Consider the following 144,179-nt stretch of genomic DNA (forward strand, 5'->3'; position numbering starts at 1 on the left):
AATACTACACATAGAATTCATGGCTTTTTTCCCATGATTCTTTAGTCTTTCAAAGTTAGTTTTTTTAATTTTCTTTTTTTTAATTTTTCTTTTTCCCTTTTTCAACCAACATCTTATCAATCCCTTTTTAAAAAAATCTTTTTTATTTTTCATTTTTAGAGTCATATTCTATCCCTTCATAGTAGTTAACCCAATATTTGGTATATATATATATATATATGTATATATATATATATATGTATATATGTGTATATATATATATATATATATATATATATATATAAAAGTTGTTCTCTCCTTAAAATTTTGGGATACAGTTTCTTCTAAGAGACCAAAATATACCCTGAATCTCTAGTGTATGGCTTTGTTCTAGTCTCCTGCGTGATCACATTCTCTCCCTTTATTTTTAAATCCTCTTCTTTCTTTTTTCAACCAACTTCTTATCAATTCCTTTTATAAAATCCTTTATAATTTTCATCTTTACAGTCATATTCCATCCTTTCATTGTATTTACCCTTATTTTTGTACATATATAAGCTTTTCTTTCTTTAAAATTTTGGGAGGCAGGTTCTTCTAACACACCAAAATAGGCCCAAAATCTAGTGTGTGGCACTGATCTATTCACCAGCCTGATCATATTTGATCATATTCTTTTTTTTATCTTTATCTTTTTCTTTTTTCTTTCTTCCCCCTTCTTTTCCCCCAGTTTCAAGTCTCTTCTGATTTGTTTAGTGTATAGTTTTCTGGGGTCATTGTTACCCTGTTAGCATTTTGTTCTCTCATTCATCTATTCTCCTCTGGACAAAATGACAAGACAGAAAAAAATCACCTCAAAAAAAAAGAACAAGAGGCAGTACTGACTCCCAGGGACCTAATCAATACGGACATTAGTAAGATGTCAGAACTAGAGTTCAGAATGACGATTTTAAAGATACTAGCTGGGCTTGAAAAAAGCATGGAAGATATTAGAGAAACCCTTCTAGAGAAATAAAAGAACTAAAATCTAACCAAGTTGAAATCAAAAAGGCTATTAATGAGGTGCAACCAAAAATGGAGGCTCTAACTGCTAGGATAAATGAGGCAGAAGAGAGAATTAGTGATATAGAAGACCAAATGATGGAAAATAAAGAAGCTGAGAAAAAGAGAGAGAAACAACTACTGGATCACGAGGGCAGAATTTGAGAGATAAGTGATACTGTAAGATGAAACAATATTAGAATAATTGGGATCCCAGAAGAAGAAGAAAGAGAGAGAGGGGCAGAAGGTATATTGGAGCAAATTACAGCAGAGAACTTCCTTAATTTGGGGAAGGAAACAGGCATCAAAATCCAGGAGGCACAGAGAACCCCCCTCAAAATCAACAAAAATAGGTCAACACCCCAACATCTAATAGTAAAACTTACGAGTCTCAGAGACAAAGAGAAAATCCTGAAAGCAGCTCGGGAGAAGAGATCTGTAACCTATAATGGTAGAAACATTAGATTGGCAACAGACCTATCCATAGAGACCTGGCAGGCCAGAAAGGACTGGCATGATATCTTCAGAGCACTAAACGAGAAAAATATGCAGCCAAGAATACTATATCCAGCTACGCTCTCATTGAAAATAGAAGGAGAGATCAAAACCTTCCAGGACAAACAAAAACTAAAGGAATTTGCAAACATGAAACCAGCCCTACAGGAAATATTGAAAGGGGTCCTCTAAGCAAAGAGAGAGCCTAAAAGCAGCATAGACCAGAAAGGAACACAGACAGTATACAGTAACAGTCACCTTACAGGCAATACAATGGCACTAAATTCATACCTTTCAATAGTTACCCTGAATGTAAATGGGCTAAATGCTCCAATCAAAAGAAACAGGGTATCAGATTGGATTAAAAAAAAAAGACCCATCGATATGCTGTCTGCAAGAGACTCATTTTAGACCCAAAGACACCCCACATTGAAAGTGAGGGGTGGAAAACCATTAACCATGCTAATGGACACCAAAAGAAAGCTGGGGTGGCAATCCTTATATCAGACAAATTAGATTTTAAACCAAAGACTGTAATAAGAGATGAAGAAGGACACTATATCCTACTTAAAGGGTCTATCCAACAAGAATATCTAACAACTGTAAATATCTATGCCCCTAACATGGGAGCAGCCAATTATATAAGCCAATTAATAACAAAAGCAAAGAAACACATCGACAACAATACAATAATAGTGGGGGATTTTAACAACCCCCTCACTGAAATGGACAGATCATCTAAGCAAAAGATCAACAAGGAAATAAAGACTTTAAATGACACACTGGACCAAATGGACTTCACAGATATATTCAGAACATTCCATCCCCAAACAACAGAATACACATTCTTCTCTAGTGAACATGGAACATTCTCCAGAATAGATCACATCCTAGGTCACAAATCAGGTCTCAACTGGTACCAAAAGATTGGGATCATTCCCTACATATTTTCAGACCAGAATGCTTTGAAACTAGAACTCAATCACAAGAGAAAAATTGGAAAGAACTCAAATACATGGAGGCTAAAGAGCATCCTACTAAAGAATGAATGGGTCAACCAGGAAATTAAAGAAGAATTAAAAAAATTCATGGAAACAAATGAAAATGAAAACACAACTGTTCAAAATCTCTGGGATACAGCAAAGGCAGTCCTAAGAGGAAAGTACATAGCAATACAAGCCTTTCTCAAGAAACAAGAAAGGTCTCAAATATACAACCTAACCCTACACCTAAAGGAGCTGGAGAAAGAACAGCAAATAAAGCCTAAATGCAACAGGAGAAGAGAAATAATCAAGATCAGAGCAGAAATCAATGAAATAGAAACCAAAAGAACAGTAGAACAGATCAATGAAACTAGGATATGGTTCTTTGAAAGAATTAACAAGATTGATAAATCCCTGGCCAGACTTATCAAAAAGAAATGAGAAATGACCCAAATCAACAAAATCATGAAGGAAAGAGGAGAGATCACAACCAACACCAAAGAAATACAAACAATTATAAGAACATATTAGGAGCAACTCTATGCCAGCAAACTAGATAATCTGGAAGAAATGGATGCATTCCTAGAGATGTATCAACTACCAAAACTGAACCAGGAAGAAATAGAAAACCTGAACAGACCAATAACCACCAAGGAAATTGAAGCAGTTATCAAAAATCTCCCAAAAAACAAAAGCCCAGGGTAGATGGCTTCCCAGGGGAATTCTACCAAGCATTGAAAGAAGAATTAATACCTGTTCTTCTGAAACTGTTCCATAAAATAGAAATGGAAGGGAAACTTCCAAACTCATTTTATGAGGCCACCATTACCTTGATCCCCAAACCAGACAAAGACCCCATCAAAAAGAAGAATTACAGACCAATATCCTTGATGAACATGGATGCAAAAATTCTCACCAAAATACTAGCCAATAAGATCCAACAGTACATTAAAAGGATTCTTCACCACGACCAAGTGGGATTTATCCCTGGGATGCAAGTTTGGTTCAACATCCGCAAATCAATCAATGTGATACAACACATTAATAAAAGAAAGAACAAGAACCATATGACCTTCTCAATAGATGCAGAAAAAGCATTTGACAAAGTACAGCATCCTTTCTTGATCAAAACTCTTCAGAGTATAGGGATAGAGGGTACATACCTCAATATCATAAAAGCCATCTATGAAAAACCCACAGCAAGTATCATTCTCACTGGGGAAAAACTGAGAGCTTTCCCCCAAAGGTCAGGAACATGGCAGGGATGTCCACTATCACCATTGCTATTCAACATAGTATTAGAAGTCCTAGCCACAGCAATCAGACAACAAAAAGAAATAAAGGGCATCCGAATCAGCAAAGAAGTAGTCAAACTCTCACTGTTTGCAGATGATATGCTACTTTATGTGGAAAACCCAAAAGACTCCACCCCAAAACTGCTAGAACTCATACAGGAATTCAGTAAAGTGGCAGGATATAATTTCAATGCACAGAAATCAGTGGCATTCCCATACACCAACAAGTCAGAAGAAAGAGAAATTAAGGAGTCGATCCCATTTACAATTGCACCCAAAACCAGAAGATACCTAGGAATAAATCTAACCAAAGAGAAAAAGAATCTGTCCTCAGAAGACTATAAAATACTCATGAAAGAAATTGAAGAAGACACAACGAAATGGAAAAACATTCCATGCTCATGGATTGGATGAACAAATATTGTGAAAATGTCAATGCTACCTAGAGCAATCTACACATTTAATGCAATCCCTATCAAAATACCATCAACTTTTTTCAAGGAAATGGAACAAATAATCCTAAAATTTGTATGGAACCAGAAAAGACCCCGAATAGCCAGAGGAATGCTGAAAAAGAAAAGCAAAGCTAGTGGCATCAAAATTCCGGACTTTAAACTCTATTACAAAGCTGTCATCATCAAGACAGTATGGTACTGGCACAAAAACAGACACATAGATCAATGGAACTGAATAGAGAGCCCAGAAATGGACCCTCAACTCTATGGTCAACTCATCTTTGACAAAGCAGGAAAGAATGCCCAATGGAAAAAAGACAGTCTCTTCAACAAATGGTGTTGGAAAAATTGGACAGCCACATGCAGAAGAATGAAACTGGACCATTTCCTTACACCACACACAAAAATAGACTCCAAATGGTTGAAAAACCTAAACGTTAGACAGGAGTCCATCAAAATCTTAAAGGAGAACACAGGCAGCAACCTCTTCGACCTCAGCCACAGTAACTTCTTCCTAGAAACATCGCCAAAGGCAAGGGAAGCAAGGGCAAAAATGAACTATTGGGACTTCATCAAGATAAAAAGCTTTTGCATAGCAAAAGAAACAGTCAAAAAACCCAAAAGACAACTGACAGAAAGGGAGACGATATTTGCAAATGACATATCAGATAAAGGCCAGTATCCAAAATCTATAAAGAACTTAGCAAACTCAACACCCAAAGAACAAATAATCCAGTCAAGAAATGGGCAGAAGACACGAACAGACATTTTTCCAAAGAAGACATCCAAATGGCCAACAGACACATAAAAAAGCGCTCAACATCGCTCGGCATCAGGGAAATCCAAATCAAAACCTCAGTGAGATATGAACTCACACCAGTCAGAATGGCTAAAATTAACAAGTCAGGAAACGACAGATGTTGGCGGGGATGCGGAGAAAGGGGAACCCTCCTACCCTGTTGGTGGGAATGCAAGCTGGTGCAGCCACTTTGGAAAACAGTATGGAGGTTCCTCAGAAAGTTGAAAATAGAGCTACCATATGACCCAGCAATTGCACTACTGGGTATTTACCCCAAAGATACAAATGTAGGGATTTGAAGGGGTACGTGCACCCTGATGTTTATAGCAGCAATGTCCACAATAGCCAAACTGTGGAAAAAGCCAAGGTGTCCATCGACAGATGAATGGATAAAGAAGATGTAGTGTGTATACACACACACACACACACACACACACACACACAATGGAATATTATGCAGCCATCCAAAGGAATGAAATCTTGCCATTTAGAACTACGTGGATGGAACTGGAGGGTATTATGCTGAGTGAAATAAGTCTAAGAAAGACATGTATCATATGATCTCACTGATATGAGGAATTCTTAATCTCAGGAAACAAACTGAGGGTTGGTGGAGTAGTGGGGGTTGGGAAGGTTGGGGTGGCTGGGTGGTAGACATTGGGGAGGGTGTGTGCTATGGTGAGCACTGTGAATTGTGTAAGACTGTTGAATCACAGATCTGTACCTCTGAGACAAATAATACATTATATGTTAAAAAAATAAAAAGAAGATAGCAGGAATGGAAAAATGAAGAGGGGGAAATCAGAGGGGGACACGAACCATGAGAGACTATGGAGTCTGAGAAACAAAATGAGTGTTCTAGAGGGGAGGGGGCTGGGGGAATATGTTAGCCTGGTGATGGGTGTTAAAGAGGGCACATACTGAATGGAGCACTGGGTGTTACATGCAAACAATGAATCAGGGAACACTACATCAAAAACTAATGATGTAATGTATGGTGATTAACATAACATAATAAAAAATAAAAATTAAAAAAAAGAACTGAATAGCTTAGTAAGGGAAGAAATGATGATCTTTGGAGAATAAAAAATAACAAAAGGATGTACATAATAAATTAGAAGATATTCCTCATGGAATAAACATATTTGGCAGAAGAAAAAAAAATAGTCTCTCTCTCCTGCACCTAGTAGAGTCACTGGCACATACATAGTAGATGAACAATAAATATTTATTGATTTGTTGGAAGTTTGTCTCTGAAAAATGGAAAAACACAAAGTATCCCTTCCTTGTATCAGAATGCATTCAGCTGCAAAAAGACAAGCTGAATATGGCCCACACAATAAAGGTAATTTATTGGGTTACATAATGAGAAAGTCCAGACATGGGGTGAATTTCAAGGATGGTTTGATTAAAAAGATCAATGGGTTCTACAAGAGTCTTGATCCTTTTCATTTCTCTCCTTCTACAGCATCATCTTAGACCTGGCTCCCCTCCATGGTCCCAAGATGGTTGCCAATAAATTCAAAGTTTACAAGCTTTCTTGTCCCTATTCAGAAGAAAAAATACCTACCACATAAAAGAAAGAAACCTACAGGTTTATAGTAACTGGGCTGGCATAGATCATATGTCCAGAACTACACCAGGCACTGGCCAAAGAGAATGGAGTATGCCAACTTATCTAAAGAGAATGGGGGTGGGGGCCTGGGTGGCTTAGTTAGTTAAGCATCTGACTCGATTTTGGTTCAGGTAATGATATCAGGGTCCTGGGATGGAGCCCCAAGTCGGGTTCCATGCTCAGCACAGAGTCTGCTTGTCTCTCTCCCTCTGCTCCTCCCCCAGCTCGTGCTCTCTCTCTCTCTCTCTCTCTCTCTCTCTCTCAAATAAATAAACTCTTTAAAGAAATAAAGAGAATGGAATATGCTGACTGACTGCCATAAACAGGTGGATACTTAAGGGAATATCTTGGTAGTCTGAAGAAGGGGAGGAGATAAATGGATATTGCATAGACATCCAACTAAAATATGTCAATATATATTGCACACAGTACATATTGACATACAGCACATCAAGAGGGTCATGGATCAGTGTTAAGAGACCTCACAGAGTGTTGAGGACTGAACTGAGTCCCTCCCAAATTCATATGTTGAGGCCCTAACCCCCAGTAACTCAGAACGTGACTGTATTTGGATACTGTATTTGGAGACAGGGTCTTTAAAAGATAATTAAGTCAAAGTGTGGTCGTTATGGTGGGCCATAATTCAAAATAATTGATGTCACTAAAAGAAAAGGAAACTGGGACACAAACAACATAGATAGAAGGATGACCATGTGAGGGCACAGCAAGAAGGTGGCCATCTGCAAGCCAAGGAGAGAGGCCTCGGAGGAAAACAAACCCACCTACACCTTAAACAGTTCTACCCTCCAGAACTGTGAAAATACATAGTTCTTTTGTTTCAGCCACCCAGTTTGTAGAATTTTGATATAGCAGCCCCAGAAAACTAATACACAGAAATAATGTAATTTCCAGATTCATTAACCAACTATATAGAACTTAATGGAAGTATGATGGTAACACAGTTCGTTCGGGGTTATCACACAGTTACACGACTTCTCACTAGACTCTGAGTTCCTCCATCCTACACAGCTTCCTGTGATACTCTAATGCAAGTAATTTTCTGTCAGAATTGCAAAACATTCAAGTTCCTGCTCTTTTATACTCAGGTTTTTATATTATCGCTCTTCTGTAATCACACTAACATTGTCCTCCTAGAAGACTTAACATGAAAATCTATGTTTCTATTTAACAGATGTTTGCAAATACTAGATATTTTGTCTCTTGAACAAAACTGAAAAAGAGCATATTCACATTACTTATTTGTCAAGAGAAAGTAAGGTCTTCCTAAATAGGTTTCCCTAAAAAAATACCCATGTCTCAGCCTTCCAGGGTTCTGAAAAGCCAGTAGCCCCACAGTCTAACTATAAGGATTATTATCATAAGTGCATCTCTTCAGCAGTATTCGCACTTCAACAAGGTGACTATTAGTAAATTTGAGGTAAGAGTTGACATTTTCCAACAGCTGGAGGATGATGGGCAAATTCAGGGCCCTGCATCTACATAGATTCCTGCAGAATCTATAACCCCTATAACCCTTCCAGGGGTATTTCAGAAACCTCTAGATCAGAAGAGGAAACAACAGCAGCATAAACCAACCAGCCCTGGAAAGAGTTGAAACCCAAATCCTCTGCTTTCCTCCTCTCAATTTAGTGTTCCTATATCAGGCATGAACATAGGGCCAAAAACTCAGCTGTGCTAAAACTACAGGTTTATTTATTGCTTTAGAGCTCATTTTAATTCCTGTAATGACCTCCCATCCCACTGCCGTGCTGCTTATATTCCATCGGCCCCACCAGCTCCATGCTCACCTGTACCCTGCTTGGTTCTGAGCCCCAGGAGGCTGGCCTCGACAGACTGCCTATCCTAGACTCCTTTGTTCTCTGGCTTCCAGGTGGGTTTTGGCCAATGGAATGAGAAAGCAGGAGGTAGGTAGTTCCCTATCCCTCACTCTGCTGCTGGGCAAAGCCCTGGGCAGGACAGAGTAACCTTCTGCTACATCACCTATGCTTCCTGCCTACTGGACTGTGGGGAAATGTAAAACTTCCCAGGGGAGGAGGTGTCAGGCAGGCTGGTATGAAGCAGGTGGGAGATCCACATGGAAGTTCGTGGCAGCAGCCGTCACCAAGTGGTGCAGGAGTATTGCCAAATGTCAACAATCATTTTAACTGCATCAGTTCTTACTGGCTGAACGTCAGCCCTCGTTCTGCTCTCATCCATGGCCCAGCCGGTGGCAGTGAGTGGGGGGCTTCTGCTGGACTACCCTGTGGCATAAATAAGGCATAGCGACCTCACAGAATTAGAACCCCATACTTTTTGTAAAGAAACCCAGAATAAAACTGTGATTCTGCCATTTCAATAAACAACCACCTTGAGCCTCAATTTCTACAACCAAAAATGGAGATGGTACATACCTCATATGTACATGACTCTAAAGGTAAATTAACTCAACATGTGTAATACGCTCAGTATTGTGGATGACAACTAGTTTAATATTGAATTTTTAATCAATATAGCAAGTGTGTACTTGCGATAGCAGTATGGAAAGCATTACTTTTCAAAATAATTTGAAATCCTCTCTTTTTATTCTGCCGGAGTTTACTCTCTCCATAGAAAAATCAGGATAGATCCATCCCCTCTTCATTACAAGATAAGATTTTGTGAGATGGTGAGTTTAGCCTTAGCCCAACCCAACCCTTGCCACTCTCAACAGTTGCACTTTTGCTGTTCTGCTTTTTCTCCTCCTAAATCAGAGAAGAAAGTGCTTTCTTTTAGAATTTTAAAGCATCTTAAAATAGGCAAGAGAAATATTTTTACATTGAAATGAACCATCTGGCCACTTTATCTTGTTTTACATCGAACATCCGGAGTTACTATAATATTTATTTATTGGATTCTTTATTCATGAAAGTGCTATTACAACTAGAAATTGCCGTGAGTCGTCAGCAACTGCTTTTAACTGTTTCTTTTCCTTTTTTTTTAACGAAGAAATGTTCTTTTTAAGAACTAGAAGTAAGAAATGTTCACGAAAATTAGGGCATCAATTAAGAAATCTAGATCCAAACCTTAATTCTGCCACTAACTAATTTTGTAATCACCAGCAATTCACTCAATTTCCTCACCAGTTAAATGTAGGATTGGGATAGGTGATCATTAAGGAACCCTTCAAATTCGCTTATTATATCTTGGTATTTCTAAGGTATTTTATTTCATGTTTTTAAAAGATTTTATTTATTTATTTGGGAGAGAGAGGGAGAGCAAGCATGAGAGAGAGAACGAAAGAGGGAGAGAGCGAGCACCAGCGGCAGGGGGCAGGGGGGTGGGCAGAGGCAGAGGGAGAGGGAGAGGGAGAAGCAGGCTCCCTGCTGAGCAGGGAGCCCGGGATCATGACCTGAGCTGAAGGCAGACACTTAACCAACTGAGCTACCCAGGAGCTCGTATTTCTAAGGTATTTTAGTATAAAAGAACAGCTAACATACATTCAGCAATTATACCTTGGACCATATGCATTTAGTAATCAGAGCAACCCTACCTTGCCCATAAGAAACAAAACTGTGAGATTAACTCCCTGACTCAAGATCTTACAGGTAGTTAGTGGAAGAGTCATAGCTTGAAATGGTCATTTTCGACTCAAATCGTATAATTCAGTGAATATGATCTTATTTTTATTATGAGTTTCCAAAATAAAGTAGCTTCGATGACTGAAAAAAAAAGTAAAGTTTCACAAGGGATCAGTCATCCAGTAAGTAAAGAAGCAACAATTTTAGCAAGCTTGAAAGACTGAGAGGTATTCAAAATGTGTCAGTTTGGAAATGTGGACATATTTTCTATCCATTTATAAATAAACTATAAATGTAACTCTGAATTTTTAGGGAAGAGAACAATAACAGCTACAAGAATGAACACCCTCTTTCTGCCTCGATGGAACCAGAGATTGTTTTACTCTGAGCGAATCCCAAGAGGATGGCACCTGCTGCCTATTTCTCTGCTGTGCTTTTCAAGCAGGTGTTTCTTTGTTGGGTGTTTGTGGAATTCAATGGACGGTTGCCTCATAATCTGCAAATGGTTACTTATGTACTTATTTCCATCCTCAGTAGATTGTTTTCTGGAGAGATAATAATGGTTTCCTAAGACTCACATGAAACCAGTGACTCAAATTCCTATTGGTGGGAGTTTCAAAAAGATTCACAAGCTAGTAGTATTTTTAATTGTTTTATAAGTAGAAAAGACTAGGAAATATAATCTTAAATGAATAATTAAAACAATAAATATTTTAAATTAACTTGGGAAAAGGAAATGACAATAGCCATTTCTGTGACAGTATTGTGGAGATGAAAGGAATGGTATTGACAAAGCCTTTTTTCCAAATGTGAGATGATACTGCTCTTGGTTGACTATTAATCTCATTTGCAAAGTCTTTAAAAGAAATACCTTTCTGAGGCAGTGATGACATTTCCCTCCATAGTACATACTTATCTATGTACAGTGCTGTAAAAAAAAATCTTTGGGGGATATGGAAATTAGACTTTACTTCTATTTAGTGATGCTTTTGCATCACTAAATAGAAATGTCAGTAATTAGAATCAGTGCATAAAAATGAGACTTCATTTCTATTTGGATGCAGTCTGATGTCAGTTCTTCTGACTCATTGAAATTAAAGCTCAATGTACTTCTTTCCCTGGACAGAACAATAGAAAAAATTTCATTGTCAATTGATTAAGATACAATTTTACAGCCAATGTTGTGGTGTCAGGCCCCCAGTAGGCACTTCAAAACTATTATATCTATTTTTTGCAGATGATATGAAAACCCTATGATTCTATGAAAACCCTAAAGATTTCACCAAAAAAACCTGTTATAACTAATAAATGAATTCAGCAAGGTTGCAGGATACAAAATCAACACACAAAGATGAGTTGCATTTCTATACACTAACAAAGAACAATTTGAAAAGGAAATTAAGAAAACAATTTAATTTACAATAGCATGTAAAAGAATGAAACACTTAGGAATAAACCTAACCAAGGAGATGAAAGGCTTGCACACTAAAACTATGAAACACTGCTAAAAGTAATTAAAGAAGACACAAATAAATGGGAAGACATCCTGTGTTCATGGATTGGAAGATTTAATATTGTTAAGATGTCCATATTATCCAAAGTGATTTATAGATTCAATGCAATCTTTATCAAAATCTCCACAGCATTTTTTGAAGATACAGAAAAAAAATCCTAAAATTCATATGGGATCTCAAAGGACCCTAGACAGTCAAAACAATCTTAAGAAAGAAGAAAAAAACAAGTATTACACTTTCTGATTTCAAAACATATTACAAAGCTATAGTAATAAAAAACAGTGTGGTCTACAAATGAACCTAACCAAAGAGGCAAAGGATCTGTACTCAGAAAACTATAGAACACTCATGAAAGAAATTGAGGAAGACACAAAGAAATGGAAAAACATTCCATGCTCATGAATTGGAAGAAAAAATATTGTTAAAATGTCTAGGCTACCTAGAGCAATCTACACACTCAATGCAATCCCTATCAAAATACCATCAACTTTTTTTCACATAACTGGAAGAAATAGTCCTAAAATTTGTACAGAACCAGAAAAGACCCCAAATAGCCAAAGGAATACTGAAAAAGAAAACCAAAATGGGGGCATCACAATGCTGGACTTCGAGCTCTATTACAAAGCTGTCATCATCAAGACAGCATGGTACTGGCACAAAAACAGACTCCTAGATCAATGGAACAGGATAGAGACCCCAGAAATGGACCCTCAACTCAATGGTCCACTAATCTTTGACAAAGCAGGAAATACTATCCAATGGAAAAAAGACAGTCTTTTCAACAAATGATGCTGGAAAAATTGGACAGCCACATGCAGAAGAATGAAACTGGACCATTTCCTTACACCACACACAAAAATAGACTCAAAATGGATGAAAGACCTAAATGTGAGACAAGAATCCATCAAAATCCTAGAGGAGAACACAGGCAGCAACCTTGGCCGCAGCAACTTCCTGCTAGACATGTCTCCAAAGGTAAGGGAAACAAAGGCAAAAATGAACTATTGGGATTTCATCAAGATAAAAAGCTTTTGCACAGCAAAGGAAACAGTCAACAAAACAAAGAGACTACCAACAGAATGGGAGAAGATATTTGCAAATGGCATATCAGATAAAGGGCTAGTTTCCAAAATCTATAAAGAACTTATCAAACTCAACAACTAAAGAACAAATAATCCAATCAAGAAATGGGTAGAAGACATGAAAGACATTTCTCTACAGAAGACATCCAAAGTGCCAACAGACACATGAATAAAATGCTCAACATCACTCAGCATTGGGGAAATACAAATCAAAAGCACAATGAGATACCACCTCACACCAGTTAGAATGGCTAAAATTGACAAGTCAGCAATTGGCAGATGTTGGTAAGGATGTGGAGAAAGGGGAACCTTCCTACCTTGTTGGAGGGAATGCAAGCTGGTGCAGCCACTCTGGAAAACAGTATAGAGGTTCCTTAAAAAGTTGAAAATAGAGGTACCCTACAACCCAGCAATTGCTCTATTGGGTATTTACTCCCAAAGATACAAAATTAGTGATCAGAAGGGGCACCTGTACCCGATGTTTATAGCAGCAATGTCCACAATAGCCAAACTATGGAAAGAGCCCAGATGTCCACTGACAGATGAATGGATAAAGAAGATGTGGTGTGTACACACACACACACACACACACACACACACACACACACACACACACACACACTGAAATATTATGCAGCCATCAAAAAATGAAATCTTGCCCTTTGCAACCATGTGGATGGAACTAGAGGGTATTATGCTAAGCGAAATAAGTCAGTCAGAGAAAGAATATTATCGTATGATCTCATTGATATGTGGAATTTAAGAAACAAGGCAGAAGATCATAGGGGAAGAGAGGGAAAAATGAAACAAGACAAAACCAGAGAGGGAGACAAACCATAAGAGACTCTTAACTATAGGAAACAAACTGAGGGTTGCTGGAGGGGAGGTGGGTGGGGGGATGGGGTAACTGGGTGATGGACACTGGGGAAGGCATGTGATGTAATGAGCACTGGGTATTATATAAGACTGATGAATCACAAACCTGTATCCCAGAAACCAATAATACATTATATGTTAATTAATTGAATTTAGATTTTTAAAAATGAAAAAAATCAGTGTGGTGCTGGAAAAGAAGGCAGAAAAATACACCAATGGAATAGAACAGAGAGCCCATATGGTCATATGATCTTCAGCAAGACTGCCAAGACCACACAATAGGGAAAAGACACTCTCTTCAACAAATGGTGCTGGAATAACTGGATATCCACGTGAGGGAAAAAAAGAAAAATTGACCCTTATCTTACACCATATACAAAAATTGGATCAAAATGGGTTAAAGAACCTGGGTGGCTCAGCTGGTTAAGTGTTTGACTCTTGATTTCAGCTCATATCATGATCTCAGGGTCATGAGATAGACCCCATGTTGGGCTCTGCACTCACTGGGGAGTCTGCTTGGGATTCTTTTCCCCTCCCTCTCCTTCTGCCCCTCCCCCTGCTCATGCTCTCTCTCTCTCTCTCTCTCTCTCTCTCTGTCTCTCTCAAATAAATAAATCTTTTAAAAAAATAGATTAAAGATCTAAATGTTAGACTTAAAACTATAAAATTCCTAGAAGAAAAAGTAGGAGAAAAGCTTCCTAATGTTAGACTTGCAATGATTTCTTGGATATGACACCAAAAGAACAAAGAAAAGCAAAAAAATAGACAAATGGGACTACATCAAACTTGAAAACTTTTGTACATCAAAAGAAACACTCAACCAAGTAAGTAGGCAACCTACCAAAATGGGAGAAAATAATTACAAACCATGTATCTGATATGGGATTGATATCAAAGAATATACATTTTTTAAAAACTCCTACAACTTGACAACAAAAAATAAAATAACCCAATTAATAAATGGCAATGGACCTTAACAGACGTTTTTCCAAAGATGATACATAAATGGCCAACAAGCATATGAAAAGATGTTGAATATCACTCATCACCAAAGAAATGCGATTTGAAACCACAATGAGCTATCACCTCACATCCATTAGGATGGCTACTACCAAAAAAAAAAAAAAAAAAGAAAGAAAGAGAAAATAACAAGCGTAGGCAAGCATGTGGAGACACTGGAAGCCTTGTGCACTGTTGTGGGAACGTAAAATAATGCAACTGCTATGGAACATAGCATGGAGTCTCCTCAAAACATTAAAAGTAGAACTACCCCACAATCCAGCAATCCCATATCCAAAAAAACTGATAGCAGGATATCAAAAAGACATTTGCACCTGCATGCTCATTGCAGCATTATTCATAAGAGCTGAGAGGTGGAAGCTACCTAAGGGGCCCTGGACAAATTAAAAACTAAATAAAATGCAGTATACTCATACAATGAAATATTATTCGGTCTTAAAAAGGAAGAAAATCTTGTCACATGCTACAACATGGATGAAGTTTGTGGACATAATGCTAAGGGAATTAATCCAGTTACAAAAACATAAATACTGTGTGATTTCACTTATATAAAGTATCTAAAGCAGTCAAACTCAGGGAAACAGAAAGTAAAGGGGTGGTCACCAGGGACTGGGGGAAGGTGGGCAAGGGAAATTATTGTTTAATGGGTACAGAGTTTCAGATTTGCAAGATGAAAATGTTCTGGAGATCTGTTTCACAACAAGGTGGATATACTTCACACCACTAAAATCTACTCAAGGAATGGTTAAGATGGTAAATTTCATGTTATGTGGTTTTAAATTACAATTTAAAAAAAATCATGATACCCAGATCATCTCCACAAGAATATTGTCAATTCTAAGCATCCTCTTCTAAGAGACTACAGCTCCTAACAACATTTAACACGTTTCACCTACGGCACTCACCTAGCTTGTGAAATATATTTCTAAAGCTTTGATCTCAGGAAATGTACTTTCAAATGAAGAGTTAATGACGATCACCCTCGGTGTAGACAATAGAACCACAACAACACTCATGGTGATTATTTGGCTGTCAGTACCACCAAAAGTAAAATTCGAGTTCATTTTCCACATAATTTCAGCCATTGTTAGAGAAAGAATACTTGAAGCAGAGCACATCTTTGTCTCTAAGAGATACGTCTAAAAATTTAAATCTATGTAAAATGACCACCATAAATAATGCTACTATTTATCCATGGTTAGGTTTGCTTTTCACATCATGACAAAAATCAGCCCCTCCTGCTGAAAGGGCTATTTATTCCTAGGCCAGCAGACTCTTTTTGCCAAATTGCCAGTAAACAAAATACTATACTCTCTGCTATTGAGCTACTTCATAGTTTAGCTCTTTGGCCACAAATATGTGTGCCAGTTTCTTGGAAGAAATTAATACAATTCAGGGTTCATCTATTTTATTATAACTATAGGGATAAAATAAACTTCAAACACTTTTTTTGCTGTTGTTAAAACAAATGTCTCTTAGTAGCATTTTATGCAATAAAGAATTCTCTCTTCTTTTAAAAAAAATTGCTTATAAACGTGAATCTTACCTTTTAGCCATGGTAAGAATGTTGGAGTCATTCTTCACACTTTCCTCTCCCTTAGAAATCACCACAGTTCGCTCATTTTACCAAATAATGTTAATGAATCCATTCTTTTTGACTAACAGCTGGTGTTGGACTTATTAAGAGTGTAGACTATGAAACAACATATCCGGATTTGTGTCCAAGGTCACCTACCTCTTAACTCTGATATTCAGCAAAGTATGTTCTTAAACTTTCTCGGCCACAGTTTCCTAAAAATGGGTATAATAATAATAATTCTTATTGATATGGTTGTTGTATTAAGTGACTTCTTATGTAAAAAACTGGTGGCGCCTGGGTGGCTCAGTCGGTTAAGTGACTGCCTTCAGCTCAGGTCATGATCCCAGTGTCCTCGGATCGAGCCCCACATCGGTCTCCCTGCCCAGCAGGGAGTCTGCTTCTCCTTCTGCCCCTCCACCCCCTTGTGCTTCCATTCTCTCTCTCTCAAATAAATAAAATCTTAAAGAAAAAATAATATATGTAGCATATACTGATTCGAAATATTAGCTTTGTTCAGGATTGTCTCTATTATCACTGTCATAGTTTCAAGTCCTGTGGCCTTATCACTGAAGAGCTGTAACAATCACTGAATTGGTCCACTTCAATTCCATCCTCCAAATAACCTCGAGAGTGACCGGTCTAGAGTACAAATCTGACCCCATCACTCCTGCACTTATAATCCATCCTCAGCTTCCTGCCACCGACAACACAAAAAGATAAAAGGTCCTAATATGGTCAAAAAGAGCCTTCATAACTAGATGCCATATTATTTCTTCAGCCCTCTCTTATTCCATCCAGCCTTTCACATTACACTTCAACAGCCATCAACTACTTACAGTTTCAGGGTATGTCATGTTGTACTGGGCCTTTATACAAGTGAAACCATGCTGTGCCCACCTGCATTTCTTGAATTGATAACATTCTCTGGCCACAAAGGCCCATTTTCTCACCTGTATGGCTGGCAAAAAGTGCTGGAGAATCAACACTTCCCAGGAGAAACCCTCTACTGATGACCAACAGGAGCTGGTGTATAAAAACTCCCATTCCCTCATCCCTTAGGAATCACTTAGGAATAACTCTGAAGTGTATATTCTACACTGTCCCTCAGAAGTCCCCAGCATGATCAAGCTCAAGTTCTCCACCGCAACTGCATGAAAAAAAATCTTTTTACTCACCATCATCTCTTCACCGTCTTACTTCCTCTCTGGTGTGTACTGGTGCCAGCTCCCAAATAAACGACTTGTTTTCAAATCCCACTGTTGGGGTCTGTTTTGGGGGATCTCAAAACTAACACTTTAGGGCGCCTGGGTGGCTCAGTCGGTTAAACGACTGCCTTCGGCTCAGGTCATGATCCTGGAGTCCCGGGATCGAGTCCCGCATCAGGCTCCCTGCTCAGCAGCGGGTCTGCTTCTCCCTCTGACCTTCTTCCCTCTCATGCTCTCTACCATTCTCTCTCTCTCTCAATAAATAAATAAAAATCTTTAAAAACAAAACTAAGACTTTACTATATTAATCTAGGTAATTAACATTTCCTGAAGCTATAGTCAGAACATCTCATACCTAAACACAATCGATGTGTTTTCTGACTTTTGTGAAGTCTAATGAAGACTGGTCAGTTTTCCATGTTGTTGCCATACCATCTAGAACACAGTTTCCTAGGTCATGTCAGCAGGCAAAGCAGAATGGATGATGTACTCCCACTCTCGACTGCCTTAGCTAAGTGACTTATGCTACTTTCGCTCATTATCCATTGGCCAGAACTCATTACATGGCCTAATCTAACTGCAAAGCAAGTTGTAAAACATAGATGGGATCATTTGGTGAGCATCAGTTGTTTCTCCCCTACCTAATCTCCCATTTTCCTACAAAGTCCATTATGGCTCAACACCTCAGCCCCATGATACTGGATCAGAGGTCTTCCTGTGTGATCTCATAATGCTTTCTATAAATCTCTACTAATTGTACCAATATAATTTATGTTTTTGTTGGTCAGGCTAAAATACCACCCAGTGAGCTCCTTGAATATAGATAGAGATGATGTCTTGCTTATTTTGAGCCAAGCTCTGAATAGCAAATACATTTCTCTTGTGGAAGAGCTTATGTTATCAGTATTTTATAAAAGATTCTGATGATTTATGATCAAATTCCATGAGCTTTTAGGTATCCATTCCATGGCTACCAGAAAATCAATGACTAGGGAGAGATCAGAAGTTCAGAGACTGTGTTTTATCCATCTCTCTGTCATAGCACCTGTCTGATTTCCTAGGATTGCTGGAGAATGTGTGAAGAAACACATCATTAAAATAGAGATTAAATCAAGCAGTTTTTACCTCTAGCTTTCAGACTACCAATTTGGAAAATGGTTGTCCACATTTTATACTAATAACTATGGTTTATATTTTGCTGATTTCTAGTAGACTTGGGTGATAATATAATTGGATATTTTCCTAAGACATACTAAAATATTGTTTTCTCCAGTTTTTACCAATAATTATCAAATTATCAGGATCAACTCATTATCACAGTTACCTCTTTCTTCACAGCACGTAATATTTTGGGCAAGTGTCAAGGTGAAAACAATATATTTCATATTCACAGAGGCCAAACACATAAAAGAGGAAAGTAATACATACGAAGGGAAGGAGAGCGTGTGTGAGGTGGCTTTTATTTCAAGTAGTAAAGCAGAGACTTGAGACATTGAACATCCCTTCTAAGGAAAATAATAAAAAGTTGCATGAAATAGAAACCTGTTTTTAAATGTTACCGCTGACCTGGCAAGAAATAAAGAATGGACAAATTACAACAAATAAAAGGAAAACAAAAATCCCAGAATGTAAAAGAGGACTAAAGGTAGGTTTTATCCTCAGGGCATCTATAAACCTTGGTGACCTTGAGCAGAGCATTCTCTGCTGCTATGAAAGGCACAAGAACAGGGGCATGAGCCTAGGGCTTGCCCAAGTCTAATACAGCTCCCAGGTTGAAGCTAGGATATAGAAGGGATAGACCTTCCATAGAATGGAAATGAGAAATAAACCTGGCACACCAAGGGGGCAATAAGAAAATGGGTCTGTCTTGACACTCACCTTGTATGCAGGGGAATACAATCTCCCCTAACAATATTTAAACACAAGCAGTCCTCATATACATTTGTAGCCCAAAGTCACATAACCAGAAACCTCAAGAGGAGTGTTTAAAATAAGTTCTCTAGACCCTTAGATGACTGGCAGAATTAAACAAATCATTCTTGAGGGAAACAACTATAACCCAGTCCTCAAATCACTCCCACAGATAACAATCTAAGGAACATGAGATCACAGAAAAAAATACCAAAGCCACAAGAACCCAGTTACCATAACTAAGAAGCAGAATCTGTTGTGCAAAGAATTCCAATGCTGGAATCATCAGAACCAGAATATAAAATAACCATGGTTATATATTTCAAAACAAGAAATAGAGGTCTGAAAATTTAAACAAGAAATAAGAAACAAAAAAAAAATAAAAATGTAGATCTGAAATAAAATCAAAACAATTTATAGAAATTAAAACCATAATAATTAAAGTTAAAATTTTGAGAGTGGATTAAATAGCAAATTAGCTGAAGAGAGAAGAAATAAATGAAAGATGTATTCAAAAGAACTCTCTGGAAACAAGTTCAGGGAGACGGTGCGTTGGAAAATGTGAAAGAGACTAAATAAAGTATGCATATATAAATAGCTAGAAGGGTGCCTGGGTGGTTCATTCGGTTAAGCCTCTCTGACTCTTGATTTCAGCTCAGGTTATGATCTCAGTGTCTTGAGATCAAGCCCTGCATCAGGTTCCGTGCTAGGTGTGGAGCCTGTTTAAGATTCTCTCTCCTCCCTCTGCCCCACACCCCAGCCCTCCAACCGCCCCCCCCCCCCCGGAGCTCTCGTGTGTGCTCTCTCACTCTAAAAAAATTAAAAATATAAATAAATAAATAGCTAAGATAAACATCAAAAGGAACTGACATATAGTGTACTATATATAAATATAATGGAAAACTATAATAAACAAGAAGAAAAACTAGGAATGTTAACAAAAGGGATAGAGGGTACAAAATGAATCTGTGAAGATATGAGAAATTAATTTTAGTATGTCAGTAATCCTACAACAATGTAAATGGACTAAACTCAACCTGAAAGACCATGATTTCCCAGACTATATACAAAATAAAATAAAATCCAGCCATATTGTGTTTACATGAGACCTATCTCAATTATCAAAATACCGCAAGATTGAAAATCAAATAATAGAAAGATACACCAGGAAAACACTAACCAAAACAAAGGTAGTGTCAATATATTTGTAACAAACCAAGCAGATTTTAAGACCAATGAATTATTGAAGATAAAAAGAATCCTGCATAGTGATCAAAGTTTCAATTTACCAGAAGATAATGATTCTTAACTCATATGGGCTTAATAGTATAGCCTCAAATGGTACAAAGCACAAACTGACAAAATTAAATGGGAAATTACAAAAACTATCACACTGGGAGAGTTTAACACATATCTGTAGTAACTAATGGATCAAACAAATAAGAACGTAGCAAGAATACAGAACATTTGAACACCACAATGAAAAGTTTGACTTAATGAATGTATATGTAACATTGCATACAATGAATGAAGAATTTATGTTTTCTGGAAGAACTTGAGGAACATTATGAAGATCGACCATATTCTAATACAAAGTAAATGGCAATGCATTTTTTTCTTTTTTTGGTCTTCTTGCTTCCCCTTTATCCATATTGACTCTATTCTCAACTCCACAACCAGAGTGATCATGGGTAAACCTAACGTGGATGAGTCATATCTTTCTTCAGATTTCTTCAGTGGCTTCACATCATACTACAAGTGAAAGCTCAAATTCATAGTCATTATAATAGCCCACAAGGGCAACGCACCTACCCCTCCAGCTGGTTTTGTCTCTCCAATCTCATTTCCTTCCCTCTCCTTTACTCAGTGTGCCCCAGGTACACTGGCCTCCATTGTCCCATTAACACATTAAGCCTCACTCAACCTCCAAACTTTTCACTTGCTATTTCCTCTGCCAGGATCCTTCCTGTAGATATCTGAACATTCACTCCTTCATCTCTTTTAGGTAATTTTACAAATATTACTTTATTACTGAGGCCTTCAACACCCTATCCATAACTCATTATTTATTCCTCTACCTTATTTAGTTTTTATCTAAATCGTTTCACACCATCTCAAGTTATCAATTTTATGACCTGTTTCTCTTCCCTAGAATGCAACCTACTGGAACCTAAAGTTTTTATTCAGCTTTATTTGAGTTGTATCACTAGTGACTACAGAAGTCCCTGGTATTTTATCTTTATGCAACAAATACTGGTTGAATAAAGAAAGAAAGAATGAATTTGGAAATTTAAAAGTACTTTTTGATGTAAACTTTGAATCAGAGAAAAAATCATAATAAAATTATAAAATTATAAAATATTTTAAACTAAATGACCAAAATCATATATATCAAAACTGTAGGATATAGCTAAAGTGGTACTTAGAGCAATTTTTATAGCCTTCAGTATATATATTAGAAAAGAAGAATCATTTAAAAATAATTAGCCAGGGGCACCTGGGTGGCTCAGCTGTTAAGCATCTGCCTTCAGCTCAGGTCATGATCCCAGAGGCCTGGGATCGAGCTCCACTTCTCCCTCTCTCTCTCCCTCAAATAAATAAATGAAATCTTAAAAACAAATTAAAATAAAAAATAAAATAAAAATAATTAGCCAGACATCCAACCTAAGAACAAAATAAGAACAATATAACAAACTTCCCACAAATAGTAGGGAATAAATAATAAAGAACATGAATAAATGAAACAGGAACAAAAGATAAGAGGTCCACAAAGCCTCAAAAGCATTTGAAGAGATTAACAACTTGCACAAATCTCTGGTCATATTAACAAATAAAATAAAATAGAAAAGGCAAAATAGAATATTAGGAGTGAAAGAGATGACATAAGTACAGATATAGTGATTAAAGAAATAAAATAATGTTATAAATAATTTTGTTAGTAAATTAAAAATATTAGATGAAATGGGAAAAACTTTCTAGAAAATTGCAACCTACTTAAACTGGTTCGATTAGAAAAAATAGAAAACTATTAAAACACAGGATAAATAGTTAAATTATCCCATAAAAATACACATTAGAATCAGATGGCTTTACAGGAAGTTCCAGAAAACATGAAATAACAAAAAATTCCAATAATGAACCAAATTTTCCAGTAGAGAAAAAGAAGGAATATTTCTTCCAATTCATTTGATGATGACACAATAACAGTAGCAAAAAAAAATTTTAATTAGTGTACTGAAAAGTTATAGGACTGGGCTCCTTGGAGAAATGGCTGATTGATTCTAGGACTGGGGCTGAAAATACACACAATGAGCTTGGAGCATCCTTCAGTGACAGAAAGAAAGGAAGTGTTCGAAAAAACAAAACAAAAAAATATAGCACAATGATTTGGATACGTCAAAAGGAACATAGGAGCCAACATCTGCGTAACAGAATAAATAACATAGTATTGAATTGTAACCCAAAGTATAAAATAAATATCCATGAGACCATGGTGATATAAATAAATGATTAAATAAGCAAATAATTAAGGATGAAGAAACAAGTCTCCTATGCTGAAGAATTCCAAATAATTTGTGTAAATACTTCTCCCTCAAGGAGGGAGAGGATGTCTCCACTCCTTATTTGTGAACTATATAATGATTTCCTTTCAAAGAGTATGGTTTGGAAAGTTAGAGAAACATTTCATGACTACAGATGCACTATTCACAAACTACCAACAACCTGAATATATTCCCATTGAAAAAAAGAAATCATCATTACCAAATTGGTGTTATCCCAGGAATTATTTTAAAATTAATAAAAATATCAATAAAATTTGCTACATTAAGAGACTATAGAAGGGAAAACACATGATCATTAAACACATCAAGAAGACACATTTAATAGAATTCAACATTTTTTCCTACTAAGAATTTTTAGAGAACTAGATATAAAAGGGAAGCATTAATCTCTATCATTAACTATGGAAGGCAGATCAGCAGTTACCAAATCTAGGTGATGGGGTGGGAGTGGTGGTGGGTTGAGGAGGGATTGATTGCAAAGTTATTGGGAGTGGGGGTAGGGTGGGGTGGGGTGAGGAGGGACTGACTGCAAAGGAACTTATTGGGGTGATGGAAGTGTAGCTCATGATGATGGTGGAGATTATACAACTATATACATTAGTCAAAAATCATTGAATTGCACACTTAAAATTGGTGAAGTTTATTTTATGTTTCTTTTACTTCAATAAAGCTGACAAAAATTAAAAAAAAAAGAGCTGTTAGCTTGATAAAGGGACACCTACAAAAAAATACAAAAACTATAAAACTTCTCGAGTAGCACTCTTGTATATCAACTCCTATTTCATCTCCTGCTGCAGCAACCATTTCCATGCTGCTTTTAATGACTTTGCTCAAGAGTTACCTTCAGGAGCGCCCTCCCCTGGGGCTGTATCCGATACCTCTCCCTTCCTGGGACCATGCTGGCAAGAGTCACCTGCATGACCCTGCTTGCACTCACCCATGTGAAACCCAAAAATACAGCATAGTTAATACCCCGTGAATCTATCTCAGCCCACAGGATAAAAGAGCCCATGTATCCATCAGTGTTTCCCTCCTTCCTCCTGCAGGTACACAGTTCTGAGATGTTCTTTCTCAGGCTCTTCGGAAATTCCAAGTGTTCATGAAGAGATGGAGCAACGGAAACGATATTTGTTGGCTCACAAGATGGCCCCTGGACCCAGAGGGCAAGGAGAGACCAGAGAAAGGCAGGCCACTCCAGACTGCTAGGGGGCAGGTCTAATAAGCAAGGGAACTTACTAATCAGACTTGTCTTGGGTGGCCATAGACAAGTAGATCTTCACACCTGCCTGTCAGAATCTGAAGGTTGATATATAGGTTTTAACAGGGTTTGGTCATGTGTCCCATCCAGAAGGTCTCAACAACACCTTATCCTCTCAAGTTTACAGCCTTAGAACAGCTTCTAGCATGGGAACGGTGGGTGGAATATACATTCCAAAGACAGGGAGTGGGGAGGTGGGGTGGTGAGGATCCTCTGATTGCCCTACTCCAGCTCACAGGTCAACCTGCGGTCATGTCTCCTGGATGACGTCCTCCAACATTCATGCACTGCTGGTGGAAGCATAAATTGGAAAATAATTTGGTATCATCCAATAAAAGTAAATAAGAGCAGACTGGATGACTCAGAATTTCACTCATCAGTCCATAACACTTGCATATAGGCACTAAGCCATGCTTACCAGAACGTTCTGAACAGCATGGCTCTTAAAGGCAAAAAATGGAATCAGCTGTTATGGCTTTCCACAGGACAATGAACAAATATTCATTCATTGTATCAATAAGCCCTGGAATATTATACAGCAGAAAAAAATGAAATAAAAAACAGAACCACATGCATCAGCATTTGTGAAATTCAGAAAAGAGTCACAGAAAAAGAGAGGCTGTAGGATTTTATTCATATCACACTAAAAGATATAAAGCTAAACATGATATTATTGGGTAAAAATATAAAATAAGAGAAAATAATATAAATTTTTGGACTGTGAATCCATCTAGATGGAGGAAAGGAAAGGGAGATCCGTGAGGAGCATGCAGGGGCTTTCGGGTGCTAACTCTCTATTCTAAATTCCATGTTGGATACATGAGCCCTCATTTAATTATTATTGGTTAAATCGATATAACTCCCTTTTGTAAATATGCATAATAAAAAATGTGATCCTAGGTATAAACTTACAGTTATAAAACAAGTCACAGAGATGAAAAGTACAGCATAGGGAATATAGTCAATAATATTGAATAATGTTGTATGGGGACAGATGGTGACTACACTTATCGTGGTGAACGCTGAGTAATGTACAGAATTGCCAAATCACTATGTTGTACACCTGAAGTTAATATAATATTATACATCAACTATACTTCAATTAAAAATTAAAATAAACAGACTTGTATATAAAACTGAACAATGAATTAAAATTTTTGATGTTCTCATAGTATTGGGCTGAATATAAAATGTTTACAGACACATTTCTTAAAAACTATTGTTATATTAGGACCTGAAATCCAAATGCATCTTTTTCCCATTTTTCATTCTATTTCCAAAAATTACCATTAAAACAAATTAACGTTGTGTTTCTTTTCCTCTCTGTACATTCTAAGTCACAAGAAATGATTATAAGGTAGTTAGTACATGGTACAGTGTGCAGTGTCTTATGGACACACATTGCCATATTCTAACGTACTCATTAGTGGCTTGTTAGTGTCATAAAAATAATAGTTGAATGTGAAAAAAAATGTGACTGTGGAGAAAAATGGTCTTAGGTTTGGCAATTTGCTCAGAGGTAGAATGTGTCAGATGCTTCTCTGGACTTGTCTCTCTAGAGTTCAGGAACTGATGTACAATATTTATGGTGATTTGGATATAACTCCCTCTGAGGACCTACCTACACCACAGTACAATACCCATCCCCACCTCACTCATGCCCGGTGGTGTTTTCACAGTTAGAAGAGTGTATGCAAACCCAGTGAACACTGAAAAATATATCTTCAGCTGATAAATTACCCACTGGCTTTCAGGCCATGGGAAAACCTGTGAAAGCTCCCTCTTAAACAGTGGAAGGCCTTGGAGGTCTTGTAAAGATCTATGGCAGCTACTGCTGCTTCTCAGAGAACATTCTACTCTCCCCTCTCCATTGCAAACCTCCTAGATATCATCTCATTCCCTCAGTTCCATCTGGCTGCCATATACCTAAATTACACTTCTTGGTCTGGCACCTTAGGGTTGAAAATCTGTTTACGTGGTCTACCTGGCTTCTCCTCAGGATGCAGCTTCTTACATTCTTCCATTATCTGTGCTCATTGCACTGTCCATGAACAAGTAACGTTCTGGTCCAAGGCCGAAATCTGCCCTACTCTTTCATGAGTGAGGAAAGGGCGTATCTACCTGCTTTGGCTTTAGTTGTTTTAACTGCAAATTCACATGATTTTTGTGATTCAGAAAACAACTAACCTGGATAGAGTTGAGTGCAAATATTGGCCCAACTGCAATATCAAAACAGTGAAATTAATATAAAAAAAGTATAAAGAATTTTTCTAGGATATGTCCCTGTAAGTGAAATTATTGGATGAACCAAAAGCAAAAGAATAACCTTAAAATAAATGCAGATATTATAGGAGTGCCTATACGGCTCAGTCAGTTAAGGGTCTGCCTTCTGCTCAGGTCATGACCTTAAATTAAATGCAGATATTATAGGAGTGCCTGGGTGGCTCAGTCAGTTAAGCATCTGCCTTCTGCTCAGGTCTTGATCCCAGGGTCCTGGGATCCAGCCCCACTTTGGGCTCCCTGCTCCGCGGGAAGCCTGCTTCTCCCTCTCCCACTCCCCTTGCTTGTGTTCCCTCTCTCACTGTGTCTCTGTCAAATAAATAAATAAAATATTTAAAAAAATAAATGCAGCTATTATAATGCCTTTTTACACAAATCATGGTTTCTCTAAATCTGCAACTTTTTACACTTGCAAATAAATATTACATAAATGTATTTCTTGTCCTGGAAAGATAACTAGATCATTTTATATTCAATCTAACAACATTTCTTAAGATGGGATTTAATGCTTATGTCCTTTTTCAATAGGTTGGATGTAAACCATGTCATATCTCTTCTATTTTTCAAATTGCTTAAAACCTCACATGTCCTTATTAGCAGTATGGCCAATTTCTCTTTTTTGAGGGCTTTAGCTAGCGTTAACCAAGAAGAAAAAGAGTTCACTTGGTTCAAAGAATCTATTATTCTCCCAAAATCTGTCCACGTAGAGAATAACAAAGTCTGTTTCCAACATCACTGTGTTGTTGCCATATGGAGTCACAGCTGGACTTTGGTTCTCTGATGGTTGCTTGTCCACTGCTGAGGTGAAGCTTCTGATAGTTTGGATTCTTTATGGGATACAGAGGTACCCTAGTCTAGGGATCCAACTTTACCTTTGTGTGTGTGTGGTAGGGGGCAGTTCTTGATGTCACATTCGTATTCTCAATCCTTGTTCTTCAAAGTAAAATGGGACCTCCTCAGAGACTGAGCACCTATTTACCAATTTTGTGATAGAAGCCCAAGATACTTCTTTTGAATAAGAGTGCACTGATGAAAGTCTCCTAATATCTTTCATGAATAAGTGATTATCCTGTTGTTGTTTTTTTTTATTTTAAGTACAAAGAGAACTTAGACACTTAGGAGACATTCTGGATCTGGACTGCATCTGGATTTTTGTCTAATTATTTCCCATTTTTTATCATTGCTTCTCCCACAGTTAATTTGATGATTACCAGACCAAGCACAAGCACTGTAAACTGGTATCATAACAAACACAAATAGTTCCTGGTAAACATTCATTTCCGTGGTGAGTGGGACTATAGAGGAGTAGCCTACTAGCCCTGAGTCTTGAGTATGACTTGGCCATCAGTTGGCTTGCTTTACAGAGACAGTGGAGAGTGTTAGCTAATTTGAGTAGTTGGTTGAGTAGAAATAGATTTCTTACATGAAATCATGGTACATTAAATGATATGTAAAGTATGACAGGACAAAAGAAATCTGAACTAGGAGACACAGGTTTCCCTACATTGATTATCTTTCGCTTAATATGCCTTCTTCACTCATCTTTGGTTCATATAGTAGTCTTAAAAACTTTTGGTTTGTGTTAGTTCAGACCATGCTTACACAAAGTGAGCGTGGTGGATGTTTTTTTATAAATACTGCTTAGTCTGAAAGACTAAGTCTCAAGGTGGAAAGAAAGGTGATTACTAATGCCACGGGAAGAAAAGGGGTGAATGGAGGGTCAGTCCTGAGCTGAAGTCTACTAGCGGAATAAAACAAAAGGCAATTAGTAGTGCTTTTCAACTCTTGTTCCCCAGGCATAACAGAGTTTTAGGCCTCTTTGTAAAAAAAAAAAAAAATTAGTTGGGAATAATGAATCCATCTTGATGTTCTATCACTTTCAGATGACATAAAATAGAAACCTCAGCGTTACTACTTAATTGTGTGGCCTTAGGTAAGTAACTCAATCTTTATGCCACTTGGTTACCTCACCTGAAAAGCAGTGCTCACACCTATTTCTGTGTGGTTGTATTTACTCAGCAATGAAAAAGCACGTGCAAAACACAGAAAATACTAGCGGTTGGTGAGCGCTCAATAAAGCCTAACTAATAATAATATTAACAAAATGATGGGGGCGCCTGGGTGGCTCAGTCTTTAAGCGTCTGCCTTTGGCTCAGGTCATGATCCCAGGGTTCTGGGATCGAGCCCCGCATCGGGCTCCCTGCTCTGCGGTGAGCCTGCTTCTCCCTCTCCCTCTCCCTCTGCCACTCCCCCTGCTTGTGCTCTCCCTCTCACTCACTCTCTCTGTATGTCAAATAAATAAATAAAATCTTTAAAAAAAATGATGTGCAATGAAATCCGATTTGGAGCCACTCACATCTCTCATACTCTGGGTCATTAATACAAGTGTGCCACGACATTCAATTCTGTGGCAGTCCTGGACGAACCATTTGAGACATAGCCACAGTATCCTTTCTCTTTCTCAACCTCCTGGCCAGACATGACAAAACATTGTCACAGGGTCTTATAATTGAACTTGCCTCAAATTTAAATAAGGTGCCAAAGAGAACAGATACTGGGATGCCAGAGTGAGGGTGACAGAGACTCCCTCTTCCAATTACTAGATTTACAAAGAATATAAAGTAGGACCAGTTCCATATCTCTTAACCCCCTCAGCCTGATCAATGGCATAAAAATAGACCTATAATAGACGCAGCATTCCTTTAAAAAAAAAAAAAGAGTAGCTTTATATGTCCAACCGGAATTAAGCCTGAGCTACAGAGAAGTTTAAATGCTAACTAAAATTTGGAGTTTCAATTACTATACTGCAGCTGGACATTATAATCGCTGAATTGAGATTGTATTTGCCACCTAAAGTAACCATGGGACTCTCTGAAAGTGAGCAGACACCCATGAGCTCTGTAAGAGATATCAATAAAGAGTGGAGGAAGATTATCCCGCACTAAAAATGTTTAAAGAGACCTTGGAGGAAGAAAAAAATTAAGTTGCCTTTTTGCTTCCTGTGTTTTTTATTGTGGTAAAAAACACATAACATAAAATTTACTGTTTTAACCATTTTTATGTGTACAGTTCAGTGGAATTAAATGCATTTATAATGTTGTGCTACCATCACCACTATTGATCTCCAAAACTCTTTTCATCTTGTAAAACTGAAACTCTAAACCCATTAAACAATAACTCCCTATTCCTCCCTTCCCCCTAGCCCCTGGCAACCACCATTCTTCTTTCTGGAAATTGCCTTTTGAATCATGTTTTTTCAAACAGACCTGTTACCCATAAATGGTGGAATCATTTCCAACTTCTCATTCTTTAGTATCCACACATCTTAGCTGTTTCCAAACAGCCTTTGCATTTTTTTTCTATATAATGCTTTTCCATACTTTTTCTTCTAATGGAGTCATTGTCAAATAAATTATTCAGAGTACAGTCAACTCTAACCCAGTCTAGACTAATATCTCAACTTCTGATCTCTTTCTGTTTAAAGCACTATTAATGATTGCCACCAAAACTATTTTCATTTCTGCACGTAATCTACTATCTGACACTTCTGATAGTTCCCAGAAGCGATGATAGGAAGGCAAGAAACACCTTACAAGACTAAGCATTGCAACATTAGCAGATATGATGAGAAACTCGGGCATGGTTGGAAAGCCATTCGGAAGAGTGAAGGAAAAATGGAGCGGTGAAAAAGCCACTCAAATGCTTGGCTTAAACAGTAAAGTCTGAACAAGAAGAGAGATCAAGGACAGAGTGAATATTTTGTACCACAGATTCCACAATCGCATGTCTGGATTTTGCAGGACACTCCTGATTTTTAATATTTTGGCTGGTTGTTCCTTTAAAACAGTTAGCTGGTCTCCTAAATTTGGGTTTGATGACTTGTTAGTTGGCATGAATCTGGCTTGGTAATGGCAAAAACAGCCCCATATTCAGTAAAACAGCAGTAGGAACATTATCCCCAAATATGCAGAGTTTTCAGTTCAGTGAAATTGCTCATATCCAAGTGAAATTTGACTATACTTCAGGGAAAGATAGTTCTACATATTTCCTGGGGAGAGACAAGGATATTAACAAGGATTGGATGTCATATAAATAATACAGTATGAGCCATGCATGCTGTGTGTGCGTCCGTGTGTGTGTGTGTGTGTGTGTGTGTGTGTGTGTGTGTGTGTGTGTGTGTGGTTTCAGACAATGTGATTCACTGCTTGCTTATTCCCCAAAAAAGTCAGGATGTGGATCATGTGAGAGACTAAATATGACAACAGCAGAAGAAGGAATAAAGAGGAGTAAGATTTTTTAAATGGGAAAAAGCAAGTCATGTACACATACTTTAGAAATGTCTTTTGATTGTTTTTACTTCTTTCTTTTTCTGTTTCTTTCACTGGATTTAGAGAATGGAAGTAAACATCAAAAATCCTCACACGATGAATTTAAAAGGATAGGATAATGAAAGTAGAATGAAGAAGCATGGGATAGCTGAGAGTCTTTTGCAGCAGCCCTATCAATAATTAAAACCACGCGCTTTAAGATAATTTCTATTTTAGTTTTGCTGACTCCAAAGCACAAATTTAATATATTTATTTTTTCTTATATTCCTTAATCCTGCCCTCAGAAACTTGAGCAAAGAATGAAAACCAGATTTGGTTTTTCTTCTAAAAGGAAGCTTGTTTCCCTTAGAGAGAAATGTACTCCAGAAAAGCCATGAACAACAGTAGCATACATCAGTTGAGTCAAAGTTAAAAAAAAAAAAAAAAAACAGAAACACCAAAGCATGCACAACACACGCAAAATACATGCTCTCCCTCCTGGGTGCACACAAAGTATTAAAACGTATGACCAAAGAAGTGTCCAGAGATTGAAATGAAAGTGATAGCAAACTGGTAAAGATATTCCAAACATTTTGAGAAAACTTGCAATAGACATTGAACAGAAGAATATATTGGAAAAATGTACTTCTCTGACTATGCCTACCGATCTGCTTTATCTGTCTTGCTTCATCAAAATTGGTTATATCTTGTCAAGAAATAGTACAGGGTTATCAGAAATCACAGCTTCACTTAGTTCACGGTAGGGCAATGGTGTCAAAACACAGAATGGTGGTGTCAATCACCCCGATTCTCCACCAGCTATGAAAAATCAGTCCCTGTGAGGGTTACCTGCCCATCTTTCGGTCATAATTGGCAACTCTCGTAATCAATAACTTTTATTTATTTTCTATTTTTTCTCCTAACTGCCAACTACTCATATATAATTGGGCTTTTATAGTTTCTTAAGTAAATTTTACTTGTCTGCCGATTTCGTTCTCTCAAGCATGCCGAAAATCCTGTACCCACTCTCTCTAGACACCGCGTGCCCTGGATCAATTTTCGCACATGCCATCTTTCACTTACTTTTGCTTCCATGGGCGGTTTCTCTTCTCAACACTATTCACTGGCGTGCCATTTTTTGTTTGTCGATTTGTCAATTAAGAAGACAGGGTGAGAGTTTCTAAGATCTAATAACTGTGTTGGCTAAAGATAAGGAACTTAAAAGGAGTCTGGAGAGCAAATGTCAAAGTGGCCAGGGTTTAAAACCACAACAATGCAGCTTCATCCTCTTACTTTACCTAGAGATATCATTTCCAAGCCTGTGATTCTCTGTATTTGATGGTCTTTATCAGTGGGGATTAGCTGCCCTGTTGTACTTTGTTCTGTGCTATACTTTCAGATGACTTGGATAATTGAACTTCTGCCTTTTACTTCTAGGTGCCTAGCAATTTATTTACGTATCGTGCAGCTGCATAAATGTCTCAGAGTGAATTCGCAAGAAGCCAGGGGTCACTCTTAGTGTTCCTCAGTCATAGAAGTTGTTTTTTAAGTTGTACCTGAAGAGGGACCAACATTTATCTTCATTAGTCAATTAACACATCATCAGAATCTTGGGACTGAACTGAGAATTATAGCTCTCGTAAGTGAGACAACATGGTTTGGAACTACTGAGTCTAGAATACACTGATGCCAGTTAAGGTCCACAACGCTGACTAATCATTGCCAGTGGCACCAAACACAGTGACAATAAGAGCCTGCTGAGAAGTGGACATGAAAGAAACACCATTCACCTGGGCAGCAGGTAATGTGTTGAAGGGTAGGGCATAAGGTGGTGAATTTTCATTTGCTTAGCAGCTGCTTTGATACCTCCGCTTGTAGTAGAAGTTGAGCCCTGAGAGGCCTGAGATGATGTAGATCAGATGTTTCTCAAACTTGAACTTGTGCACAAATCACTATGGATCCCGTTAAACTACAGACTCTGATTCAGTAGGTTTGGGGAGAGGTCAGGGCTCTGCGTTTCTAGTGAACTCCCCGGTGACTCCAGCCCTGGTGGCATCCTTGGACCACACTTTGAGTAGCAAGGATTGAGAGCACTGGGGATGGAATCTACTGAATGCACAGATGGAGAGAAGAGGGAGGGATGGGACCGACAGAGATGTGGGGTAGATGCGGATCTGATGAGGCAGGTGGGACAAGGAGGGCTTTACTCTTCGTAGTGTAGCACCGCTTACTTGTGACTTCTCAAGTAGTCCAAAAGGTTAATAATTCAAAACTATATACAGCAGTGCTATTTGATGTATTTTTCCTGGTGATTGGTGAATAAGCTGGCATTTGCAACTAGCTTGGTTAGGGGTATAATTAAGCATTCCACTAGATGCAGAACCAGATACAGAGAAGAACAGAAGCAAGGACTGAGGAAAGGATTTGGGGCTCTAAAGGATCATAAAATTAGAGATTCAAATAAAGTTTATCTCAATCTCCCAGGGACCAGAAGGCCCTAGCTGACATCTGGATTATAATAATATAATAATTATGATGAGTGCTTACCATATGGCAGACATTATACATTTATATAAATCACCTCATTAATTCTTACAACTCAATGACATAGGTATCACCCCATTTTATAAAAGAGGGAACTGAGGTTCATGGTATGTCCAAATCCATATAGACAGTAGGTTCCAGAGTGAGTATCTTAACCTTGGTCTGGCTAAATCAAAAGCAATTCCGATTCTTGCTTGCTGAAGACCAAGAAACTTAAAAGAGTGTATGTGGGGCGGAGTGGGGGGGGGGGGCGGAGAGGGGGCACCGGAAAAGGTAGGCTAAGGAAAAGTTGAAAGAAATGATTCAGAGAATGACAAAAAGCAACGATCTTCATATTGTTCTGATATCTCCACCTATATTTGTTTGAACCTGAATGAGCTGACATTTTGAATTTTGACAGACTGCTGACAAATCACGCAGTACTACTTAGTCACTTCAGAGACAAATTTTAAAAGGTGAAATCTAGAGGTGAGAGCTACACTGAAATACAATTCCTAAGAGGATCTGTTTTCCACTAGCCGCAATCCCCTAGCATGGCTGACATTTAAGACCACCTTTTGGAAATTCCAGAGAGAAATAGCTTAGCTGCATTCTTCTTCTTGGAAGTATGAGTATAAATTGCTCCAGGTACCCTTTCTACTTGATCATTTTTTAAATTTCAGCCTTACCTTCAATTAACTTCGAGCCAACACTATACTTGAGATTTACAAAAGTGGGGTTCATTTTTTCCCAATTGCAAATGTGAGTCCTTCAGGCCACAGAGAAGAAGAGGGATCTGCACTTTCTAATGAAAGAGAACTTTCTTACACTATAGATATTGTCTCTATCAGGAAAAGACTTGGGAAGCGCTCCCAGCTACAACAATTTTGAGACTGTCTATACTACAAAAAATAGACACATGGCAAATAATGCAACAGTGCAAATCATCACGGATGAAACTATTTTTGAGATGAGAAACTGACACTGTTGCAGACCAATTTGGGAAGGGGGGATTCCTAAGCAGGCATCTCTTAGAATTTTCCCATCAGTCTCAAGTGTCTTCATTCAAACGTCCAAGGGTAAAAGGTCTCCGTGAAAAATCCCAAAGCACGCAGAGTTGACTTTAGCCCGAAATCTAAAGTTACAGAGGAAGCTCAGCTAACAAGCTCCAAAGAGAGCGATGGAAAGGGTGAGCAATTTCCCAGGGTGATTCCTGATGACAATGATTCCGTCTCTACTCTAACTTCACTTGGCTTGCATTTAAGTCAACACCGAAATCATAATTCAACACTCATTCCCTTCAAGTTCCGTCAAGCATATGCTAAACCTGCTCGGCTTACCAAAGTATTCAACTATTCAGGGAAACCACCTCTGAGGCTTCCAGGGTTCCATTTTCAGTTTAGTCCTCCAGCATGGGGCACGCCAGGAGAGATGTAGAATTGATGTACCATGTTGGTGGGGGCCAAGGATAAATGAAATTCTGCCAGAACGAGAATATGTTGGTAGGCATGCACTTGCTTCTTGCTTTAGAGTAACCAAGGGCTTCAACTTGTAGTTGTAGAAACAAAGAAAGAAGCAAAACCTATAAAAATGCAGTCATGAGGTGCTTAAAGTGCTTACACCTGTTCATTTATCCATAAAGCTAAAAGTGAATACAAATAAAATATAAATATGGAGGAACTTTTGTGCCTATAAGTGATTGCTGTTAAGGAAAGAGATGCTTGAAAAAGATGGAAAAGGAATTTAGACGTAGTCCCACTGGGAATATTCTAATTTTCCATGTATTCTTACCTCCTGGGCATCTGATTCATGTTTCTTTCATTACAACAAACATTTATTTTAAAACTAATCATCCTTCAACTCCAATGGCCTCTTGTGCTTTCACTTCTAAGATGTATTTCCCTTATCTGTGGACAAGTAAATTATTATGGTCACAGGTACCACTATGAAACAACAATTAAGTTGAAATCAAAACATCAACACATAATGTGAATAGCAAATGCGTTATTATTGACTTAAAGCTAACTAATTCAACAATATCATACACTTTTAAATTGGAAAAGACATTAGCAAATGATGGAACTTAGATTTTGGGGATGTGTAATTCTTTATCTTCATCAATGTTGTTTTTTAAAAAGCAGAAATAGCAATTATTAGTAATGACTTTTTGTGATAACTCTAAGCCAAGAACTTTGCCGCAATGCAACAAGAAATCTGAATAATGCAATACAGAATACACCATAACCTGGAACTCTCTTGGACCTTATTAATTATCATAAATAGCAGGCGGGCCTCATTATATCATGGTTTCACTCCCATCAGAATCCTTCTGGCATGGAAGTCAAGAATGGAATTAGAGTAAAGCGAATAAACCACCGAAGTACACTTTGTTTCTGATTTTTAAAATATTTTGCCAACATTATTTTCTGTGACACTGGAAAAACAGTTGGTGTGTATTTCTAATCTTTTAATGATTGCTTCATCACTTTCTCCTCCTTTCTATTTCTTCCTCTCTCAGAGCAGATAGGTGTAACCGGTATGCCACATCTGGATGAGATCCCAGTGCCAAAAGAGCCTCAGTAGCTGTACATTAGTAGTTGTATATTTCAAATGCCAAGCAAATGCAGAGATGTGCCTTTGCTGACAGACTGAGCAGACAACATGACATTTATTCCTCTTTATGCTCTGAAGACACATTTAACGTCTGGAATGGGCTCCTCCTCCCCATCTCTTCCAACCTCCCACCATGACACTTTTCTATTTTTCTAATGAACTTCCCAATCTCTTCCATCTGACCTCACCTCTCACATTGCTGCCCCATTTTTCTGGCCTGATTCAAGCATGGGGCTCATCTTTTCTTTTACTTCAGGGCCTAGGGAATGACTCCTCCCTGCCTTTCCCTGGCTATACCTCTCACACAGAGTCACACATAGGAGTTCCGTGACTCCAATTTTCATGGAGCTCCTATACCATGGGATAGAGTTAGGGCCTCTAGTCTTTGCCCCCCTGAGGCCCAGGGAGAGGGGTGATCACAGTGCCATGGTGTCCCAGGCTAGGCTCAGGGAAAAGAGGGGACCTCTGGCCTTTGTGTGACACTATATAGTACAGGGCCAACTAAGTCATTGCTTTTAAGAGATTTAAAGTAAATTCTTTTGAGCTAGGAACTCTTTCTTCACAGCTCAATGTAGGTCCATATCATTTCTCAGATATAAGTCCATTTCAATCCTCATTTCTACCTCCCTCCTACACACACACACACACACACACACACACACACACACACACACACTCCTTAGTTGTCACTTCCTATCCCACTTCATCAGTTAACTTGGTTTTGTAGTTTTCATTCAATGTTTACTAATTGTTGGAATCCTCCACACTACTTTTTCCATCTTTAGGGTAAATGTAAGTCCACCATTCCTTAGGTAAAACTTTTTGGGCTAGCTGTGTTGAGGAATTCAGACTTTTTCAAATTTTTAAAGGATACTTTTTTATTTTTTTTAATTATGTTAGTCACCATACATCATTAGTTTTTGATGTAGTGTTCCACGATTCATTGTTTTTGTATAACACCCAGTGCTCCATGCAGTATGTTCCCTCCTTAATATCCATCACCAGGCCAACCCATCCCCCCACCCCCCCCGAAACCCTCAGTTTGTTTCTCGGAGTCCATAGTCTCTCACGGTTCGTCTCCCCCTCTGATTCCCCCCTTCATTTTTCCCTTCCTTCTCCTAATGTCCTCCATGGTATTCCTTATGTTCCACATATGAGTGAAACCATACAATAATTGTCTTTCTCTTCTTGACTTATTTCACTTAGCATAATCCCCTCCAGTTCCACCCATGTCGATGCAAATGGTGGGTATTCATCCTTTCTGATGGCTGAATAATATTCCATTGTATATATGGACCACATCTTCTTCATTCATTCATCTGTCAAAGGGCATCTCAGCTCTTTTCACAGTTTGGCTATTATGGCTTTGCTGCTATGAACACTGGGGTGCATGTGCCCCTTCTTTTCACTACATCTGTATCTTTGGGATAAATACCCAGTAGTGCAATTGCTGGGTCATAGGGTAGCTCTACTCTAGTGCAGGGATGCCTAGGTGGGTCAGTCGGTTAAGGAACTGCCTCCAGCTCAGGTCATGATCCTAGGATCCTGCCCTACATCCAGCCCCCTGCTTAGCGGGGAGTCTGCTTCTCCCTCTCCCTCAGCCTTCCACTCTCCCTGCTTGGGCTTGCTCTCCCTCCCTCTCTCTCTCTCTGTGTGTGTGTGTCAAATAAATAAATAAATAAATAAATAAAATCTGTTTTTAAAAAAAGGATACTCTGGTGAATATACTGTAAATTTAGGCAATACCCAACAGGTTCAGTGGCTGCATATTTATTCATGCTAAGTAGAGATAAACCAAAACCATAAATAGCCTCACATCAGTATATGTGCTGCCGAAGCGAGCACAAATAGCCTCACATCAGTATGGAATTGTTTTTTCCACCAAATGAGCTTGCTACAAACTTATGAGAACAACGACAACAAAATACTTTGTCTTGAAAGGTTTTCATATTTTAAAAGTGAGGATTAAGGATGGTAGATCTATATTATGTTGTGCAAATTCTAAAAATGATTAACAGAGGAATGGAGTATTTCAGAATTGGGGAGTTTGTAGTTAAAAATGGCTTATTTTTCTAATTTTGGAGACAGTACAGAGAAAATTTTGTAGGTAGTATAAAGAAAGATGGATTCACTCAAGTAAGCAGTTGAGAACAAGCCAGAAAAACAAAGCAAAATGAGTGTGTTGGGGGGGGGGAGGGGGCACAGAGCAGCTAGGGTGGAAGTGGAGAAGGAAGGAAACTCAAATTAGAGGAAACAAAGATAAAGAAAAATATTGGCTGACTGGAAATAAAACTTATTAAAGGCAGGTTATAAAACTTGGAGAAAAAAGATTATAACTTTGAGGCATAGTCAAGAAATTTTCTTAAATGTTATTTTCAAATGTACATTTTAAACCCACGAACATAAATCCAGGTAAAAGAAAAATACCACAGTCCTGGTCATCCCTGTTAATCATCCCGGTTTTTAATTTTTCAGTGTTCCATTCGTTTTCAAAGAGAAGCGCTTTAGGCTTCTTTCTCCTTGGAAAGTTGGGAGACCAAGAAGCTTATTGGAAGTTAGAGTTTAAGGAGCTCAGAGTGGTCTAGGTATTCCTTTGTAAGGGGCAGTACATATCATAATTGAGAGGTAAGGGGGAAGTTGCCAATTTCCTAATTTCCAAATGTAAAAAAAAAAACATGGGTTTTTATTTCACATTGGGTTGATTCTTATTCTCAAGGCATTTGACACTAACTGGATTGTTTCTTCCATTCAAAATGTTGCTTCAGTCAAAATGTGGTCAGCTCTATGGAAAGATGTGGTTACAAGGAAAGAAATTGTTATCAACAAAAAGTGTGAAATCCTGCAGTGCTGAGGACAGTGTTTCCATAAAAAAAGAGGAGGAATTTCTTTCATTTTTCAGATCTGAACCACTATTTTGGGTTTCTACCAAATTTTCCAGATGGTGAAAGATCTGGGAACGTCCCCATCCCCAATGATCTATTCAATAAATTGCTTCTTTTATAGGAAAAATGGAAAGTAGTCAAAGAGATACAATAGACAATCGGCCAAGCGCAAGCTGCACTAGTCAATTACAGAACCACAAAGTCAATTTCAAGGGGTGTTTATACCTCACAGATAGGAAAACAAACAAAAGAGTGAGTGAATCTCCTTAAGAACAAACGCTAGGTCATATTGGGCTGAATCTTCAGCTTGGAGTGCACAGTAGGTGCTCAATAAATGTGCGTAGATTAATTACTTAAAAATATGCCACATTTCCTATGCCAGGCCCTGGACTAGGTCTTGCGGGGCACAAGAGTAAGTTAATGCCCTGGGAGGAATTCAGATCTAACCTGGCATAGTGCAAAGCCGAATGAATAAAGGTTTAAGTCAACGCGCTATCAAAGAACAGAGCCCCAGAGAAGCCAAGTAAGGTTTACTTCATATTTTGCAGGAGCTCTCATACACATTTTAGCGCTTGCGTTCCCTGGATTGCCCTTTATAGGGGGCGCAAAAGGAGGCGAGCCCAGAGAACAGAAGCGGCGGCAGGATTGGGGGAAAGTTGGGAAAAAGGAAAAACTGCGGGGTTCCTGGGTCCGAGACTGAGTCCGTCCTGGGTTTGAAAAGAGGACTATGCCTTTTGTCACTCTTCTCCTTCCTCCAAATCCCCCCGGGAGGAGGAATTGGCTGGTGGGGGGGGGGGCGGCGGGGAGGGTTTACATCAGAGAGACCCACAGAGAGTACTGCTCTTTGCTAGAACGGCCACAGCCCAAGAAACCTATGATTCCACAGCTGACGCCTTCCAGAAAAGGACCCACCCAGGCTCGCTAAGAAAAGGAAACCCACGTGACAGCGGAGGGTGGGGGTGGGAAGCGAGGCGACCCCGGAGCGAGAGAGGCCAGAGGCGGGGCCGGAGACCAAGCTGCTACAAGGAACTGCCCCGCGCAGCCCGTCCCGGGCGAAGGGCTCGCTCTGGGCTCCGCGCGTGCCGGTCACTGTGGAGGAGACAACTCGTTCCGAGCGCGCCACGCACAGGGGTCAGAGAAGAGAGACCCGCTTCACGCACTGGCAAGGGGCGGGGTTGGTGCTAGCCTCTAGCGCCGGGAGCCGGAGCTTGACGCCGCCCGGGTGCGGACCCACCGCCCCTCCCCGCTCGGCACCGCCTCCCGCAGCCCGGGGAGGGGCCGGGGCGGAGCTAGCCTGGCCGCGCCGGGGCGGAGCGGGCGCCGGCAGAGCTCGGCGCGGGGCTGGCAGCGAAGGTCCGCGGCGGGATAGGCGTCGCTGCGGCTGCCGAAGATCTTCCCCCCACGCTTCCCGCCACCCCGGCCGGTAGTCCCCACAGACCTACCTTCGCGGCCCGCGGCGGCTCCGCTGCCTCCTTCCAAAGGAGGTCCGGCTCCCCGCTCTCCGGACCCGCCTGGCGACCTCGCCTCCGGCGGGGCGGGCGGCTGCGGCGCCCGGGGCATGGCTTCGGCGGGCAGCGGCATGGAGGAGGTGCGCGTGTCGGTGCTGACCCCGCTGAAGCTGGTCGGGCTGGTGTGCATCTTCCTGGCGCTGTGTCTGGACCTGGGGGCCGTGCTGAGCCCGGCCTGGGTCACGGCCGACCACCAGTACTACCTGTCCCTGTGGGAGTCCTGCCGGAAACCCGCCAGCTTGGACAGCTGGCACTGCGATTCCACGCTCAGCAGCGGTGAGGGCCCGGCGCGCCGCGACCCCTGCCCCCCACCCCGGACTGCCCGGTGCGCGGCTGCCCGGACGGCCACCGCCTCTCTCCCCACCTTCCGTGTCCCCTACCCTCGTCCGCCCCGCTCCATCCTGGCCCTTCGCGGACCCTTGGGCTACAGCCGCCTCCCTGATAGCCAGCCCTCGTCTCTCCCCGGTCCTGGTCGCCAAACCCAATGCGACGTCCCGCGCCCTCTCCGTCCTCCCGTGGCCATTCCTCGGGCTCTGGAGTAACACGTATGCTGTTTGGGGTAACTGATATCCTTTGAGGCGAGAACCGTGGGGCTGTGTTAAAAATGCAACGCCTTCCCCACTCACGTTAAAAAAGAGACAGGCAAAACCGCCCCAACTGCACCAAGACGCCCTGGGTTCTCTGCTCGGTCTTCCCCACTCTCTTCTCCCTCCTCTCTCAAGGAGGAATTTGCCTGAGTTTACCTCTTGGTGCCCACGTTTCTGCCTGCTCTACTCCACTTTGTCTCGGTTTTCCCCAGGGAGTTTCGGTTTGGGTTTTATTTCCTTAAATTTTTGAGGGATCTGGAGAGTTGGAACAGAGACAGGCGTAATTTCCTTTCCTTTTTTGGTGACACGTCGTTGGTTGTGAGTTGCCCTTCTTTCTCTTCCTCTCCAAATACCTCCTCTCTCCTTCAGACCTTTCTTTTCTCCATGAGCTCCTTACTCACAGATGCCTGGAAAGTTGTGGCTTATTCAGCTAGCACTGGAAGCTGCAAACGGATGGGGTGGAGGGTGGAGAAGAAGGTAGTCACTGGGGCTACCCAGCCCCAAGGCGGGGGGGCTTTACTCTCTCCTTGACCCCCAGTTGCCTTCCCCTGAGTCCCAGTTAAGCCGTTAGCAGAAATCTGCCAATTTCCGATTTCTTGCAGTAAACCCTTTTCCTCGCTAAATCTTGATTCTTCAGCGGCTGGTGTCAGTGCAGAGAAAGGGGAATGAAGGGAGAGGACCTGCCCGTGATTTTACACTTACCCACGCGTACCCCTAAGAAACTGATTAAATTCCTTCGTGACAGTTTGTCTTCTCTGGGACTATTTATGAAGCTTTACTGGAGACGTTTCAAGTTCCAAGAAAGTTGAAATAGCACAAATGCCACACAAACCTGATTTACTTTTGTCTTGGTTTCTTGTTTCAAGAAAGATTAGTTCACTTGGTTAAGTTTCTTTCATAAATTTGATTTTCTGTTTACAAAAGGCCTCTTCTTTGATTTTGCTGCAAAATTCCCATTGACGGGGTTTGTCTTTGTTGCTTAATTCACTGTGGAGGGGACTGGTTGGCAGCAGGAGGTCAACATTTAGGTCTTTTAATTCTTTCAGGGTTGGTTGTTTACAACTAAAGATAAAATAAATTGGTAAAATGCCTTTCTTCAGTAACCAGGGGATCCAAATAAACTTTGGAGAAAATATCTTTTCTTTCCCCTCTCCAATAGAAATGGAAATTTACGTAGGAATGCCAGCTTCAGCATGTCTCCTTAGCAACGGGGATCTTTTGCCCCTTTCTCCTGTCTCCTGAAATAATAGCCCCCTGATTGCATAAAGACTTTTCAGATAGGTTAGAGAAACCAGCCTCTACTCCTCTTTTCTTTTCAGACCCGTATCCTTTTCTCTTGGCCAGGAATGTGGGGAATGGGGAGAAGCCAACCCGAGTTTGTAGAGCAGTATGCCGTGTTTGCTAATCTCTCTGTAATTGCCTCCATACCCATTTATCTCACCCCCCCCCCGCCCCCGGCAAGGAAATAGGGAGACTCAAGCTTCATGCAAATGTAGTGATAAGAGGTCTCGTCGAGGTAGAAATTGGAGGCAGGGACAGTTTGATTTTATTTCCCCCAAGCCCGTTAGCCTACCCTTCTGCTGAAACTCATAACCACAGCATTTATTTCTATTTGGGTTCCTGAAAATCAGCTTCAGTTCTATTTTGCTTAAAATAGTTTTCATCCCAGAAAAAGTGTAGTTGGTGAGCAAATGACGTGGGAGGCATAGAGATGGTTTTGTTTGAGGCTAACTGGAACAAGTTCTTGACTTTCTTTATGTAGTAGCAGTTCATTTTTCCTCTCCAAGGCGGTGGGTGGGGGGTGCAGGAGGAAAGGAAACAAAATATGGAAAATTGCTCTATCTCCCCCACTTTACAAAATGTGCTTTTTATGTTCTGTGAACTTGAAGCTTCTATCCACAAATGTTTTGAAATGAAGAGGGAAGCTTGAATTGAAGCGAGCAATGCTTCTCTTGCCTGTTCCAGAGGGCAGGCAGCTTTTCTCAGTCTGTTTGCTGTGTGGAGTAGCAGAAAGCAGAGAGGGAAATGTCTTCTCTGAAGATTTTAAGAGATCCACTTCATTGTCTCTTGAAATGAATTACCTCGGGAGGAGCCACCAAGGACAGTTTTACTGAAGGCCCTTCCCCAGGATCTTCGGGGCTTAATTAAAAACCTTTGTCTTAATTAGAATTAAAACTGCTATGAAGAGATGAGCTTGTATTTACAGAAGGGAAATTTCAGGAATGTTTCTACTGACGACAGTATGTCCTAATTAGGCCCAGTTCCTACGGAAACTTTCCCCTCAGCCATTATTTTTAAAGCTGCATTTTAATTTTGGTACCAAATATGCGTTGTTTGCTGCTTATAATCTGTTTTATGGTTTTAAGCGAAAGCAGAACCATGCCTTTTGTGTCCTGGTGTATTGAAGGTTGCGTCAGCACTTCTAGTACGAACCAGTAATCCGGGTGCCAGTCAACTGTAATGCTTTTCTCTGGTGTCCCAATTCAGTGTAGGGGGACAGTCCAGGCATTCATTCATCTAAAGCTCTAAGTTTTCCAAAAAGACAAATGAGAAAAACGGCCAATAGACTGTCATTCGCATTGGAAACAAAATAATAATAATAATAATAAAGTATGCTTGTTAGGAAGTTTCGAATAGGTGGTGCTCCCATGGCTGCCGGCCACAGAATTTCTAAGGATAGTTTCCCCACTACTGATTTGCGCAGCCTCTTAATAAATCTTTAATCAGCTTATTTTAAATGGTAGTTGTGTTTTTGGCTTTTGCTTAGTCACATTTAGTTTTGATAACTTTTGTTTAGCATATAGTTGTTAAGATTTCATAGCCATTGCAAAAGAGCCCTTAGTGCAAATAGGATTGCTCAATGGATAGAGAATGCTGATGCCCTAAACTTGACATAAAATGTGCTGTATAACCTCTAGGGTGGCTTTAAAATTTATAAATATGTAGCTGTTTCATATAAGGCAGATTCCTTTTTTGACATCCATGTGATTTATTGACCGAGCAAAAAGCAAAGACATGCAGATAGCCAAACGAATGCATTTTACTAAGAGTAATTTTAGGATATAACAAGTGCATTTATTCATCTTTCCATCTACAGAATCTATGCATCTTTTCTATCCATGAAATACTTGATCAAATAGTGCCTTTTTTAAGGAATATTGTTAACATCATTCGTGCACTGTCCTAAAAATAGCTTCATTTGTAACATGAGTCACTGGCAGTTTTGAAATGGCCGTGCGCGCCGTATGCTAATAACAGGTGAATATTATTATTTTCAGTTGACAAGAGGTTCTCTTAAGAGTGCTTTCTATGTAGCTCATTTTCCTAAAACTAGTAGAAAATTCCACTTCAACAGGTTTTGTAAGAAAACCCACCTTGGGTCGTAGTTTAAGATAAACCAAACTGCCTAAACAACTTCAAATCTTAGAAAATCTGAGGTTTAGTGATTCTGAATTCAGGTGTATGTCCTCCGTGCATAATTTGAATCCATACCTTCATAGGGAAACAGAATTGCATTGGGAAACCTCACAGTGTGATTTACTCCAGGAAAGGTTCAGCTTCTTGCTCGAAATGAGTTGATACTGATGCGTGTTTACAAATAGTTCTGCAGGCCTGGAGGTCAGACAGTTAGACCCTCCTCTGGCTTCCTGAAAAAGGACTTAAGTAGAACAAATGCAGTTTTATTTAACCTACACAGCATAGGTGGGTGGAAAATTATACAAAGAGTAGCACTCAGCACCAAAACTTTCTCAGTAAGTTGGAGAAAACCAAGTATAACTTATTTCACGATCTTTTCTTTTACCATCTCCTAAGATTTTCAAGCTCCCAAGATTGACTTTTACAAAGGATGTTTTAATTTGTGGGCAGATATAATTCCTCTTTAGCTCACATTTATAGAATGATTGTAATTTCCAGGGAACCATTTAGATCAGTCTTTGTCAGCAAAGGGATTTGATGGGTGTGTGAGAATCCTGGCCTTTCATAAAACATTTCACAATAAAACCAAAGCAAACAAAAGCATATCTTAGGCAATAGATTTTGCCTGCTTCAGGAATATATTTTAGGAATTTCTTTCAAGTTTCTGTTAATGGTAAGACTACTTAGTGGGACCAAAGGTACATCCAGTACTACTAGATGTATTAGTGAAAAGGACTGTAGATGCTTCAAAATAAGTCCCTGGAATACACTATCTAAATACCACAGTAAATTTCTATATGAATTATGCTAAATTATAATGTAATCCTGTAGGAGGGCAGAGTAGTGTTGAGAATACAGGAGGCTTTAGATTCAAATTGCCCTGAACTTGGCCACTTACCATTCACGTGACCTCATACAATTTAATGGCTTCAAATGGTTTGTCATTAAAATTAAATATATAAAAGTACCTGCTCATTAGGGTTGTTTCCTTATATTCCTCTTCCTTATTATATATGCAGAAAAACAAGCCCAAAGTGATTTTTTTTTTTGGATAATTGAGGACTCACCCCACCACCCTTAAAAGGTAAACTCTTTGCATTGAATAATGAAGTATGCTGTGAGTTTCAAATTTAAATTTTGCTATGTATTACCAAGCATTTAACTATGCTCTTGGTAGATCAGGATCACAAAACTATTATCTAATAGCTACCCTTTTGTTAGTACTATTACAGGGCAGACATCTCCATTATTCCCAATGTCACAGTAAACTTGCAAGGTAGCTAATGTTATCCCTATATGTTACTGAAGAGACCAGGCATTTTTTAAGTTTGCCAGGTTTTCAGTCGGTGATAGAGACATTTTTTCCAAGAGAGTACCAGTTAGTAATGCTGGGAAACAAACCACTTCAAAAGTTAGGGGTACAAAACAACAATCATTTTATTATGCTCTTGACTTCTGTGGATCAAGAATTCAGATAGGGCATAATGAGGATGGTTTATCTGGGGCTCCAGGATGTCTGAGGGTGACTTGAATGGCTGGGGACTGGAACATCTGGAACTGCAGGATCTTCTTCCAATGGTTTCACTGGGTTTGGCACCTTGGTGGAAATGGCTGGGAGACTGGAGTCCGCTGGGACTGGCCTTACTGGCATGGTGGTCCCAGGGTAGTGGAACTTATTACAGGATAAGTGGTTTTTCCCAGAAAGAGGGTTGTAAGAGAACCAGTCTCTGTCTTAACTAGCCTGGAAAATCACAGAGGAGCCATATGGAAGCCCAGATTCCAGGGAAGGAATTTGGACTCCACCTCTTGATGGAGCAACAGCAAGGTCCCATTATAGAAGAACATGTAAGATGGGAGATGCTGTTGGGCCACTTTTGAGGCATAGAGTCTGACACTGGAGTCTAGCTGCCAATCTGCTTTCTTACTTTATTGCCTCTGAAGAACAAAGACAACTACATAGCTACTTTCTTTAAGAATTTTGAATCAGGGGCACCTGGGTGCCTTCGGCTCAAGTCATGATCCTGGGGTCCTGGGAACGAGGAGCCTGCTTCTCCTCCCTCTGCCGCTCCCCCTGCTTGTGCTCGCTCACTCTCTCTCTCAGATAAAGAAATAAATAAAATCTTAATTAAAAAAAAAGAACTTTGAGTCAATTATATAAGTAAAATTTGGCTTGGGCACAAACTGCCCTTAACACATGGTTTTAATGATCGGTCACTTGTATGGGGTTACTTTGGATTTGGAATCAAATGAACTCAAAAACCTAACCTGTCTACAAACGGAGAACTTATACCACTCTCTGTAGGTGACCTTAAGCCATTTTGGTTTGTACTCTCAAATGACCAAGGCTCAAACTGATTAAGAATCTGGGGTCTAATATGCTACTTCGTGTTGCTGATAAAATTTTAGTTGTTTTTTTGTTTTTTTTTTTTAAGAAAGTTCTGTATGAGTCTGAGGAGATAGATGCTTTGTACACGAACACTAAAATGTTAAAATTTCAGACAGGAGCCAAGTTTTGTAGTGCTAGAAAGGTGTTGGAGTTGCAGAATTATTTTTTGTTTGCTTATTTTTCCCTTAATAATAACAAATTTTTTTTCCTGACAATTGCCCATATATTGAATTGCAGAATCATAGCACATTTGGGGTAGAAAAGATTTTAAAAGTATTCCTGCCCAGGCAGATTTCTTGAGTGGATAAGAAAAAATGAGGAAGATGCAATGGTAGTGACTCAATAGGAATTGTACTTGGCTGAACTATTTTTGCAGGGTGCGTTTTCAAGCTTTCCTGTCACATTGCAGGTAACTAACTATCTTTTGGTGTTTGAAGGTTTGTTGAGTACTCTCATGTATGGAACTTTGGATGCAGAGGTTAAGTACTACACATGAAATAGATGTCTACTTTTTTATAATCATCCAAGATTTGATTTCACATAGAATTTACGATCTTCAGATAGACTCATATGTCAGTAAGTCTGTGAAGTTTTAGATGTTTTCTATCATCAAATCACCATTGTTGGCATGACTAGTCCTTAGAAATCAACAAAACTTCTTTTTAAGTTTTGCCATGATAGCATGCTTTAAAACATCTGTTTAATTTTAAGTTGAATCATAATTGCAAGTATGTGGAAGGCATCCATTTAAGTTTTTTAAATTGATTAAATGAATATAAATTTCACTAGATCAAGTTATTACTGCATCCTGGCTTTTTTTTTTTTATTACATTTATTTCTCAAAAGAGACTGATGTTTCCTTAAGCAGAATTTCATCCTTATATGTCAAAGGTACTGGCAGTTAAATCTTACCAGTCTTTTCAAAGTATTGGATCATCTCCCTTGAAAATTAGACAAGGACACCTTTCCTTGCCCTTTTTTGCTTCTATATTTGTCTGGGATTTTGAGACACTAGTAGACCATCAATTTTCTATTCTGTTGTAGTCTTCTTGCCTAAAGACTCCCATTAAAAAACAAAACAAAGCAAAAAATAAAAAACGAGGCATCCATGGTTCCCAAAGAACCAAGGAAAAATACCTAGAGCATTTTTGTCTCTAGCAGCTTATATTAACTATTGGGAGATTTTTAAATGATAGTTTAATGAGCCATGTTTCAACATAATGTCACCTATTGATTCTCTTTCCAAAATATATGTTTATTAGCAAAAAGATGTTTAAACGTAGAAGCTAGGACCCATGAGTGACATATCATCAATGTGTAAAAAGGCACACCCACAAAAGAACTCAAATTTCCATCAAAGGGGGTTTTATTGCTCTTGTGTTTTAAGGTCCCTAAACCAAAAGTTCATCAAAATGTTGCCATAGTACTTTGTGAATGCAACCTGGTGTCTATTCCTAGCACCACTAGGTGACTTAAAGAGAGAAATGACCTTTCCCCTTTCCTGTCTTCTCACGTGTGCCCAAGTAGTTAATTTCATTAAAACATACTCATTGACCTCATAGCAGGACGTAGGCATTATCCTGGTACAGAATTAGCTAGTTTGTGTGCCAGCACTGTGCTGGTTAGGGACAGCAAGGTGATGAATGAAACACTTGCTTTTAAACAAGTCATATAAATGTACAAAGTAATGTAAAGGAGGAAATAAAAGTTTAAATTCTGCAGGGGGATAGAAGAGATCTCATCTAAAGAAGTTTGCTAACAGGGAACTGCTATCTTGCCAGTTTTATCCCCCCCATATTTACTAAGAGGGTATCTCAATACGGATCGTGGGTGACTGGCTGTCTTTCGTCTACCCTTTGATTATTATTAGCTACTCTAAACCCATCACAGAAGATTTTTAGTTGAATAGAGGAAGGTCACCCACTCCTAGTCCTGGTGTGGGTTTTCTTCTCCCTGCTTTTCCAGATAACCATGTTTTCTAAATTGTAACCTTAGGTTTTTTTCCCTAAGAGTGGGGAAGAAACAATGTTCAGTGTAACAAACTCATCACAACTTTATGGAAATAGTATGATTAGAAATTACTACTGAGAAATACCTGTACCCTTTAGATAATATTAGTTACCATCAAATGCTAACGAAAGCTTTCTAACATAGTACGTGGTAGGAAACAGCCATCATTAGCGGTGATGGTCTTTTTTTTTTTTTTTTTTTTTGTCTAAATTCTGCAACATGCTCTAAAAGCAGGGCTCTTTGCTAAGCACTGTATATAACGGTCTTATTTGTGGGGGGGGAGATACCATATTATGGTATTTGGATGATAAATTGCATTTTCACCAAATTTTCTAAGATAGAATCCTGTGAAGCAGGTAAAACAACCCTTGCTTTATTAAAGAAAAAGAGATGTGTATTCTTCTAACACCACACAAAATAATTCAAAAGGCTGGAATGAAATTGTCATGGATTGAAAATTAATAACCTGTCTGGTACTTTTGGACAACCAGAATGTTCTAGAATTTTGGCAAAATTGACCTACATTTTGGTTATTAGAGTTGTTGCATCACTTATTTGCATGGTTTGCTAGTATCATATATGTGCTTAAAGGCAGGACGGCACTGCACTTTTGACACATTTTTTATCCATAAATTGGCCTGAAGAGTAGGACTCTAAGTTGTATTATTGCAACTTGTTTAACAAGGTAGGTGCTTCTCTAATATTCCATTTCACTTTGTGCAGCACAGTGTACAGTGTCTATATTGTCATTTTGTAAAAGATACATAGTTACTTGCTTTAAATATTTGTTTGCACATGAAGACTGTTAGATTTGATATTAGTTGATTGAAAAGACATGATATTAGACGTGGTCTAAAAAAGTGAAGTGTATCATTTGGTACCTCTGGAAATATTCTCGCTATTAAGTCTAGTTACCTTCCTTTTACACAAAATAACAGCACCATTTTGATTCATTCTTCATACACGCGGATATGGACTTACTGGCCAAACCCGGAAGTATTCATCTCAAATTCCTAAATTACAGTTGATGAAAATAATTCAGTGCCATAATTTCTAATGAAATGAGCTAGGCAGGAAAAAAGCTTGGTCTTCTGTGAAGAGGTGGGTGTGTTGGAGAACTTGGGTTTGAAAAAGTTACTCTCTAACTGGAGCTTGTTCTCCCCTCAACAAATATAAACCATCCCAGTATTTCCCATTCCTGATGATAAAATGGAATTGGCAATACTGAGTTTGCTTTGAGTTCTCACCAATATAATTAAAATAAATTTAAGTATTTTGTTCTACATATGCCCAACAAGTGAATTAAAAGTATTTGGAAGAACTGAAGGTGTTCTGAGGATGAGTGAAATGATCCAGCTTATGTGGGTGAGTTAGGGAGGGTTTAAGGATGACCTGTGAGGTGGTGTCAAGATGATAGGAAACCTCTTCACCCTGTCACCTCTTCAAGGTGGAACAGTAAATTATTTTAATTGCAGTTATGGATATCATTTTGGTTAATACAGCTGTCTTTTAGGGAATTCAAAGGTAAAAATAAAAGTGACTGGCAAATTTGAATGTGATTATAAAAGTTAATTAAAAATCAATATTTTAATTTGTGATGAGAATTCTAGAACAGTGATACTCTCGTATTAAAACATTAAAATACATTTAGGAAAATACTACCCACCCAAATTGTGGGAGTTGAATTTCTAAGGCTAAAAATCTGTTTCTTCATTGCTTTTTAATTTTATCTAATTTCCTAGAAGAAGTGGCAATTGTGTGCACAGGGATTTACATACAGTAGAACTAATTTCAGCATATAAACAGTACCTACAGAGGTAAATAAATTAGCCAGGGTTTGACAAGTTAAAAGGTTTTGGAAAAGAGGTGGGTGGAGGAAAGCTTTAGGCACTGGTGTGGTGCATTTGACCTTGGCTTAAAAGTGTGGAAAGTGTATTGTCATTAAGATTTTGCCTTTCCTGAAAATTGGAAGTAAACTTTGACTACGAATTCCCTAAAGGAATGTGAATTTCCAATTTGGCAGTTATGATGTGGCTCATAGAATTTTCGTAATGCAGTGGCAATTTCAGACCAGTCTCATGTATTAGACTGTAAAGTAAGTCAGCACAATTCTGCAGATTACTAAAGCATTTATAAACATTGGAAACTCTGGCGCCAGCTAATAAAAATACCTTGAAAGAGGATTTGAATTTAGTTACTGAGTTGCATATTAATGCTGGACTTGATGTTATAAGGACTGCCCAATTTTGATTCTGTAACTGCAGGGGAAAGTATAACATTATATGTATTCATTATATTCATTCCTGTTTTTTTTTTTTTTTTTTTTCCTTAGAGAAAGCACTAGTAGATAGAGAAGCACACACTTACCCTGAGCCTTGGCTTCCATAGGTGCACTTTCAGTGCCTTCTGTGTGCCAGTGTCAGTTCTGCCAAAATACAGTGGTTCCCCCCACCACCATATCTATGGGGGATATATTCCAAGACCCCCCGGTGGATGCCTGAAACTGGGTCGTACTGAACCCTATATATACTATGTTTTTTCCTATTCACACATACCTGTGATAAAGTTTAATTTTTAAATTAGGCACAGTAAGAGATTAACAACAATAAGATTATAAAATAGAAGAGTTATAACAATATACTATAATAAAAGTTATGTAAATGTGATCTCTCGGAATATTATATTGTGCTATTCTAATCCTTCTTGGGATGATGTGAGATGATAAAATGACTACATGATGAAACGAAGTGAGGTGACTGATAGAGGCATTGTGACGAAGCCTTAGGCTACTACTATTGACCTTCTGTTGATCCGTCAGGAGGATCCTGTGCTTCCAGACTGGACTGCGTTTGATCGCAGATAACTGAAAGCATGGAAAGTGAAACTGCAGTTAAGGGGGAACTGCTATACTCTTAAGCAGAACCTGCCATGTACTACTACAGCAGCCTCATTTCAGGTGTGAGTTCCAGATCCAAAACATTCTTTGCAGCCCATTTGAGTCCTCCCTGGCTCATGGACCAAGGATGTACATTTTTTCATCGAAACTGATTATCACTTGTTTTCAGAGCTCTTGGAAACCAAACTCAGATTTCCAAATCAACTGGCCTGACATTGAACAATGACCAGTTTTAATTGTGCAGAGCACTGCAGTTTGTAAAATAGCACCGTGGCCATTGATGTTCTGCAGAGCTGGTTTATGTTCACTGCTCCGCTACGGTGTCAGTTTATCATTTATAGAAATGTGTAAAACTAATGCAGAGTAATAAATCTCTAAGGACTCTTAACACTTCATCTGACTAAATACTGTGAGGGCTATAAAACTGTGGAACTAAGATTGATGTAGAAATTAACCAATTATGAGAACTTAAAATAGATGATTTTATTTTAAGAAGTGGGGCTGAAAATTGAGAATTTTATGACATTTTAATTTGTTTTGCAAACACTGCATATGGGATAGCGAGTATTTGTGGCATGCAAACCTTCTAATGGAAAAACCATTAGTGTAGAGACAAGTTTTCTGGTCATTTATTGTAATATTACCATAAAATTGTTCAAGTTCTATAGTATATAACAAAACATTTTTATGTATATTTTGTTAAATCTACATTTGGTAGATAAGGAAGTATATGTGTATACATGAAGCCCAGTGTATATTGTGTTAATGGCTATTACTAGGTATCTATAAAACTATTTTTCACTTTTTAAAAAAATTCTCCGTATTCTAGTCTTGTTCATCAAGGAAGAGGAAATGGTATCAGGCTGATCTACATGGTCCCTGACTTTAGCTCGCCCATAAGGCAGGCGCCTGCCCTACTGTCTGGTGAGTGGATTCTAACTGTTTCCTGAAAGAGGCACGATGCCACAAGCACTGTTCTCAGCTTCAGAGTACCTAGTGCTGAACCGTGAAAAGTGCCCTGGGTCTCACTGACTATGGTAGCCTTATCGAACCACTTTTTTGGCTTCCTGATTGTTCAACTGATCAACGAGTTAAAGCTTTGGTCCTGGGCAACCTGCCTGAGTGAATCACTCCAAATGGATATAATGACAACAATCTCAAAACTTGGCACAGTCTACCAGAGATATGGGCTCAATACTTCAGTCTAAGCCCCAGCTTCTGGCCAGGACAGAGGCAGACATGGCCCAATTCTAGACCTTCATAAAATAAAATGGCTTCTCTGTGTGAACAGGCATTATCTATGGTTAAGGACCAAAGGGAAGGGTAGCAATATTACAATGTGATGTTGGTAACCGGCCCTTTTGACTTTATGTCTAGGATGACCTTCATTAGCCACAACCCTCAGTACTAAAAGTAGATACAAGACTTTTAGAAGAAAATAAGGGAGTGCCTGGGTGGGTCAGTCCGTTGAGCGTCTGACTCTTGGTTTCGACTCAGGTCCTGATCTCAGGGTCATGAGATGGAGCCCTGCATTAGGCTCCGTGCTCAGCGCGGGGTCTGCTTGAGACGGTCTCACCCTCTCCCTCTGCCCCCCACCTCAAATAAATAAGTAAATCTTAAAAAAAAAAAAAAAAAAAAGAAAATCAGAACTGGTTGTATTCACTTACTTTTTAGAACTACTTCCTATGCTGTAAGAGGTTCCCTTCCTAATTAGGTTCTAGTCCCTTTTAGTTAAGTGTTATTCTCCTGGTGGCTTCTATTGCATTTTATTGGTTTTCCATATGACATGAAGTATTACTATTTTAAGGAAATCTCCTAATTTAAGGAGATTTGGGTTTTCTGTACTTTTCAGTTGCTAAATTGGATAAGCATCACTTTGTACTCCTTTATTACTCATTTATCAAATTGACTTTATTATGAAATTATTACTGTCTGAGAGACCTTTACATAGAAAAAAGTTCAACATTTTTAAATGGTACATAAAGTACAGGCCAAGGGTCAGTAAATTTTAGCCAGAGGGTCAAAACCAGCCCTTTTGTAGATAAAGTTTTATTGGGACGCAGCCATGCTCATTCATTTACATATTGTCTATGGCTGTTTTCACACTACACAGCAGAGGTTGAGTAGTTGCAACACAGACCATGACCCACAAAGCTGAAAATACTGACTGGCCCTTTATGGGAAAATTTTGCCAATTTTTTTGTCTTAGTTTGTTTTTACAAAATGCAAATAAATACATGTATTTTAACTATTTTTTGAGGATATTTAAAGTAGAGAAAAGTGATCAAAATTCATTTTTTTATTTTGGGTTAAAAGTGGAAATAGTCAAATCTGTGGCATATATATTGGGCTGTGGAAATACTCAAATCTGTGGCAAATCATTATGCTTATATACTGGGCTGTGTGAAAGCTTACCAGAAAAGCAATCTTTTATTTTTTTTTAAGTGAGTGAATAGTTGTATATTGACTTAAAATTGATTCTGTAAAAATTCTTATTTAAAGTAATTTGGAGAAAGTTGCTAAAAGTAATAATCATTTTATAAAAATAATGGTCCAACTAGAAAGTATTCAACATAGTCTCTCTTAAAGAATTTGATGGATGAATGGATTTTTTTTTGTACCCCATTTTGATACAATGAAAATTTTACTTAGAAATTTCAACTTGAAAAGTTTTAGAAGAATTTCTATTATGTTAAAGTGAAAAATAATTGTGCTATGTATAAACTTTTTCAAAGAAATTTAGAGACTTCCAAATGTAAGGATTATTCTTTTGTTTTTTTTAAATTCAAAGCTACATGCTGTTATGGAATAAAAAAATCCATAGTATGGCTATCCTTTTAAACTCTAGTTGAAAGCCAGATATACTTTTGTTTGAAGTTATATGGCTTTGTTACAAATGGCATACAAAATGCTCTCCACTTTCTTGCGATTCACCTTTATATTTTAAAAGTGTGGATTTTTTCTGTTTTCCCCTTGTTTGTTTCCTGAATGCAGTGCAAGTTCTAGTTCAGTGCCAGTTATAAATCCAGAAGAGGACACTTGAGGCAGAGATAATATAAGTATAAAGAAGAGAAGAAAATCCGAGGGTTTTATAGGTTCCTCCGTTCATCCCTTATCCTACAGTGGTAAAAGAGTGCACTTTGGAAGCTTTCTGGAGGGATAATTTCAAAGTGCAGCATCAAAATATCATGAGTTCTTAACTTTGGATCAGACTACATTGCAGTTTAACCATGGATTAAAGTCTATTTTCATTTTCTGCACATACATTAAAGTAAGGGCCAGAAGAGGCAGCCTAGGACTTCCAAAGGACCCCCAATGAAGAATGTTTTGCACAGTATCATTTTTTGTGATGCTTCCTAAACTGGACAGTGCTTTCAGATATTCACTTTGCTGCTTCTTAGAGAAAATTCTCCTCTTCTCATGGGATGGGAAATGGGCCAATTTTCTGTCATGCTACTTCTATATCTTTATAGGAAATGACAAATGCATTTCAGTGAGGTTTACGTTTCACTCAGCACACGGGAGACTCAAAGTATCCGTGTACAGAGACCGGTACATAGCATGTGGTCAATATATGCTTGCTGTTTCCACATATGAATGAAGAAAGGGGGCCAGCAGCTATTTAGAGTACATTCTGGCTCCCTGGGAATACTTAATTTCACAAACCATCCCTGTGGTAAATACCACAGTGAGATTAGAATGAAATGAAAGAGAGGAGGGAAAAACAAACAGCAACAAATTTTCCTAATGCCATTTTGCTGGAGGAGTTGTTTTAGAGAAGGGGAGGAAAAGACTGGCAAATAAAAACTTGGTTTCTTTGGGGCGTGCAGTACGGAGAAGGAAGGCTTTATAAGAAAGGACCACAAAAAAAAAAAAAATAAAGAATGTGTTACTGCCACACAACATGGGTATATATCAGAGACATAAAAGCCAGACACAAAATCAATATCACAGATTTAAAAGCCAGACACAAAAGAGTTCAGACCATTTACATAAAGTTTAAGAACAGGCAAAAATGAATCCGAGGTGATAGATGTCCCTTACTAGCCTGGGTGGGAGGGTGACTACTGACTGGGGAGGGGCACGAGGGAACCCCGGCGACGAAAATGTTCAATATCTTAATGTGGGTGGTGGTTATATGGGGGTATGAATATATAGAAAAGTTCATCATATTCTCGACTTTCATATTTAAGGTTTGTGAACTTTATAGCTCAATAGAAAAAAACAATAATAATGAAAGTAGGTTATGGAAAGGACACCCAATTTACCATGAAGGCTTAGTAGAGTCCTTGGAAAGGGTGGCAAACCCCTGGTCTAAAAACACTGCTGAGCTTAGCCTAAGAGACTTTTCTGAATTAGGATGTTTATAGTAATTTTTGTTGCAAAACATTTCAGTTCCCAAAGGATGTTTAGCATGCAGTAAGATCCCGTGTATTTAGCTGCAGCTAGATGCAGGCTGCTGAACATCATTCTGTTGATTCTTGGAGGATTGACTGCTTAAAAGCAATACTTTCTTGTTTTTCTTTGCAGATTGGCAGATTGCTACTCTGGCTTTACTCTTGGGCGGTGCTGCCATCATTCTTATCGCATTCCTGGTGGGTTTGATTTCTATCTGCGTGGGATCTCGAAGGCGCTTCTACAGACCTGTTGCTGTCATGCTTTTTGCAGCAGGTAAATGTGTATTTATTACGTTTGAGCTGGTATTCAAGCTGCAGCAACCTTTCTACCATCCCTCCCTTCACATGCAAAAGCAGTATGGGATTGCTGCATTACCTACAAATTGAGAGACATTTGATATATTTTAAGGTAAATTGACTAAGGGTTTGTTGTATTACAGGTTTTCAGTATGTTAAGCATTTCACAGAGCAGAGTGGCAATTTCTAAACTTGTAACTAAAACATGAGTAAGTAATAGTTCTTGACAGGGCTATTGCCTTACGAATTGCAGCAGATGTGTTTACCAACCGTCTTCACATTGTTTTTTTCCCCTCCTTTTATTGCCCCCTTGGTGACCTTAAGGCAACAGTATTTTTTTCTGATGTGAAACTGGAAAAAATTCCAATATATGTAGGCTGAAAGGTCTAAATCTGTTTGGAAACAAACATGCTTATAATGAAAAATAATAATGTATAACTTGAACCATCAGACAATTCAGTTGTATGCGGTCACTGGCATAGTCGTTAATCTAACAGCCATCATTCTAGGAAGCACGCACAGCTGGGATGAAAACATGAAGCAAGGTAAGGTGGAGGTTTTGCTAAAATCAGGGAACTATTTAGAAAGGGGCTTTACAAGACTAAAAGCCCAGTCCGTTATTTAATGTATTTTAATTTTCTATAAGAATAGCCTTGAATATATTGTTTTGATTCCAATTGAAATATTCTTGTGGTGCCTTCAATTTACCCTGTCAGTCACATCTGATTTGAAGACTGCAAAATAAGCCTCTGTGACTGTCAATAATGAAGACACTGACAGAGCCTTCTCGGATTAGATGGATTTTTTTTTTTTTAAAGCTGTTTAAAGATGGGAACAGATGAAATTTCTCAGGATTTGAAGTGTAGTTTGATCTAAAAATATAAGCTCAGAAGTATTCTGCTGCCCCCTGCTGTTTGTGTTCATTTTTTATACCCACGAAGACTGATTGGAATATGTAGGTGTCATGAAAAGGAAGGTCCAGAGGGCTGAAGTACATCTATGTCAAATCTCTTAAGTGACTTGCTCACAATTCTATAGTAGTTATCAGCAGAGCCAGGGCTGGGAGGCTACTGAATTTTGAACTAGTGGTTCATTCGCTACTGACTCATTCATTCATTCAGCTGTTCATTAGGTGCCTCTTACAGACTGAACGTGGCATTAAGAGACCCATGAAACTAGCTAAATAACACCACAGATACTTTCTAATAGAAGAGAAAACACTATTACAAAAAATAGTTTGAAATCTTAGGCAGTGGCCATACTATTCATTTTTTTGTTGCTCTCCTATGTAATAAAGATCTTTATCGTGAATCATTTAGTACAACATGAAGATTCTCCTAACGATTCCATCACAGTTCTCTAGTTTATATCTTGGTTCATGGATTTATCATGGATCTTTCTATTCTTAGAATGAAATAACTTAGATATTTTAATTTTAGTATAAATTTGTCTCTGCAGTGAGGATTTATTAACATAGTGATAATTGTAATAAAATTTTTTGATAAATTGTTCTGAAATTATATACCATTCCTTAAAACTGGAATTATGTTTTGAATAATCTTTAGAATACTCAGATATTTCTGATTTTACAAAGGTATAGAGGTACTCTAGACATTCTCTTATAAATATCCAGTATTACGGTGCTACCTAGTTACTGTCTCATTTAGATTTTAACTTACCACATAATAGCATGTGCAGAATCTATAAAGAAATCCATTGTTTATAGCACCTATTTTAAACATGCTTAGAAAAATAACTAGGAGTTTCTAGTTCTTTCTAAAAAAGCTCTGTATGTTTTCCCAAGTATAGCAAAATTTATGAAAATGTGAAAATAAGTACTGGTTGTAACAGAAAACATATTGTAAATGAACATAAGTTAGAGGTAATAGATTTGGTCAAAATAAAGATTCCAATTTAGCTCTAGCTACTACAAGTATTAGTGAAGTATAAAATAATGAAAGGAATCCCTACAGTAATATTCATATATTCATATTCTACCCGCTGAGACCTAAAGCAAGCATTATGCTTCTACATTTTTAAAATGTACATGTGCTGAGATTTAATTTTACTCATTCTCTTTTGACACTGTGCTTATGGAAGCTTTTTTTTTGAAATAACCATTAGTTTAGTGTTCACTCTGCTTATAAGCAAGGTAAAAACGTAACTCATTATTTGAAACATGTCATGAAAAGGTTTCTCTCTCCCATCTCAAAACCCATTAAGGAGTTGCCTGTAGCCGATTTCTGGAAAAGATACTCATTACACATAATAATCCATTATTGATTTGGGCATAAGATGAACAAATTTGGAAAATCTGCCCACTTGAAACAATGCTAGTGAAAATCATGGCTGTTTATTTTGCTTGTTTCATAGTAAACATACTTATTCTCTTGGTTGGCCTGTCTCACTTGTAATTCAGTTTAGTGATTCTAAATGTGTATTTGGAGCCATTTCCCCTTTTTGCTCATGTTGGTCTGCTTGAAAATAGTCTGTGTTTCTCTTCTTTTCTCAAAATGTTTTTTTCAAATAATACCCAGCCTTATCTTGGTGTTGACACATAGAGACTGTTATGTATTTCAGCAATAATCTTTTCTTCTGCTGAAACATGCAGTACATAAAATCAAAACAAACCTAGCATTACCACTTGGAAACATCTCTACACCGGACTACCTAATTAATTCAGCACCATGTGCTATGCCCGGTACAACGCCATGCGCAATAGACGGTTGAATGAATGCTGGAAAGATGACGAAGGCATGTGGCTTGTAACTTGACAGGGAAAAACAGGCATGTAAACAACTAGCTAACTCTAGCATAATTTTTCTTAAACCATTTCTCTTTTGACAATTTATGAAGCAGCAAGTTTCATGTGAGCACAAAGCTCCGACCAAAACAGCTCAAGAAAGTGATAGTTACAAAAATGATTTTTTTTCATTTATTCTTGTTTTCATTCACTTACTTAACAAATACATGTGGGGCACCTCTAGTATGTAGGTGTACTGCCTTGGTGTTAGATTATATACTCCAAGGGTATTTACTAAAAGCTGATGATCAAATCTCATAAAGGCAGCCAAACATATTTTAAAGGTTTTGCATCTTCCCTTTATCCCTGAAGTCCCTAATTTGGGGGCGGGGGTGGCTTGTTACCCACCTGAATAGTTAGTAGAAGGGCTAAGAGCTTGTCATCACTACAGCCTGTCTAAAACATTGTCCCGTGTTCCACAACTCTCTCACTCACTGGTCTTAGCAGTCTGGACTTCAGAATAAGATACTATCTGTAATAATAAGGTTGACAGTAATTAATCGAGCACCTACCACATGTAACACTGCTAGACACTTAGCATATACTATTTCTGATACAGCAGTCTTGAGATTGGGTATTTATTTTCCCCATATTATCACTGAAGAAATAAGTTCAGAAAGGTTAAGTGACTCCCCAGGGTTATCCAGCTAGTCAGTTGCAGGGCCAGGGTTTCAATCCATATTCACTTGGGTATGTATAACACATAGAGAAACAAGAGCAGAATCAGCCTTGAATTTTGAAATCAGCTGCCGACTGTGTACTACAGTTGGAGTCCACCCTGTAACTCCAGTTACTCCATCTCTTGGGGGCAACACCTGAAAGAAATAAGCAGTTTGAGAGGCCATAAAGACCACACTGATCAGTGGAACATGACTGAATCATAGCGCATCATGAAAGTGTGCACTTTTCCAATACAGAGGACTATAGCATGTTTCTTATTGTGTAACTGACAACGATAGGTAAAATATGATGGGACTGTAACTGGCATCTAGCTCTCACTAAAGAGTTGGTGAAATTAAAGGAGCTGCCTCTTTCTAGGTCCTCTTCTTGTATTGTCTGGTTTTGCAGATCTTTTGTATGCCCCACTGGGACTTAGGATGATTTTTTTCCATTTTTTAAAGGCCGTTAGTACAAATTGCAGAAGATTCTCAGTCTTCTAATTCAGATTTTAAATAACAGAATCCCCACTAATTTTTATTAATGATACTTCCTTTCTGTTCTATCTGCAAAAAGTCTTCTGTAAATGAATGTTTGTACAGAATGGTGATTGTTTTTCCCCCAGGGTCCTGCAACTGCTTTCCACCTCTGAGCTCTCTCTGATTAGAGGCTTGAATTTTGCAGCCCTCTTTACAATACTGGAGGTATTTTGAGTCTAGATTTTGGCAGAAAAACCAGTGTCCAGCTTAGATTTCAAACTAAAAAGGAATTCTATTCACAGATCTTTATCAGTATCAAACTACCCTTTGGCTAGAACAATTTATCGTATCAATGCCAATAATTAATTTCATACGTACTACAACTCTTGGTAGTTACAGATTAAATTTAAAAAGGAAAAGAAGGGGGCGCCTGGGTGGCTCAGTCAGTGAAGCGTCTGCCTTCAGCTCAGGTCATGATCTCAGGGTGCTGGGATCGAGCCCTGGCTCGGACGCTCAACAGGGAATCTGCTGCTCTCTCCCTCCCTCTCACTCTGCCCCTCCCCCTGCTCATGCTCTCTCTCCCTCTCTCTCTCAAATAAATAAGTAAAATCTTTAAAAAAAAAACAAAAGGAAAAGAAGATCGCTTCATATTAACCCTTCATGGGCAAATGTTTTCATGAATCTCCAAATTACCATTTTCTTTTTGTAAACATTCTGTATTTAGAGACTTGTCTGGTAAGTCCTGTCAATTCTGTCTCTAAATTATCTTCTAAGTCTGTAGCTTCTTTTCATGACCCACCATTACTGCCTCAGTTGAGGGCGTAGTGGAACATCTCCGTTCCCAGGTTGGAACTTCCCCTACTTTATTTTTTTATGGTAATATCTGACTTAAAATATCTACGTGACTCCTTCCTTTCCCTTTCCTAGAATCCAGGTACTGCGTTTTTCTTCTGTCATCTTTTCTTCACCTTCTCTCCTCTTTCTTTCCCACTGGGGGCATCTCAGTCATCACTGCATACAGGTACCCATGCATTGACTGGCCTCCTTCCTAGGAGCCTCCTGTCTCTAGTCCCTCCTGCGTACGTTCTGTCTTGCACACAAACGCAGGAGGTGTTGTTCTCAAATACACATCTGGTCTCGCCGCTTGTCCCTTTGGTTTCCCCAGAGGCGGAACCTAAGACAAGGAAACAAGTGCAAGTACTTAGTCTGGGAGGCAAAAGCACGGATACGGAAAAGTGAGACAGAGAAAGAGGACATTATCAAGCCAGTTGTTGCTGAAGGCAGCTACAGCTTAAACTTCCTGGAAAAGTCCTGGACACCGGCTTACAACACACACCTCAGAGTTATTTCATTGGAAGGACTAGGGGAAGTGGGGTATTTAGAAGCCAGATTCGGAAGAGTCATTGGTAAGGGCTGAGGCGATGCAGGGCAGCCGGCAGCGTTCATTTCCCAGAGCACCAGGCCTGCCCCACAATCAGGCAAAGTAGCTTTCGTGGCCAGAGGAGAAGTCAGGCAAAGAAGTGCAGGTGCTGCAGACAGTTGGAAGTAAGGCTGACAAGTATTGGAGTGATGAAGATGAGAGCATATGGGTCGGGCACCCAACAGCAGCTACAATTCAGATAGCCTCTGAGATGTCTCCCTGTAGAAACTGGCCTCTTATTTTTATGACACATAAGCCTTTTATAGTCTGAACCAAACCTTTCCATGGGAATGTACCCTTTATTCCAACCTCCTGACTTTTCTATAGGTACACCCTCTTATACTGCTAAGCTCTATACAAGCTGCTGCTTTTTCCCAGAGGTCTTTTCATTTTTGTCTTCTGACCAAGTCCTGTCCATCCTTCGAGAACCAGTTCAAATGGTGCTTCCTCTCGGAAGCCCTCCCTTCTTTGTCCAGGCAGAAATGGTGTTTGGGATATCGTTAGAGTTCAGAAAACGTGTAATGAATGGATCAGTGAACATGCCTCTGCTCTTACTGTTGAACACATTCATTTATAATTATCTATGTGTCTGTTTTCACCATAGAGTATGAAATACGACCGGTCAAGGGCCATGTCCTGTCTGTCTGATCCCTTTCAGCTGCCACACAGTCAACATCCAATAAGTTTTTGTTGAAATATCCCCTTAAATGAAAGTACTGAATATTTCAATATTGAATGTTTTCAATGGGTCAGCATTGAAAGCGCTGAAAAATAGCCCCTTAAAGAAAACTAGACATAAGACAAAAATTAGTACCTGTAAGTTCTTGTCATGCCTCTCTCCACACAATTTCATGGTTACTAGTTTCGTTGCCTCTTTTCAAAAGAGTGGAGAGAGGTATAAAATGAACTTCCAATTCCCTTCAAATTCTAAAATGCTACACAACTTCACTAACGTTGCCTCTGAGGTGGAGCATAGAGAATACCACAGCCGATGCCTATTATGTTTCACTGATTGGTGGTAAAGTAGAAATGTAAGTGTGATATGTTTTCTTGAGTTCTGGACTCGGTTTGTGTATTTGTTTATTTGTTTTTCCCTTCACAGCATCTATAAAAGGCAAGGAGGCATTTTTACCTGCCTCTGTGTATTTTTATTAAATGGAAAAAGTTATTTACAAATGCAGGCTTATGTATGTTTTTTTCTCAGTTTTGCTATTACATGCATTTCTGTCACTGATTCTAAAGAGAGTAAAATAATGCAGAGGCATAAAGCGTTTTAGGGTAATTTTCATCTGGCCAGAACACAATAAAGCTTTATCTCTAAGAAAGCTGCTCAGGAGAATATGCCAGTGGAGCCTAATGGAGTTGTATTTCCACTTTTCCACTAGAGGGAAATTATGTCATTGTATTATACCATGGGGGCCAAATATTTGCTAAATAAAACACATTGAAATGAGTATTAAAAGCAGTCTAGGTAAACAACTCACCCTCGGGACTGGCTCTTTCAGAAATGAACCCATATAATCCTTCTAGAATACAATTCAGATCAGTTATTACTTCTCTGCTCAAACTCCTTTAGCATCTGTCCATCACACTAAGAAGAAAATCCGGACCCCCACCCGTGGTTCACAGGGCCATCCCCGGAGGGGGCGCCTGCTTCTCTCTTCCGTCTCACATCTCACGTCTCACGTCATGCTCCACCCAGATTGCTCACTCCCCATTCGATTGACCTGCCCCCCTCACTTTCTTTATTCAGGTCTGTCCTCAAATGACTCCTCCCCTAAAGGGGCTTTCCCCAGCTTTTGATCTGAAAGAGCAGCCTGCATCCCTCTATCTGGTTTTCTGGCGTTCTTGTATTTTTCACGTCTCTTGGCAATACCTGCCATATTCTGTGTCTGTTTCTTAATGGCCGGCCTCCTCGTGAGGGTAGTGACTTTTGTTACCCATGCCTTAAACTGTACCACTTGGTTCAAACTTTTATTGAGTGAATGAATTTGTCGAATGAGTAAATGAATGACTATTCCTACTTCACATTTATATTTCAGTCACCAACTGGCAAGATCAGTCATGCTTTGACTAGTGACCAGAGTATAAGAGCCTGAGGAGAAATTGCCTTTTTATCTTTTAAACTTACTTACTAACTTTGCAATGTTTTTCTGTAGTTCGTGGTTGATAGTAATTGACTTCTTGTTAGTTTTAAGACATTTAATACATGAAACCACCCTTTCCCTCACAAAGTCACAGAGCCAGCTGACTTTTTTTTTTTTAATTAATACACATTTAGCACTTGCTGGAAGTAGAGGAAGTGTGGGTTATATAATGAGCTGTCAGTTGTCCTAACAATGACTTAAAACATTTTCTAAGGCTTTTAAACTATAAACAAGGTGTGATGTTCATTTTGGATGCCAAGAGATTCTCCTTTTATATGGACCTATTGATCTATCCACTCTCTATAGTATGGAAGTGTGGTAGGCGCAGTGTTGAGCTACATGGCAAAAATGTTTCAAATTCTTACATCTGGCTCCAGAAAGGTTACTTGACCCCTAGTCAGAACCTTACAGAATGGAATGATTTTGTGGAATCATACCCTCATGAATTTTCTGGAGTTCATCAATTTTACGCTAGAGAGAGGACCATTAATGTAGACTTTCTGGGAACATCAATCATATTGGTAATAAGGATCTTTTATAGGTACTGAGAATAGATGAGGCTAGACTTTACAGCACAAAACTCCAGTTTAATTAAACACACTGTTCATCCTACTGCTCTTTCTAAAAAATGTAATAAACTGTATCTTTTTTTACTATATCAAATTTTATTCTTGTCTCCATAATTGTTCGTGTATTTGTTGTTGTACTTTTGGAATTTACAGTATTTTTAAGATGAGTTAAATCATAATCATTTTGACTAAACCTTTACTTGATGTATCAGGGGGTTGGCAAACTTTTTTTTATAAAGGGCCAGGTAGTAAGCACTTCTGGCTTCGTGAGCTGCATGGTTTCTCTTGCAACTCTCCAACCTCTGCTGTTGTAATGCGGACAGTATGTGAACGAGCCTGGCTGTGTTCCAAGAAAACTTATTTTCAAAAACAAACAGCGGACCAGATTTGGTAGTTTGCCAACCCCTGCCCCATAGTACATAGTACCCAGATTTTTTAAGATTGTTTCTTGAGGGTAGAAGCTGTCCTGTAGTAGAGAATGAGGCAGATGCATCCCATAAATTCTAGTTAAGTTGATTGAAATAAAGTAGAAATTATATAATAGATGCAATATGCAGTTATGATTTTGAATGGAAGACATCATCTCTTGTGTAATCCAGTGTCTCCCATATAGAAATATCAACAGGATAAGGACCACTTTAATTTTAGATATATAAGAAAAACAACAACCCTTCCCTTTCCTGATGAATTGTTTTTTTTTTTTTCAAATCAGGTATGACTCATCACAGTTCCCCTTTAGCCCTGACTGACAACTGACTTAAGAACCGAGAGTTAGCTGAGAACGAAGAGCTGAGTTTTGTCTCGATGGTAGTAGCCAGCATTAGCTGATGTTTTCAGTACCATTAGCTCCTATGCCTTCATTGATTTCATTCTTTTTTGAAAGTAGGTGAAGAATAAATATATAAATGTCTGTTATATCTAACACAAAGGTTTAATCGGATGTGGTTTCTTGACAAAGATGACTTTTGAGCCTCTTTTGAAGGATGAGAGGAAAGGAATGAAAATCGTTTTTGATCAGAGGAATATAAGCAAAGACATCATGGTAGGAGTTGCTAGAATCATCGGCTGAGTTACGTGGTATGGAGCTTGACCACTTTCATCAGTACAAATGAATTTGAATTCCTCAGTTCCTCAAGAGCATAAATAAATAGCAAGGGTTTCGGGTATTTGGGGTCACTGTTCGCAGGGAACTATTTACAGGTTTTGTTTTGTTGAGCTTATAGTACTACTTGCATAATAGTGATGCTTATATATGTATGTCTATAAAGTGAGAATCACTACTTTGTATGCTCTTGTAAATTATTGCACTAATTATTTCATCAAGTACTATTATGGGGAGTTACTAATTGCTATTGTGAAACAGTGTTAAAGACAAAATTGCTAATGTTTTAAGGTACACCATCTAGAATAAGCAGTGCTTCAATTTTTTTGGCTTTTAAGTTTGATTACAAAGCAATTCTCATACATATATATATATATTTATGTGTTGTATCCTTTTATTTCCTGCAAAGAACACTTTTCTAATTTCTATTTGCTTTTCTTTCAGTTGTTTTACAGGTTTGCAGCCTGGTCCTTTACCCAATCAAGTTCATTGAAACTGTGAGCTTGAAAATTTACCATGAGTTCAACTGGGGTTATGGCCTGGCCTGGGGTGCAACTATATTTTCATTTGGGGGTGCCATCCTTTATTGCCTGAACCCTAAGAACTACGAAGACTACTACTAGAACCAACAGTCTCACATTTTAAAAAACAACCAACCATCCAACAAAAGGATTACGTCTGTTATCTTTTCTAACTCACTGTTTTCTAAAACACATGTGGAGCATCAAGCAGTTTCCTCAGTTGACTTAATATCTTTTGCCTTTTGGCTGTCAACATCATAACCAGCTTTTACATCCATTTTAGGGACCTGCACAAATTAAGAGAGCTGATTAGACATAGGCAAATGCTGCAAACTTCCAATATGGTCATGTCATTTTTCTTGACAAGTGAAGGGTCTATATAGGCAATGCTTTGGCAATCAACTTCTCCCCGGGAAGGGAGTCAAGACTTGGAGACATGTGCTTTTCATTGTGCGGTTAGCAGTTGTGCCTCAGCCATATCTAGAATGAGGAGAATTGAGAGTCTCTGCTTTCCCTGGGGCAACTAGAAAGAAATATGCATGAGTTGCTTTTGTCCGAAGTACCCTTTAAATCATTTACCAAACATTACTGCAAATAATTGTGCGTATGTAACAAGCTTAAATATTTTTATAGAAGGTGAACCATTAGTATAAATGGTAATAAGTTGTTCCCTACTCCAATACATGCATTTGCCTATTACACATAAAAGTAATATTTGCTTTAGTGAAGTGATTTGAACACTAACCTTGTACACGTTAAGAGGCTTAGATTGGTATTCACACTTACTTACTGTACAAAAGTACATATACCTTAAAGCTTTTGCTCTGTGTTCTCTACTGTTTCACTGGAAAGTTTTAATAGAATTGTATAAGAAGAAAAATTGAAATGGTGTTAATCTGAAAACTCATGATTCTTCTGCAAGCACTGTAGTTCAAAAGAGAGTAGCAATTAGAATGATCATTTTGTTAAAAGTTCAGTAAAATAGAAGGCTGCTTTTTTTCAAGTACTTTAAATGTCTTTATTAAAAAATAAAAGAATAGTGATAGATTTATAGAAATGTCTAAATGTCTTAGTAGAGGAGTAGAATTCATCTGGTTATCACCTGGTCCTCTGAAGTTAACTAATGGGCTAACTGATTTGTGTACACAATTATGATGGATTTATGTTAAGGGAATCATTTGTTGGCTGTTCAAATGGAAGGAAATATCAATGATAGGGAATAAGTTTGCAACTAATCTCACACTGCAAACTTGCATTAATCCTGTTTAATACACAAATTTGGATAGTTTAATTATAAACATATTTTTATATCAAATAATACAGTTCTAATATAAAAGTTATAGATAGTTATTTTTGTTAACAAAGACACTAAAACAGTATGTCTTGGTTTTGGCCCTTTTGCACAGAGAAGCATTGGAAAAATCATTTAAAACCTACTTACGTTCTATTGCAAAATCCGCTAAGAGCAGGACCACATCAATAGTATTTAATAATTTGCTTTACCTCCCAGAGCATAGTTCTGCTTTCAGCTTGTCTTAAAAACTGTTGCCAGAACAACAGGGAAAAAAAATCTATTTTATTATTCAAACGCTTAAAAAAAACCCTTCCATCTTGTGACTTCTCTATAGAATCACAAAGTAAATATGAAGAACCTGGCTTAATCTTACTTTAGCAATGACAGACAAGAGTAATTAAATGCATCCTAGAGAAAAACCTTTATAAAAGTATATGGTTCTCTATAGACTCATAAGAAACTATGGGTGGAAGTTTTTCAGAAAGATATTAGTATCACAGAACCTTCTGAAGCAATTTTCTTGAGAAATAGTGAAATCTGGGCCAGACTGTCTTGCAGTTAATTGCATACTGTCAGAGCAGCATGAGAAATATGGTATTTGTTGGGTAGGGATTTTGGCTACTAAACACTCTCTATTGTGAGAGAGTCTCTTTATTCCTGAATAACGGGAGAACAGTACTTTGGTGCTGACATCAGTGAGGCACTTTTCTTAGTCTTAGTAGAGGATGCAGTGTGCTGTTAGACCGATATCACATCTCGATTCTTACCAAGTTTTTATTCTCTGTCAATATGACAGGCTGGAAAATGACAGAATATGTTATAGGCTAAGGCACACATATTTGCAGTACACTCAAAGGTAGATTTCTTATATAACTTTTCTCCCCTTCCCAGTGAAGAGCCCTATGTTATATTTCTACCATCACTAATATTTGAAAGTATTTCATGACTAACAAGCTCAGTACAACACGAAAGTTGTTGCTCATCCGAAATACTGTTTCGTCTATCAGAATGAACACAAGTGAATTTTCACCTACATTACGTCTTTGCAGCTTTAGGTTTGTTTGATGTTTTCTTACAAGCAAAACTGTTGACTATAAATCCATTGTTTATCTTAGAGTGATATATACGCATACACACATAGAGCATAAAGTACTCAGCAGGGCTAGTTATTTGGATTTCTTGCACAACTATTTAGCTTTTTGTAAGTTCAACATGTAAATTTTAAAGACAAATATAGAGAGACCTATGTGTTTGAAATATAAATGATATATATGGATTAGCATGTACCTGTATATTATTAAACATGCAATGAACTGACTGGTAAGTGACGTCTAATTGTATGGCTAGCAATGTAATTTATTCAGACTGTATTTTTGTACAGAGCAGCGCACACTAACCTATGCCTCTGTGTCCTCTTTAATGCCTAAAACTGTGCCTAGAAATTTCATCTGTCTTAAAAAATAAAATTATACTTCATGCTGTTTATGCTATAGTTTCTCTACTGCTGTTCTATATTTATTATTTTTAAATATATGACATGTTTACTACTTAAATATGAATCCATGGTATTCTGGTTATTTTTTCTAACAGTCCTCTGGAGGAAACCTGTTTATCACTCCAGTGGTTTTGAGTTTGCAGTTTCGCGATCGGTTCTTCATTTCATGATTTTTGTAGCTGACATGAAGTTATCTATGTGGAAAAAATAAAAATAAAAGTGGTTTCACTGATGTGGTTTGACTTGTGTCTTCTCTGTTGTGCAGACCCATTAACAGGTTCCCAAATTACACGTCTGCAAGTTCATGTTCTCCTTTATAATATATAGTACCTAGAAAACAGAACCTGCCATGGCATGCTCATTTTATGTAAAACCTTTTTAAACTAGTTTTGTTTCATATTCTCTCCCAAGATTCTTTCTGTCCCCTGCAGTTGAGTTATATAAACACTAAGAGAAAGAAAGAAGGTTAAATGTCTCTTTAAACTTTGTTTTGAAATGCACAGGAAGGAGATACAGTGCAGGCTATTGGTTTTCTTACTCTAATGACACAATTAGAAACAGGAGTAGCAAAAGGGTCGCTACTCTGTTTTGGCTTTTGTTTAGTTTTCGGTGTTTGCAAGGTAGGTTAAAACAGCCCCTCCTGCATTATTTCTCATTTTTAATTACAGAGGTACGCTCCATTTTCCGTGCACACGCGCATGTGAACAAATTCATAAAATTAATTTCGCATCACCTTTGTGTATATAAATGGTGAGTGTACTTGGAAAGAAATTTAAATGAGGCAATAAAATGCACTTGTATGGTTGCCAGAAATTTTTCTTGAAGATAGAAATAGAACCACATGTAATCGAATAAACTTTCTTGTGTTGATAAAATCAGTTTGAACATGAAGTACGTATTTTTGTTAGGATATCCTTTCATGTCTCATATGAACCCTTCAGTCTTGAAAGGTTCATAGAACTCTTTTCTGCCAAAAAAATACTGTAAATCATCTGCAACCCTATGCTATATTTAATATCAAACTTCCAGAAGTATGCATATTTGACAGCTATAAATTCAGCATTTTCTATCATTTTGGAGATTTTCCTTTCAACGGCCTTATTCTAATTTGACATGGTAGCATCATTCATTTGATGTATTACGTTTTCAGTATAAAGTACTTTCATTTGTATACAGAATTCTCATGAGCAAAACACTTTTACAAACATGTCCTGCCTGATAATTATCCATGACCCACTTTCTCTGAATTTGGAAGACATGGAGACATAACTTCACTCTGATTTGACAAGGGAAAATTCTTGGCCTTCAGAGATTTCACTGTGAACATGAAAGAGGAAAGCGTTTTCAATTTGCTCTGCCATAATGGCCATATAGCCTGTTAGCGGTTTCTTTTACTAAGTCGGGTCCATCCTATGTCAACACAGTGTCCCATTTTGAAGGTTTTTAAGTCGTCTGGGTTAGAAAATAAATTGGTAGTGAAATTATTTTCTGTTCTGTAGAATAATCCACTGAATACCTGAATTTCTGATTTATCAAATTCTCATAACCTTCTATTAATAGCTTTTCAGAAGCACAACCTTAGATGGGATTAAAAGAGCAAATAAAAATTAGGATTATGTGCTTAGTATTTTCACTGGAAGCACTAATTTATTTGAATAACTTAACTTCTGTGTCAACTATTGGAATGTGGCATCATAGCTACTGAATGCCAAAGTTAAGATCAGACTAAGTAACAAAACACCATCTAGTAACATGCCAACAATTTTTCTTGTATGAGGCAGGTCTTCGAACTGTTCGGGAAGTCCTCAGATTTTTAACAACTACGTGTTGATATGAGCAGAGAGTCCATATATCTATACTTGGAAAATCTGTTTTCAAAGAGTCACCAGCTGGGTGACTCAGACATTTATATTCCATCAGTAAGTCTAATGGTTCCAAAGTATAAGAGAACAGGAGCTGAACTGTTCAAGTGGGAAGAATAATATGTGGTGTTTCGAAGCCAAGTTTAACAGCACACAAAGAATGGTGTTCTTTATAAAACTAAAGCTGTGTTGAGTGGTTCACCAGAGAAACTCAGTTTTGGCAAGCAATTATTTCCAAGTTGAATGACTTCATAGGAATAATGATTATAAAAGAAACTTGGAACGAGTACTGGAAAATAATGTCATCAAACCAGCAAAAACCTTGAATACTTCAATTTCTGCATGTGACAAGAATTAATGAAGAAAATAGTTTCTAAACATATATATACTAATAAACATATATACTAATTATATATAATAATAATTACACATTACATACAGGTGATGGTGGTACTGAAGACTGCCCCGTGGCTGCTTTGAATGTATCATTATAAAGGTAAAATAAGAAATAAACAGCCTTTTTAAAAAAAAATATGGTTCACAAGAAAGGTTCCAAGAAATTAAGTCTGAACAGATGAAATTATTATGAATGAGGGATTACACTGTTAAGGGATAAATGGAGGAGATACCTTGTGTTAACCGATACCTTGTGTTAACTCTTTGATACCATGTGTTAACTAAAAAAACATAATGCTCTCATGCTTGGGAAACTCTCCCACACACAAACTTCTCTATCAACGTGTTTTTGGAGACTAAGTCCCCCTTTGTGACCATATCACAGCTCAGTGGCAATGTGGCAACTCCTGATGTCAAGAACAATTTTCCAATATTTAACATTGAGGTGATTCTTCTTAAGCATTATCTAGCTATTATGGTTGTGTTAATTACTTGCATAGTGATGTGTCTGAAAGAAGCAAAATGAGAAATTGTAATCATTGGGAAGGAAAAATTTTCCTCTACCATTCAAGTTTTTTTTTTTTTTGGCTTGTCTTAAGAATTAAATTGATATGAGACAGATAAACAGGAGAAAATCAAATTTAATTATGTACATATGGGGACTCTATAAGACTATGAGGCCCACAGGCAGTCAGGCATTTGAGCTAAGGAGAGGTGGGTAGGGGTCTGGGCCTACAAAGGGAAGGAAGGCAATTCCCAGGAATATGAAAAAGTCAGTGTTTGGTAAACAATATTTGCTGAGTATTCCAGAAACAATGGGACACAGAAGATTTGGGTCAAACAGGACTTGCTAGTTTCCTCCCTGTCCACTGCACCCAGTTCATATTATACTATAGTTATCTGTGGTGATAGCTCTCCCCTGGAGCAGATCCTCTATCTAAATCCTTTCAGGCAGTTATGGAAGAAGCAAAAAAGAAAAACTCCTTGAGTCATCTGTTTCTTACAAACAATCAACCTAAAGTAATCCACAGGCCAAAAGACACGTTTTGAGGAGGCAAATTTTGCTCCCCTAAATAATAAAACATTTAACACTTACGATAATGAAAATTGTTTCTCTTTCAGCTCTACCCTCTGAATGCTGTTCACTGTTGGAACAAATTTGGCATAAATTTGACATAATATAGAAATTCTTATGGAGGTATAAGGTTTCATATAAAATTTCCAGTTATATTTTCCGAAGACCTTGATATTTTTAAATGCTGCTTAATGAAGCAGAATTTTGGAAAAATCTATTCTCAGGGTATTTCTGTGCAAGCCTCAATATTTAGCACATCTTTCTAGCCAATTTTCAAGACATGGAGTACTTTGAGTTACTTTCTCCCATTTCTTCAGGCCTGTATAAAATTATTTTTTCCCTATCTGTATCAAAAGTCAATAAACATTAGTACATATTTAGCCAGGCCTTTGAGCTTTAGCAAGTTCAGGTATGATCCTACACACCAGGATCCAACCTCCTGCTGTCAATGACTGGATAGCATTTTTGAATTAGAAATGTTCTAGAAGTTGAGGCAACCACTAAGACTTCTCATGCCCATTCAAACCAAAAGCACTGTTTGGCTTCAGTTAGGTTTCTTTGACTATTGTGCTGTTTGGACAGAGAAAACACATGTAATAATGCTATTTTCCTAAACTAAGGCTGGTTTTGATTTATTATTATAAATATGTACAAATTTCATGCATTTATATACTTAGAATGGTTTGCATATTATCTATTTTGGAAGTGGAGCATTTTTAAATTTACAATTTAATGGAAATACAAAGTTACAGTCAGAATAAGGATTGGGGAAAAATATCTACAGGAAAAGGAGATCAAACAGCTGGATCTTCCAAGTTTTACCATTTAGTCATAACTGTGTGGTATAAGACTGTGAAGGTATGAGAGCAGAAACCTGACAGGTTGGTGTAATTGATTAGCTTTGGAGTCTATGCTCCACCCATAATGATTTTTCTGAGAACAGTAGAGGACTTGGCAGGCAGCCATATTTGCATGACCCTGCACCCCTGCACCCCTGGTCAGAGGTAATTACAGCAGAGATGTTGCTGCCTTAAGCTAGCCTCCTCTGTTTCTCTTGCCCGTTAATTTGGAATTGGTCTCTGCATGTAGCTAGTAATAAAATGCATAAACCATGGGGTATTGGGGGTGTGTGCAGGGATGCAAAGAAAAACTGCAGAGAATAAAGGAATGAAATAGACATGCAGAGAGAAGCAGTCAAGAAGGACCATGTAACACCCAGAGAGTGGGAAAGAGTGCCAATTCCTAGTAAGGTCAAGCTGCCTGTGTTCTGTGAAGTACTTCTGTGTCCTTCCAATAATTTCCTGTTTTGATTAAACCAGTTTTAGTGGGAACCAATAGAACCTTCTGTTAGACAAAGCACCCTTCATTAGAGGGTTCAATATTCAGGTTCTGTTAAATGTCCAAAAAAGAACTGGGAAGATTTCTTGGCACACTTCCCATCCCAACCCAGGGTGCCCAACATTCCATTTCCCCAACAAAATTTATTCCCACTTGTCTCATTCACATTACAATGGCTCATTCACAGTACAATGTAGCTCAGTGAAAAGATTTTAATGTAAACTCTCCCTTCTCTGTGTATACTTTTTCCAGGACCAAAGTCATATGCTTAAGGGGGAAAGATCAATAATTATTAGATGGCACAAAAGCTGCCCTGGAATCTCGGAAGCCACTCATGGTAATTTCTCTTAACATCTTACATCTAGAATGCACTGGCAATCTATATTAGCCCCTAAGAGCTGTTGGTCTGCACAACCCCAGAGAACACATTCACATGTGTTCTCCAAGAATGCCAGTCTTGCTGACTTTGCCTCTTTGAATTTATGGCTTATCTTGAGGATTTCAGAGTAATACCTCACACACTCACAATATCTTCTTTAAAGATTTTATTTATCTACTTGAGAGAGAGAAAATGAGCAGGGGGGAGGGGCAGAAGGAGAGAGAGAAGCAGACTGCCCGCTGAGCAGGGGCTCGATCCCAGGACTCAGAGATGATGACCTGAGCCGAAGGTAGACACTCAACCGACGGAGAAACCCAGGAGACTCTCACATACACAATATTATTATCAACCAAAGTTTCCATTACCATCACTCTAGTGCTGCTTTGGGCTCAGGTAAATCAAACCCAAGTAGAATCAAGCATTTTGGAGCAAACCCAGTAACTGCATATAGTAAAAGAGCCTACTCATCCAACTTCTCCGGAGATCTGACCTGCATGGCTGCTTAAGCAAGTCAACCTAATGGTTACAGTTATTCTTGGATCCTCTTTTGGCTACACAGTGGCTCCAACACATGACAAAGTAGTTATATACAAGCACAGACAACCAAACCCAAGGTCAAAGACTTAATCTCCCCTGCATTTGTGTTCCCAGATCAACCTAGGATTAAACAAGGGATGGGAAGTAAAACCTCCCCCATTCTTGCTATTGTGTCCGCCTAAACGCAACTCTGTGTGTGTGTGTGTGTGTGTGTGTGTTTTAAGAAAAGAATGTTACTTGTTCATGAAAATCCACTGATGAAATATGTATTTCAATATCAGATGCACTATGACATAGATACTAACAACTTCAAGAGGAGGACTGTTCTTTCTTGCAATGAGACCAAAAATTACTTAGGTGTTTACATGACATACTAGGATGAATTTTTTACTTCTTGGTGCAAAGTATTATAGGCAGTCAAATTAACTGTCAACTCCACAGCTTTCATCCAGGGGCTAAGTCATCCACTTTGAGAGGTGTTTTGTTTTTTTTTCCTATTTAATTTCAAAATAAAGTTCTATTGATTCGTGTGAATTTCAGCTTTGATGGACATTTTTTCTGTGACTCTGGATGACAGCAGATGGCCTCATGCCCTTAAGACAAACTGATTCATCACCACTGGTATAATACACGATCCCTTTTTTCTGTGAACAATATCTTCAAATTGCCCAGAGAAGCCACATGCACATACAACATGAGACAGAGTGGTTCTGACAGCTGGTACTATTGAGAAAAGGGTTCCTTAAGACTTAAGTGATAGAAGACTTCAAGGATTTGGTGGGACTTTCTCTGGCCCATTTTAGTTGTTTCAGTATTTGATATCACTAAATACCCTACATCATCATTTTTCTCATTCGTTTACATTTCTCAGGCCTTCAAAAGATCCTTGAACACATTTAACAAAAAGTTTAATTCTTTAGCACATTCTTTTTTCCTGTGGCCTGAGCAGCAAAAGCCATTTGTTTTTTGAAATACCCGCAACTATCCCATTTCCTGGGTCAAGGGAAAATACATGCCTTGGTATTTTCCATTCTTATTTGGATCTAATAATGCAAGGCAAAACAATTCTGCATTCCTGACTCCTTCATCAGGAAAATGACATAAGAATCCACATAACAAACACAGCACAAGGCATTTAGGACTGCTGTATTTTACACACTATATTTAAATGCTTCAGGAATAAGAATAGAGTCTTAAAAATACATCAGGTCAGGACTTGCTTCCTCCTTTCTCCAGTCTTTAAATGCAAACACATGCATACTGACAAGTCTCAGAAAAATAGCCCTAATGAGAATTTCTCCCTTTCCCAAGGGGTGCCCTCTGCCACCATCTATTTATGGAATAATAGTGGGCTCCCTCCTTCATTCTCACATCCTACATTTAAAAGAGAAACTTCCATTTTTAAAGTATTGCTGAAAGGAAAGAAGTCATCTTTTATCACAGTCAGGAAAGGTCAGCAAGTCAGTAATCCTCCATTCACTTACTGACAGAAATATCCTTTCTTCCCACAGCAGACCAGAACAGTGATTTATTTGAGATTGGCATTAATACATAAAATGTCCAGTACACCTAGCTATGCCTGGGCAATCCCTTACATGGTCCAGAGGCTTCTTTTTTTACCTGCTAAGGCTGTGAATTGAATCTGTTGGAGCAAGCATTGTAGATAGGATTCCCAATCCCCTCCCAAGCACTCTTCCATAATATCTAATCCTGCCAAGGCCAAAATATTTTCATAACGAAGACCAACCAAGAAGCGCTCTTTGCTTCTGTGCCCAGATGTTGACCTTTCCTTTGCATTTGGGTGCCCACACTCACAGACAACCCTACAGAAGTTTTCTTTGTTTGTTGCAAACTGCATGTTTGTTTTTCAGTCCTCCAAATATTCACTAAGTTTTACTGTGTCTTTAATATGGGCCCAATGTTGTACAAGGTCATGGGACATTATTAAAGGTATAAACTGAGACTTCACAGGTCTCCTAATTCAAGGAGGGAACACAGAGCACTGCACACAGAAACAAAAATTCTGCTCTATATTGTGGAGTACTTGCAGTTCCCGAGGTAAGTCCACTAATTTTATTACAACCTGATACTTTAACGATACAGGGCATATAGCAAGATTTTGAACAAAATTAATACATGGTTAAACAAAATGATATATGTAAGAATCAATCTGGGTTTTCCTGTTCAATTGTAGGGTAAATACTTTCTTTTGGGGAAAAAAAAAAGCAAATTTCTACCTGTGACCTGTATCTTGTATAATCTAAGACACCACTGATTGTAAGACTTTATGTACCAATAAGAAAGGAAAAACCAAGATTGGGTGTAGGAACAGTCTCCTCTGACTAAAATTGGATCACCAAAGGCTATAGCTTCAGTATAAAACTAAGCAACTCAACAGAGTGGCCACAGAGAAAGGAACGGCAAGGGAACCTTAATATTTCAACCTCGACACTGGGTGGCAAATCTGAACAACTAGTCAGTACTCATGCAGGTTTGAGGTCTGAATTCACACTTCCAGTGTGGTCCAAGAAACCTCAAGCAGAGAATTTAATTTAAAATGGTCTCAGATGGGTAGTGCCTGAAGTTGGCTGGCAAAAGCAAATGAAAATTCTCTCTGGAGGACCTTAACTATCATCTAGGCTGACAAAGATTGAGGGTGCAGTTGATTATAAGATGCACTCTGATTTCACAGGTGTGAGAAAATATGTTTTAGGATTAATGAAATATGGTTATTACTTATTTGTAAGTGATTAAAAGACTTTCACCTCAGAATTAGCTCTTAGTTATAATTAAAACATCTGAGATTTAAGGAGAGTTGTCATATATCTTAGTTATTATTTTTCAGTGTCTTTAATTTTGGGAGACTGATCTATTTATCTTCTGAGATATGTTTCCAGCCTAGCAGTCCCAGGCTAATAACATGTCACTTATTCACAAAATAATAATGGTGAAAATATTGGATAAGACTTTAAGTAGTTTATTTGAAAGATTTGCTCTCTATAAAAGCAACCATCTAAAAAAAGCATGATGATTAGTGGCAGCTTAGGCTAATGGAATTTAGATAAACCAGAAGATAATCATGTAGAGGTACTTCCATACATGATGTTCTAATTAATACTGTTTGTTTTTAAATCTTTTTTATTCTAAAATAAAATACACATGAAAGTGTACACGTGCATATATAGAGCCCAGTAATCTATCACGGAGTTAACATCCATATAACATAACCAAGATCAAAAAACTGAAATTGTCATGCTTCTCTCATCACTGTCTTCCCATTTCCCCCATTCTAGAGATAATAATTTCCTTGCTTCCTTTTTTAAAAAAAAATAGCCTCACCATATAACTATTCATCCTTATACATTACCGTTTTATTTAGTCCGGTTTCTGAACCCAGGAAAGTGGACTCTCATGCAGTAGTTTTGTTTCTGTCTGAGTTGGTTCAACATTATGTCCTTGAGATTTATCCGTATTGATGCATGTAAGCTGTAGTTTGTCCATCTCACTGCTCTATAGTATTCCATTATATGAAGATGCCATAATTTATTTATCCATTCTACTGTGGCTGGACATATAGTCTGCTCTCAGTTTGGACTATTACAAATATTGATGGTATGATTATGCTTGTACAAATCCCCTGATAAGCTATATACACAGTTCTGTTGCGTATTTATCATTTGGAATATAATTGATGGGTTCTTGGGGGGAATTCACATGTTCAACTTAAGTATTTCCAAGCAGTTTTCCAAAGCAGTAGTATCAATTTGTATGCTCAGCAGCCATGCAATAGAGTGCCAATTTTTGGGGGGTTTTTTGTTTGCTTGTTTGTTTGTTCTTAGTCATTTGGCCTGTGAAAAATTTTTTCAATGACTTTTAAGAATACATAAAAATTTGCATATAGCATTGTAGGATTAAACTGTCAGGATTGAAAACTATTGACAGGCTCAGACAATGAAGCAATGACACTAAGGTAAAATTCAGCAAGAACGATACAAAGCTACCTCCTCTGATCAAGTACAGTATGAGGAGACTAAGGGTCACAGAATTTCACATGAAAAAGATGGTGGGAGGTTACGAAGGTGTCATGGTCAGGATAAAAGTGCTATACAAATCTGCACTAAGCAGGGTCAGTTTTCTCAAGGCAGAGCTTGTATATGCCCAGCCCCTAATCAGAAGTTATCATTTCTCTCAGTAGATGTTTGTTAATGAATAAGTTGAATTGAAGGGATGACTGAATAGTTTGTGTTCAAAGCTGAATACTAGAGAAAGACACTCCAGAGCAAAGCTCTTCTGAGCATTCTCCCTCTTTCCTATTTCAGAGGACAGAGACAATTAGGTGACAATTACCAGAGGAGAAACAAATGATTAAAATAGGAAACAGTGAAATCAAGGCAAGGATCTTTTGGAGACATTGATGAAACAATAGGTTTTGTCTTAGTTATGCTTTCTGGAGAACTCCCTTTTCCTGTTCTGTTTCATCTATTTCTTTTATTTTTAGATCCCTTTTTGTTTTTTCTTCCCTTTTCTTCTAAGTTCACTTTTTTTTCTTACTCTCTCTCTAAAAGCGTCAGTTCTGTGTTTTATAAAAAAAGGACTCCTGCAGACAAAAGCCTCCCAAATCAAGAAGTCCCTCTTCCGGTCATGCCTTGCTTAGCTTAGGTGCACCCTTGCACAGAGACTCCTGTTTCTCTTCAGTTCTCCCCATTATTCATTTCACCCAGTGTAGCATTCTAGTTTGTTTTTTTTTTTTTGAAGAAAATAATAAATTGGGGGGATGTTCGATATATATAAAAATGAAAAATCAAATGGAATTTAAAAAATTCATGCCCATAGAGAATATCCCATGTAAATAAAGTCACACCTCATAAACTTAATGCCTATTAGCATCTCCAGACTTCTCTTTTTTATGTTTATTCCAATTTCCAGGCATAATCAGCTTCTTGTTTTGCACCATTTGTATTTGCATGCCTCCTCGAAGCTGAGGAATAAACGCCTGTTTCATTGCTATTTCCCTAGGTTATTTTGGTTCAGTGGTCTGATGTGTGTAACGCTTCATAACATTAAGAAATATCTTATTAATGCCTTCATTTCCCCTTCAGGTTTTTTGTCCATATGATCTATGCTACAGATTACACTTACTGTAAACTTAATCTATTTTTAATGACACTTGCCAAGAAAACCATGGCTTTATTTTTTTGTTTACTTGGTAGTTGCCGAGCAAATAGCAGCGGTCTATCACTGATTCGGAAGGAAGGTGGCATGCTAAATTTCACCATTTATCAGTTTTCCCTATGTAACTGGCATATCAAAGAACAGTGCATTTTAAATCATCTAGTGCTTGCCTGGGGTTTCTTTTTTTATGAGACAAAGAAAAAACTTCGTTGGAATTTTACAGCATCTTTGAAAAGGAGTTGCAGCTTCATAATAATGACTTATATTTTTAGTGTGCTTTAACATTGACAAAGCACTTTCAAAAAAATAATCTCATTTAATCTTCACAAGAACAAAGCCATTCAGTATACTGGTTAGAAGATGGCCTCTGAAGCCAGGCTCCCTAATTTCAAACCTCTCCTCTTTCATTTACTGTCTATTAATACGACCCAGGGCAGTTCGCTGAACTTTTTTCTGGGTCACAGTGTCTTCTTTTGTCCAGCGAGGATGATAATAGTGCCTATAGATTTGTTGTGTGCATGAAATGAGAGAATCATTTATATCTGTTAGTTATTGCCACAATAATATGTGTACTGATACAAATCCTCTAGGGTATACAACTATAAGTTTATAGCTGGAGGTTGGCTAGAGGTTGGCTATACTAATCACACCTGGTCTCCTGAACAGGTCTAAGAGTTGGCTGGATGCCCGTTGATCTAGGATGGCCTAGGCTGGAATGACTGGATGTCCTTAACTCCGTCTAGATGTGTCTTATTCTCTAGCAGTCTATCCTGGACAAATTCCCATGGCAAAAGAGGGCAAGCCCCATTGCTAAAGTACACTTCAAACCTCTGCACTCTCTCACCCATGCTAATGTTCCACTGACAAAAATAAGTCAAGTTGTTGAGCCCAGAATGGAAAGACAGGGTAGGTCAGCCCACTAGTGATGTGAGGACACTGAAAATATATTATTGCAAAGGACACAAATACAGGGAGGGGTAAAAAATTTGAAGCTATCATTGTAATCTACTACAACATGTGGAACATAGCAAAGTGCCTATAAGACAGAAGATTCAATAAATGTGTAGCTCTTACTATTAGGTTGATCCAAATGAAATGATCATTTTGTAGATAAAAATGATCGAATATCAGCAATTTTATATGATTCAACCTCAAATTACCATTACAACTTCCTGTAAAAAAGCATTACCATCTACAATTTTCAGTGGAAGAGACTGAAACCTAATTAATTTTCAAGGTTACTCAGCTCATGAATTTTAGACTTTTATTTCAATGTAGTCTTCTGACTCTAAATCCAGTTGTCTTCTCTTATATTACAGTAGCGTTATGAAATGCTTGGTGATAGATAAATGATTGTAAGTATGACATGACTTTATATATAACAAATAGTCATAATTTTCCAACTCTTTTTTTTTTTAACAGGCTTTTAATTCACTTTATTTTTCTTGTATAAAACTATGTGGTGGCCGCATCTGGAGCCTGGGTTCTCTGCACGGAGACTCTGGTGTGAGTCTTTACAAGATGGTCAGTGAATTCCTGATAGGGAGACTTGGTGAACACAGTCTCTTTCCAGAGGTATTAGGTGAGATAGCCGTAGGTCTTGGAAATGGCATCAAAAGTGGCCTTGTTAAAGTCTGGGGGCAGGGATGAGGTGCACCAGCACAGAGCCACAGTGGCCAGTCACCTTGCATGGGATGGTATGGGGCTTGCTGATCTTGTTCCCCCAGTAGCTTTGCCCCACAGGGACGACGGAAAGCTTGGCCAGGAGGATGGCCCCATGGGTGGCAGTGGCTACCTCCCTTGGACTACTTAACACCCAGACTAGTGTGTCGATTATAATCTCCCATGGCAACAAATGCCCTGAACATGGTCCGCTGGCCAGTACGGGGTTTGCTTTTGCACAGGCATAACCTTCAAAACCTCATCCTGGAGGGATGGCACCCAGGAAAAAGTCAATGATCTCACAGTCCTTGATGGGCAGGGAGAAGAGATAGATCTCTCCCCAGGGACTTGATCGTCATGCCCTTGACCAGGCGGCCCAGCTTGGTGATCCACTCCTTGGTCTTGGCCTTGCCCCGAGAGGCACCACCCCCCTGCCCCCCGACCATGGCCAGGACCAGGTCTGGGATGCCACTGACTAATCCTCCACTGAAGCCTTGGTGGCCTCCGATTCCAGGGCCCCTGCAGCACCGGCATCATTTGCCATTTGGTGTTTTCTCAGAGAATAAGCTAATTTCCCAGCTCTTTATCCTCATAAAACTTATGCCCTGCCAGTGAGTACAGACATCTGAAACACCTGCTCTTTTGCCAACACTAACCCTGTAGCATTCCATCTCCTGGTTACTAGCTCCTAGAAATAGAAATGAAGTTGATAGTAGCTAAATGCTATATTGGTACTCTCAGAAAAACCATTTCAAAAGCAGTTGAGAATTTGTGAGTTATAGCTAAACACATTATCTCATGCTTATTTCACTTGTATTTTCCTAAACATGCTGCCTATGGTATTTTTTTCACATTTATTTCTTGTTTGTATATCTAATTATATTTAAGCCAGTTAAACAGATACATTCCGTGTAAATACATATTTGGATTATTTTTACATATGTGCCTAATACATATTTAGCATTAAACTATGCATCAGTGGTGCCTGGGTGGCTCAGTTGATTAAGCATCTGCCTTCGGCTCAGGTCATGATCTCCAGGTCCTGGGATCGAGCCCCATGTCAGGCTCCCAGCTCAGTGGGGAGTCTGCTTCTCCCTCTCCCTCTGCTGCTCCCCCTGCTTGTGCTCTCTCTTTCTGTCAAGTAAATAAATAAAATCTTGAAACAAACAAACAAAACCAAGCATCACAATGTTTCTAGAGATGCTCTGTGTACTGTCTTTCACATGGCCTCTACTCAACAAATTGCCTTAGATTAGTAAACAGACATATAGTTACAATACAATTGATGTCCCTATGTGTGGATTTGGATGAGTCAATTAAATGAACATCCAAATCAAATTATTCTTACATTTACAAATCATGTCTCATATAGCTCAGAAGGAGAGAATATTTGTAAAGCGCAATAAGCTATTAAAGTTCCTCATTACCATATATTGCTGCTCAATTAAGTTTCCTTATCTGTCAGTATCTTATTTACAATAAATCTAATTTCATTCCCCCCTCTCTACTCCCACTAGGGTCAGGATCATGGAAGGATTCTTCATTCTCTGAAAAACTGGTAATTTCGAGACTCCAGAATTCTGTTACTTAATGCTTTTTAAATTAAATGATTGCAACAGATTTATTTTGTTGGTGTTGTCAGATCAAGAAGGACATATGTTTATTACCAGTGTGAACAGCCATAGCATCTTATCAGCACTAGTGGTGCACTAAAGACTCACACTTCTGAAGCATCTTGTTTTCTGCCTGGGGCCCTAAAAACATGTGTGTGTGCCAGACGCCATCTAAAGGAAGTGTGACATCACAGGGTCTTTAGTTGATTCCTATTTCTGTCTTGTACTGGTTGAGTGGCTATGGGAAAGACATTTAAGTTCTATATTCCCTCTCTAATATTTGTATAAGCTCTAACTCACAGTGTTACTTGGAATCAAATGAGATCTTGTGCACACTTAAGTGCCATGCAGTAGTTGGTCAAGCTCTGAGCTGCAAAATCCAGAGAGTCATCTGAGAGGTAGATGCTGATACATCTAGTAAAGGAGAAGATGAAAAACAGCCCACACAGCCTCTAAAACTGAGGAAGTTACCCATCAAATCTTCTAGTTATGGTACTTTATTTTAGGGGGATTCTTTTTTTGCATATTATAATTACCACAGATTATTTTGATTTGAGAATGTAGACTGTAGTTTTTTTAAACTTCTTTTTTACTGTGATACAGCAAGAAATGCATTTTTATTTTAGATCATTATGCACATGCTGCACACATACATACACATCTGAAAGAAAAGTTTCATGAACTCTTGCTACCTGCGTTGCTGTCTAATATTTTTCTACTCTGCCTTGTTTCTACTGTAATTTTTTAATTTTTTTAAAAAATGGTTGATCAGTATCCCAGCAGGAATGTGTCACAACATATGTTTTAAAATACTTGGAAGTAGGACAGATCAGAATTTAAATCCCAAATCATCCACTTACTCACATGGTGACTGTGAACAAATTAAACTCTCAGATTCCTCATTTTGTAGAATAAGAATTATAATAGAAATAAACCTTATCTCATAGAGACATAGTGAGGATTATATCAGATAATTAATATAAAGCACAAAGTATAGTAGATGCTCATTATTTGGGGGTTTCAAATCACTACCTTTAATTGCATTAGAGATAAAGTTTTAAAAATGTATCTGACTGTATTCTATTAAGTTCAGAAAGGTCAGTCAATAATCTAGACAATTCAGATCTCAAATATATTACTCTCTTGACTATGTCATATAGAGAGAAATCAAATATTATTTTATTAGGTTTAATATCCATGAAGACACCAACTTAATATCTAAACACCACTGACCTAGTTTGGTGGGAAAGAGCATGAATGCTTTGGAAGCATCATTCTGGAACTTGACAAGTGCCTCACTGCACAAAGCCATTCAGGACACTGGCCTGGTATAATTTAACTCTGTTCCCGAAAGCTCTAAATCCAGGCCAACATTTGTAAACACCATTGCACGACTGATTGCAGCGTCACCCTGTTCTCTCTTTTCCCTCCTTACCCTACTTCATTTCCCCAACATGACTCAAAGGTTAAATTTATCTGAACCTTTCAAGCATGTCTAAGAAAAGTGTATCATTTTTAGTCACTTACCTCCCTTTGGGCTTAGAATACTTGGCCAAACTCAAATGTCATATTTCAAACCAGACCTCTCTCTGTTTACTACTAGTGTGAGATGCAGAAATGCAACTTAATTTAATTTGTATTTTCTCCCTAATTTAGTAATGTAAATTATTATATTCTGCCTTGTAGATGCTACAATGCACAATGCAACTGAGACCCTGTTGGCTAGCAACCCAGATGAGTGAATCAGTGGAGATGTTTACAGGGAAGCAAATGACATGCTTACTTAAAATTCATTTCTCTTTAATGACAAGAAAATTTAATTTCCACCTGCAATCTACAGGTGTTTGCTAACAGATCTTTCCAGCCATTATGGTGTTTCTTATCACCCACCCTCTTGCCATGCCTAGTACATATTGTTGACCGTGGGTTTCAAAACATTTTGCTGGTATGTTATATTTCTAAGACCTATGGACTGCGTATCATGTCCTTTTGATATCATCTGAAACATAATGTGCTTCTATGAGGAAACTGGATGATTACTTAATTGCGGTGTTTCTGTTTTCACTGTACGTGCCACTGAATAGAAATGAAAGGAATATGATCTCCTACATAAAATTCCCTCGCTAAGCTAGAAACCTGATTTTCATATCTCACTCATCAGGTGACTATAAGCCAAAAAAATCCTCCACATGAATGGAAATATTTCATGCCTAGTCTCTGATGGAAGGAGAAGCGTATTTTGATCCAAACTTTTTCGGTCACTTTTCCATTAAAAAATCTTTAAAAATATTTTTGTGACCTGTAAAATGTTCAGGCAGCCTTAAAGATGGAATAACTTTAAACTAGCAGGAAATCTCATTAATAAAATCACTTACGTGTTCGGTGTTTAATTACAAGCTCTTTGGAAAAAATATCACTGTGGAATGAGATATACTCAGATTTCAATGACAGAAATTTTAGGATTTGATATCTTAATAAATTGAACCTCAGGAAAAATACGGGAAAGGTTAATCAGTCATAAAATAGTGTCTTCATTCTGTGTAGGCATTCTATATTTTTCATTATTTTATTACATCTTTGTACCCTTATAAAAGGTGCTTAGTTCTAGGGTTTCTGGGTCAATGGTAATGACCTGTCTCTGCTTAGGTTCACTGCCTATTGTATTGGGTAAATTTTGGGGCCTGTCATTTCAGTGAGGCTGCGGGTATGCTGTTGAAATATATGTGTGATCTTGGGTGCCTGGGTGGCTCAGTCGTTAAGCATCTGCCTCCGGCTCAGGTCATGGTCCCAGGGTCCTGGGATCGAGCCCCGCATCGGGCTCCTGGCTCGGCAGAGAGCCCGCTTCTCCCTCTCCCACTCCCCCTGCTTGTGTTCCCTCTCTCACTGTGTCTCTCTCTGTCAAATAAATAAATAAAATCTTCTGAAAAAAACATATATGTGTAATCTTAAGATACTCCAGTTTGCCCAAATACAATGAAATTGGTCACATTAGGTGTAAGAACTAGAATTTGGACCAAAGGACCAACCAAACAAAGAGCTGTAAATGGATGAAAGGGATATGACCAGAGTCATGAACTCAAGTACTTATGTGCCTGCGGAAATAACATAAATGAATGAGACTGGTTGTATGAAAGACACATTGGAGAGTGGCAGGGTCTCTGTGCCACTGAGACTGTCAAAATTTATTTGGTCTGAAGCCCAACTACTAGGCTTATTTGAAAATGTGGGTTCAATGTTTCCAGGTCTTCCCATTTTCTATAAAAAGTCAAAAACAGATTCCTTTTTTTTAAAGATTGTATTTATTTATTTGAGAGAGAGAGAGAGAGAGCACAAGCAGGGAGAGCGGCAGAGGGAAAGGGAGAAGCAGGCTTCTCGCTGAGCCGGGAGCCAGATGCGGGACTTGGTCCCAAGACCCTGGGATCATGACTTGAACCAAAGGCAGATGCTTAACCAATTGAGCCACCCAGGTGCCCCAGAAACACAGACTTCTAAGTTGAAAATGTTGGCAGCCACTTTAAAAAATTACTTAAACAGGGGCACCTGGGTGGCTCAGATGGTTAAGCCTCCGCCTTTGGCTTAGGTCATGATCCCAGGGTCCTGGAATCGAGCCCCGCATCGGGCTCCCTGCTCTGCGGGAGGCCTGCTTCTCCCTCTCCCACTCCCCCTGCTTGTGTTCCCTCTCTCACTGTGTCTCTTTCTCTGTCAAATAAATAAAATCTTAAAAAAAATTTATAATAACTTTTGTTTGGGTTTTTTTTTCCTTCAAATTTTATTCTTTTCATTTTGGTAGTTTGAGTCAGAATCCAAATAAGGTCCACAATCTGCAGTTGTTTGATAGAGCTCTTAAGACTTTTTTTTTTTTAAAGTAGGCTCCACACCCATCGTGGGTCTTGACCTCACGACGCTGAGATCAAGAGTCGCACACTCCCAACTGAGACAGCCAGACACCCCAAATGTTGTTAGTTTTTTAACTTAGAGTCATCATTCCTCCAAATTTTTAGATATAATTTACATAAAATTAATTACAGAGATTTTAAATATGTACTATGATAAATTTTGATAAATGCATATACTCATGTAACCCTCACCCCAAACAAGTTATAGAATGTTTCCATTACTCAAAAAAGATTCCCTTATTCTCAGTTCCAGTCAATTGCCCACCCGACAGGTAAGAACAGTTTTGATTTCTATCACCATGACTTAGATAGGCCTTTTCAAGTACTTAATATAAATGGAATGACACAGCCAATTTAGGCTTGGCTCTTTTTGCTCAATATAATGTTTTTGAGATTCATCCATGTTGTTACATTTATCGGTGGTTTGTTGCTTTGAGTTGCTTAGTAGTATTATGTTCTATTCATCTTAAAGCATTATGTGGACCAAGTCTCAAGATAGACTTGGCCTGCAGGGAAATAGTAGGTTATTTCTGGATTGGAGAGAAGATAATGGGTGAACGCAAAAAAAAAAAAAAAAAAAAAAAAAAAAATCTTAAATGTAGAAAGGATGAAAGAATAGATGATTATTGTGCTAGGAGAGTGTTCAAATAAAACAATGTAATAGTGGAAAGAGAAGAACTGGAAGGCAGAATAGAGCAAAGGGCCCCGTAGGTAGGCATTTCAAGAATCTAGGTGTGAGAGGGACATAGATGTGACAAAAGAAGTGAAGAAAAGAGCTGACTCTGTGATGTGGGGAATGTCTTGTTCACCTAGTGTGTAGGAATTGCTCAGCCAGTTTCCGGATTTCTTTTAGAGAGAATTGCTCTGTGTGTAGCTGTAGATTCTATGTGTTCATTAGAGGAGGTGAATTCAGGAGCCTCCTATGTCACCATCTCGTACTGGAATCCTTCTTATGGCTTCAAGAGTAATCTTGGTATTTTGCTACATGGATGACAAAGATTGTGCTTTTCTTTTTTCCTTTTTTAGGATTCTGTTTCTTTTCCATCTTCCTTTCTTCTGATCATCTCACAGTAGTCTGACTCTTTAATGATTTACCAATGATTATCATTTTCCTAACTTGTGAAAGTTAAGTTCACATTGTAAAATTATCTTTGTATTGATGATAGTTTAAGTACAGGTCATATTTTTCCTATTTTCTCACACTTAAGAGAAATGATCTCCATTCTGGTTTTCATCAGGATCTCATGCTCTGCAATGAAATTGAATCCCAATTCCCTAACAGTGCAGATAACTTCAGCAAAGCCATTGCCATCTATGATCATTCAATAGTCATAGAGTAGATATAATAGAAATTACTTCTCCTTGAATCTCAATATTCTAAAATTAATATACTTCTGTCCAATTCCCTTTGGTTCATAACTGTTCGCCTCTGTGTTGTGTGGGGTGTGTGTGTGTGTGTGTGTGTGTGTGTGTGTGTGTGTGTGTGTGAGAGAGAGAGAGAGAGAGAGACAATTTAATACTTGAGGCTTTTTTCTTTTCAGTTCTGAGGCGTTCCATAATTTAGAGGATTTTGGAGTCAGTCTCTCAGCTACCAACAATGCTATATTCTGATATTCCTAGAGATGATTTGGTAAACCCCTTCTAAATTGGATTACACTATATGAACCAAAATGTATTCACTTATTTTCTGTTGCTTACAATGTAGACAAGAACCATTTTAGCCTAACACTCAGTCCAACAACAAAATATTTTACTATGTATCAAAGCCAGAGTAGAGATAATGACATACTTCTATGTTGTTTAGAAGAACAGTTTTCGATAAGAAATACTAAATTAAACTTTCCTAAACAATAAGGAAATATATTTTCTTGCATACCAGGAAGACTAGAGGTAGTGCAGAGTCAAATATAGAAACATCAGTGATTCAACAATTCATTAAAATACCCATCTCTTTGCTTAACAACTTCTTTTCAAGAAAATGCCGACAGCAACTGGGGGTACTTACTTTCTTGTTTAGTAAAACAAATAGAATAACTTCTCTTCAAAACATGGAATAAGATTTATTCTGATTAGTCTAACTTAGGTCACATGACCTTTGTGGAACAAGAATAACCGGAAGAAATTCTATGCTCTTATTCCTTTGGCAAATCAGAACTTCCTCTGGAGCAGGAAATGGAGTACATACCTAAACAAAACTGAGTTTCTGTTAGGAAGGAGTTAAGTGTGGCTTCAGCTATTTTCCATTCTGCTTTATTTTCTATTCTAATGTCTCCTGAGATTTTATTTATAACACAAAGGCATTTAACAGCCATTCATGCCATTTAACGTGTGAAAAGGTGGGTACTGAAATTGCATTGGAGTCTAAGTACAAAGTGGCTCACAAAATGCAGACACCGAATTTTTATATTGAAGAAATTATTCATAACTTTCAGAAACAAAAATCTTTCCAAACTGTTTATTTTAATTGGGTGTGTTTCCTGCCTGCAGAAATAAAAACTTCTTTTAAATTTGTGCAGTATGTCTTCAAACACCAGAGATGTGCTGAGTCATTGATAAATAATTCACTTAGCGTGGCAACAGATGAACCAATTTCTGAAAGCTGCAGACATCTAAGTGTCCCCATACTTTTTCCTCTTGAGATTAGCTAGAACAGATGAATGATGGCATTCTAACCAGGACAAAAAAGGATATCCCCTTAAATTTTCAGCAACCTGCCATGGTGAATTACTGATGTCCTTCCTAATCATATTATTTGGGTCAAGAGTCCTCTGGTCTGCTGCATCTAAGTGCTGCAAATAGTTGCAAATAGTTGATATTTCCTCCAGAAACAGCCCCATTTGCAAATTAACACAACTCTTAAGGGAGATGTGATAAGCAGGAAAGCGGGATAATTCTAGCCCAAGGAATTTAAGAGTAAGTTTGAATTCATTTTATCCAGACCACTAATGTGGTTTGGGATTTTTCTCTAATTTTTATCCAACACTGCAGATTACAAGGTATTTTAGGGAGCATTTACTCAATAATCTGCCTGAGTATTCTCCAATATCCCTGAGTAAAATAATCTCCCCCCACCCCCTGCCAAAGCTGATAACTTAAATTCACAGAAATAACAGTAGTTATATGGTTTATGTAGATTTGAGTTAAAAGCTAATGTTGACAGGGTGCCTGGGTGGCTCAGGTGCTTGAGCGTCTGACTCTTGATATTAGCTCAGGTCTTGATCTCAGAGTTGTGAGTTCAAGCCCTGTGTCGGGCTCCATGCTGGGCATGGAGCCTACCTTAAACAAAACAAAACAAAACAAAACAACTAATGTTGACTGTGGAGTCAATAAATGTGCTTTGGTGACCTTGAATAACTTTTAAGAACAGAGCCACAGAACAAAAGATTGTTTTGACTGAGGTTCCAAGGGACAATATCATAAAATATTTATAGGTCAACAACCAGAAAAGAAAAACAATTACATGATGAGCCAATGTCCCCTTGTATTATTCAGCCTAAATATCTTTTCTCAAAGAATTAACTTATAAATTTTTTAAACTGCTGAATTAAATTTATATATAATGAAATAAGCATTAATGCAAATGCATTGTATGTGTTTCAATGACATTTGATTGTATACGTGCCTTATTTTTTATTGCTAAACATTATTTCATTATATGAACATATCACTTTACTATCTTGTTAATAGACTTTGGGGTTATTTCCCGTTTTTAGTTATTATGAATGAGACTAGTATAAACATTCTCATATAAGCCTTTGTGTGGCCAAAATTCTTAATTGCCTTTAACTAAGTACGAAGGAGTGGGAAAAAAAATACCAAGGAGTGGAATCACTGGATTATAAGGGTGGTATATATTTAATTGTTTAAGAAATTGCCAACCAGTTTTCCAAGTGGTTGTACCACTGTGGTTTTAATTTTCATTTTCATGATGCCTAATGGCATTGAGAATCTTTACATGTACTTATTGGCTATTCACATATCTTCTTTCCTGTAGTATTTAAGTATTTTGTCCATTTTCTATTAGGCATTCTTGAGAGATTTTTATATATTCTGGACATGAGTCCTTAGATATGTGTGTTGCTAATATTTTCAACCGCTGTGTTGCCTGCATTTTTGTTTTCATAAAGACAACTATGGAGAAACAGAATTATTTTTTATTTCAAAGTCCAATTTATCATTTTAAGTTCAATGTTTTTTGTGTGGCTGCTCTAAGAAATCTTTGCTGACTCCATATTTGCAAATATATTCTGCAATCTTTTTTAAAGGCTTTTATGGTTTTTTAACTTTTACATTTAGATCTTAATCTGTCTCAAATTAATTTTTGTGTGCCATGTAAGGAAGGAGTCAAAGTTAATTTTTTCCTGATATGGTTATTATACCCAACTTGTTGAAGATATTTTCCTTTCTCCTTTGAATTGCATTGAGCTCTTTCTTGAAAATCATTTGAGTGTGTAAGTGTGAGTCTTCTTCTGGTTGATGTATTCTGTTCCTCTGAGGTATTTGTACATCTATTTATAATAGCACAATATCTGAAAATTGTAGCAGTATAGAGAGCCCTGAAATTAGGTAGTCTAAGGCCTTTAAAATAGAAATTTAGTCATTGATTTTAAATCTTATTTCTAAAATAAGCATGTTAAGGTATTAATTTCCCTCTATGTATCACTTTAGTAGCACCCCACAAACTTTGGCATGCTGTTTTCATTTGAACTTAGTTTGATATATTTTCTAATTTCCTTCGTGATGTATCCTTTTACCCATGGATTATTTCAAAGTGTTGATTAATTTCCAAAGTTTGGGGCATCTTCTAAATATCTTACTATTACTGATTTCTAATATATTTCTGTTGAGTTCAAAGAACATACTCTGTGTTTAGTCTTTTCAAATTTATTGGTACATATTTACTGCCCAATATATGGTCTATCTTGATAGAAATTTTATGTGCACATGAAAAGTATGTTCAGTAATTGCTGAGGTGATCTATAAATGTCGATAAGGTTGAGTTGGCTGATAGTGTTGTTCAAATAGTCTACAGCCTTATGATCTTTTGTCCACTTGTTTTATCAATTACTGAGAGAGGGGTAATGAAATTGCCTACTATGTGGCCTTTTGTGTTTCTTATTTTAGTTCTGTCAGTTTTTACTTCATCTATTTTATGGTTCTGTTATTTGGTCCATTCACTTTTAGGATTGTGATGTCTTCCTAATGAATTGACAAGCTTTTATATGGTTTAATTTAAATCTACCTTCTAAGCTATTTCTTTTCTATTTGTCCCATACATTGTTTCGTTGTTGTTTTTTTTTTTTCCAGTCCTCATTTACGGCTTCTTTTGTGTTATTTGAATATTTGTAATCTTTTATTTTATGTCCTCTCTTGGATTTTGATTGCTGTATTTGTTCTACTTTTACTACTTCTTCTTGGGATTATAGTGTGTATACCTAATTTATCAGTCTACTTAGAATTAATATTATACCACTTCATGTAAAACTCGAAACATTTAAAAGAGTCTGATTCACAGGGTGCCTGGATGGCTCAGTTGGTTAAGTGTCTAACTTTTGATTTCGGCTCACATCATCATCTCAGGGTTGTGAGACTGAGCCCTGTGTTGGGCTCCCTGCTGGGGGCATGGAGCCTGCTCAAGATTCTCTCTCTCCCTCTCGCTCTGCTCCTCCCCCATTCCTCCCTTAAAAAAATAAAATAAAATAAAAGAGTATGATTTTATTTTCCCTCCTATACTTTGTGCTATTTTGTTATATATTTAACTTCTACATATGTTAAAAATACCAAAATATAATATTATTTATGCTTTAAATATCAGTTTTTTCTTAAAGAAATATAGAAGCTAAAAGAAAAGGAGCCTTTATTATCAGCCACATATTTACCATTTCTATTACTTTTCATTTTTTTGTTTTTGTTGTAGATTTGAGTTTTCTTCTAGTACCATTTCCCTTTAGCCTGAACAACTTTCTTTATCATCTTTCAGAGGTCAGGTCTGCTGGCAACAAATTTCCTCAGCTTTTGTTTATCTGAAAATGGCCATTATACCCTATTATTTTTCACTTTTAAAGGTACAAATTATATATGGTAAAATTAATCTTTTTTTAAAAAGATTTATTTATTTTGAGAGAGAGAGAGAGCGGGGGGAGGGAAGAGGGAGAGGGAGAATCCCAAGCAGACTCCATGCTGAGCACAGAGCCCAACCCCACAACCCTGAGATCACTACCTGAGCTGAAACCGAGAGTTGTATGCCCAAACAACTGAGCCACCCAGGCGCCCTAAATCTTTTTTCACATACAGTTCTGCTAGCTTTGACAAACTCATATAATCAAATACCTCCTTAATCAAGATATAGAACATTGTCATTACCCAAAACATATTCCCATGTGACCCTTTAAAGTCAACCCATCCACCTACTACCAGTTACAAGCAACCACTGAACTACTTTCTGTCCCTATAGTTATGCCTTTTCCAGAAGATCATATAAATGATATCATACTCTATGTAGCCATTTGAGGCTAGCTTCTTTCACATAGCATAATACATTTGTGGTATATCCAAGTCATTGCCTATATCAATAATTCATTCTTTTTATGCTGAGTAGTATTTCATCATGTGGACATACCACAGTTTGTTTATCCATTCTGCATTTGAGGAACATATATGTTATTTCAAATTTTAGTGATTATGCATGCAGAAGGCCACTATAAATGTGAACAGATTTTTGTGTGAACATATATTTTCATTTCGTTTGTGTAAATAACTGGCTTGTACATTTAACTGTATAAGAAAGCACTAAACTGTTTTCCAAAGTGGCTGTACCATTTAGCATTCACACTAGTGATGTATTTTCAGCTGTTTCACATCATTACCAGTACTTATCAGGATTCTTTCTTTGCCATTCTAATAGAGAAGTAGTGATATCTCATCATGATTTTAATATAGATTTCCCTAATGATTAATAATATTGAACATCTTTTCATGTACTGATTTGCCATCTGTATATTTTCTCTGGTGAAGTGTCTGTTTAAAATGTTTTTCCATATTATTGATTTTGGTTAATATATTCTGGACATAAGTTCTTTCTCAAATATGTGACTTGCATATATTTTTTCCAGTCTTTGGTTTGCCATTTCATTGCCTCAACAGTGTCTTCTGAAGAGCAGACATTCCAATAACGACACCACACACACACACACACACACACACACACACCATCTTTGTTTCTGAAGATACCTAAAGTTTCACTTAAATTGCTAATTGAAACAAATTCAATGCCCTTCCTTCAGCACCACTTCCTATAAATATTTAAATTATCATATATAAAAAAGAGAGGTATAAAGAGAGATAAAGTGTGTGCAGTTAAAAATATTTTGAAGTGGATACTTATATGAACTCATTCCAATATTATGCACTACCTTGACATAAGGTGAAAGTTGGAGAGCCTCAAATGGCCTGACTGTTGAGTTCTCTTTTCCACCCTGCTCCCATGGAAATAGCACCCCCTATCAGATGGATCAAGTGCAGATCCTATTTATTTCAGTAATAAGGTTCAGTTCACTGACAAGTAGCAGAATTATTCAAACAAGTCAACAGCAACCAAGGGGCTGTCCATCCTTTTGATACTACAAAGCCTGTCTCCCACAGCTTCTGGTTTCTCACTCTATTTGCAAATGCAACCTCTTTGTGACTCTGTATAACATATGAAATCCTCCTCCCCTTGCCTGTGAGTGCATGTGATAGTAATAAACTATTGTTCTCAATCTAAAAAACAAAAACAAAAAAAACAGCCATTCCTAATTTTGATAAAGTTCAACTTAACCAGTTTTCTCTGTTTTGTACCATGCCTTTGGTGTTATATCTGAGAAATCTTTGCCTAATTCAGGGTCACAAATATTTTCCTTATGTTTTCTTCTATCACCCTCTTTTTTGAAGGATATTTTCAATGGATATAGAATTCTGAATTTACAGGGTTTCTTTCTTCTCTTTTTCTTCCAGCATTTTATTTCATATTTTATTACTTATGTTTTAATTAAACTCTACTCTGACTTGGGGCTCAAACTCATGACCCTGAGATTAAGAGTCACATTCTCTACTGACTGAGCCAGCCAGGTACCCCTCTTCCAGCATTTTAAAGATGTTGTTCCATAATGTTATGGCATCCAGTGCTTTTGGTGAGGGGTCAATCACCATTTGTATTGTTTCTTCCCTGTTAGTCTACTTAGGTTCCAACTCCCTGTTCTACCTCCTGAAAAGGGGCCCGAGACAAAAGGCCAGATTGAAAAGCGACTCACCCCATGTGTTTCTCTTCTCTTAAGTATCAAAGTTTTGAGCTATCTATGCTAAATATCCAGACAGAGTTACCTCAAATAATTTGTGAAATGTTATAGTACTTCATGATAAGAGGGTAAGTCTGATACCAGTTACTGTATAATGACTACATGGAGAATTCTAGCATGTTTAGTATTGTTACTCTTATTTCTCCCATCCATGAATGAAGCAATCAACAATATATTTTTGGATACCTACTATGAGAGTGTGCTTATTATTAAAGAGGCAAATACATGCTCCCAAAGCTTAACTAGCTTATAATTTTGTAGGCTAATATATATATACATACATATACACATATACATATATATTTTAAAATTAGCTTATTTCATTTTCTTTTTTTAATTGCAGTAGCTTGACACACCATGTTATATTAGTTTCAGGTTACAACATAGTGATTCAACAACTCTACACATTATGCTGTGCTCACCCCAAATGCAGTTACCATCTGTCACCATACAATGTTATTACAATACCATTGACTATATTCCTTATGATGTACCTTTCATCCCTGTGACTTATTAATTCCCTATTGAAGGCTTATATTGAAGGAGAAAACAGGACAGAAAATACAAGTTTTTACAAATTGTTGTTAAAACTCAAATATATCAAGATTTCCAGAGTTATGGGCTGATAACTCCATAATAAATGCATGATTTCAAACCTCATTGTTGCTCAGTATTACCTTCTATTATCCCCAGTTGAAACCCTCACCCATTTCTCACAGTAATAATTCTTAAGTTTATCTCTCTAATGCTGGAACAATTAAAGGTCCTTACTATAGATCCACTCACAGGTAGTATGATTGAACACCTTCCCAGCTATTTTCTCTTGCTCAAATTCAACCCAAATGTGTATATCCAGACCTGCATAAAACTGGCCAATTGGGACCATCTCCAGTTCATAAGTATCAATGGAAAGAATGTACTTATTTGCTATTACGTTGAAATCCTGCTAAAAGGATCTCCAGAATTTGTTGATATTTGTCTTCCTCCTGCTTTAGTCTTTGAAAAACTGTTTGAGCTTGGAAATAATTCTTGAACACCTGTTTGACCTTGGAAATGAATATTTCAAAGGAATTAACACTTGTATTTATGGCTTTAGTCACTCAAAAAGAATAATCAGGAAAAACCACTTTATTCTAGGTCATGTGCTAGACCCAAGGGGGCAGAGCACAAACATGCATAAGACTCATTTTTAACCCATGAGGAGTACACAGCTTAGGATGAGAGAAGGACACATTAACAAATTATGTAAATATAATTAAATTATAGTGCAATTATGTGTTCTTGTGTGAGAGACAGGAAAAAGAAAGGGAGAGTGTTGGGGGTTTGGGGAAGTAGGAACACGTTCTCTATCTTGGTGAGATACTAACTTGCCTTTTAGGAGAACCCAACTCATTTAATTTAGGAAAAACTGTGGGCTGGGCATAAAACCTTGACAAAACCTCTTCAGGTCAACATTTGAACCTATAATATTGATTGGGACAGTGGCTCTGAAATTCTGGAGCCAGAGGTTATAAAACTTGTTGCCAGCAGGATGCAGTCTACACTTTGACATGTGAGCACCTCCATCGCATGGCAGTGAGTGATTGATGGAAATTGCCTGATCTAGACTCAGATGTGGCCCAATGCAAACAGGTCAGAGACATGACATGGATGTGCCCTATACCAAGAAATATGCAATTTGGAGTAAGATTCTTGAAGTAGCCAAAGCTGAAGCTGGCAGGTGCTTTGTCAAACAAACCTGAGCTCAAGACCTGCAAAATCCAAGGCAAAGGTGGTAGCCAGGCAGCAAGGCAAGGTTTGAAGCAGAAACACCAGCAGGTTTGAAGTGAGGGGTGCCTTAGTGAGTGTGACACGAAGGGAAGCTGGAGGCCTCATGCGTCAGTCAGCAAAGGACAGTCCTGGCATTGAACAGGACTGATATAACATTGTCAGTGTAAATACCAGTATTTTGTAGCTTATAAGATGATTGTGTCCACGGGAAAACCTCTAATCCCAACAGTTGTGTTGCAGTTTTAATGGAAGCAGGCCTGCCACCACTGTTCCTAAAGAAAAGGCAAATTCTATTAAAAATTCAACTTGCTTCTCAGAAGAGTGACCAACGCTAAGATAGGAAGGCCACACAAGGCCACACATTTTCAATGCAGATTGTATTATAACTTTGGATGCTTAAAGGAAAGCACTTAGTTTCTCAAATTACTGCACAAAGTAATCTATGAAATGAAAATCCTTGCAAATACCAAGTGCACTCCGAGAGCACTTGAAGTACTTGGCAATCATTCTGAAGCTCTTTATTAAAACCCTAAAGCTCACTAAACTCCTCACTGCAGATGAAAAAAAAAAAGTCATTTTGAATTATTCGTGGAGGGCACAGGGATTGTTGCTTCAGTTAATATCTTTAAAGTTTTCTTCTCTTCTCCACTGCATTAATGACTATACTTGACAAATATGTTATTGCCCACAGATTGGTGTAAATGATTCGGTCTTAGCAAAATATTTCTGCTAAAGTAGCCTCATAGAATGCATGAACTTCTCAAACATGTGGGCAAAGTTTTTGCTATCCAAGCTTCAATGCCCTTCATATGTAAAATGAGGATTCTGAGCGAAAAATCAGAAATCTATTCTAGTGACATAATCCTACACATGGGCAAATGATTATACCCTAAAAATGTCCATTGTCAATTAGTATTTAGAAAAAATCTAAATATCTAAAACCAAATTAGTTATGGTATAGTTGTTCAATGCATTATCATGCAACTGTATAGAATCACATTCACAAAGGGCTATAGTGGCATGTGAAAGTACCTGTGATACAGTGTGATTTTTTTTAAATTAGGAAAGAATATTATGTTAACAGCATCATGTTAAATTTTTAAAAGATTTTATTTATTTATTTGAGAGAGAGAGACAGTGCATGCAAGACAGCGAGCATGTGCATATGTATGTTTATAAATCTCCTCTCCTCCCCACAACCCTGCCCAAGACTGAGAATATATAATCAAATGCCTCATTCTTAAATCAATTGAATTGGTCCTTTCTTCCTTTCTCTTCAATGTGGATATGATAATTATTTGAAATAAAATTAATTTCATTTATTTCCATTTGCTTTCAATTTTAGATTTTTTCCTTCCTCATTCTTATTGATTTAATTTCATTTTTTGAATATGTGAAACATTAGCATATGTTCAAAAGTCAAAAATATTCAAAAAGATACATTCAAAGAAGTGTCATTCATTCCCTTCTGTATTTTTCCCAACCTATTCCTCCATATGTGTAATGATTCATTGTTTTCTGTGTTTCTTTTTGTAAAGATAAGCAGACATATGCATGTTTTCTTATCTCTCCATCTTCCTATACACACAAATGCTTCTCCCTCTCCCTCTGCCCTTCCCCCCCTTGTATGCAAAAAAAAAAGAATTGAGCATATGAGCAAAACTGATGATGTTGGGAACCAAGTGTTTTCACTGTGGAAGAAGGGATATAAAAGTATAGAATGTGAGGAAAAAAAGCATAAAATGTGGAAAAGGAACAGAAAACTCTATTGGAATAGATTAGATTTGGAAGTGTCACTGAGAATTCATGATTTCTAAAAATCATATATGTGAGTGTGCTAATTTATGTGCATGTGCATATGTATGTGTATATGCATGTTTGGTTGTATATTTAGATACATGTGTATACATAGGCATATTTTCCTAGCTCTACCCTGTAAGAGGGCCACAGAGCAAAGTTACCCCAGGAGCAATGAGCACATATGACACCCAGATCTACGTCTCCCATACCATTTCTCATGAAAGAGTCAGGACTCCTTGGAGAAATGGTTGATTTCAGGAATGAGGCAGGGTAGATATAAGATAAGCCTGGAGCATCTTGTTCTGCCTGAAAGTAAGAAAGAGTAAAGAAAAAAATGATAGGTCAGTTCATAAGGGCATAGGAACTAACTTGACAGAGCTCCTACTGGCCAAATCTAGGACAATTTGAGCATCAAAATAATTAAGACCCATAATGAACCACTGATAAAATAGAAATTCAAGGGTCCACAGTCATAATAAATAGATAAATAAATGAATGGGTATGAGGTGGGGCAGGAGAGGCCTTGCTTAGAGTAGAATTCTTTTTTTTAAGATTTTATTTATTTATTTGCCACAGGGAGAAACAGAGAGAGAGCATAAGCAGGGGGAGCAGCAGGCAGAGGGAGAAGCAGGCTCCCCACTGAGCAAGGAGCCAGACATGGGGCTTGATCCCAGGACCCTGGGATCATCACTTGAGCTGAAGGCAGATGCTAAACCAACTGAGCCACCCAGGTGTCCCTTATAGAATTCTGAGGATTGACTAGTAAATGTGAAGGGAATTATTGGAGTCGGAAAATCATTATTTTGCAACCATAATGACAAAAATTGGGTCATTTAAGAATCATTAATAGATGCTAAATCCAGGGTGAAGTTTTAATGAGGTACAGGATATCTTCACGGCCTTCAAGTGCCTACTCACAGATTGCTTATGAGTTTCAAGGTAAGAAAAATAGTAATTACACACTGAAAAAATTGATAAACCTTTTACAGAGTGATCAAAATTAACATTCCCAATGGAGGTCAGATGGGTAAGATATGACACCCTGTGAAGGCTGCAAATTGGAACCTAATCATGAGGAATATCAGACAAACCCCAGGTAAGGAAGAATTCATATAAAAAGATGCATGGACATGAAAGTTCATAACATCTTATTCATAATAGCCCTTAACTGGATATAACTGAAATGTTCAACAGTGAATGCATAGAGTGTGGTATAGCCATACAAAAGGAATACTACTCAGTGATAAAAAAGAACAAACTGCTGATATATTCAACAATGTGGATGAATCTAAAAATTATTTTGCTGAGTAAAAGAAGTCAGATATAAAAAAGTACACACTGTATAAGTCCATTTATATGAAATTTCAGAAGAGGAGATAGTTTATGGAGATAGAAAGTAGATGAGCATTGCCTGAGGCAGGAGTAGCTGTGGAAATTGTAAATGTGCATAAACAAATGAGGCGGATGTGATGGAAACACTCTATCTGGAGTGACTGGTGGTTATGTGCATGTATATATTGGACAAATATATCGCACTGTTTACATAAAATTAATGTAGTCTACTGTGTCTAAATCATACCTCAATAAAGTTTATTTAAAAAGGTGAAGGGAAGTTGTCCTCAAGGGAAAAAATATGCAAGGAAATACAACAAAATTATCACACTGGTGACTGGGTGGTTTCTATTTTCACTTTTATGCTTTCCTGCATTTAATATATTTGTCTAATGAGAGAAACCTCAATATTTAAGATAAGGTTGTGTTTGTGTTTCAAGGCACTGTATTTTGTTTTGTATATGACAATAGTGTGTGGCATTTCAGTTTCACCTCTGTGAGGTGTGCTGTAGTGGCAAACCTATCACTCAACTGAGAGACCTGAGTTCTCATTCTGATTCTTCTGCTGACTGCTGTTATGTATTAGGAAGGTCATTTGACCTCTCTCAGTTGGGTTTCTTTATAAAATAAAGGAAGCTGGTCTACCTTAGCTCAAAATTTTCATGATACCTTTGGTACCAATTTAAGAACATAATATGTGAATCCTCTTAATTGGAATCTCAGTAGTATCGGCAATTCATTTGCATATTCAAAATGCTTTGAACTTTGCATGTGTTACATGTTTTTCCTATAACCTATTACAACATAAATACCCAGAGGCCAATTTAGAGGGCCTTCTAAATCCTTGACAGAAAGTATAACTTACAGTCATCCTCAGTTTATTGCTATATGAAGGTGCTACTGATTTTTTTTATTAAAGAAGAAAATGAGTCTTTTTCTTTAGTATTTTCTCTCAGCACCGAAAAAACTGCAAGCCTGTGTTAGAGACAGTGGTAAACCTTCATATGTATAATCACATTAACAACCTTTTTCCTTCTCCAGTGAAAGAATCATAGGCTATAAAAGTTACATATCCACTTTTTCTTTATTGAGTGAAATTGGCTTTTGATTCCTCTGATTACATGATAATTGAATCAGACTGGTTCTAAGCGATATGTTTCCTTTGCTTTTCCATTTGTTTATTGTTGTTTGCATTGCTGCAAATGCATTAAAACCGAATGCTGATGAAAAGAGTTGAATTCTGACTGTCAGATGGGAAGAACAAGTTTGCTGGCTGCAGATGCCATTTTAACTTTGTCTTTCAAGTATAGATTCTTCTATTTGTCTGTAGTTCTCTCTCTAAGACACGCTTTTCTCATCAAAGCAGATAACGCCTTTCAGAAGGTAGAAAATGATGAGAGAAAGCTATTCTCCGCCCCCCATCTCTGCTTATTTCAGATGGCTGTGTTAATGCCACAAAATAATAGGGAAAATTCTAAATTGGATCTAGCAGCACTTTATGTCACATAGAGTTTTAGCTGGATTTTTATGATTTCATCAAGAACTAAATAAATTTAGCCAATATTCTAGATATTGGTTCTATAAAATTCTACACTATATTTACATTTTACAATTCTGGCTAAAGGGCTTGTTTTGCCAATTATTGAAGGAGCCAGGAAGAATATGGTTCAGTATTTTGTTATGTTTCCACAATATTCATATACAAGACCCAGGAATCTCATTGATGTAACAGGAAGTGACTTAATAAGTCCAACTCCTAATGACAATACATTCTGGGAAATGTACATTCAACTGTGATCTTTACCTCCAACAATTTACAAATGAGTTTAATATGCCCGAGAGTGCTGTTCTCTATTGACAATATGTGAAGACATTGTTCAGTGTGAGAAAACAGAAGCAGCTGGTACTATTGTGTATGCTTCAGATCACAAGAAAATGAGAGTATATCCTGTTTCCTCCTTATCCAGAAAAATCTCTACTGAATCTCACAAAACTAGGAATCAAATTATTTTGAGGGCTTTTTGTTTCTCCTTATTGTAATGAGATATAATACTTATGACTGAAATTTATTTCATTTCTAGAGATCCCTGCAATTTGGGAAAGCTAGTAAGAAAGCATTATTAAGACAAAAACAAAACAACATGGCAATGATTTGAGCTATAAACAGTCATGGTTTTCCTACCTTCTCTTTTAGTGAAACGCAGATGTTACATTGAAATAGACCTTCTGGGGTAATGTGTTTGAGAATAAACACCGCAATTTCACTGAAGCTAATTTACCTGCTTTTCATTAGTAATGCTTAGCATTTTAAGAGCTTGGGAGGAAACATGGGAAAAAGCAATCCTCCAATCACTGTTACTTCATGGACATAGCAAGGAAAATTACTTAAATTAAGGTCTGTGCCCAAGTCTGTTCTCACACCTCCCAACAGATTTCTTAGTGAGGCCCTTCAACCCAGCTAAGGAAGTAACCCGATGTTTTTGTTAAGCACTGACTATTAAGAGCCAGAAAATCCACAAGAGTTGCTTGACAGCTGGTGAATTATTGAAAGAAGATGTAGAAAGAAAAAATAGGGTTAATATTTTAGCATCAGTTTCTTTTTTTAAGTAACTCTATGCCCAACGTGGGGCTTGAACTCACAGCCCCCAGCTCTACTGACTAAGTCAGCCGGTCACCCCTGGCATCAGTTCTCAACAAAGTCCAACATGTAGCTGCAGTCTGACTTTCCATACAATGAGTCAAAAAAGAATAACAGCATCTCGCTTACTATTCCTAGGTCAGAAAGCTGGCAGAGAAGGTTAAAGAAAACATAGGTAGTGGGAACAAAGTTAGACTCTCTGAGTTACAGCACATAAAATAGAGTTACTCAATCTGAACTCCACATTTAGAATCACCTAGACTCTCTGAGTTACAGCACATAAAATAGAGTTATTCAATCCGAACTCCACATTTAGAATCACTAACATTGTTAGTAATGTCTGGACCTTGATACAGAAAAATAAATCCATATATCCAGAGGTGGTCAGGGGCATGTGCAGCCATGGTTGAGAATCACTGATTTAAATGATCATAACTTTTTTCTGGCATATACTTGTGATAGGCAAATTTCAAATTGATAATATTTAACTGCTTAAAACTATTTTTCTTGGGGCACCTGGGGGGTACAGTCGGTTAAGCATCTGACTCCTGGTTTCAGCTCAGGCCCTCCTCTGTGCTAAACAGAGTCTGCTTGGGACTCTCTCCCCTCTCCCTCTGTCCCTCCCCCCCCACCCCTGTGTTCTCTTGCTCTCTAAAATAAATAAATAAATCTTTAAAAAAAACCTATTTTTCTCTACTCAAAGAGCCTTTGCACAGTCTGAGGGTATTTAGTAGAGCAATACTATGCTAAAACATATTTAAAAATATGATCATCTTGTTTGGTATATAAATATATGATATAAACTCAATAAATGTTAGTTTCTTTTTTGTTTTTCCAATGAATCTATGTATTTATAGATATGTTCACATACGCAAACAAACATACATGGTCGTTATAGGACACTAAATAAGTGTGACAATATTTTCATGGAAATATGGAATCAATCTTACTTTCTATTTTTAAAAAATATTTATTTATTTTGGAGAGAGAAAGAGAGCACGCATGTATGCATGAGTGGGAGGAGGGGCAGAGGGAGAGAATCTCAAGCAGACCACCCTCCCACCCCTGCTAAGCATGGAGCCCCATGAGGGGTTCAATCTCATGACCCATGAGATCATGACCTGAGCTAAAACCAGAGTCTGCTGTTCCACAGAAAGAGCCACCCAGGCACCCCTCACTTTCTATTATTATTTGAATGACAACCAACTGTTTTCCCACAAAGAAAAAAATCCTGATTTGAGTTTTAGCAGTCTTTTCTAAAAGATTTTCTTATTTGCAGTTACAAAAAGAATCAGAATATTTTTGGTTGCAAGTAACAAAAAATCTTTGACAAAGATGACATTTATTGGCTCAATTTTCTGAAAATTCCAAAGGTGTTTATACTGTAAGTTGGTGTGGATGGCTTCAAGTTAGAATTAATTCAGCAAAATAAAAGTGTCACCAAAAGCAAATTTCTCTTTACTCTGTCTACTCTGATTAGTTTGGGTAGGCCCAGAACTGGAACTAGGGGGATAGGTAGGGTGGGGTGGGGTGGGGATGGCCAGCCTCACTCAAATGACAAGGTTGCCTCCTGTGTGTGTGTGTGTGTGTGTGTGTGTGCGCGTGCGCGCGCGTGTGTGTGTGTGTGTGTGTGTGTGTGTGATGGTAAGCAGGTAGATTCCAGGGAAAGTAATCATCAATGTCTACTACACTGCTCAAAATAACATAATTAAACAATTGATCAAATAAGCATTAATAAGTCAGAATTCATGGACACCTGGGTGGCTCAGTCGGTTAAGCGACTGCCTTCGGCTCAGGTCATGATCCTGGAGTCCCGGGATCGAGTCCCACATCGGGCGCCCTGCTCGGTGGGGAGTCTGCTTCTCCCTCTCCCACTCCCCCCCTCTCATGTGCTCTCTCTCTCTCTCTCATTCTCGCTCTCTCAAATAAATAAATAAATAAAATCTTTAAAAAAAAAGTCAGAATTCATGAATGTATATAAATATTTTTGTTAACCAACATGTATGGTTATAATATTAGATGGGATTAAGATGCAACAAAAGTTTTCCTTTTCGATTCATGAAGAATGTAAGGTATCCAGCACAATACTCTCTTATATACATTTATAAATCCACATTATCTATAATTTTGAGTAAATTGAAAAAAATTTTCCACTATAACATCCCTTGTCTTACTCAAATATTACACTGGAAATAATATATATAGTTCATACATATATATGAACTTTCTTGCATCAAGATTCTCTTGGTGTTTTAGTAATATTTTCATGTGGAACCTAGGCCAAAATAAATATGTAAGAGTTCTGTTTATTGAATTGTTAGATCCAAACAACTCAGCAGATATTTTTGTACTAATGATTTAGTAACCATTTGGAAAAAATAATACATATAAATTAAAAAAATGTAACTTTTATTTCATTCTTAAATAACCACAATATGTATTTGCCTGTTGGGCACAGCACGTCTCAACCTTGGAATCAGTTTGGATACCATCACCCTCACTTGTTCTATTTTGATTTGTGTACAGTGCTTGCTTTTTATCATGGTAACTGCCAAAATCTAGCCTCACAAAGATACAATCTAATCAAAGGGAATTTAATATGATCCAATGGTGAAACTGTGAACTACTTTGCCCTAGTAGTGCACACCATGTCTGATAAATGTTGCTGGACTTTTTTTGGAAAATTTAAAACATCTCTTACTGTCCTAGGGTAACTTCGTACACAGTTTGAGAACTGCAGTGACAGTTTTAAAAGAAGACAAAGTAAAAGTCAGAATTGGAAAGCCATGTTTCCAAATTGAAAATGTGAGGAGGTGACAGGTAGTATTAAAAAAAGGAAGTTACCGTGTAAGTCTTTCAATAGTTTCTTAAAAAGTTAAATATTTGATTTGTATAACAAATTTTTTATTTACATACCTTTTCCCCCAAAACACATTAAAGGAAAAAAGTACATTATAAGGTATAAATTAATCTTTAGAATTTTAAAAACCACTTCAATAAATTAGCATTCTATGTTCAATATTACCATGGAATTACAAACTCATTCTCATGAAAAATGTGGAGAGGCCCATCCAAGAAGAGATAGATACAACCTCGTATTAATGTAGATTTGAAATTTTAGTATACTTCTAACTAAAACAGTACCAGTACCTGTGGTAATAATTGCTGGGACCAGTCAATGTTCTGAATCCATTGGCCTTATCAACTTAACTCACATTTTTGCCTAGGGAGATATTAGAACATAAAAATTCTTCCCCTCTGGATTTCCTTCTACAATGGCTGATTGTCACAGAATTAGGGCGGATAGAGTGCAATTTTTTTTTTCCTCCTAAAAAAAAGAGCAGTAAAAACTCATAGGCTAATGTATCACAGTAAGATTTTAGAAGGAGAAAAATCAATTGTCAGTAAGATACTTTGTAATAAATCTTATAGTAGTGGCCTTGTTTGGCGGCTATATACTGCAAAAAGAAGAGAAGCCAATCAGAATGGCATGAATGATTAATGCATTTCATACAAAACCCACAATATCCTTAGAATATATTTGCTAAGGGGCTGCAGTGATAAGAAGGCAAACAAATGACAGAGCTCAAGTAAGGAGCTTCAGAAGGAGTCCTTAAACAAAGACACATGCAGTTAATTTCTTAGTTTCTGTTGACTGTATAAACCAAAGTACTAATACCAGAACACATGTTGTGAGGAAAAAATGACATTCAGATTCTAGGTTAAAGGTGTGAAACTGGGGCTATATAGTAGATTTTATTACTGAATAATCCTATAAGAGGATTATATATTCTGCTCTGTCGACATAAGGTTAGTCATAAGCTTTGGCCAAATGCAGTGTGTCACTTTTTAGCACAAAGTTTAAGACTGAATATGTGGTTCACCATATGTCCTTCCCTCTGCCACAATGACCAACACTATTCCAGGCTAAGGCTGCTCCCTCAGTGTAGAGCAGAGCTGCATCTAACCCTGGATGGGCATGTGGAATAACTGAGCCACCGAAATAGTCAGTGTTTGTCACTGCAACATAATCTAAACCATCCTGACTGATGCAAGTTATTAGCCATTAGTATTAGCAAAAACTAAATATGAGTACACAGGAAAAGAAAAACAATAACAAAAGCGACTGCTTTCATAAAGGGTATATCAAGGTTTTATAAGCAGCTGGAAAAGTCAGGCCTTGGAAATGGAGAAAGGAGGAAAGAAATCCTTGGTGATAGCCCCATTGTGAGAATCCATGGCCTGGGAATGTAGTGACCAGAGCTCTCATGACTATCCCGAACAGCCACTGTCACATATTTTCTCTAAGCTCAGAGGCTTTCAGTTGCTTTCTTGTGGTCACACAGCTAGTAAGGGACAGGCTTATAACGCATTGCTTTCAATTATATTACACTGTCACCGGAGTACCTGGCTAGGTGTGGCAGCTGTGGGGACTACAACAAACAGCCTCCAGGTGCAGTGCTTTCAGGATTCTGGATTTGCTGAAGGCATTTAAGCCTAGGATATACTCTCCCCAAGAAGCACCTCACCCCCCACCACCTGCCAATGACTGAGCATGATAGGGGTATTTGGGTCTGGCCACTTCCGCCCAATGCAAACGTCTCCTCTATGGCTAATCTTCAATTCTGGGGCTCCCTGTTGGAATGCTGAGGTTTTCTCAGAGCTGCACTGTGGTCTGAGGCTTTTCCAATCTCCTCCTCCTAGCTTCCCCTCTCCCTTCACAGGTGTCAGACCTGCATCATGGTCTGAAGGCTTTCCCTGCCTATTCCTGCTCTCTTAGCCCCTATACGGTTTTCACTGTGTAACAAAAATTAGTCTGACACTTATTACAATGGTAAGGAAGACTTTATTTAGGACCTTTGTGATAGATGTCAACACTATCCTAATAGGGGAGAGAGCTCAGGCTCAACTTTTAATACAGCAAAGACAGCTGTGAATTAGAGCCAATGAACAGAGCGAAGGAAGTCAGTGGATGGAAAATTACTAAGACGAGACATCAAGGCTAGTTTCTTAATGGTTTCTTCATCAAAGCAAGGTTTCTTGCTAAATTGACTTAATGGGATTCTTGCTGAAGGCAGGCCAGGGTGATCAGATATCAAGGTGGGGAGGTGGGGGTTCTCACTAAACTGTCTTAGCAGGATTCTTACTAAAACTGGGATGGGCAGGCCAAAGTCAAGGCCCAACGATGAGGTCTAGATGAAAAGTGGATTCAGAGGAGCCTATCTAAAGTTTGGTTGAGAAGAGTCTTTGTCACATCCCAATAAATCTCTTATATTTCTTACTCCGTCTTTGCACCTACTTCCTGGAGGTTCTGAATTTTCACACTAGATGAACTGGGAAATCTGATCAGTACCCTGTCTTGTACCAAAATATGTAGACCTTTATGCTTAGATTACTATGGCTTGAAGGATAAAGTTCCTCCTGTTTAAAAAAAAAAGAGAGAGAGAAAAAAAGAGGCTTGAGTGCTGGTAACGTGCTGCCATCTATGGGCTATTTTCTGTTTGTTAAGCACTGCAGGTAGCAGTTTATAGAGATTGTCTCATTTAATGCTCATATAATGTTGCCAGTTAGATATTATGACTATTTTTATTTTATACATGAAGAAACTAAAGCTTAGGTGACATGACTTCTGTAAGATGTTCCTTGCAATGCAGGGCGGAGGAAAAATTCAGGCCCAGACCTGTCATATTCTAAACTATCGCTATTTACCCACAGTTAAAATCTTAGTTGATAAATTACTGTTACGCAGGTTTACTCAGCATGGGGAAAGAGGTATAATATTTGGAGTTTGCTTTATGGTAGGAAGGAATTGAGAAGTATAAGAGGCTTTGTGAGTATAACATTTTATGCATACTGTCCCCATTGTTATGCCTAGCCCCTAGAGAATAAAACCTGTTGGGAGAGTCACAATTTGGGTATATATCTTCTTGAATGGGGAGTTCTATGGCTAACATAAATCTGAGAACTATACGACAAAATAGAAAACAGAGAAGAAATAAATGACTCTAATTCATGTTACATTCAGTTCTTTTCACTTCTTTTGGATAAAAAGAATCTGAGAATACTTGGCCCTGGACCCAGATCGTGACTCTCAGCTCTCTAGATGAGGAAATGCTTCTGCCAAGTACTATTCCTTCTTCTGTACCTGCTCCTTTGCAACACCTGTTCTAGCCTAGCCAATAGTGGACAGCAGAGAGAATTGCTGATTATGTAATGGAAATTGAATAAGGAAGCAGCAGATTAGAGAGATCAATGTCCATGGTCTAATTGGCATTGCTTGTTTCTCAGCCATACCTACACCCTGACTTCTAGCCCATTGGTTCTTCATTCAACCTATTCCAAGTGCACCGCCTTGGCCCGAGTCAAGAATGGATCATTCATCCTTTAATTCATGAAACAAATATTGGGTAACCATAGCTGATAATATCATTGCTGGTTCCAAATCCCTCCGATTCCATTTTACCAGATACATGTGTACCTTTGCACACTTTGATGTGCTTTTCTTCCAACAGCCAGCAACTTTGGGTCCTTTGCACAGGATTGCCCTTGGGCTACTAGTGCCTCTTTGCTTTAGTTCACACACAGAGCTGGAAATACCTGGGGATTTACAATCTTTTTGACTGGCAGGGCAATTCCTTCTCTTGGATCAAGATAACCATGAGACTTAACTCTCACTCGAGTTACCCTACGGGATCAGGTGAAGTTTTCCTTTCCACAGGAATTCCCCTGAAATCACATCCTTGCTTGACTTCCTCCCTTTGCGTGTCCTGCTTGCCCCACTCCCCTGGCAGTTTCCTGAGTCAGACACACTACCTTAATAAATCATTTACACAGGATTCCTTGCCTCGGAGTCTTTTTCTAAACCTAAGAAAAGCACCTGCTAAGTCTAAGTCATGATGTGAAGCAATAACAGTAACTCTTGCCTTCAAAGATGTAAATGAATGATCACAATATTTTATGCTATAACACAGCCGACATATATTATAAACTGATACTACTAAGAAGGGCATGGTTATCATTAGCAAGTCTCGTTAGAGAAATTGACACTTAAGCAAATTCTTGAAGGGTGAATGAATGAGTAGGTATCCACTAGGATGAAAAGAAATGAAGGGCATTTTAAGCAACGGAAATAGACTCTACTGGAAGGGATTTGGTAGACCATTTTCTTGTGGGAGAACAGCTCCACTGTCAACTCTGAGAAGGGAAGGACCCTTCCTGAATTACACAGGTTATATCACTAGCATCGAATATAGTACTTAAGACAGTGTTTAAAATATTTTTTTTAACAAGTGAACCCATTTCCAAAATGCATGCTGGCCTTTCTCCATTTTCTCCCATCTGTCTCAAATCTAACAATAATAACAAGAGAATCCTTGACCCATAAAAAAAAAAAAAGGACAGCAGTGATTTAAATTACCCGGCCTGTCTGCATATAACAGGAAGTTACCCAAGAGACTAAGATGTTCTTTCTTTTTTAATGTACTAATTCATAAAAGTAGCTTTTAATCACTCTCACTATAATATTCTAAAGTCCCTACTGTATTTCAGGCACTCAGCAGTGTTCTGATTATTAATCATAGTCATTAGAACTTAGGATTAGAATTTAGGTTTTAATACACACTCAGCTGCTTATTTATGTGACTTCAAGCAAGTTGCTTACCTCTATGAAAATAAACAGAGCGCCCACCCTGTAGGGTGCTGTGAAGAGTCCATAAGTTAATGCACAGAAAATTCAAATCCCAGTGCCTGGCATATAGTAAGTGCTCAATAAGTGTTAACTGTCACTAGTATTGGTGTTATGGCTGCTGTTGTTGTTTCTGTTATTCTGTCATACACCAGATTTGCATAGGTTCTGTGACTTCTTTGATGTAGAGTCAAACTTTTATTGTGTTCCCTTCTTCTGCGAGATTAGAAGAAAGGATGATTACAGCATACGTTTACAGAAACCTTGACACACCAATCAGCTACAGAATGCTTAGTTTCCTCATTTATCTCAAAAACTAAACGATTTCCTCTTTAACTTGGAAGGATAAATCCATGTGTGATCGGTTGGCTTCCATTTAGTGAATGACTACGTAGATTTTCAGTGTCACCAAAGGCACTACTGGGTGCGGAAACTTCTCCCCCAGCAAACAAGGAAAACCAAATGCTTTTTCCATAGTAAAAAACCGCAACTTTAAAGATGTTCAGTTAAACAGTTGATAGATAACTCAGATGTGCATCAGCCATTGTAAGCTAATTAGGAAAGATTAGAAGTTTTTGATTTCAAAGGTAGAACGTACACATTTTGGACATCAAATTTTGTTCTGTGATGCTAAAAATCATTGCTCAACTTATTTGAAATGAGTTATCAGTTATGGTTTTCCCACTGGTAATTTTTTTAGAAATACAACTCCCCACTTAATATGTTTCAATTATTTTCAGATTAAAATGTCTAATTCGACAAATTAAAATTAGGACCTCATAATCATTATTTATCTAAGACTTTAGTATTAAATACATGAACTCAGCATTTGTTTTATTTTATTTGGGATAACTGATATGTCAGTCATTTGCCAAGCAATTCAATATAATTTTCTGCACATAATAGCTGGCAGAAGACACTGGGAATTTTAAAAAGATAATTTGAATATCAAGTCCAGTGAGGCCTGTCATTTCTCGTTGCTTGGTTAAGTAAAACCTGCAATAAAGACTTAACTGTAAAATATCATATGCTCCTTGACACCTATACTTCAGACATAATAAGGGCATCAAAAGAATGGTTATTAAACATGGGAGTTTTTGTCTTAACTCACTCCTTTGTATTTACAGTTGAAAGAATATAATTAAAAACCAGGTTTGATATTTTACAGTACTTTTATGCACTTAGCTCATTCCAAAATAAAAATGATGTACAACACATAAAACTTTTATTCAGCTCCTCACTGTGGTGTAGGAAATGGTGTTTGTTTTTTAGGACAAACTTGAAAAATGGCTCTGACAAGTTTCCAATACTGTTCACACACTGCTTTGAAAATTTTCTTTAAGGGTCTTCAAATCAATATTTTTTCATTTGGTTCCAGCAAAGATAGCCTTCCCTGCTATTGTGAAAATTACTTCCCTTTGCAAGTAGAATGGCAAAACCTAAATCATGAACATCAGAAGTTCATGAATTTCTAATTTACATTGAAAAGCCCTAAAATATTCTTTACACATTGAGAAAGCTTTGTAATTTAAACAGTATTTTTAACAAAGTTAAAATATCACCGAAATTATTCTTGGAATGCTTGGAAAAGTGTTATGTGAAATTGTACTGCAATGCTTAGGTACTTTATTGAATTGTGTCCTCAAGAACCATCAATTTTTATAAGTCATCTGAATAATTTCTTATACTACCAAGAATACTTAGCAACAGATATTTATTGGACCCCAAATTTCTTTAAGTGTTGTATACAGTGCAAAATAAACAGAAGATACAGTTTTTACTTTTAGGAAACTTGGTTCTTATTTGGGAAGATGCACTAAATGGAAATAATTGTATTAGAGAACTGTTAAACAAAAATCTGTATGGTACCACTCTAAGTTTAATAGTTTATAAAAGAGGAAAATCATTAAAGTCTGACATTTATGGAAAAGACTCCAGGGGGAATTGAGGCTCACAACTGGATATGAAGAATGACTAGGATTTAAGAATAAAATAAGAGACTATCACTGTACTCCTTAGGTTTTCATCTAAAAATATCTTTTTCATCTTTAGAGAAAATATTAGATTGTTAGTGAAGGAGAGCAGAATTTGCCACCCTAAAATATGACTTTTTGGCATAAGGATTACCTTGAGCTGGTTATTTTTGTAAAAGATTTATTTATTTGGGGGGGGGGAGGTGCAGAGAGACAGGGAGAGAGAGTCCCAAGCAGACTCTGTGCTGAGCACAGAGGCCAACAGGGGGCTCGAGCTCACAACCCTGAGATCATGACCTGAGCCAAAACCGAAAGTCGGATGCTTAACTGAGAGTGCCACCCAGGCACCCCTTGAGCTGGTTATTTTTAAGAAATGGCAGACAAAGGAGAAACTCTGAAAACAGAATAGAAGCTACCCTTTTGTAAGAGACACTTATGTTTATAAGGGAAATCTGTTTGTAAGGATGTCTTCCTCTTTGTTGCAGGAACAGGAAAATGACTCTAAATCTCTTGAAATTCTGATCAATAAAAAAGGCAAAACATAAATCTTCATAACCCTACCCTTGTTAAAGAGGCTTTTCATGGTAACCTCCCATAACTGGCACCCCACCCCCCAACATCTTCTTTTGTCTTTAGCTAGAGATAGTATTTAAGGTGGTGACTAGGGCCATTGCAAGGAGTTACTCAGTTTTCCTGGGTCTCTCCCATATTTACAGGAGGTATACATGTTATTAAACTTCTGTTTTCTTCTGTTAATTTGTCTTTTATGGGACTGTGAGAGGGAATCTCAGCAAGAACCTAGAAGAGTAGAGGGAAAATTGTTTTTCCTTCCTTGTATTAGTGAGCAGTATAAATATTAATGAAAATATGTACCTTGGAAAACTGGAAGTATGTACAGGCTTTCAATAAAACATCATTAAAAATCGGAAAGATTATTTGTACATTGTATCTGTTTTTTCATAAGGACTATAATTTTTTTTAGTGGTCTAAGGATTGGCTATGTCAGTCAGATGATCTTGGTTTAAATCCTGGCTCTGCTGTTTAACAGATGTATGATTTGGGGCCAATTATGGATCTCAGTTTATCCATCTATGAAATGGGGATAACATCTAAAATCTACTCCATGAGTTTCTAAGTAAATTTTTTTTAAAAAATGTATATATGTACTACATCCCTAGGACCCTAGTAAATATTCTACTTACGTTAACTATTAGTATATTCTATTTTTATGTATTCTGCTTTATTTCACAAAGGATTTAGAATGGTAGCAATAATATATAGAATAAAATAATATATAAATTGAGTGATTCCTTTAAAACTAAGTCAGGGGAGGTAGGCGGGAGGATGGGGTAATTGGGTGATGGGCATTAAGGAGGGCACCTTATGTAATGACCACTGGGTGTTATATGCAAGTGATGAATCACTGAACTTTAACCCTGAAACTAATAATACACTCTGTGTTAACTATCTTGAATTTAAATAAAATCCGAAGAAAATAAATAAATTAATTAATTAAAAAATTAAGTCAGATTATTTCAACTCATCTTCTCAAACCCTTCAATGGGCATCCATTTTAATCAGTAAAACCCAAATTTTTATAGGGGCTAATAACGTCTTCTAATTTCTGGCCAGTAATTACTTTCAATCTCATCTCCTACTACTCGCCTCAGAATTCATTCCAATACGGTCCCGCTGATCTCAGCAATGTTTTTCAAGTACGCCAGGCAAATTCTCACCTCAAGGTTTTGGCCTTTCAATGTCTCCTCTGCCTGGCCTATTCATCCTCCAGCTATCCACAAAGTTCCCTCCCTCATCTTCCTTCTGTGTACTCTTCCCAGGCCAACCTATCTAAAATGGAAAAACTCACTCCTGGCTGAGTACATTTTATCCTTTTACTCTACTTTTTCTCTGTAGTACTTATCACTCTCTTATTATCTTGTTTACTTTTTCTTGTTTGACTTTACCACTAGAAGGTAAGCCCCATAAGGACAAGAATTTTGCCCTTTTCATGTGTTGTTGTATGTACGGTACAAAGAACAGTCCTGTTGCTTAGTAGTTGCTCAATAAATATTATCTCTGTTCATCTAATTATGTGAGTAAGCCTCTTGCTCAACTATAGACCCCAACAGTTGAAACCAGAAATAGATAAGACTGCTTAACTCATGATCTAACTGAAAACCATTGTGCTTATTTCTTATTGTACTTCCTTGAGGCACTGATGAAGACGTTTTGCAATGACCAGAACATTCCAACCACCAGGCCAGAAAAGCCCTGATAGCGAGAGAATGCCTAGAAGACCACACTCCACACATCCCCTTCCCTGCCCATGATGAACATGCCTATGTTGAACACATACCGATCCCTACCTATGATCATACACTCTCTGCCTGCTCCCTTGCCTGTACCCCCCTGAAACTCTCCCTTTAAAATTCTAGGTTGTCCATCTTGCTGGCAGAGAGGTCAGTTAGTAAAGCTTGAGCCTGCCAGCTCCTCTAGCTGCTGGCACCTAAAATAAATTTCTCCCTTTCTCTTTTCCAAACTCATCGAGTTATTGGCTTCTCCTGACATGAGTTTATCTGAGTTTGTTTGGCAACAGTATTGGCAAACCGAGCCAGGAGCTGTGCTTTTGATTTGTCCAGCCCCCTCAGGATTCTCCGGAATGGGGCAGTTGGCTGTGGCAGTGTGCCAGGGCTCACCTATTCGTTTCCAGAGTTAAGAGCTATGATAGATCAGTAACAATTATTTGCAAATTTTATGAAATGCCATTTTGTTTCAAATGAAGTTTTTTTTGATATTGCCTTTTGTTGAATAAATAAATTGCACATTTGTTATTGTATTTAATCTTCATAGCCACCTGGTAAACTGAGTAGGAATTAATATTCATTTTCTCACATAATAGGAAAGTAAGAATCCAAAAGGGGAAATGACTGGTTTAAAGTCATACCATTAGTAAGATGTAGAGCAAGGCCAAGAAGTTATTTTTCCTTGGCTAAGTTTCCTTCATTTGCTGTTTCCAGAGTTAGATAAATGAATGAAATAAAACTTAGGGTATACATCCATGCTGTTGAAGTTGATCTAACATTTTAGATTCACTGGGAATTAAGTATTTCAAGGCTTTCTTCAAGAATTCTTCAGTTAGTTGCAGAACTCTGTTTCTAAGGAGCTCATGAATTTTTTCACTTATTGCCTGAGAATATTTTATAGACTCATCCTCTTAAAGAAGTGTACATCTGCAAAATAATTAATGCTTACTGCCTGCCTAATATGCATAAAAATCCACTTGTTGCTGTATAGACTATTGCTGTTTGCTCATTCTGGAATGCTCTTCCCCAATCTGAGTCCTTATCCTTCCTTCTCATCACTTGGGTCTCTGCTCAAATGTCCTCTTCTTAGAAAGGCCTTTGTTTAATTCCTTACCAGAAAGATCCCACTCTTTCTCCTTTCCCACTCCTAATCTTTGTTAAAATTACTTCAGACCATCTGTCACATCATAAAAGGGTTATTTAACAAGTATTTATTTGTTAATTATTGTAAGCCTTCCTTAATAGAATGCTGGCTGCAGGAAAGTAAATTTTTGGAGGTTATGCCTCCATCCTTTAGAATAGTGACTGGTACATCATAGTAATTTAATAATAAAGGGGAGCAGAGTTTGCCACCCCAAAATATGTCTCTTTGACATATAGATTATCTTGAACTGGTTATTTTTTAAAGAAACAGCAGACATGGGAGAAGCTCTGAAAACCAAGTAGAAGTTACTCTTTTGTAGGGGATATTTACATTTATAGGGGAATCTCCATGTGATGGGTGTCTCCTTTTCTGTACCAAGAAGAGAAGAATGACTCTAAGTCTCTAGAAATTCTTACCAATGGAGAAGACAAAACCTAAATCTGCAAAACAACCATACTCTTGTTTACTGTGCTTTTCCTGTAGCCTCCCATAATTGTCTCCCCCATCCCTCAACATCTTTTGTCTTTAGCTGGAGATGGTATTTAAGGTGGTGGCTTGGGTCATTTTGGAGAGTTACTCAGTTTTCCTGGGTCTCTCCCATCTATATGGGAGGTATACATGTTATTAAATTTGTTTGTTTTTTCTGTTAATATGTCTTTTATTACCGGGCGTCTCGGCCAAGAACCTAGAGCAGTAAAGGGAAAATCGTTTTTCCTCCCTTACAATAAAAACATGTTGATTGAAAGAATATTCATATTGCACTTTTATGCTCCAGAGCATCCATTACAATTGCAATTAAATAATAATTGTGGAGATAATTGTATACTTTCATCCATTCTCCCACTGGAATATGAAATTCATAGAACACGAATTGTATGTTTCTTGTTCATTGCATTTTGGTTAAATGGTTTGAATACCACACAAGTTCTATTGCTTACTCTCAAGGACTCTAATGATTTATTCTCTATGTGGAAAAAAAGTGAAGAAATGAAATGATAATAAGAAAGAATTTAACAGATCATGGTAACATAAAAGTAAGAAACCTGATACACGATTGGCACTGCAGTATAATATTAATCTATTACAAATGGTGTGAGATTAGATACTAAATAAATATTCAACATACATGTTCTTAGAAGTGTTACAAAAACACTAAAGGGTGAAGAGACCAAAAAAAGAAAGAGAATTCAAATGTTAGATGTTTTAAAGCTAATGACTCTTACAAAGGAATAGAAAAGGTATGAGGAGAACATTGGGATAGATGCAGCTAAGGGTTGCCATTGCAGGTAAGTAGTGAGAGAAAAAGGCTGGAAATTAGGTTGCCAGAGGACTTGAAATACAGTTTTAGGACTTTAGACTGATAAAGTTAATTTGTATATCAGGACCCACAAGATGGCGGTGCCCCCATTGGCCTGGCCTATATCACAAATCTAAACCTAAATCTGCCTGCACTTACAAGAAACACCTGTCGAGGAACCCAAACCTATACCAATCACAATCCTCCAGCTCAGTTTTAGTTAGCTTACCTTCTCCTAGAAAATAGGACCTGTTAGCCTTAGAAGGAAATCCCTGACCTCCTGGCCAGTTGTGCCCTTTTTCTGTGTTATCTCTTCTAATGCTCTATAAAACTCCGTCTTGCCCTAAATCCCTCAGAAACAGTGCTTCGCTGCTTGTGAGGCACTGTACTTCATCAAACCATGGGTTTTTCCCCTTAAATAAGGGGCATCAAACTTGTTACTAAGTTGTTTATTTTGTCATTTGAAAGGACTTAAACTTCTAACAATGAGTGGTAAGAGAGCAAGAAGGCTTTTAAACAACTTAGTAAAAATATAAAAGTGATATTTTTGAGATGATTAAAGAGGTGTATATAATAGTAGAAATTGGAGGAAGGAAAATCAGATAGTAGGCTAGTGATGATGTAAGTAGCAAACACTTCCAATAAAAACTTAAAGGCAAGTGAGGAGGCAAACATATTTTCCAATCAAGATTTTGTCCCTAAGATATTTTCCGACCTGTGACACAGAGACAATAGTTGATCTGCTGTACTCAGAGCAGGTATCTTTCATTTGCTTCTTCTAATTGAATCACTTGTCTACATATTCCCCAACTATTATATCCTATAAATTGCCCAGGATTATCCAGATAGTTCTCTTAAAAAAAAAAAGAAGTGGGGATATTAGAGTAACCACATCATTTATTAGAAATGAAGTGTCTGTTTATGCACTTCTGGTCAGCAGCACTTATTTTACAAAAGCATGGTAAGCAGTGACCATCTACCTAGCTGCTTAAAACACTCTTGTTCCTACCTTTAGAAGGGAAAATTCCCTATCTGATACATATGCAAAACTCCGATTAGAGTCAATTGGGATTATATATGAAAAACACAGGAAAAATTATTCCCAAAGAATAAACCTGCATATATTCATGACCATCTATCATCCTCTTTTAAAGGAAAAAAAAGCCAACCTTACATAATATAACTTACAAATATATTAGACTGTCTTCAAAAGAAAAGAGGCATTTAACCTCTCTCAGAGCAAAAAAGAAATATAATGGGAGTTCAAATAAAAGGGCTTGTTAAGATCCATTCAATTCTAAAAAAGGTATCTTTTGGCTATAATTGATGGTATAAAATATATTTCATTAAACAGGAAAAATTTAGGAAGAAATGATCCCAACTACTCTTCTAATTCATGTTAAAATTGGGCCCATGAATCTAAGGATATTACCTAAGTTGTAATTTTTGCAGAGATTGAGGTTATGCTACATGGCAAACCACAGACTATTTCAGCCTTGTTACGGTATGATAGTAAATGCCAATGGAACAAGAGGATGATTCACTTCTTGAGGTAGTTTGTAATTTCACAGGAAGAACTTAGCAATTTAGCCTAAAATAATGTACTGCAATGCCTTTAATTAATATACGGTTGCAGCTCTGTGTGTCATAAATTTTGTTCTAAGGTAAAACATGCCAATGATCGCAATTATTTTGAGTAGTTTTGTTAAAATACTCTTTGGAATGAAAAGGAAAAAAATCACACTGACAGTAAATGTTATTATATTAAAAGCAGTGGCGTTTTGCTAACTGCAAAATGGAAAGCTGAATTCATTTGCTTTTAATTATTATGAAAATTATGTTTCATTTTTGTAAAAAATTACTTTATTCTTTTAAAATAATTAGTATTGTTTATTATTTTAGGAACACAGTAGAAAGGTCTCCTGCTCTATGAATTTACTACAAATTAATGAAACTTCAGTTCCACAGGTTATGGGACAGCAAAATTATCTGAGGGAAAAGGAAAGTGCTAGAAGAAATTTAATTTCCTTCTGGTTTTCACCTGCTTCTTGCTACCCCATCCCACAATATTTGCTAATGGGAAACCAACCCCTTGTTGCTCTGAACGTCTAAAACTAGTTAAATGGCTTAGTTTAAAACTTATTTTATCATCTCAACTCTGAGGAGAAAATGAGTAAGAAAGAGTTTTGACATCATTTTTCCTTGGTGCCAGATTAATATTCCTTTGAGCATTGTGTTTTTAATGTTGACAAACACATACAGATTTTCACATTTATTCCAAGAGATCGTAGTTTTTTATAGCTCTATAAATCCTCTAGGCCAGCCTATTCTAATTATGCTTTCCGATTTTCGAGCCATTCCTTCCACCTTTGTGAGTGGATAGGTGGCCACTGTTGACAGACGCCAACACATTTGCGATTATTTAACAATACTTTCTCTACCTTATTAGGTTATAAATGATAAGGGAATTTTCATGAATGTGTAACACAGTATACAATAGCACAGGAAATTGCAGGAAGCCTTACACAGCTGTTCATGAGACTCATGATCCAAGGTATTTGTCTCAGAAAGGGGAAAGGAATTTTTGTGGAATGTTCAGTACATTCCACAACAGCTGGATGAATCATTTCCTGTTTGCTCCCGGGACAACCAGGACCTTTATTTCCTGTAACATAATTAGGACATGATTTTAGAATGTGCCTAAGAAAGGTGTAAGAAATACTATTAAGCAAGTGTGCTTAATTAACTTTATAAATTATTTATATAACTCAACCTACACCCAAAACCTCCATCCTTCTCCCTCCATCCTCCTGAACTATTACTAAAAGCAGATACTTCTATGCAATTCTTAATAGACTGCTAAATATTCTGAAGAAGTAGGTTATGGTTAATTATGGTATGTTTCTTTTATATCTTTTCTATACTGTCATTTGTGAAATTACATAGATGTTCTTTTTTTGTGTGTTGCGAAGCTCAGAGGTAGATTTCAGTTTGATCCATGGCAAATACACAGGAGTCAATGATTGTTAATTACTTTTTTATTGAGATATAACTTCCATACAATAAAGGCCACACACCTTAAGTGTATAGACGGAGGAACTTTTTTTTTAAAGATTTTATTTATTTATTTGACGGAGAGAACGAGAGAACAAGAAAGGGGGGAAGAGTAGAGGGTGAGGGAGAAGCAGGCTCCCCGCTGAGCAGGGAGCACGATGTGGGGCTCAGTCCCAGGACCCTGGGATCATGACCTGAGCTGAAAGCAGATGCTTAACCATCTTTGCCACCCAGGCGCCCATAGGTGGAGGAATTTATATGTTGTGTGAGTTTTTATGCACATGAATTCACCACCTAGTTTAAAAGAATCTTTTCAGCACCCCAGAATATTGCCTCCTTTCCCAAAACTACCTGGCATACGGTAACTGCTATATAATGCTACATTTGTATAAGACATGTCATACTACATGAATTATTCTTGTTTTTGTTTTGCCTTTGTTTCTCTTCACCTACCTGTGAATTACATTTTCTTGACTTACTTTATTTATACCTAAAAGACATCTTGACTTCTTAACTTGGACCAAGATGGGTCATCAAATACCCTTACACAAGTGTTAAGCAATTTGCAAAACTACTCAGGAAGTGAGACTGGAATGAAAACGTAAGAACTTGGGAGTTAATTATTGATACACTGTTCAAAAGAAAACCACAGGCCAAAAATGGACTCACTTATGTTAAGAGCCCCATGTCACTAAATCAAGACTTAATACCTAACCTAATTATAGTTTCAACTCCCCTAAGCATGTAACCTTTAACCTGTCAATCAGGAATTTCCTGGTCAGCACTAGGAAATTTAATGATAGACCCATTCCATTCCCCTAAGGAAAATGACCTTCCCCAAAATAATGCATTCTTTGCTAATAATTTCCTTTTCTCTATTCCCCCCTCTACCTTTAAAAATCTTTCCTTTCCTGCAACTCAACTGAGCTCCTTTCTATTTGTTAGATGGGTTGCTGCCCAATTCATGAATCATTTAATTTTTTTAAATTTTATTATGTTATGTTAATCACCATACATTACATCATTAGTTTTTGATGTCGTGTTCCATGATTCATTGTTTGCATATAACACCCAGTGCTCCATTCAATACATGCCCTCTTTAATACCCATCACCAGGCTAACCCATCCCCCCACCCCTCTAGAACCCTCAGTTTGTTTCTCAGAGTCCAAAGTCTCTCATGCTTTGTCTCCCCCTCCGATTTCCCCCCTTCATCATGAATTGTTTAATAAAGCCTAGTAGATCTTCAAATTCACTGGGTAGAATTTTGTTGTTTAACACCACTGCTGACTTTAAATAATAAAGCTGAAATACTAATATAATCATGCCTTTTAAATTTCAAAAGACAACCCTTTATCCAACCTCCTGCCCTTATCTTCCTTAAAAATACTATTAGATTCAATGTGTACATAAAAAATGTGATTCTATAACTAAGAGTGTCCCTGATTAAGCAATAAATCATTAACAGTAATTCACTTGAAAGACTTTTACTTCCAACCAAGATGGAGTAACAAAGATTAGACTTACCCTCCTGTCTGAAAAAAATGATAAAACAGGCAATTATATTAGAAATATCCAATTTATTGGAAGCATCTAAAAATGGAAAATCTTGGAAATAATAATAAAAAAAACCTGCCAATAATGAAAACAGTGTAGAGAGGGGAACCTAGGTAGAGCCCAGAAGACTCCCTGAGATGAAGAGACAGAGATAAGAATCTGGGGAAACCAAAGCAGCTAGAGCTCATAGGACAGATTACCCGAGAGGAGAGTTGAACAGAGAGAAGCCTGGAGATCCAGAGAGTGGCCTTCTCAACTATTTAGCTGAAGACTGATGTGCACATGTGTGAAGAAACTATACAAGGCCCTATATATTTTGTTGCTCTGTTTGCTCTGATCTGGGCCCTAGAGAGATTCTCCTCACAGACTATATCATCTAGTCTTCTTTGCCCTTGGCTTTGGTTGTATTTAAACAATAGGAGTAACTTCTAGAAGGTGGGCAGAGGAGAGAGAGAGAGACTGGTGTGTTCATTCTTTCCATTTCTCCCCTGCCTCCATGAGGTTCTGTGATGATTGAGTAGCTAGGCCCTTGTTATTTCCAGTAGACCATCAGCATCAGCGTCACCTGGGAACTTGTTAGAAAACAAAGAATCTTTGGCTCACTCCAAGCTTACTGAATCAGAATCTGCATTTAAATAGAATGTCTAGGTGTTTTATATGCTTATGAAGGGCACCCCCTCTTCCAAGGCTCCAGATTTCACCAATATAGCACTTTTCCTCCTCTTGCCTCTTCTGGCCTAGGAGCCATAATGGCTTTCTGTTGTCCCTAGTCCTTGTTAGATCCCTTAATTCTGTCCACATCTCCATAAATCGACTCTTCTAAAATCTATTTTCCAGTTAAATGCTTTTGAGTATACAATCTGTTTCCTGCTGTACCTTAATGATAGAGTAATATATTATCTATCTTGATATCTATATATGTGTTCATAACTATATACATACTACATGTCTATCTCTGTCTTTCTGTATCTCTGCCTTTATTGTCTCTATCTCTAAAATTCCTTCCTAAATATCTCTTCCTAAAATTCCAGTCTTCATGCTTTAAAAATGTAGATGGAATTTGTAGCACCTTTTTCTTAGTTATAGCTCAGTGACATCAAATTATGTACATAATTTCCCAACAATGCAAATTCAGAGTTAATGAAGAAAAATATATTATTCCTAGTCTATTAGCAAATTTTGTGAATCTGGAGAGGAAAGTGTTAGTATCCTAGTGTGGTGAGTAGCCTCTAAATTTGTTCCCCAATGGGGCGCCTGGGTGGCTCAGTTGTTAAGCGTCTGCCTTTGCCTCAGGTCATGATGCCAGGGTCCTGGGATCCAGCCCCAGCCTCAGGTCATGATGCCAGGGTCCTGGGATCCAGCCCCACATCGGGCTCCCTGCTCAGCGGGAAGCCTGCTTCTCCCTCTCCCACTCCCCCTCCTTGTGTTCCCTCTCTCGCTGTGTCTCTCTCTGTCAAATAAATAAATAAAATCTTTAAAAAAAATAAAAATAAATTGGTTCCCCAAAATTCCTGCCTCCTGGTATTTACTCTCTTGTGTAATCCTCTCTCCTTGAGACTTGCTGGACTTACTGACTCACTTCTAATAAATAGAGTATGGAAGAAGTGATAAAATGTGACTTCTGGTATTAGGTTATAAAAAGATGGCAGCTTTTGTTCTTGGTGCTGTATCTCACTTTCTCTCTCACTTTCTCTCTTGGTGCTGTATCTCACTTTCTCTCTATCTCACTTGCTTACCCTTGAGGAAGCCAGCTACCATGTTGTGAGGAAGTCTTATGGGGAGACCTATCTGGAAAGGAACTAAGGCTTACCAATATCTACATGAGGGGGTTTGGATATACATCCCAGCCCTCACACCATTTAACAATGCAGATGAGCAGCCCCAACCAAAAGCTTAACTGTAGCCTCTTAAGAAAACTAAAGCCAGAGGCAACTGGTGAAACTCTTTCTGTATTCCTGCCCCATGGAAACTCTGAGATTATAAATTTTGTTGTTTTTAGCTGCTAAATTTAGGTACTAAATTAGCTAGAGTAATTTATTATATAATAATAGGTAACTATTGTAGCTAGATTCTTTTAAAGCATAAAAATAACTTAAGAATTTTGTTTGTTAACAAGAACAAGATATTTTATTTAGTGCTTTTTTTTCTTTCAAAACTTACAGATTTCAAAACCTTAATTTTGAAATATATTTGGCATCATTTTTTAATCCAAATCAAATTTTTCAATAAACTGAAGCCCTAGAAATGAGAATTTAAATATGAATAGTTTAAGAAGGGAAAAACTAACATAGTTTTAGTAAAGATAAGAACCTTCCAGAGAAAATGTTAATTTAACTGGAAACAGTATATGTCTCCAGGAAAATAGGGAATGACTTATGTGTCACATAAGTACAGAGAATGGAATTTTATAAACTGGTTTTCCACTTAGATGCCAAGATTTGTCTTTCACACTTTAAGAAAGTAGCTTGAGAGAAAAAAATGTATATGAAAGAATAAAGAGAAAGCAAAAAAAATGAGTGATACTAATGAGCTGATTAACATATATGGCTGCAAAGATAGCACAGTCATATTTGCTTTAGTAGAAACAATGAAGAATACAGCTTAATCCAGTGACCTTGAAGCTCAAGTTGAAAGAATTTCAAATATCTTTTTCAAATTCAGTTTCCAAATAGTTCAAATAGCTTTTTTCAATACTTAAAAAACATAAAGTGGAAATGAAAATTCTATGTATGCAACAATAGGTATTCTCATTTGTGAGAACCATCGATTTTTCTTTCATTTTTAATTTCCTCTCTCCTTGCACCCACAATCCTCTTTTTAGGAGAAAGAAGAGCAGTGATTAAGAGTTGTGGAAACAAAGTGTCATCTCCAGAATCATGTACTTTTAGAGGGCAAGATAGACCTTGGATATTTAGAGGTCTGGACTTCAATGTAAATAAACATTATTATTTTGAGGAAATCTCTTGATTTCTTCTTTTCTGGATGTGTGAAATGGTAAACTGGTATACATCATAACCAAAGAGGTGAAAATAGAGCCTTAGTGCTAAGTACTATCATGAGCACAAGTAACACTCTCCAGAACCACTGGCAAGAAGATGTATGAGGAGAAAGGAAAAATTATAAGAAAAGGCTTTCGGAAAATTACAAACACAAGTTTCTGATTCAGTAGAATCCCTAGTAACAAGACTGCCATTGAAAACATCTTGATTCACAGGAATTAGTGTAAACGCTTTTTAAAGAACAATTGGTTTACTAATATAAAATTGACACATGCTCAATAATGATTCAAATATCAGATGAAGATGAAAAAAGAAATATAAACCCAAATTCAACCATTCAGAAATAAACATTACCAGCATTTGGTAAATATCATAGCTTGTATTTCTATGTGAATTTTGGTAAAAATTTAGATAGACATAACTTTAGAAATATTGGATAATTAAAAAATGCTGTTTTAAAGGATGTCTGGGAGGTTCAGTCAGTTAAGTGTCTGCCTTCAGCTCAGGTCATGATCCCAGGGTCCTGGGATCAAGTCCTGCATCAAGCTCCTTGCTCAGTGGGGAGCCTGCTTCTCTCTCTGCCTGCCACTCATCCTGCTTGTGCTCTCTCTCTGACAAATAAATAAAATTAAAAAATCTTTTTAAAAATACTGTTTTTAGTTAAAAGCATTTCTGGAAGACATTCTTAACTGCCTAACATCTGTTCACCTTTTACTCCTTCTTGATACCAAAACCAGACAAAAACCCCACCAAAAAGGAGAATTAGAGACCAATGTCCCTGATGAACACGGATGCAAAAATTTTCACCAAGATACTAGCTATAATAGGTTCCAACAGTACATTGAAAGGATTATTTACCATGACCAAGTGGTACTTATTCCTGGGCTGCAAAGGTGATTCAACATCTGCAAATCCATCCAGGTGATCCACCATATTAATAAAAGAAAGGACAAGAACCATATGATCCTCTCAAGAGATGCCAAAAAAGAATTTGACAAAATACAGCATCCTTTCTCGATAAAAACCCTCAAGAAAGTAGTGACAGAAGGAACATAGCTTAATTTCATAAAAGCCACATACAAAAAACCCACAGCTAATTTCATCTACAACAGGGAAAAGCAGAGCTTTTCCCCTAAGGTCAGGAACACGACAGGGATGTCCACTTTCACCACTGTTGTTCAACTTAGTACTGGAAGTCCTAGCCTCAGCAATCAGACAACAAAAAGAAATAAAAGGCTTTCAAATCAGCAAAGAAGAAGTCAAACTTTCACTCTTCACAGATGACATGATACTCAATGTAGAAAACCCAAAAAACTCCACCAAAAAATTGCTAGAGCTGATATAGGAATTCAGCAGTCACAGGATATAAAATCAATCCACAGAAATCAGTTCCATTTCTATACACTAACAATGAGGCAGAAGAAAGAGATATCAAGGAATTGATCCCATTTACAATTGTACCAAAACTATAAGGTATCTAGGAATAACCCTAACCAAAGAGGTAAAGGATCTGTTCTCTGAAAACTATAGAACACTTATGAAAGAAATTGAGGAAGACACAAAGAAATGGAAAAACATTTCATGCTCATGGATTGGAAGAACAAATATTGTTAAAATGTATATACTACCCAAAGCAATCTACACATTCAATGCAATCCCTATCAAAATACCATCAACATTTTTCACAGAGCTGGAACAAACAATCCTAAAATGTGTATGGAACCACAAAAGACCCTGAATAGCCAAAGCAACCTTGAAAAAGCAAGGCAAAGCTGGCGGCATCACAATTCTGGACTCCAAGGTATATTGCAAAGCTGTAATCATCAAGACAGTATGCTACTGGCATAAAAACAGACACATAGATCAATGGAACAGAATAGAGAACCTAGAAATGTACCCTCAACAATATGGTCAACTAATCTTCAAAAAAGGAAAGACTATCCAATGGAAAAAAGACAATCTCTTCAACAAATGGTATTGGGAAAATTGGACAGCCACACACAGAATGAAACTGGACCACTTTCTTACACCATATACAAAAGCAAATTCAAAATGGATGAAAGACCTAAATGTGAGACAGGAATCCATCAAAATCCTATTGGAGAAAGTAGGCAGGCAACCTCTTTGTTCTTGGCTGCAGCAACTTCTTCCTAGAAACATTTCCAGAGGGAATGGAAACAAAAGCAAAAATGAACTATTGGGACTTCATCAACATAAAAAGCTTCTGCATAGCAAAGGAAACAGTCCACAAAACTAAAAGGTAACCTACAGAATGGGAGAAGATAGTTGCAAATGTCTTATCAGATAAAGGGCTAGTATCCAAAATCTATAAAGAACTTATCAAACTCAACACCCCAAAAAACAAAAAAATCTTGTCAAGAAATGGGAAGACATGAACAAACATTTCTCCAAAGAAGATATACAAAGGCCAAAAGACACATGAAAAATGCTCAACATCACTCAGCATCAGGGAAATACAAATCAAAACCACACTGAGCTACCATTTCACACCCATCAGAATGGCTAAAATTAACAACTTGGGAAACAACAGATGTCAGTGAGAATGTGGAGAAGGGGGAAACCGCCTTACACTGTTGGTGGGAATGCAAGCTGGTGTAGCCACTCTGGAAAAGAGTATAGAGGTTCTTCAAAAAGTTAAAAATATAGCTACCCTATGACCCACAATTACACTACTAGGTATTTATCAAAGGATACAAACATAGTGATTTGAAGGGGCACCTGCACCCCAGTGTTTATAGCAGCAATGTCCACAATAGCCAAACTATGGAAAGAGCCCAGATGTCCACTGACAGATGAATGGATAAAGATGTGGTATGTATAGACACACACACACTATGGAATATTTCTCAGTCGTCAAAAAGAATGAAATCTTGCCACTTGCAACGATGTGGATGGAAGTAGAGGGCATTATGCTAAGTGAAATAAGTCAGTCAGAGAAAGACAAATACCATATGAATTCACTCATATGTGTAATTTAAGAAACAAAACAGATGAATATAAGGGAAGGGAAGGAAAAATAAAATAAGAGGAAAACAGAGAGGGAGGCAAACTGTAAGAGACTCTTAACTACAGGGAACAAACTGAGAGTTGCTGGAGGGGAGGTTGAGTGGGGGGAGGAGGTAACTGGGTGATGGGCATTAAGGAGAGCACTTGAAATAATGTGCACTGGGTGTTGTATGCAACTGATGAATAAATGAATTCTACCTCTGAATCTAATAATATAGTATATGTTAATTAAATTGAATTTAAATAAAAACTTTTTTTTAAAAAAAACCTGGCACTTTTTTGCAACTAGACTCAAAGAATGCTAGATACTAATTTTCTACTGTCCCTTTACTAGACTAATCTTTTGGATAATGAAATCCAAGACAATATTTCTATGAGCCTCTGAAAAAGATTTTTGTCTGCTGGGTAAAATTTTTGTTTTCTCAGAGGAGAAGGCTTTTTACACTTCTGCATTACTTTATGCTTGGGATGCTGTTATAAGACTATGATGCCTAGAGTTGCAGCAGCCATATGTGACTGTAAAGTGGCAAATCTGCATATGGTGAAGGTGTTAGGCTGGAAGGATGAAAAAGCCATTTTCTGTGGTAATGTGGTTGGTCAGCTAACAACTCCTATAACTAACTCCTTATATCCAGACTTCGGGGTAAGAAAACAAAGAACCTTTTTTTTTTTTTAAGATTTTTTTAAAAGATTTTTTATTTATTTTATTTGACAAAACGAGAGAGAGAGCACAAGCAGGGGGAGTGGCAGAGGCAGAGGGAGAGGGGGAAGCAGGCTCCCCGCTGAGCAGGGAGCCCGATGTGGGGCTCCATCCCAGGACCCTGAGATCATGACCTGAGCCGAAGGCAGACGCTTAACTGACTGAGCCACCCAGGTGCCCCACAAAGAACCTTTCTTAATCAGGAAAACATTTCTAATTAATACAACCTTAAATTTAATTTACTTGAATTTAATGGAGGAGGAGGGACTAAAAAGTAGGTTGGAATAATTGTTAAATTTAAGATTATGTGTTTTTTACTATAAGGAGATGATACATCTAAAAGATTTCTATGGAGGGGTTCCTGTGGGTGGCTCAGTCAGTTAAGCATCGGACCCTTGATCTCAGCTCAGGTCTTGATCTCAGGGTTGTGAGTTCGCATCTGGCTCCACACTGGGCATGGAACCTACTTAAAAAAAATTTCTATAGAGAGGATTGGAGGGAGAGAAAAGATTATGTCTTTTTAGGAAGTTTGCATCAGTATTAAAACATATAGTAAGTGTAATAAATCAGTTATAGAAGGACAAATGCTACACGATTCCACTCATAGGAGGTATCTAAAGCAGCCAAACTCAAAGAAGCAGAAAGTAGAATGGTGGTTGCCAGGAACTAAGGGGAGAGGAAATGAGGGCTGCTGTTCCATGGGTATAAAATTTCAGTTATACAACATGAAAGAGTTCTAGAGATCTATTGTACAACATTGCACTTATAGTGTACTTTACTGTCCAGTTAAAAATTTGTTAAGAGGATAGATCTCATGTTATACAGTCTTTTTTTCACCACAATAAAAAATAAACACTAAGAATTTGAGTTTTATCATGTACACTTAAAACTGTGATCCACTTTGAGTTAATTTTTGTGTATGGTGTGAGATAAGAGCCTAACTTCTTTTTTTCTTTTTTCACTTGTGGATATCCCATCATCCCAACATCATTTCTTTTTTTCTTCCTCTTTTTAAAATTAAAGTATAATTCCACTACCGTATACTTACCACCCAAAAACAAAGTTGCCAATTCAAAAAGATATATGCACTCCTATATTTTTGCAGAATTATTTACAATAGCCAAAATATCAGAGCAGCCCAAATGTCCATGGCCAGATGAATGGATAAAGAGATGTGGTAATGTGGTACACACACACACACACACACACACACACACACACACACACACACACACACAATGGAATATTACTCAGCCATAAAACAGGATGAGATCATGCCATTTGTGGCCACATGGAGGAACCTAGAGGATATTATGCTAAGTGAAATAAGTTAGACAAAGACAAATGGCATATGATTTCACTTATTTGTGAAATCTAAAAAACAAAACAAATGAATAAACAAACAAACAAAAATCAGAGTTAGACCTAGAGAGAACAAACTGATGGTTGCCACAGGAGAGGGGTATGGGTAAAACGGGTAAAAGGGAGTGGGAGATACAGGCTTCCAGTCATGCGATGAAGAAGTCGTGGGAATAAAAGGTACAGCACAGGAAATATGGTCAATGTTATTATAATAGTGTTGTATGGTAATAGATGGTGGGTACATACGTGTGAGCAGAGCATAACATACATAGTTGTTGAATCACTATGTTGTATAACTAAAAATAATGTAACTTTGTGTGTCAACTATACTCAAATATCAAAAAAAGGATAATTGACATATAATATTTTGTTAGTTTCATCAGCATCACTTCCTAAAATGACTATCCTTTCCTCATTGCTTTCATTGCCACCTTTGCTGAAAATCAATTGACCATAAATGTAAAGCTTTATTTCTAGACTGTTAATTCTTTTTCATTGAACTCTATGCTTATCCATGAAGCAATACCATACTGCCTTGATTACTATGGCTTTACATAGGTTTTGTAATTGAATAGTGTTTTATTCTTTTTCAATTGTTTTGGCTATTCTAGATCTTTTACTTTTCCACATAAATTTTAGAATCAGCTTGCCAGTTCCTACGTTAACGCCTGCTAGCATTTTGAGAATATCAATCTAAAAAGTAAAAGAGCCAGTTATTTTACCAGCATAATGGAATTATTTCAGAATAGCAGAGGAATTACAATTTGGGACATGTAAGCTATTGAAAACCTCTGGCAAGTCCAGAGATCAAAGGAGAGGAACATTACTTTATAGAGAAAAGGAAAAGTTGGGAGGTGCTGCTTTGAAAGAAAGTCCATTGGAGGAAAGCAAGAATTCAAGGTGGTGATGTTTTCTCATTGGCTGACTTGTGGTATTTTCTTATTGGCTGAGCTTATTGCTGGGCAAGGAGAAACTCTTCCTTCTTCCCCCTGGAGGAGTAAAGTAAGGCTTCTTTCTGTTGGTGTCTGCAATTGATGATGAGGGGTAGGGGGTAAGAGCTCCCCATTCTGGCCTCTCAACTCCATTTTAAACGAGGTTTTCTTTATTCAGTTTCACAAGAATTGCCAGAAATTAATAGATCAATTTGGGGAGAATTACCATCTTGACAATATTGAGTCTTCTGATTTATGACTGTCTCCATTAATTTGTTCTTTAATTTATCTCAGAAATATTTTATAGTTTTCAATATACAAATCTTATACTGCTTTTGGTAAATTTACTTCTAAGTTTTTTATTCTGTTTGATACTATTGTGAATTAAATTGCTTCTTCATTTCATTTTTAGAGCGATCATTGCTAATATATAGAAGTACGATTTATTTTCATAGTTTGATCTTATATGCTATGTAAGGGAGAAAAACAATTTTCCCTTTCCCTTTCTAGGTTTTTGGTTGAGACCCCTTATAATAAAAGATAGATTAAAAGGAAAAAAAAAAACAAACAGAAGTTTAATAACATATTAAACATGAGAGAGACCCAGGAAAACTGAGTAACTCCCCAAAATGGCCCAAGCTACTACCTTAAATACCATCTCCAGCTAAACACAAAACAAGATGTTTGGGGGGAGGCAGCTAGTTATGAGAGATTATCAGGCAAAGCACAGTAATGAAGGGTAAGGATGTTATGCAGAATTAAGTCCATGCCCTCTCCATCACCAAAGTTTCTAGAGACTTAGAGTCATTCTTCTCTTCCTGGTACAGAAAGGGCGACACCCTTACAAATAAGGATCTCCCTTATAAATGTAAATGTCCCTTACAAAAGGATAATTTCCACTTGGTTTTCAGAGTTTCTTCAGTGTCTGCTGTTTCTTAAAAAAAAAATAACCAGTTCAAGATAGTCCTTATGCCAGAGAGACATATTTTATAGTGGCAAATTCTGTTCCCCTTCTAAGAAAAATGGCTTATGGCCTGTAGGCACACATGTTTTCCTTTAGCTCCCCTCCCCTGTGGTTCTGTATTATCATACTCTGCAGGGACCTCTTCAACCTTTCCTGTGACATTAGATCTCAAAGTGTTCTAACCAAAGGCACATTGGCAATACCTTTGAGGATATTAGTCCTTAACTTTTAATAGGTCTATTGTGGCACTGGTAACCTTCATCATTGTTTCAGTTCTGACTTCTCACTCTTGGTCATATGGGGTTGAGGAAATTATTTGTTGTATTGTTTATTCTCCAATTTGTTCTTTATATTTTCCTTTTGGAGAGATTTGAGAGAGGATATGTAGCAAAAATTCTCCTACTTTATTACATGTTTAACCAGCAGTCCTAAAGTATGTTTTATTTTCACACTTGCATTCTGAACTACTACCATTAGTAAGTTGGGAAATAAAGAATACAGAGATTAAATCATTTACCTAAGGTAATATAGTTAGCCATGCGGAAAGAAAAAAAATGAATCTTGCTCAAAGTCATTTTTGGCTAACCTACTAATTACTTTATAATCTTGGGAGTTAATTCTTATAGAAACGATTTCCACAACATGACAAGGAAGGCAAAGCAGAAAAAAAGATGTTTAGTATCAAAAAAATTTTTTTCAACAGTCAAAAACAGAAGCTGGGGAGAATGAGCCAAAAAGAACAGTTAACATAAGTTCATATCAAAGTTTAAACCAGTTTTTTAAAACTTAGATTTCATTTTCCAATCTTTTTCCTACACAGCACATATACTATTTAAACTGCTGGATGCTTAGCCTCAATGTATATCTAAGGTTGCCACTCTAAGGTGTGACTTCACAATCATAAGAAATTGCCCAAAAGCAGTAGCTAAGTATAATAGCCCCAAAGCAATCAATGGGCTTTAGCATCTCAAGTATTTTCTTTCAGGTTAAATTGTATTGCAATGCTTTTTAAAGAAATAGTTGCCATGGTAACCTCAGTAATCCATCTTAGAGATTTACATGATTTTTTTTTTTTATACTATTCCTCTGGTAAATTTATTGTTGCTATGGAACTGAGAGAGTGGAGGGAAGTTGGGGCTAAATGCTATGATTTTATATTCTTACTTGGTGGTTCCAAGTGAGACTAGAGGAAATTATTTTCTGCCATGTAGAGTTTGTTTTTGGGGGGAAAGGAGAAGGCTGCCCTTATACTAACACAGCAGCAGGCTATTAAAATCAAACAGAATGCAATCAAAATAAATTCTGACAACAGAATGAAACACTTTTAAGTTGTTAGCTGTCTTACTCATATACAACTCTTGGAAAATCAAGCATGAGATAAATCTCTCTAACCAATAGTTTTAAAACAATACGTAAGTGATCGATTGACTATATTCTACTATTGGTTCAAAGTGACCTGTGTATACTGGCCTAGACATTGCTAATAATCCATAGAAAACAGAGAGGATTCCCTAGCTTTCTGAGTGGGTAGTTTTTAAATGAATTTTTAAAAACCTACGGAATTTCTCATAATGACGTTTATCCAGATGCTGCTTCATAAATGAGTCTGTTTCTCACCCTCTCTCTCTTCATCTCTCTTTTAAACGGTTTGTACAGCTCTCTTTTTTGTTCCTCAAAATTTTTATGTTTAAATTCATTAGTTATCTCCAAAGAATTTAAAACTAAAGCTTTCCTTTATGCCATATCTAAGTGTGAAGCCCCAACAAGTTACAACAGGTAAAGCGTGACTATGGAGTATACATATGCAGTGTTCACAAATGGAAAATGTCAGGAAATCGTAAGACATTCAGGCAGTTGGATGTTTTCATGACATGTGGCATAACTATTTTCCCTTAAAATAGCACTTTTTTTCTCCAGTCTCTCTATCCATACACAATCATGATGGGAAATGAAAAATCTACCTCCCATTCCAATTACAGTAATGTATATGTCCATTTTTATATGATGTCCTTTGAGTGGATGATGTAGGGATCATTTTCACTTTTACTGCAAATAAACTATAGGTCCCAAACTTTTTTACTTAGAAAACTAAAATCATATGTTTTATTTGGACTTGTGTACAGAGTCACTTGAAGTTTTCTACATTTTTTTGAGATTTTTTTTTAAATTTTATTATGTTATGTTAATCACCATATGTTACATCATTAGTTTTTGATGTAGTGTTCCATGATTCATTGTTTGTGCATAACACCCAGTGTTCCACGCGGAACGTGCCCTCTTTAATACCCATCACCAGGCTAACCCATCCCCCTACCCCCCTCCCCTCTAGAACCCTCAGTTTGTTTCTACATTTTTAACTATATTTTCATAAGTTGATCTCACATTTTTATTAATATTAGAGTTTAATCTGAAAACATGACCAATATCAAATATGAAATATACGCTTATTTACATCAAAAATTTTGTTTTCAAGTTCATTGGTAGCATGAAAGGAGGGAAGGAGGAAACTACCAAGATAAATACATGTCATATTAAAATCAGTTAAAAAATACTGTCATACACTATGGATATGAACTTTATCAGTTTTCATTTTATAAAGTCACAATGCAGGACTTTTTCCAACTATTCACAAGAATGTTATTCTCATTCTTTTATTATTTTTATTAATAATGTTGAAAACATACTTATTGATACTGATTTTTAATATTTTATTAATGCCCCACTTTATAATGTTTTTCTTCCTTCCCTTCTTTTTGAAGATCCATCCACCCTTTGATTAGGAGAACTATACAATTTTCCATTATTGCAAACTTTCGTTTATTCAGAATTTTAATAAACATTTGTAATTCTAAAATTTTCTATTAATATAAGTTCTTTTGTACATGCAATCTATTCATAATTGATTCTTATTAAGATCATATTCACTTGTAAGCAATAAATGTTCATTCTTAAACAGGAACCAAACAACATTGCTTAATATAGGGTTTTATAATCAGTTATTATAAATGTGCAGTAATGTTCTCTTCAAAATGACATTTCCTTTATGGTTTTGGTGGGAGCAAGGGTAAAATTACCTACTAAGAGAGCAGCACTCACTAAACAATTACTGTTCTATACAACTCTGATCTAATTTGGATATTGGAAAATAAGGATAAATATTCCTACTTACAGGCTTTGTCTATTATAGTCAGAGCTCACTAAACATTGCTAAGAATGTAGGACATAGGCTTTCTGAGAAGGTAGAATTGGTATTTTAATAAAGTGCTTTATAGCAAGATTTTACTCTGCTGAAAAAAAAATGCTTATGAGAGAGTTCTGAAAATGCACATCTACAGTGAGCTTCAGAAAAGCAAATATGGGGATGTGTTATATTCTCAGAAGTGCTTTGCTTATCCATTATTTAGCATATTTCAGCTGAAGTGTCAATATTTGCTAATTCAGTGAGCTATAGATAGGTAAGGACTTATAAATTCTTTCCCTCTTCTGATTTTAGATGTCCCTGCATCTCTTTTCTCATCCATTATATCATGAAGAATATTAAATTACTGGTCTATCTACAAGGTGGAAAAAGAGGAAATTCACACAATTTTTTTTGTTTTGTTTTTACTTAGTTTGCTAGTTTGTTTCTTTCCCTTCCTCCCTCTCTCCTCCTCCTCTTCTCTTCAAAAGTACATGTATATCAAGTTCTGGATTTTAGTGGTTTTTCTTTCCCTTTTGGATTAATGGTAGATGAAATTTTAGCTAAAATAAAGCCAATATAATTTTAGCATAAACTTTGGCAACTTCCCCATATCAAACACTGATATTTTATATGTTAGTGTCATGTATTATAGTATTGTTTGGTTATATCATTGGCAATATTTTCATCAAAGAAGAAAGAATTAGCAAAGTCATGACCTAAGCTTTTCTTTATACTTCCATTAGCATTTAGTCTCTTTTTTTTCCCATGAGGGACAATGGTCCGGAGTTTTGTTTTCTTTCTTTAAAAATTTGAGTACAGTTGACACAAAATGTTACCTTAGTTTCAGATGTACAACTTAGTGATTTGACAAGTTTACACATTATGCTATGTTCACAAGTGTAGCTCCCATCTGTCCCATTACATTGCTATTACAATATCACTGACTATATTCCTTATGTTGTGCCTTTTATTCTCATGACTTATTCATTCCATAAGTGAAAGCCTGAATCTCCTTCATCCATTTCACCCAACTGCCAGCCCCTCCCCTCTGGCAACCATCAGTACTTTACTTGTTTCTTTCCAAGTGTATTTCTGGAATTTTACCGGCCAATGAAAATGCTGGTTTGACTATTTACTAGCTACGTGAATGTGGGCAAATCCCATAACCATTGAAAGCCATGGTTTCCGCATATATATAATGGAGATAATCCTAGAAACAACATCAAACATTATTAGAAAGATTAAATGAAATTAAATCTCACTGACAATGAAATACTAAAAGTATATTAGAAGCAATTGAGGAATGAGTGAACTGAAAATTAGTCCAGCAGATTATATCAAGAATTTAGCATAGAAAAGCAAAAAAGAAGATGGAAAAAAGAGTAAAAGTCATAGAAGATACAATTAGAGAGTCTAATATATCTTTATTTGGAGTCCCAAAAGTTTAGGAGAAATAAGGTGACCAAAGCATTATTCCATGGGAGTATGTCTAAGAATTGTGCAGAATTCATGAAAGATCATAATCCATAAATTCAATAAATCTAATGAATCTCAAACAAGATAAATTTTTAAAAACCCCATGCATAGTAACATCATAGTGAAACTTATTACAAAGGCAAATACAGTAAAAAAAAAAAAAAGGTAGAATGAAAGTTTGTCTTCAAATGAACAGCAGTTGCACTTACAGCTGATTTTTCAACAGTAATTAAAGTTGGAAAAGAATATAATGATATCATCAAAGTGCTGAAAAATATACTGCATATCAAAACCTTTGGAATGTTGTTAAAGCTGTAGTTAGATGGAAATTTAGAAACTTGAAAGCATGTATCAAAAAAGAAAGGTTAAAAACTAATAAACTAAATAACCACATCAATATTGTGGGGCAAAAATTAGCAAAATAAGCCTACATGATTCAGAAGAAAGTAAATAGTAATGATAAAATCATATATGAATAAATATAAAATAAATATATATTAGAGATCATGAAAAAGCCAAAAGTTGACTCTTTGAAGTAACTAACACAATTTGAAAAAATTTAGTGAAGACTAATAAATTCCATATGTGAGACAACACAAATAATTAATCACAGAAATGAAAAAGGATGTATCTCAACAAAACCTGTAATTATTAAAAAAATAAGAGAATATTTGAATAACTTTATGCCAAAAATTTGAAAAAAATTAAATAAAACTTTCATTTAAATATAAAGTTACAATCACCTAGGAATATATCTAAGCAAAAGGTATCTAATATGTCTACATGTAAAACCATATAATTTCAAAACTCATTAAGGGAAGAGACATAAATGGAGAGGTATACCATGTTTATGGATTGGAAAGTTCAGTAATATAAAGATAGCAATTGTCCCCAAATTTATTTAGAGACTCAATGTAATTCCAGTCAAAATCCGTACAGAATTTTTATGGAATTTCATAAGCTGTTTCTGTAATGTACCTGGAATAAAAAGGGACATATACAGATAAGTGATTTTGGAAATAAAGTTATTAAGTCTTTTGGACACAATGATATATTAACAGACCAAGGGAACAGACTAGAAGGATCCAAAATGACTCTTGTATGTCAAATGGCCACTTAACTCATGACAGACATAGTTCTTGCATAAAAATGGCAAAAAATGGTCATCTTAAATAAATGGTTTTGGGAAAATTGGTTATCCTTATTAAATAAAAGTTAATTGGATCTCTACTTCATGTAATACACAAAAATCAATTCCATACAGATTAGTGCTCTAAAATGTGAAGTGTAAAACAATAAAGCTTTTAAAAGATAATACAGTAGGATATTTTTCAGAATTCTGGGAAGGACATATATCTTAAATAAGACACCAATGATTCAGAAACAGGACTGATAAATTTGAAAATGTTAAAATTAAGAACTTTTTTAAAAAAGATTTTATTTATTTATTTGAGAGAGAGAGAGAGAGAGAGCATGAGGAGGGAGGGTCCGAGGGAGGAGACTCCCTGTCAAGCAGGGAGCCTGATGTGGAACTCGATCCCGAGACTCCAGGATCATGACCTGAGCCAAAGGCACGCGCTTAACCAACTGAGCCACCCAGGCGCCCCAAATTAAGAAATTTTGTTTATTAAAAGACAAACAGAGCAAAAAGATACCCTACAGAATAGGAAAATAGACTTATCATATAGACAACTGGCAAGTGACTTAAAGAACTCTTAAAAATTAGAAAAAGAAAGACAGACATCTTGATAGAAGAAAAGATGGGAAAAACATTGAACAGGAGTTAATGAAAGAGTTGCTAGAGAAATGGCAAACTTACAGCATATCTCCATATTGCACAGTTTGTTGAAACAATTAAAACTATGACATACCCAAGTGATGGGAATGATATAAAACAATGGAAACTCTCATAAACTGCTGTGTGGAATTTAAATTGTTAAACCATTTTAGAACATAGTTTGTCATCATCTAGTAATTTTGAAGATGCATGTACCTGATGGTTGTGCAATTACATGCCAAACACTTTAGAAAAATGTGCACATAAGCACCAGGATCTCTGTACAATATTTATTTCAGTGTTTGTATAATAGTCTGAAACTGAAAGTAATGCAAATGTACACCAAAAATAAAATGGATAAATTGTAGGCTATTCATATGAGAGAACATTATCAACAATAAAATCAAACAATTTACAGCTGCATTCAAAATTTATATTAAGAGAAAGAAACCAAATATAAAAGAATATGAGTTATATGTTTTTTGCTTATATGAATTTCAAAAGTAGGTAAAAAAGAGAAGTATATTTTCTAGGAATATATGATCAAACTTTAAAAAAAAACAATGAAGTATGAGATTGATAAGGGAGCTTCTGGGAAACTGGTCATGTTATACTTGGTTCAGGCATTTATGTTTTCTATTTTCTGTATGTTTGTTGTATTTATCTTACAAAATATTTTTTTAAATATTAGTTAGAGGCCACATGATCTTTTTTTGGCAAAATCTTCAAAGCTACACTGCTGACATACATTTAAATATTAGTTGCCAATAACAGAAGTAGATCTGCTAGCAGTGATGGAGAAATGAGAAGATTGTTTCTGCCCCATCAAGCTCAAATTTCTTTTCTAGCATTGACCTTGAGAGCATTCAGTCAACAAATTCCCTGCCTCCTTAGAAAGATGCAGACATTCTGATGATGACAACTTGGTGATTACTGTTATAACCTTCTTTTCTTGGAAAAATATATAAAAGAATGTAGTAATGAGGGCTTTTCTCAAAAACACTCAATAGAAGAACACACAGCAAAGTTATTCAAAAAGAAAAGAGGTTGAGAAAATGGGGAAAAGAGAGATCATTCAGGAAATGTGAATCATGGAATTATTTTGAACTATACAAAGAAGTCAAATTGGTAGAATAAAAATTGGATATTTCTCAAATAATTTAGGAAGGGGAGCAATACGGTATGTATTTGCAGCATGCATATAATGTGTGTCAGTGAAAAAATTATACTCTGAATAGCCTACCCCAGATTTCTCTTAAAATAAATTATCCTATTTTAGGAAAACATCATGATAAGGGCCCTGATGTTAGCATCACCCAAGAAAACAAAATAGATTTACTGCTTTACTTGCTAGTAAGACAAATATGTGCATGTGTGTGTGTATGTCTTCTCAGAAAACAGTAGGAAGCTAAGGACTAGGTGGAGTGAGGTAACCAGTCAAAATTCTGTGGTAGTGATAGGGTGAAGGGCATTTTATAAATAAGGCCGATTAATGTTTAATGCATAGTGTGTTGCATTGATGTAATGCATTTATTCGGTCTCCTCATGCCCAGATCTGTCTCACTCATGGATACTTTGTGTGTGTGTGTTCACTGAGGTCACTATGACACAGGCTAACCATGAAAAGCTAGATTTATGGACACACTTGAACTAAAAATAACTTTAATATGTAATATTAATATGACTACCACAGCAGTGTGTGCCTTCTTCATAGTATAGTCCAGACAAGTAAATCCACTTTCTCTCCCAAGTCCTACTTGGTCATGACGCACATTAGGGTCACTGCCCTTTGACTATAAGTCATCCAGTGTCAGGTATTTTACCCCCTGCAAGATCCTATGAACCATACAAGTTATAGAACAGTTTTCTGTTCTTCCACAATTATTTTATAATGTGCAGTTCTTCATCAGTGAAGTGCATCAGAACCGTACACTCATATTGTCTAGGCATGTGCAGGCCTGCAGTTATTTGAAGCATACATATAAGGACTGTAATCCCAAATCTTCTAGGACAGTTATTTTCAAAGTGTGGCTCCTGGACAGCAACATCAGCTCCTGGCAACATTTTAGAAATGCGATTTTCTTGGCCCCACTCCAGACCTATTGAAGGAGAAACTCTCAGGAATGGAGACCAGGAATCTGTGTTACGAGCTCTTCAGGGGATTCTGATGTATACTTAAATTTGAGAACCACTGAGCTAGGCTGGTTGGTAATAATGATTAAATTTTCTGTTCGTTTCTGACAGCCACACATCTTTGAGACCTATTTCTCAAGAGTAGCTAAACAAAAACAAGAGCAGACTTGTGCTAGCACATTGCTTACATACCAGATCATTCTCTGGTTAGGCTGCCATGACAATATAACTTAACAATAATAAAGACTTTATATTTTGTAAAGTGATTCTGGACATTTTTTTCAAAGCACAGACTATGAAACTGGTCTATGTGGGTTTGTTTCCTAGTTCTGACTGTACTAATTGTGTTGCCTTGAGCAATTTACTTAACCTCTCTATGCCTCTCGGGCTCCCTGCTTAGTGGGGATAACAATAAAAAGTGGGGATAACAATATAAATTTATTTATAGGATTATGTGAGATTAATATAATTTTTTTAGAACAGTATCTGGATTGACAGCTTTATATAAATACTTGACATCATTAATACTAAGGAGAATATATAAGAAAGAGCAGAGAGCTGACATAGGAGAAAACCAGGTAGGAAATTTGTTGAAAGAACAGACAGCAGTTAATCTGGACAAAGGAAGACTAAGAAAATACATTATAACTGTCTTTACAATGTGTTGCTCCCAATAACAATGTTATAAACAAAGAGAAGTTGTAAGAAGATAATCTTTGGTTCAACATGAGTGTATGTCATATGTTAAAGTGTATTTCAGATGTTAAAATATTGAAATAGGGTAAAACTCAATGATCATGTGCACTGGATATAGCATGATTGGTGATTGCTGTCCCTGATCTCTGTCTTTTGTCCACAACCTGTTCTTAAATGTAACTCGGAAAAGTTCTTGTAAACTCAGAATGGGAGGGAGTGAGAGGATTAGGAAGTGGTAACTACTGGATTCTTTGGGAGTTCCTGACTTGAGTGTACAGTCAGTTATATAAAGCATAAGCTTCATTCTCTTTGCTTTTGTGCTTTTCACAGGTCAGGCTATTTGAAAAACATACTCTTTTCTTAAACTCACAATACAGTGACCCCACATTTTATGTGATTAAAATTTTGGATACCTCGTGGCATGTTATAGTGCAGTTTTAAGGAAATCCCATTAAGATTACTAAAGAGCCTCTATTCTAAGTCCCCTGAGGGGACCTCGGTTGCCCAGACTTCTGAACTTCACTCCTGGGACCCCTTAAACCTTTCCATGAACAAGAAACTGCCCAGCAGGTCACCTCAAAGATGCTGCTGCAAAACAAAGTCTGTTGTTCATTTGTCTAATCTGGTTTGTCAATGAATTGTTAAAGATATTGAATAGCACCCAAACTCCCATGCACTTCTTTGTTTTTCTTCATGGCACTTACCAAAAGATACTTACTTCCTACCTACTTAATTATTCATTTAGCACAAAAGGCATGCTCTTGTTCTGTTTGATTTATCACTGTAAAGTCAGCACCAAGAAGAGATATAGCACAAAGAAGTACACTAAATAGGTGTTGAATTAATGGACAATAAATGAATATATATATCTTCTAAGTATAGATGACCACATTTTAAATAATGTACTATATCTAAAATCTGGCAGGGAATTACCAAGAAAATTCAATACATACAATAACTTTAGTGTTGGGTACACTTAATAAACATCATGAACAGACTTAAGATATTAACATTTGCATTTCACTGATATTAAAATTCATGTCATTTTCCTCATAATAGATGAAAAAGCTCACGCCTTACTTTATCGATGCTAATTACAATGTAAAACACATTTTAATGTCATAATGGATGAGAAAATCTCTGCAAACTGGTGAAGCATTATTTAAATTACTAATTGGATTTCAATAAGCGTTTAGTAGATTATCAATGATTTTAAGTCTGTGTAATGATTGGAAGCCTTATAGAATATGGCATATTAATAGCAAAGCATGTGAATAACAAAAAGAATTCAAAAGTATGAGATTTTAGGGATCTGTTAAAAAGACATTCAAAGTTTAAGGACATGGAACTCATGTAAAACAACCAAAGTCTACTTATCTAACATGTAGATAATAATTAATTAATGTAGACATGATTATAATAATCACTTTTCAGAATGCAGAGAAATGCAGAAACCTAAGGAAAATTATAACTTCATGGAGAGAGAGCAACAGAAGGAATAATTTGCTGTGGAAATGATACCAGTGATAGAAGTTCTAGAGGCAGTTTGGGTTAGTGATTTGGCATCAGACTTGAATTCAGATTTGACTCTACCACTGACAAACTGAAAGACTTTGGCAAATTATAAGAACTTTCTAAGCCTGTCCACCCTTTCAATACATATCTTCCTTGACTTATGATGGGGTTACATCCTGATAAACCCGTTCTAAATTGAAAATAACGTAAGTCGAAAATGCGTCTAATACACTAACCCACTAATAGCTTAGCTTAGCCTACCTTAAACCTGCTCAGAACACTTGCATTAGCCTACAATTGAGCAAAATCATCTAACAGGAAGTCTAATTTATAATAAAGTGTTGAATAATAATGTAATTGATTGATCACTGTACTGAAAGCGAAAAACAGAATGGTTTAAGTCTATCAGTTGTTTACCCTTGTGATCACGTGGCTGACCGAGAGCTGGGGCTCACTACCACTGCCCAGCATAATGGGAGAATATTGTACAATATTCTAGCCCCAGGAAAGAATTAAAATTCAAAATCTGAAGTAAGGTTTCTACTGAATGCATATCATTTTCATACCATTGGTTGAAAAATCTTACATTGAACCATTTTAAGTTGGGGATTGTCTGTTATTTCTCTTTCTTCCTTCATTTTTTCTTTCTCTTTTCCTCCTTTCCTGCCTCCCAGCCTCCTCTGCGACCACCTTCATTCATATGCCCACACATAGAATTTGTGTTTGAGAACTCCAAATTTCTTTCTTTATAAATACAGTGCATTTTTTAGCAGTATTATTACCACAGAATCTCATTGCTTAATCCATGCATAAGACCTATTTTCCTTCTGGGGGAGGGGAACATGTTCTCTATAAAAGGCTGGTAAGCATAAGGACAGATACAGTGAAGACCAAATTTAGTGCAGAGAAACATTTTACTCCTTAACTCCCACTGATGTCTTCTGTGCCTGTTTTTGAGCTAATCTAGTTCAGAAGGTTTATTGATCAGATTCAACATTTTTTGATGTATTTAACTCACATCAACATCATTTAAGCTTGACAGACAGATTCTCTTTTTCTCTGCCAGCTCATTTTGTTTCCTAGATTCCAGGAGCAGATTAGGGCTGGTAACAAATACCTGATAAAGACCTGCAAGGAAAATATATTTGAGGATAGTTTCTTCTTCTAGTTCACTCTTTCTTTCAATAAGTATAATTTTTTGGTTGAAAATACCATCCTGGAGCCCAAAAGCATTCAAATATTTGCATTTTACATTTTATGTGAGAGCATATGAAATATCTTTATTTATACCAAATGTGTGCCTGCTTATGGGATATGCAGTAATGGCAGGACATCCAAAATTGACCTTTTATAGGGTGGCACTACTGAATTTGAAAGAAAAACTGAAATAATGGATATAAGTATTGTAATTTTTTTAGACTTTATTTATTTATTTAAGAGAGAATACAGAGAGAGTGAGAGCAGGGTAAAGAGCAAAGGGGGAAAGAATCTCAAGCAGACTTTGTGTTGAGAGTGGAGCCCGACGTGTGGCTCCATCTCATGACCCTAAGATCATGACCTGAGCTGAAATCAAGAGTTGGATGCTTAACCAAGTGAGCCACCCAGACACCCAGTATTGTAATTAAAAGGTAATGAAATAAAGTATCTTGGGGTTCAACAACAAAAATTTCTGTAATGAATATGAATATAGTTAACAAGATGTAAGACACCTCAAGTTATAATTTAATGAAACATTTAACTCCTACAGTAGATTTACATAAAGTCTTCAGAGAATGACATGAAAGTTTTCA

General features: G+C 37.3%; 1 protein-coding gene and 1 pseudogene across 1 annotated transcript; one reads left to right on the plus strand and one right to left on the minus strand.

Annotated features, from left to right (window-relative positions):
• The first annotated feature begins 39,853 nt into the window (after window positions 1–39,853).
• TMEM47 (transmembrane protein 47) lies at window positions 39,854–69,046 on the plus strand. The gene is made up of 3 exons (XM_027608816.2): window positions 39,854–40,613; window positions 56,164–56,304; window positions 65,949–69,046. The coding sequence occupies exons 1-3, from the start codon at window positions 40,388–40,390 to the stop codon at window positions 66,125–66,127; spliced, it is 546 nt and encodes a 181-aa protein (XP_027464617.1). The 5' UTR covers window positions 39,854–40,387; the 3' UTR covers window positions 66,128–69,046.
• An 11,982-nt stretch (window positions 69,047–81,028) lies between these two features.
• LOC113930987 lies at window positions 81,029–81,779 on the minus strand (annotated as a pseudogene).
• Window positions 81,780–144,179: the final 62,400 nt, after the last annotated feature.

The sequence above is a fragment of the Zalophus californianus genome, chromosome X, assembly GCF_009762305.2.
Source record: "Zalophus californianus isolate mZalCal1 chromosome X, mZalCal1.pri.v2, whole genome shotgun sequence".
Classification (NCBI taxonomy): Eukaryota; Metazoa; Chordata; class Mammalia; order Carnivora; family Otariidae; genus Zalophus; species Zalophus californianus.

Coding starts and splice junctions, on each gene's coding strand:
- TMEM47 (XM_027608816.2), top strand. CDS start 40,388: ATGGCTTCGGCGGGCAGCGGCATGGAGGAGGTGCGCGTGTCGGTGCTG. Junction 40,614..56,163: donor CGATTCCACGCTCAGCAGCG/GTGAGGGCCCGG, acceptor TTTTCTTTGCAG/ATTGGCAGATTGCTACTCTG. Junction 56,305..65,948: donor TGTCATGCTTTTTGCAGCAG/GTAAATGTGTAT, acceptor CTTTTCTTTCAG/TTGTTTTACAGGTTTGCAGC.